This window comes from Schistocerca gregaria, chromosome X, assembly GCF_023897955.1.
Source record: "Schistocerca gregaria isolate iqSchGreg1 chromosome X, iqSchGreg1.2, whole genome shotgun sequence".
Classification (NCBI taxonomy): Eukaryota; Metazoa; Arthropoda; class Insecta; order Orthoptera; family Acrididae; genus Schistocerca; species Schistocerca gregaria.
In genome coordinates this window covers 440,350,512-440,494,690 of record NC_064931.1, presented here as the reverse complement: position 1 = coordinate 440,494,690, position 144,179 = coordinate 440,350,512, and the positions used below count along the sequence as shown (strand labels likewise).

Here is a 144,179-nt window from a genome sequence, read left to right as displayed (position 1 = left end):
GTCATGCTCAGGACAGGAAGTAAGGTAGTGGGTTATCGTTTCAAAGCCACACATCTCGGAAGGTGGTGTCACCTTTTCACACAAGCATTGTTCGTAGATAGTAATTGTGCCTTCGGGGATGTTAATAGCACCACTCCCAAGGCTAAGAATTCCAATGGTGGTTTGATAAACATGAGGATGAAGTAACATCTGTTGAGCATGTCTCCTTATTGCTATCTTAGTTCGTTCTAGTACTGCCAGGCACAATCTCAAGATTAGAATTTCTTTCAGTTCCTCAGTTACAGAGTCGTCTAGGTAATCATTCATGCACCAGTAGTAGTTTATAATAAATTCCATCAGTGTGCCTAAAAATGTTTTACCACGTACACCTTCACGAGTTGTAACGTTACGGCCAGTTATCGGTTTATTACGGAATTCTGTTTGAAGAAAAACTTTATCGAATTTCTAGTAGGTTTCTGGAAATAGTGAAGGCGTTTGATTCGTAATGCCAGTACTTATTGTAAAGGCAGTTAACGTTTGATCCCACACTGTTTTACAATCGCAGCTAGATGAATGCTGTCTGGTGAAATGTTGATCAGTCACTTGCTCAAATAATTCTCCTACCTAATAATGGTGTAATTTCTCCTCTGCACTTGTTTACAAATATGGCATAACCACGTGCCATCCGTAGCAGTTACTTCATTCCCTCTATAGTTTGCGATAATGTTTGTGTGCTGTGCTCCACTGGTCAAAACATTTAAATTTGGCCTGATATTTCCCCGCAGTCAGCTTGTCGTCTAAGCTGCGTAAACAAATGTCTGGAGCGTCTTTACTTCGTTTAAAGAAATTCTACAGGCCCTCTGATGAAGGTCACTTCGAACTTTCTAGATGTTTTTCTGTGGATATTTTCCCAGCGCGTTTCTCTTGTTTACTCTGCACAAACATATTTTGCATCACTTTGTGTTTTTAGGGTTCCGTAGCTCAATCGGTGGAAACGTAATCCTTTCAATAGCACTTTGTTTTCCGTCTGTCTGTTCGTCTGTTAAGACCCCTCTTTCTCAGGAATGGTAAAGGTATCAAGATAAAAATTACGTCAGGTACCAAAGTGTACATTTCCTTGGCAGTGCAAAAAAATTTGACCTAAGACGTCAATACAGTCAACAGAAACGGCTATTTGTCATATATTTTGATACTCGCAAACTCAGTCATAAGAAATTATAGGGTACTTCCCGTTGACCTAGAATTATGAAATTTGCCAAGAAGCAAGTTTTCACAATACAAAAAAAGAAAAAATCGGAAAATTGTTAATTTCTAATTATATCTTACGAAGAAATTCTTTTTAGCGTTTGTTGTCAGTCTGTCTATGCGTGTGTTAAGATCTCCTTTTCTCAGGGACGGGTAGAGGTATCAAGACTAAATTTATATCAAATACAAAGGCTTACAGGTTGAGACTAGACACTGATACGTTACGATTTCGACGAGCTGCGGCTTACTAGTCGGGGGCTATATGAAAGCAGCTCTTGCGAAAGAACACAGTGCAGTCATTGTCGTAATGCAGAAACGGAGTGATTTATCTGACGTCCTTACGGCTAAGGGTGGAAGCATTATCGAAACCGCTGTATCTGTAAACTGTTTGCTTGCCGCCGTTGTTCAAATACACCTTGCATGGTAAAATAGCGCCATCCAAAACGAGCGCCGAAGCAACTGTGTTGCACCACGGGCCATAGATGACAGGTGTGAACGTCGGTTACGAAGATGTGTAGAGGTGGAATGATTAGTAACTGTTGAGTAACTGACCGCTCAGATGCACCAAGGAGCTATCAACACTGTCTCTTCAACGACTGTTCAGTAAACGTTGCTGCACCTGATCCCCCGCAGCAGGCGCCTGGGTCATGTGCCCATGCTGACTGCTGTTCATCTGCGACGAAGGCTGGAATTTGTACGACAGTACCGCAACTAGACGTCCACTGAGTGACGACAGGTGGCTTTTTCGGATTAATCACCTTTTATGCTCCATCGGGCAGATGGCTGTTGGCGTGTGCGACGTTTGAAAGCAACTGTGTCCACCCCGGTGCAGAGAACCTTGTGGTCTGGGAAATGTTTTAGTGCCATTCTCTGGGTGATCTCGTCATGCTGGAATGCACAATGGACCAATATAAATATGCAGCTATCCTTGGGGACCATGTAGACCTCTGCACGCAGTTGCTTTTTTATTTCCTCTTCATGATGACATCTACCAGTAGGACAATGCAGGTGTGCCGCAGGGGAGTGTCGTAGGGCCGTTGCTATTCACAATATACATAAATGACCTTGTGGATGACATCGGAAGTTCACTGAGGCTTTTTGCGGATGTTGCTGTGGTATATCGAGAGGTTGTAACAATGGAAAATAGTAATGGAATGCAGGAGGATCTGCAGCGAATTGACGCATGGTGCAGGGAATGGCATTTCAATCTCAATGTAGACAAGTGTAATGTGCTGCGAATACATAGAAAGAATGATCCCTTATCATTTAGCTACAATATAGCAGACCAGCAACTGGAAGCAGTTAATTCCATAAATTATCTGGGAGTACGCATTAGGAGTTATTTAAAAGTTGAACGTCGGTAAAGCAGATGCCAGACTGAGATTCATTGGAAGAATCCTAAGGAAATGCAATCCGAAAACAAAGGAGGTAGGATACATTACGCTTGTTCTCCCACTGCATGAATACTGCTCAGCAGTGTGGGATTCGTACCAGATAGGGTTGATAGAAGAGATAGAGAAGATCCAATGGAGAGCAGCACGCTTCGTTACAGGATCATTTAGTAATCGTGAAAGCGTTGAGGAGATAATAGATAAACTCCAGTGGAAGACTCTGCAGGAGAGATGCTCAGTAGCTCGGTACGGGCTTTTGTTAAAGTTTCGAGAACATACCTTCACCGAGGAGTCAAGCAGTATATTGCTCCCTCCTACGTATATCTCGCGAAGAAACCATGAGGATAAAATCAGAGAGATTAGAGCCCACACAGAGGCATACCGACAATCCTTTGCACGAAAAATAAGAGACTGGAATAGAAGGGAGAACCGGTGGGTGGTTCTAAGAGCACCAGGATGAGTCTACCGTACTCCTGTGGCCAACAAACTTCCCGGACTTTAACCCACTGGAGAATCTGTGGGACACTCTCGATCTGGCTGTTCGTACCATGGATGCTCAACCAAGTAACCTAGCGCAGCTGCCCACGGCACTGGAGTGAGCATGGCTCTGCATCACTGCCCGTACCTTCCAGAACTTCATTCACGCACTTCCTGTGCATGTTGCAACGGTCCGCGCTGGAAGCGTGGTCACAACAATGTGACTATACACTGTAGTTTCCGAGAAATCGAAGGGTGGCTGATTTAGATCCATAGCTGATATACGTAAGCGTTTGCTGTCTGAACTGGAAGTGGCCTGCCGAGTTATTGCACAACACTGTTACATCATTCGAACATTCAATTGGTATTTTTGAAACAAAATACTTTATCAACAACACCAGCGGATAGCCGCTACACACAAGTTACGGTTCCTAGTTACCTTGATACAACGGAATTGCCCGCTGACATTTTGAAGGTACTAGGAGCGCTATGCCGAACCAGGCAGTACGTAAGCACCTCTTCACGAACAATTTGAATCTCTGAGATGGTAGGTCCCCTTCCTGTCTCCACAGTTGTCGGTTGACGTAAGGGAGGGAAGTCGTCTGCGCCATATGATTGAAAATTATGAAAATTTTATTCTCTACGTTAACTGGTTGCGTGTTACATTTTCTGAGGTAGAGATTAGGGACCATTCCAACATCTGCCTGAATATACGTAAAAACGGCCTAAAACTACACTCTAGCTGCGCAGTGCACATTGCGCGAATACAATATGTGTGTGTCTCACTTCGAACTATAAGTGCGAAATGGGAGGGGGGGGGGGGGGGAGACTGGGGTGCGCGTTAAGCTATGTGTGCATGTCAGTGTTACTTTGTAGCACTATCAATCGGTAATCGGTTTGTACTGTCCCTATACAGCGAGAAGAAACAACATTCGCAAATTTACAAATTACTATTTACTGTGTCTGCATTTCATAAAAATGAAGCAATAATGTAGCATCATTTGTGAAGAGGTGTGACAACGCTTTGCTTTCCTACGCAGGCATCATCCACCTGCCAAATTCTACCACGCTATTATATAGCCGTAACATGGTAACCTTCAGGGTGTTGATATCGATGCACTGTCGGTGAGAGCCGACCGTAAAGTGACTGCTACTCATTGAAGTGAAGTTTATGTAGCTTGTGAAAGCGAAGGAAGATTTGTAATTAACGTCCCGTTGACGACCACGTTATTAGAGACGGAACACTAAATTGAGGAAGGAACTAGCAGAGGTTACACGTTAGTCAATTGTGGGGAGTTTAGAAAAACTGTCTGGATGGCCGGTTGGCGTGGAATTTGATATCAGAGTCACTTCACGTTCTATGCTTTAGCAACACCGATTTTATTCCAGAACGATGGCGACGTTCAGACATTGAATGTCGTCATCGTTTGACAGCTCCAGTGTGCTGGGTGCTGTATTGGGGAATGCATCATATTTTCTTATCGAGAAAAATGAAGGAAGCTTTAGAAAATTATTGAAAGTGATTCTAACGACGTTTGTCAACAAGCTCTGCCATTTAACAGACAGAAGTGCAGACTAGAATGTAAGTGATCGGCACATGCGCCTACCGCGTCCTGCTAGCCTCCACAGACGGTGCACCAGCGTTCCAGGTATTAGTTGACCAATTTCTCAGAACGCATTTAATAAGGGCGTATTTACAGAGATCTTACAAAGTCGCCAAGCGAGGTAAGAGGTAATTACTGCTTGAATTTTTTTTTTTTTTTTTTTACTTTCTGCCCGATGGTCAGAGATTTTTGTGATGGAATAGTTTTCTGGTTTCTCTACAAAAATGAGAACTAGCGAAGAGCAGGAAAGATATATAATTTGCACGAAGTTGCGTTATTTGAATTGTACTACGCATCATATACAGGGTGAAAAGTATTAAAGCCGACAAACTCTGGGAGGTTGTAGGGGACATCAAAACAAATATTTTTCCCTAACGTCATTTAAGTATTTAAACCGGTAGAGGAAGATTTCTCTTGCGGCAAATTAATTAAACCAACAAACACTTTTCCATTTTTTTATGACCTAGAGACAACACTTTAACACAACCCAATTTCAATTACAGCAGATTTTCAGAAATTCCTCCATTGACACGTAAACAAAGGTTACACCGTCGGATCATGTTCTGCCTCACACGGGCAAAAACCCCAGGAGTATCCTGAATTATTCCTGCTGCTGCTACTATCCGGGCAATCTGATCCTCTTCTGATGCAACAGGAATTGCGTGAACAAGGTTGCGCATCTCTCCCCACACAAAAAAAGTCCAGAGGGGACATATCTGGTATCGAGCTGGCCATGGTACAGGACCAACTCTGCCAGTCCACGTTTCTGGGAACCGTCGCTCTAGGAATCGACGCACACGTGAATGAGATGTACCGGCACCCCGTCATGTTGGAACCACATGCGTTGTCTTGTAGGGAGATTGAGGTCTTCCAGCAATTCTGACAATGCTCTGGCGAGAAAATTGTAATAGTGCCTGCCATTTAATGACCTAGGTAGCAGATACAGCCCAATTAAACAGTCCCCAACGACACCGACCCACACATTAACGAAGAACCGCACTTGATGAGCGCTAGTAACTGTGGCACGTGGGCTGTCCTCACTCCAAACACGCGAATTGTGCATTTTGAAGACTCCATCACGCCCGAACGTTGCTTCATCGGTAAACAACACAGAGGATGGAAATGTATGATGCATTTCACACTGTTCCAGGTACCACTGCGAAAACTGTGCTCTGGGTGAATAATCAACGGGTTCCAGGTTGTTTGCCGGCCGGTGTGGTCAAGCGGTTAAAGGCGCTACGGTCTGGAACCGCGCGACCGCTACGGTCGCAGGTTCGAATCCTGCCTCGGGCATGGATGTTTGTGATGTCCTTAGGTTAGTTAGAGCCATTTGCACCTTTTTTTTTTTGTTCCAGGTTGTGGACACGCTGTAAGTTCAAATGGTTCAAATGGCTCTGAGCACTATGGGACTCAACTGCTGTGATCATCAGTCCCCTACAACTTAGAACTACTTAAACCTAACTAACCGAAAGACATCACACACATCCATGCCCGAGGCAGGATTCGAACCTGCGTCCGTAGCAGTCTCACGGTTCCGGACTGCGCGCCTAGAACCGCGAGACCACCGCGGTCGGCTACACGCTGTAAGTGAAATGGACGTAACAATTAACCTCGAAGGACTATTCTTACATTCGTCTGATTCGTCCCCACGTTACGTGCAATTGCGCGAGTGCTGATTGAAGGATCGTGCACTACATGCTGCAAGACAGCTTCCTCAAATTGCAGCGTTCTTACCGTGCGACGGCGTCCCTAGCCAGGTAATCTGCTAAATGGCCCGGTCTCACGCAGACGTTGGTACACAGCAGAAAAGATCGTGTGATGCAGGATACGGCAATTAGCATATTGTTGTTGATGAACCCGCTCTACAGCTCGTCCGTTGTGGAGCGCTACGTAGTGCGCACCAACCATTTAAGTGCACTCACTCCAGGTGTATCGCTCCGTTAGTAAACAGAGCCAATGCACTACTACATTGGTGGACAGCAGTTGCCTATAACTGAAGAGCGTAATACGCCCTCTAACAATTGAAGATCGTAATACGGCCTCTAACAACTGAAGAGCGTAATACAGCCTCCACCGGTTTAAATAATCCTCATAGGAAAAATGACATTCGAGAAAAATATTTGTTTTGATGTCCCCTACAACCTCCCACAGTTTGTTGGTTTAAATACTTTTCACCCTGTATTATTAGGGATGTTCTTGTAGCATTATAATATGTATCACATAGTTTTATTTTTGACGTGTGTGGTGGCTTGGCAACGCACTGTCTTACAGCTCTTCTGAGTGAAGTACCTCTAAATATACGACTTATTACGGGGTGTTTACACGATGGAGCTCCACCTCCATCCAGCAGTAATCTTCGATCTGTTAGGTTGAATATCCCAGGTGGACGCACCTCTCCCATGCCCTTCACGGTCGCCAGACACCAACTCAATAGCTTTACGTAATTGAAGATGCTTGAAATCCTCAATAGCTTTCCATAATTGTAGACACTTGACTTCTTTGTTTACGCAAGTACGACTAACAATGAACAGATATTCCAGGAAATCGTTTTGGAGATGGAAAAACCATCCGCAGCAGGAATAGGGAGGTAGTGCATTGTCAAAAGCTTCATCGATGCAGGAGGAATTTGTGAGCGTTCGCAGTTGTTCACAGTACAGTTTAGCAGGTGTAGCATAACGATGGCCGGAGATGTTTAAGTACATTGTAAATTTTATAGCTTTTGTTACTGCATGTTTGTATATCTGGCTAATGAACCACGATTACGAACATATACTTATATAACTTTCCTTGGATACTTTGAAGTGAGTAACCTATCCTTAAAGCTTGTACACGTATTTTAGACTGACTCCACAAACAGTTACAGTGATTTCTATACAGAATGGTCAGGAATAGTCTGAACAGCTTGTAACGTGATGCACGGTGGGTTGCGCTGAGGAATGATTGCTAATAAAAATGTTCCATACGTTCCGCCGATTCGCCGTTGCGCGCACAAATTCAAGAGCTTCGCCAGATGCAATGAGTGTCTGTTGTTCTCATAGTAAAGATGATACTACACGAGACTTTTCAGGCTTTGGCTGGGGTTCGATCCTTACTGCCGTCCCATGTCCAATTTTTGTATCACTCTCTTGCTCGGTTTCAGAAAACCAATGGAAGAAAACAGTTGGCGACACCGTGTCTGCTGGCCGCTTGAATTTGTGCTCGCAACGGCCTAATTGGCTAACTTCAGTGCTAATTAACTCAGTTTGTCGATTTTTTTCGTAACAATTATTTATCAGCATAACCTACCCTGCAACACATTTCTAAGCCTTTTGGACTGTCTCTGAATACGCTGTAAATAGGTATTTGAAAGACATAATCAATAACAGTTCGCAAGCACTGGACGTAAAGCAGTAAATATCTGAGGTAATCATTTGAAATGAAAACCTGTCACAAAAACACGGATATTATCAACAAACAGAGTTAATTTTAGTGACACTGCATTTTGAAGTATATCCTGTCAGCTGACAAAAGTAGTAGTGCTGCTAGAGAACAATACAGGAGATATCGTGTCGTAACTGATGTTAAAATGGCAACACATGCAAGCAGATATCTCTAGCACGTGTAAGCCAGCAGAGTAACGGTGGTAACAAATTAGCAAGAAGGTCATAGTTACAACATAAAAAAATAAAAAAGACTGCTCTGGAGATCCACAGATGTCAGCTGTGTCAAAGTTTTAAATGTCAGAAAATATTTTGTTTGAATCCCGCGTAATATTTATCATTATAGAAATTAAAACATTTATACGGCAAGTAGACTGAAAGAATCTGAACGAAATAACACCAAAGACGGACGCTATGGATCAATGCCGATAGCTTCAAAGCCACGATTATCGATATGTCTAGTGGAATAACTTAACAATGCTTTTTACGTACAATACACTGGACGTGAAGGACGAAGGAAAAGGCTTGAAAGCAACATCTTTCAGACAGTGAGTCACTATGTGAGTTGCGAATTACTTACATTGTCCATGCTTACGTCTGCTTGTGCAGCCTCGGTATCAGTTAAGCAGCATATCTTCATGGAGTACTTCAAAGTCAGAACCTTGTCAACCATCAGATCACTAGACAGCTAGATCCGAGTTCGCTTGGCACTCGTGTATACGGTCGAAGCACACTTATTATTCCTTCCTTCCTCTTTGTACTCGGAGCTGAAGATGCTGTGTACATCGCAATGTACGCCGACGAATTAGTTTAAGTTCAGACATGTTGTCTTGTGAATGACTTGAGATGGGCATTACTCAGCTGAAGCCTTCAGAAATTTTGGTGACAGTGTTGCGTGCCTGCCCAGCATTGGTGTGGCTACATTTTACAGTGTTTCTCAGGTTTAGTTGTTTAACCAGGTACGTAAGGCTAGATTTCTTTCTTGCAATCGAGTCATTGTCCTAATATGCAAAGGATAAGTATCAGCTATTCATTAATTCATTAGTGAAAATATTTGACTTTCACGTTACTTCACACTTATTTACACTGAGGTGACATAAGTCTTGGTAAAGCAGTATGACATGTACAAATGGCGGTAGTATCGCGTACACAAGGTATAAAAGGGCAGTGCTTTGGCGGAGCTGTCATTTGTACTCAGGTGAATCATGTGAAAAAGTTTCCGACGTGATTATGGCCGCGTGACTGGAATTAACAGACTCAGAACGCGGAATGGTAGTCGGCGCAAGATGCATGGGGCATTCCATTTCGGATATCATTAGGGAATTCGATGTCCCTAGATCCAAACTGTCAACAGTGTGCCGAAAATACCGAATTACAAGCATTACCTCTCACCACGGACAATGCAGTGGTCTACGGCCTTCACTTAACGACCGAGAGCAGCTGCATTCGCGTAGAGTTGTCAGTGCTAACAGACAAGCAGTACTTCTTGAAGTAAACGCAGGAATCAATGTGGGACGTACGAGGAACGTAATTCTTATGGCAGTGCGGAGAAATCTGGAGTTAATGGGCTATGGTAGCAGACGACCGACGCGAGTGCCTTTGTTAACAGCACGGTATCACCTGCAGCGCTTCTCCTGGGCACGTGACCGTATCGGTTGGACCTCTAGGCTAATGAAAAACCGTGGCCTTGTCAAATGAGTCCAGATTTCAGTTGGTAAGAACTCATGATAGAGTTTGAGTATTGCGCAGACTCCACGAAGCCATGGACCCAGGTAGTCAACGAGGTACCGTGCAAACAGGTGCTGGCTCCATAATGGTGTGAGTTGTGTTTGCATGGAATGGACTGAGTCCTCTATTCCAACTGAATTGATCATTGACTGGAAAGGATATTAACACATTTGAAAATGAACAACAACAGCTACCTGAATGATAGAAGAAAATTGCTGTAATTCCCCTTACACTGAGGTGGCAAAAGTCATGGGATAGCGATATGCACATATATAGATGTTGATAGTATCGCGTACACAAGGTATTAAAGGCAGTGCTTTGGCGGTGCTGACATTTGTACTAGTTGATTTATGTGAAAAGGTTGCTGATGTAATTATGGCCGCACGACGGGAACTAACTGACTTTCAACGCGGAATGATAGTTGGAGCTAGACGCATGGAACATTTGATTTCGGAAACCGTTAAGAAATTCAATATGCCGAGATCCACAGTGTCAAGAGTGTGCCGAAAATACCAGATTTCAGACATTACCCCTCACCACAGTCAACGCAGTGACCTACGGCCTTCACGTAACGACTGAGAACAGCGGCGTTTGCGTAGGGTTGTCATTGGTAAGAGACAAGAAACATTGCGTGAAATAACCGCAAAAATCAATATGGGACGTACGACGAACGTATCCATTAGGACAGTCAGATGAAAGCTGGGTTTAATGGACTATGGCAGCAGATGATCGAAAAGAGTGTCTTTGTTAACAGCACGACATCGCCTGCACCTGCTCTTCTGTGCATGTGACCATATCGATTGGACCCTAGACGACTGGAAAACCTGGTGAGATGAGTCCCGATTTCAATTGATAAGAGCTGTTGGTAGGGTTAGAGTGTGGTGCAGATCTTACGAATCCATAGACCGAAGTTGTCAACAATGCGCTGTGCAAGCTAGTGGTGGCTTCATATAGGTGCAGGCTGTGTTTAAGCGGAATGGACTGGGTCTTCTGGTTCAATTGAACCGTTCACTGACTGGAAATTACTACGGTCTGCTACTTGGAGACCACTAGCAGCAATTCATGGACTTCATGTTCTCGAACATGTAACCGTGTTACAATTATTCGTGATTGGTTTGAAGAACATTCTGGACAGTTCGAATGAATGTTTTGGCCACCTACATCGCCCGACATGAATCCTATCGAGCATTTGTGGAACGTAACTGAGAGGTCAGTTTGTGCACAAAATTCTGCATCGGCAACACATTCGCAATTATGGGTGGCAACAAAGGCAGTATGGCTGAATATTTGTGTAGAGGACTTACAACAACTTGTTGATTCCATGCCAGATCGAGCTGCTCCTCTACGCCGGGCCAAAGGAAGTCCGATACGATATTAGGAGGTATTTCACGACTTTTCGTCACCTCAGTATAATAGCATTACGCGAATGTGAATGTAGGTTAAAGTTGCATTACCCCACTAATAACTGATCCCATGTTTACAAAATGTGACATCAGGTGGTGTAAAATTGAATTCAATAGTCGTGCGGCGAAGGACACCAAGTGAGCGGACCGCTGGCTGTCGTGACAGAAAAATACGAGGGTCGTTCCGAAAGCAATGCTTCCTATTTTTATTCATGGAAACTACAGGAGATACATAAATCACAACAGTACAGCTAAACAGAGCAATATTTCAGCTACAGGCTCTCATTTTTACACACAGTCACCATAATTCGTTGCGCACTTTTGCCAACGATGAACCAGAGACTGCACGCCGCGCTTGTAAAAACCGGAACCAGCTGAGGATAACCACTTTCTTACATCTTTGACAACAGCATTCAAGTCTTGAAGATGTTCACCATGTAGTCCATCTTTCAGAGGCCAAAAGAGATGGAAGTCTGAAGGTGCTAAATCGGATAGTACGGTAGACGTGGTAAGACAGTCCAGTCGAATTTAGCAATGAGTTGAGTTGTCGCAAAATTGGTGTGGGGGCCTGGCGTTAACATGTTGCAAGTGAAAGTTCGTCTCCTTCTCTGGTCTTACCCCGGAATTTTGGGCCTTTGACATAGTCAGTGTCGTCTTGTAGCGTGCTGAATTGACAGTTTCTACAAGTGTCGTCCAAAAGAACCACACCCTGGCTATCCCACAAGACCGCGCACATCACTTTGCCTGCAGAGGGCTGGGTCTTGAATTTCTTCTTTGTCGGAGAATTTACGTGTCTGCATTCTATGGACTGTATTTTGGATTCTGGCTCGTAGTGGTGACAACACATCTAATCTCCGGTGACGATGCTACTTAGAAAATTGTCACCTTCAGCTTTATATTGGTCCAGCAGGTCCCGACAGATTTCCATCCAATGAGTTTTTTGTTCTGCTGTAAGAAATTGCGGGATCTATCTCGCAATGGCTTTGCGATAACCAATATGTTCCAACATTGTTTCCAAAGCATTACAGCTGACGTTCAGCTTAGTCCACAGTTCTGTGGCCGTTATCTGCCGATCCGCACGGATGAGTTGATCAAGACGCTCTTCATTGCGGGGATGACAGATCTGCAGTGTCGACCGAGTCGTGGCTTGTCATGCACACAACTTGAAAATGCCCTAGCCGACGCCTCACGTTGCTCACGTCTATGTTATCGGCTCCATACACCTTTAGCAAGCGTCGACGCATTTCAGTCGGTGCAATTTTTTGTAGCGGTGAGGAATTCAATCACACATCGCTATTTTATAGGTGCGTCCATATCAGACTCCATTTTGGAACACTCCTCTGGTGGCACTAACTACCGCGGAACTACGGAACCACCAGTAAATGAAAGAGGAAGGTTCGAGAATTAGCACTACATCAGCGACATCTGGTGCGGACATCCAAAGTCACCACGAGAAAATAGGAAGCATTACTTTCGGAGCGACCCTCGTACTTACAAATAGTTTTGCTTCGCTCTTTTTATTGCATTCACTCCCCCATTTGTAAGTAATACCAGAGAAGACGATGATTGATAAATTAATTGTATTTTATAACTTCTATTTTCGTGGTACTCTGATATTCATTTAAGCATAATCAAACGATAGAACGCTTTGAGGTTATGGCTGTAGATCTAGTTTCGAACGGTTGATTTCTCGCTGCCTAAGTCGTACCTGTAAGGAACTCTTTAATCGTACAGGTATGACTCAGGCGTTGATGTAAATTAAGTACCAAAATTGTTTGTTTCAGCTAATCAATATGACGAAGAGACCTTACAATAAGTGGAAGCAAGAGGATATGGACAAAGCATTGCTGGAACATTGGAACGGTGAAACTCGATTTAATGAAGCATGTAGAAGATATAAAATGTCAAATCGTCCATTGCGTCTTCATTTGGTGGATTTAAATAAAACATCAAAATTTGGAAGACCTAATGATATGACAGGAGAGATGGAACGTTTATTAGCCCAGCCTATAATTTGCTTAGAGTCTAGTTTCTTCGGAGTAACTATTACATTAAGGAAACTTTGCAACAAACTTGCAGAGAAATATCATCCACCGCATTGCTTCAATAAAGAAAAAATGGTAGCCGGTAAAAAATGGTATTACGGGTTTATATCAATCATCCCATTTTTCCTTGTGAGTTTCCGAAGCAATATCGATGGCACAAAGGAAGGGGTTTAACAAAGAGCGTGTTAATGAGTTTTTGACAAATTTGAGAAAGTACTAGATGAAATAACTTTATTGCTGACCAGATATATAACATGGAAGAAACTGCAGTATCCACAGTTCACAAACCGTCTACAGTAATTGCCCGAAAAGCTGAAAAGGCAAACATCAAGTGGGAGTAATCACGAGTGCAGAAAGGGGTCTTACAACGACACGTGTATGTCCAATGGATGCAGTAGGCGATGTATAAATATATAAATATTTAAGCACAGCAGAACGAGTGATGTATTAAAAAGGGAAGTTCCTCCAGACACAGGATTTGGGTACTTGACAAATCAGAATTGTTTGTCATATGGCTAGAACAGTTCACAGAATTTACAAACGTAGGAAATAGAAACAGAATCAAATTTTGCTCTTTAGGGTGGACATAACCCACGCAGCAAAAACTTATAAGCAATTGAGATGGTTAGTGACTATGGTATAACCGTGTTATAATTTCCTGCTCACACGTCTCATCGTCTAGAGCCATTAGATATAGCGTTCTTTAAAACACAGCTACAACGAAGCTGCGTTTTCGTGGCTACGTTCAAGTCCTGGCGGTGTCATAAGACGTGGGTAATGCATAACCCAGATAGTTTTGTGTGGTCATAGCACTAAACGGTTTTAAGGTAACGGGCTTGTAGCCATGTAATAGGAACTTCGTCAAAGAAGGGGACTTCATAGCTATTATTGTACATATTGTTGATCAATCAGACCAAGAATGGGCTGATAGAATGGAAGCAACTACTCTAATATCTGGGAAGCTGCCTAACGTTGCAACACCACTCAGTGATAAGTTTGGACTTTCTACTACGTCAAAAAAGTGGATCCGAAAACAACATTGCAACAGTTGCTAAAATTAACAGTCAACAGATAAAGTATTACTTAAACACTTTATCTCCTATCTCGTGTATAACAGCAGGAAAGTACGAAACAACCAACCAACAATAGAATTAACATATAGTCCTTAAAGAGAGGAAATAGAGGCCAAAGTGAAGGAAAGTAAAAAGAGGAAACCTGTGCATAAGCCTACAGGGTGGTCCATTGATCGTGACCGGGCCAAATATCACACGAAATAAGCATCAAACGAAAAAACTGCAAAGAAAGAAACTCGTCTAACTTCAAGGGGGAAACCAGATGGCTCTATGGTTGGCCCGCTAGATGGTGCTGCCATAGGTCAATCAGATATCAATGGACCACCGTGTATAAAAAGCGACAGATTTATGACCATTTTAATAAGAATAAAAAAGTGAAGGACAGTATGAACTGGTTATGTCATCTGCATAAGGAACGCCGAGAAGAAGATATGATTCAGTGTATGAAATGAAAAGGTTGGGTACATGACCTATGCACTGGTGTGGAAAGCAAAATTGAAATGTATTTCCGTGATATCTGCTTTCAGATCAATAGATTTTCGATATGCCAGTTTGAGGAATTTAAGTTGTTAAGAATTTTTATTCTGTTTCCTACGCATAAATTCATTATTTTCAAGTTTGGAATTAACGTTATGTTTATGGTTTGTAATTGTGATGTTTTGTTACATTTTTCGATGGATTTATTATGTCGTCGCTGACATCCTATTCTAAGTGCGAATAAGGCTATAGGGGGTACGGATTAGGAAACCAGGTGCCTTAACCGTATAGGTTTGAAGAAGGTTTGAAAAAACATTTTGAGGAAAGATGATTGTATTCGTGTGGAAGCTGGTTGATAGCTTAACAAATAAAGCTTCAGTGTACGCAAAACAAATGGTGTTATTTAAATTATCCTCTCAAATACAGTAATTATACCTTAAGGCGTACGATTTGAGCAATCTTATTCTATATTGGGCTCTCTTCTACTTTTACGAATGTGTGGTAATTGCAAAAGCCACGTTTTCCGATTGTGAACATATAACTCTATGGTATATGAATTTCATGTTTACTTTGGGTAATATCTGAAATTAAATTGAAATCTCTAATGCATCATTTTCTCCTGAAATCATACTTTAAGTTTAGTATCTATTATTTGTCACTGACACATGTGATCGATTAACTTTTAATCTGAGTGGGGACAGATGGAGTACAGCTTACTGTAAACGGTCTGCCCTCAGCACATTTCATGCCACTGTCAACTACGTTCAACAGATGTAATAATTACTACTTTTCTAGACAATTTTCAGCCCAATTAAAGTAAGTCACGAGTGGCAGAGAACTGTGAGACACTTGTTACAACCATGAAGATTTAGAGATATCACATTTCAGCAATTCATTGCTTTGTTATTAGGCATTAAGCCACACAACAAGAAGTCCTATCTGCATTGCAGATATCTTTCCTACAAGAAAAGACGCAGCCACACTTGTAGGTTTTATTAGGATGGTTGAAGAATTTGGATACAATTTATATTAAACACGTATTGACGGCCTCTTTAAACATTCTGTTGCGCTATCAAAGTTCGCTCACTAACAGCCATTTTATTAACAGTGATCTGATCGCGCTGGTTGTTCATTCAGTCGTTGAATGTTATAAAATAAGGGGAATAGTTTCAGGCCATTAACCATCTTAAGATTGCAATAGGGTATAAAACAGGATATTTAGTACTTAATTTGCCATGTAATATTACAGATCTAATAATTGTAATTAACTAACGCATAGCCTATAAATTATGACTTCCTTTCAAAAAATTTGGATTAGTACGCTTTACGAAGGTTTAGTAGCAATGCAACATTTCCCCCCTTTATTGTTATGGGGTCAAAGCTGGAGTCATAATTTATATGAAATATTAGATACCTAAAAATCGGTAGTAGCAAAGACGTTCAGGTTTAGTCTTCAAGTATTAGGATTAATGTATATGATATATAGAGCAGGTTACCTACCGTATGGAGATATAGGAGGATTTAAACATTATGTAGTAGGATGACCTAACCAATTACTGCATGGTGTAGGGTGAATCTAGATAGGGCGGTTTACAAGAAGGGTTTGATGAACAATTCGAACTTGCAGCTGAAATAATCAAATATTAATAATTGTGGTGTACTAGGACCTGCCCTCTTTCAAGAAGGAATCAAATTCTGCTGATGATATTTTCAACAAATGTCCAGAGATTATGAGAAACGATATACACCATATTTGTCGCAATTCAAAAGTGAATTAAAATACGCTGTAAAGGTCTGAGAATAATATGTATCCAACCATTTGTTTTGATCAGTATACTTAGAACAGTTGTTCTGGTATGGCTCCTTTAGAAATAACTGCAAGACTATCGAACGAATGAATAGTATGTAATGGCGGTTTCCGTGAGTGAAAATCTTAAGTATGAAGACTAAAAAAAGTGAAAACAGACTGAGGATTGATGAAGCTATGCGCAGAAGGTTATGTTTCATAACACTTTTAGAGTTACTATTATGTATACGATTACATGTTCATTAATTCTGTTTCAATCGCTTATGAGAGAGTCAGATTTTTTAGAAATTAAATCTTCAATTGAAGCAATCACTGAGAATTGCTTCTTGAAATACTGAAATCACTTTCCCACACGTATTAGTAGAGGGACAGATTTTTCATCCTGTAGTTTACCATTCGATCGTTCGAATGACACATTGGCTGTGACTGAGGCACAATATTTTCAGAGATTTTCCAAAACTGTGTATAATTTACCAATTTGAATAGACTCTACTTTAAGTTTGCTATATGTTTAATATAATTTCAGTTTACAATCAACATGGAACCAAGACAATGAAAATCTGTTCGCGATTTGTGATCAATGAAACCCGCCCTGTCTCTGAGCGGAGAAAATCCCCGGGCCCGTAGGACGGCAATCCGTCACGCTGACCACTTTTTAATTATTTTTTATTTTCTTTTTTGTTTTTTATTTTCTTTGTATAAATTAACTTCTTCCACTTCAGGCGTTGGCCCCTATCACTTATACTACTCCCAGAAACCTTTATAACCAAAAAACAAAAACAAAGCTAGTGCCACTGCCACTTTCATCCTAAAGCTATCTAGGACGGTGGTGCGCCACCACTTCAGTTTCCGCCCACGAACAAAAATGAAATATGCCTCTGAATATTATATTAAAAAAAGAAGAAAGGGAAGGGTTCAATACTTTATTATATTTTATTTGTTGCTGATTTTGTTCTTATGTATTTATTTGTAATTTTTTTATTCTATTTTTCTTTTTTCTCGGGGGGTGTCCAGAGCACCCAGACGGCGGGATGTCTTCTCGTTCAGCGACGGTGAAACAACCTATAATTACCGTTGATGTCTCTCATCAGTTCATCATGTGCAATCTCTCTGTCTCTTCTCACATCTGGTACACCCCAATGGTCTGGAGGGCGTGTAAACAACGACCCCAGGTAATTCGCAAAGAGCGTACCATACGACGCATTACGCCGTGAAATCGTGTAGTTACTTGTTAAATAAAGCCAGAAATCTAACAAACCTACAACGCTCTCATTTAAATTATTGTCATGATGTATCTCTGATGTGTGAAATGCTGCATGCGTGGAACACTGGACCGATTTAAAAGAAGGCCTTATGGCCCTAATCTGATCAGGTTCAATAAATAAATAAATAAATATCCTTAACCCACACCGTGGCGTTATGACGAGTAGCAGGGAAGTAAGTGACATCTGGATGAATCAGCTCGGTGGGCTCTACGGACTGAAGTGTCCGTCGCAGGAGCAATGCCAACATGCGCCGTGTGAGGAGCCAGCAGTCGGTAGCCGTACCACAAATGAAACGGTGCATGTCGGTGTCGACAGCGGTGCATCTGGGGCAGAGAGGATCTTCGGTAAGATGGATCATGTGTAAACGTTGTCGGGTGGGAAATTTTTCAGTCTTTATCACATACCACAAAGGAATACAAGCGTCTCATAAATGAGATCGACTGGAAGTTCAAAATGGCTGAGCAGAGATGGCTAGAGGACAAATGTGAGGATGTAGAGGCTTAACTCACTAGGGGTAAGATAGATACTGCATACAGGAAAATTAAAGATATCGTTGGAGAAAAGAGAACCATTTGTATGAATATCAAGAGCTCAGATGGAAACCCAGTTCTAAACAAAGAAGGGAAAGCAGAAAGGTGGAATGAGTATATAGAGGGTCTATACAAGGGCTATGTACGTGAGGACAATATTATGGAAGTGGAAGAGGATGTAGATGAAGATGATAGGGGAGTTATGATACTGCGTGAAGAGTTTGACAGAGCCCTGAAAGACCTCAGTCGAAACAAGGACCCGGGAGTAGACATCATTCCTTTAGAACTACTGACAGCCTTGGGAGAGCCAGTCCTGACAAAACTCTACCATCTGCTGAGCAAGGTGTATGAGACAGGCGAAATACTCTCAGACTTCGAGAAGAATATAATAATTCCAATCCCAAGAAAAGGAGGTGTTGACAGATGTGAAAATTACCGAACTATCAGTTTAAAAAGCCACAGCTGCAAAATACTAACGCGAATTCTTTACAGACGAATGGAAAAACTAGTAGAAGCCGACCTCAGGGAAGATCAGTTTCGATTCCGTATAAATGTTGGAACACATGAGGCAATACTGACCCTACGACTTATACTAGTAGCTAGATTAAGGAATGGCAAACCTACCTTTCTAGCACTTGTAGACTTAGAGAAAGCTTTTGACAATGTTGACTGGAATACTGTTTTTCAAATTCTGAAGGTGGCAGTGGTAAAATACAGGGAGCGAAAAGCTATTTACAATTTGTACAGAAACCAGATGGCAGTTATAAGAGTCGAGGGACATCAAAGGGAAGCAGTGGTTGGGAAGGGAGGGAGCCTCTCCCCGATGTTATTCAATCTGTATATTGAGCAAGCAGTCAAGGAAACAAAAGAAAAATTTGGAGTAGGTACTAAAATCCATGGAGAAGGAATAAAAAATTTGAGGTTCGCCGACGACATTGTAAATCCGCAGACACAGTAAAGGTCTTGGAAGAGCAGTTGAACGGAATGGATAGTATCTTGAAAGGAGGATATAGGATGAACAACAACTAAAGCAAAACTAGGGTAATGGAATGTAGTCGATTTAAGTCGGGTGAGGGAATTAGATTAGAAAATGAGACACTTAAAGTAGTAAAGGAGTTTTGCTATTTAGGGAGCAAAATAACTGATGATGGTCGAAGTAGAGAGGATATAAAATGTAGAGTGGCAATGGCAAGAAAAGCATTTCTGAAGAAGAGAAATTTGTTAACATCGAGTATAGATTTAAGTGTCAGGAAGTCGTTACTAAAAGTATTTGTATGGAGTGTAGCCATGTATGGAAGTGAAACATGGACGATAAATAGTTTGGACAAGAAGAGAGTAGAAGCTTTCGAAATGTGGTGCTACAGAAGAATGCTGAAGATTAGATGGGTAGATCACATAACTAATGAGGAAGTATTGAATAGGATGGGGAAGAAGAGAAGTTTGTGGCACAACTTGACTAGAAGAAGGGATCGGTTGGCAGAACATGTTCTGAGGCATCAAGGGATCACCAATTTAATATTGGAGGGCAGCGTGAAGGGTAAAAATCGTAGAGGGACACCAAGAGATGAATACACTAAGCAGATTCAGAAGGATGTAGGTGTCAGTAGGTACTGGGAGGTGATGAAACTTGCACAGGATAGCGTAGCTTGGAGAGCTGCACCAAACCAGTCTCAAGACTGAAGACGAAAACAACAACATCACATACCACAGCTCCCTGACCGTGGTGGGAAGGAACGGTGAATGTATGTTACTCTTACCCGTTTCCAGCCAACCGCCGGATGTCGACGTTCAACCACATTAGTAGGCAGCATCCGTTGAAAGTAGCGGTAGAAGTCCTTGGTGCTAGGATCCCGCGTGGTCTGCAAGACATCCAACAGCTAACTCATATCGACCAGACAGGTGCTAATGTGACACAGTGCTGGCGTGATATGTCCAACAGGAATCGGCGGACGGAGGTCTAGAAGCGCCAGCTCTTGAATCAGTGCACCAGGGAGGGTTGCCTTGTCCTAAGTACGTAGGAAGAGAGCGCGCGCCTTGTTGTGCACGTTTATCAATCCAATGCCGCCTGCGTGTGTGGGCAACGTTAACGTGTCGTAACGGTTCTTGAACACCCTACCCTCGCTGACGAAATGACCAAAGGTCTCCTGGAACTTGTTAGCGACGATAGCGGCCATCGGGAGAACGCGTGTGTAATGATTGAGTTTCGGAGCGAGGTAGACGTTGACAAAATGTACCCACATGACCATGTCAAGTGTTAGAAAGTTACGGAGGCGAACTTGCTTGCGGATCACATTAAGTAGTCTGTGAGACGTGTATGCTGCTGTACGCTGCACGTTCCTGTGGAATGTCACTCCCAAACGCCTCATCGCCGGGGCTTTGGTAATGAGCACTGGGGTACTCGTTTGCAGTCCTCTGCCCGCATCCATGTAATGCGACTTTTGCATGTTGATGCGGCTCCAGCCCACCTCTCCGTATTGCTGAAGCCACGCGATCACCATACGTATATCTTCTGCTGACATCGCCAAGAACACTACATCTTCCGCATATGCACAACATTTAAAATGCACATCGTGGAGGCGAATGCCCTCCAAACGCTGTCGTAGACCACGAAGTGCAGACTCGAGGGCGACGGCGAAGAGAAAGGCTGACAAGGCACATCCTTATCGCCCTGAGCGCTCAATAGTGAACGGTGGCGAGCGGTAGCCATTTACCAGAACTGTGGAAGGGGCTCCGTGAATGAGACGGAGAACCACACCTATCGATATTGAAGACAGTCCCGTTTTCTCGAAGACAGCCTGCAAGAAATGGTGTTTAACTCGGTGAAATGCGTGGTCTAGGTCAACCGCAACGAGGGCGCCATCTAAGCGGCATGCAGACATGAGCGCCACCATATCTGTTTACTAGATTAACGCCGTGTGTATAGTACTGCCACCTACCAGACATCTTTGGACTGCATGAATGGTATCTTTGACAATAGTGAGGAGGCGAGCACGAAGAATTCGGGCAAACAGCTTCTAATCCGAATTCAATAACGTCAACTGCAGTCCGCACCCCCCGTTTGGTTTTGGAACAGCGATGATCATGCCCTCCAAAAATTAATGGGGGTGGGGGGGGGGGGAGAGGTGGGAAGGACGCGGAAGTCCATTTCCAGGAGTTCGCAGCACATCTGCCGCCAAACTTCCCCCATCAGGTCAGAAAGGTGCTATAAAATACTAGCGGAAGACCATCAGGTCCAGGTGATTTGTTTCTCGCGCCCCTCGAGAGGTTCAAAATGCTTCAAATGGCTCTGAGCACTGTGCGACTTAACATCTGAGGCCATCAGTCGCCTAGAACTTAGAACTAATTAAACCTAACTAACTTAAGGACATCACACACATCCATGACCGAGGCAGGAATCTAACCTGCGACCGTAGCAGTCGGTCGGATCCAGACTGTAGCGCCTAGAACCGCACAGCCCCCTTCAGAGGCCGTGAACATTTTTTCCCACGTGACGGCCTCCAAGAATGTGGCGTCGCCTTGCTCTCTACCCGGACGTGGCAGGTCGTGCAGGACGTCCTCAATGTCGTTGGCACGCCGTTGATCTGGTAGATAGAGAGTGCGGTAATAATTTGTGAGGGCACGGGATATGGTGGTGTGTGTCTCTGCGCGTTGCCCATCCACAGAAATAACTGCTGTAATGAGTCGTCTCTTACGGTGTCTCCGCTCTCTGACGATGTGATAAAGGAAGGCACGTTCCTCTGGGATGGAAGCTTGCCGTCTCGATCGAACACGGGTGCCGTCCAATGTGTCAACCGTGATATGCAGAGGCCGTGCGTGTGTCCGGTGGACGGCCATTTGGCGCTCTGGCGAAGGTGTTTGGACGCTAGTTCCCGCAAGACCGTGTAGTAAAACTCAGAGATGGATCAGAGCCAAAGCGCCCTGTCTTGTCCATATGCCATGAGCGTGCATCAAAGAGCTGGTTTGAAGCAATATGTCCACCCTGTCCACAGCAGAGCACCGACAGTTGGTGCCCGAAGACCTCGGGAGACATAAATCCTGTTCAACCTGCTGGCCGAGTTGCTGGTGAAGTGTGTATATCCGCGTCGGTCACCTTGGATTAGCGTCAATGTATCATGCAAAGCGATATCTCTGACTGTATAATGTAGGGCTGAACATAGGACATGGTGAGGGATCTGATCCTCAGGTTGGAAGACGCTGTTAAGGTCCCCGCCCACCACCAGGTGGTCTATAGCGCCTTGAAACAATGCAGCTGCCTCAGTGGACTAATAGAGTGTTTGCTCTCGACGCTTCGCAGTACGAAACGGGTCATACAGATTCACAAGACGGACTGCGACGAGGGTGAGTGCAGTGTCTCTCGCTGATGGCAAAAACTGAATATCCGTTGGTTCGATGCCATCGCATAGTAGTATGGCCGTACCACCACCACCGTCGGAAGTTGGGTTGACGTGAGACGCGTAACCAACAAACACCCATGAGCAGATCAGGCCGTACCTCTTGAAGAAACACGATATCAATGTACGGCCCTCGAATCATGTCCTTTAACAACTGAATTTTGATCGTCGAGTTACTGCCGTTGACATTGACTGTACCTATCCGATACACCTGGGTCATTTGATAGTACGATGACGTATCCTGCAGTCCATTAAGCCTGAATGCGCCACATCGTCCGTCCGACATTCCCTGTCACCCGCATCGGCTGCAGATTCCTTCACTTGCGCCATCGGCTGGTGGGTTTCCGGGTTTCCCTTAAGAGGTCAGGAGTCCACTACAAACAGGAGGCGGCTACACGGGTAGATTGGGCTGCGTGGAAGGGACTGGGTAATTTTTTTAGGTTACAGGGTCTCAGGGAACCACAGAATGGGCGTCCGTCTAACAGTTGGCAGGTAAAACGCAGTAAGGTAGTTGTAGAAACGATTGGTATTGTAGTAGTAAATTGTCGTAGCTGTGTTGGGAAAGAACCAAAGCTCCAAGCCCTAATAGAAAACACTGAAGCTCAAATAGCTATAGATACAGAGAACTGGCTAAAGCCGGAAGTAAGTTCAGCCGAATTTTTTTCAAACGATCTAACAGTGTTCAGAAAGGATAGATTAAATACTGTTGTTAGTGGAGTGTATATTGCTGTCAGAGGTAGTTTGCCTTGTAGCGAAATTGAAGTAGATAGTTCGTGTGAAGTAGTATGGGTAGAGGTTATACATGACAATCGGACTACACAATTAACTGGATCGTTTTACCGACCCTCCGACTCAGAAAAAATAGTTGCTGAACAGTTCAAAGAAAACTTGAGTCTCATTTCAAATATGTATCCCGCTCATTCAATTATAGTCGGTGGTGACTTTAATCTACCCACGATATACTGAAAAACTATACGTTCAAAGTCGGAGGCAGACATAAAGCGTCATCCGAAATTGTACTGAATATTTTCTCAGAAAATTATTTTGAACAATTAGTTCATGAGCCCACTCGAAGCCTAAATGTTTGCGAAAGCATACTTGACCTTTTAGCAACAAATAATCCTGGACAAATAGTGAGTATTGTGACGAATACAAGGATTAGCGAACAGAAGGCAGTTGCTGCTAGGTTGAATACCGTAACACCTACAATCATCAAAAAGAAACGCTAAGTATACGTATTCAAAAAAGCTGATGAAAATGCTCTTAACGCCTCTTTAAGAGATAGTTTTCACTCCTTCCGATCTGATCATGTAAGTATAGAAAAGTTGTGGAATGTTTTCAAAGAGATAGTATTGACAGCAGTCGAGAGATATATGCCATATAAATTAATAAGTGATGGTACCGATCCCCCACAGTACGCGAAACGAGTCAGATCGTTGTTGCAGAAGCCACGAAAAAAGCATCCCGAATTTAAAAGAACGCAAAATCCCCAAGATTGGTAAAGATTTACAGAAGTTCGAAATATGGTGCATACTTCAATGCGAGATGCTTTTAATAATTTCCACAACGAAATTCTGTCTCAAAATCTGGCAGAAAATCCAAAGAGATTCTGGTCATGCATAAAGCACACCAGTGGCGAGACACAATCAATACCTTCACTGCTCGATACCAACGGCGAAGTCACTGATGACAGTGCCACTAAAGCTGAGATATTAAACACGGTTTTGCGAAACTCCTTCACCAAAGAAGACGAAGTAAATATTTCTGAATTCCAATCAAGAATAACTACCAAGATGAGAAACATAGAAGTAGATATCCTCGGAGTAACAAAGAAGCTTAAATCACTTAATAGAGGCAAGGACTACGGTCCAGATTGTATACCAGTCAGGTTCCTCTCAGAGATTTCTGATAAAATAGCTCCATATTTAGCAATTATATACAACCACTCTCTCACAGAAAGATCCGTACCTAAAGACTGGAAAATTGCTCAAGTCACACCAATACCCAAAAAGGAAGTAGGAGTAATGCGCTGAATTACAGACCTATATCACTAACGTCGATTTGCAATAGGGTTTTGAAACATATACTGTATCCGAACATTATGAAGTACCTCGAAGAGAACGATTTATTGACACATAGTGAGCACGGTTTCAGAAGATATCTTTCTTGTGAAACACAACTAGCACTTTAAACTCTTGAAGTAATAAGTGCTATCGACAGGGGATGTCAAATTGATTCCATATTTTTAAATTTCCAGGACGCTTTCGACACCGTTCCTCAAAAGCGTCTTCTAACCAAACTGCATGCCTACGGAGTATCGCCTCAGTTGTGCGACTGGATTCGTGATTTCCGGTCGTAAAGGTCACAGTTCGTAGTAATAGACGGAAAGTCATCGAGTGTAACAGAAGTAATATCCGGCGTTCCACAAGGAAGTGTTATAGGCCCTCTATTGTTCCTGATCTATATTAACGACATAGGAGACAATCTGAGAAGCCGTGTTAGAGTGTCTGCAGATGATGCTGTCATTTACCGTCTTGTAAAGTCATCAGATGATCAAAACGCACACGACGACTGAGATGTGCGGGCACCCCGTCATGTTGGAACCACAGCTTCGGACTCATAAATAAACTGCCGTAACATCGCGAATTTTAAATGTGTCCTAATTCTATTAATGTTCAGGGACAAAAACTTATAAGCTTGACTCATGATCGTCAGAGTCGTGTGGGTGTTGGGAAGCGTAGGAAGCCCAGCCCATCTCACCGTCGGACTTCGAACCTACATCCACAGCTTTTGTACCAGTTTTTGCGCTGACTTTACTTTTTGACTTACTTCCAGCCACGGAGTCATATGGTTTAACTTTATTTTGCCATCGCACAGTCGTCCGAAGTGTCATAGAAGACGGCGGAGTCACCGGGTCATGGGGGTAAGCAGTATGTGAAAGTCATTGTTTCGGAACGGGTGACGGCAAGTCCGAAGACGTGGCTTCAGTAGGCTCACTGTGTTTGTTTGGAGCCGCACTGGCTGTTTGTTTGCAGCTTTCCGGTTCCTCCCGTTGTTTGGAAGCAGTTCCGAGGTGGCGGGTGTTTATGTTATGCTCTGCACCGCGTGGATCATCCTCTGTGTCTACGATTTGCAGTTGACTGACAGTCGCCTCTTGTGTGTTGACCACCTGTGGCGAGTCGAGAAGCGGCATCGGAACGGATTGCTGTAAACACTCGACTGCACTCGTATTGACAGTTTAAGCATCGGGAGTTTCAGTGTGAATGTGGCGGCTCGTAACGGAGCCATCCGACATATGCGTGTCCTGTGTGGAGGCCCGTGACTCCTCGTCATCGGTTTGATTTTTTACGACCTGGTCACCGGAGCCACTACCGTCACTAGTACTGCGTCGTTTGTTACCGACAGATAATGCAACGCCGGCGGCTTAGGGGTGACTGGCCGCGGGGTTCTGAGGTAAGGGTGGGGAGGTGCCGTTACCGAGGTCGTTGTCCTCTGACACAGATGCACTCGGTTGGGAGTCAATCACAGAAGGCGTCTGATTTAGGACATCAGCAAATGTTAATCTCTGTAGTTGTAGCAGATTGTTTCGAAGTACGACAATGCGCCGTGGGCAATCATCTCGTAAATGGCCACTCGTGTTACAGATAAAACAAGTGCCTACTTGTCCATCATAAATGACATGAGCCTTATGACCACAAACCATTATATAGGATGGGATATTGACTTTAACGGCCATGTCAACTGAGCGAACCCCACTATAACGTTGGAGTTTGTGACGGCTCGACCACTTTTCGTTTATAATCTGTCGGATGTCACCGTATTTAGCAAGGACGTCTGTAAGAAAACAATTCTAACCTCAGGTGGCAAATTGAACACTCGCACTTGTTTATAGTCAATGTCAGCGTTAGTGATTGAAACTGTACTCACCGACTGATCACGATGTCGGAACTCTGCTTTCCCACCAGTATTCACCAAAATCTTCTCCAGTTCTATCTGGTCTAAAAACTTCACAAAGAAACAGTATTCCGCCATGTCATAATATTCTGTGTGGACCTGATCGGATGTGATGCCAATAATATCTTCTATCCAGTCATGGATTTCTAGAGAACTCGGTTGCACATTCCCGGAGGATTTCTCAAATGCAAAACACAGGGTATTCTTACGAGGTACACTGGGAGCCATAACTGCACTTGATGAGCGGTCGGGACCGCTGTGAGTAAATTAAGAAGCTTGTGTACGACGGTAGTGAAGAAGCACTGAGAATATCACAGGTCACAATCGAAGAATTATTATAATCACGGCTTGCGGCGCTACGACTACGCGGAAGTACCGACAAGTCCGACCGCTGTCGCGTCCCAAGCCGAACTGTCGCCTGAGAGCCGACTTGCCACTCAGCTATGGGGGCGGACAATCTATGGGGTCAGTTAGTTTGACACCCCAGTTCATGGAACGTCGTCCGCTCCACATTTTAAAGTGCGAGTATACTTGAGAATAAATCCTTCGCTGAAGTGTACGCTGTAACGAAACACCTTGATGTGGTCCGTAGTAATACTCAGATCAAGACCACTACCAAATGCCATCACATTTGCTATCGACCAAGTTACTAGGCAAGCCGCTCCACCCATTTTAAATATTTAAGTTATACCTTGTTCCTGAGGTGATAGAATTTCTGACAGATTGAAACAAATGTGCAGTAATCTGAATGATGCCGGGTTTTGTCAAGCATGATCGTCATAGTCATTGCTCCTTTTCTCACCACAAACTCGCCCTCGCACAAATGGAAGTGAGAAGCGCTTCAAGGAAATTTTGAATTTCGAGGAAGCTTTTTATTTCAACTAGGGAAAAATATGCAGTAGCAGACTATGTTAACAATGATTCAGGAGACCAAATTCCTGTGAAATACAGCTAGTTCACACACACAAAAATCTCGCTATGTATGGGCGCAGACGATTATGTAAATAGCGTGTCCTTAAATTTACAGAAGAAGTTAGACGTCGTATCGCAGTCTCAACTAGTAGCTAGATGTCTACACTGAGGGCGAGGGGGAGGCGTGCTCGAGAGCTGTGTTGATACGACCAAGGTCAGCCCCAGTGGGCAATATTTATGGACTGTTCCCAGATGACTCTGTTGTCTGAAAGAATGTATAATCCCTACATAATTATAAGAAAATCCAGAACGCATTAGACAAGATGACAGTTCAGGGCGCATAAAAGCCAGGTAAGGGATATGACAAACTCCCGTCATTACGGCGACAGGAATAAGGATCTTGATACCGTATGTTGAAGAAATAATGCCAAAGTTATGAAGCGATATAACATATGTTAAGTCAACAGTAAGAGCGACGAACAGAAGGATCCTATTTGTTTTTAAATGCCGGAAAACACTACATATTTTCTCCGTGGAAATTTGGTGCGGCCTGTTTTTCTATTACACACAAGTGCTGCAATTCACCCAAAAAAGTTTTCAGTTAAGCTGTTCATCGTAGTCTTATCCATAATGTGATGTACAGTACCTTCTGAGGGAAGTTAGTCGGAATTTTTGGAAGAGAGTGACGTTCTTCACGGGAAATGTTCTTAGATAAATTTAGAGAAATGGTATCTCAGATAGGCATTGAAACGACTGTACTAAATCCATGGCGTTTCTCATGGAATAACAATAAGGGCGAGATACCAAATGGTCGGCTATACACAAATGCATGAGGAGAGTCGATTATTTACCTCTTTTTACATACGAAGGCTAGTGAAAGCTAGTGAAAACGTTATGATGTAAATCCGACATGAACTGCTCATGGACTGAGTAATTACTGATTAAATTTAATAGTCCACCTGCCTGTATGTTCCACTAAGTGACAGTCTTTCAGCTGCTCCTTCACTGATTTTACTTACTGCATATGCCAAGGATGTTAAATTTCGAAGCTTAGTTTTTCATTATTACGAGAAAATTGCCACTGCTTTGCATATGGCGTTATTTGGGAGACACCTTAACCATTATTATGCAAACAAAGTATTAGAGCTATCTGTTATTGCTTAACTGTGATTGTGCGGTAATATCTTTCTCTTTCTCCTTTCGTAATGACTTAAAAGATGCACCTACCTATGGTTCTGTGTATACACAATAATAATATTTATAGACGGAGAATATAAGATCATAAAATGCTTTTCGCTGAAACAGTAGTGCACAGTGGGTGTAGTTTAGACAGAATGTAGTCGAGGTCAAAACAGATTTTGGAGTCAGTGTATAGGCTGGTGTATACTTCATGCGATGTTTTGATATTACTGTTGATGTTTGCATTTTTGAATTTTCCTCTTTAATGCGTATAATTCGGCTCCTTGGACTTTCGGACCGTGGCGTTTCCGACCCTTTTTGTAGGAGCGACAGGTACCGTGGATCTTCCGACCAACCAGTATTGCACAGTTGTATTTCGTATCAGAGCCTCCCCACTGTTGTGTCTCTCTTTGAAAGTCGAAAAAGGTACGATTGAAGTATCTGTGGTCGGAAACGCCATGCTGACGTCGAGGGTTGCAAAGGCCTTGGTCAGTTCGCTCTGGGACACGGAAATGTGAAGATCGGTGCATTCAGCCTGTGTAAACACTTGTTAACCGGCTCGTGTTAGCGCAGTGTAAACAGTGATCATTCGTTCCGGTATTCGATAAACTTTCGTAGGCTTTGCGAAATCGTTAAAACTTTTTCTACACTGCGATCACTACCATGGGCGGTGGCGATTGCAGCCCCCTGCTCCTCACAAAAGCAGCCACACAATGTCGCAGTGGATACTGGTGCACTTCATGCACGCATCAGAGAAGTGATTATCGACGCAGTCATTGCGTTGCACAACGCAGACACATACCAACATGTTACAACTGTCGATGCAGCTGCAGCAACAGACGTGTAACCCTCGCTGAAACACCAGTGGGACCGCACGGAGGAGGAAGCAGACGACCAACGAGACAAAGTGGAGAGAGAGCTACGTGTCGAGGCCACTCAAGAAGGTACTATCTCCCACCAACGTGTAAGTTGTGTTGCTAACATATACGGAACTACCGACAAAGGGCATTTCATCTTATTTGTTGAAAGCAGAAACAGAAACACAGGCAGGCTCCAGCCTGTGGCACGAGAAAAAAAATGGGCAGATAGGAATGTGAGTTATTGAAACGTATAGTCAATATTACGGTGACAGAGAAAACCCGTGTGAAAGTTGAGACTGTGTCAGGATTACCTGCCAGTTACTTGGCTCAAAACTCTTTGACAGACGAGGCAAATTTGGAGGACTATATTTGGAAGGTCTTCACTACTAAACAAGACATGATCAATAATGTCGAAACCTCCGAACGAATTACTACCGGAAATGATGTGTTTCTGCAAAGCTATTGCCATCAGCAGATTTATCAAAATTTTAATCCTGAATGGAAAAAAGGTAACAACGTCTTCAGTTTGTGTTGCGACATTTAAATCATAGACGTTTTCACAGTTTGTTTATGTTCATGGAGCTCGCTGTCCAGTCGACCTGTCTGTACCCTCCGTCTTACAATACAGTAACTTTTTTGCGATTTGGACATGGCTGCAAACAGTGCAAAAGTAATACAAGAAGTGCGTACTGTGCAGACCTACACAGTAGTGATGCCTGTGTGAGGCAGTCAACCAACATATATTCACTGTACCGGTGGGCCCAGTGCCTTATGTCGAACCTGCCCAGTGTGTCTCAAACACGAGGAACTAACAAAATTAATTCTCTCGATAATATCACCTTACGATAAGTGATTTAAAACAGACCTTAGACTAATGCAGTTTCTTCTCCCCAAAAAACTACGAAACAAGGTGCAGAATTCCCACCCCTTCCAGTTCAACAGCATCTCAATGCAAATATCAACCTACGATCTACAAGAAGCAACCGATGCCATGACGACAATGCCGCAGACGTCAGGAGCGGTGGTTCCAGTCCTTTTACCCCCGATACCGCCGCCCCCTCTTCTCATACAGCATGCCAAACTACACACCGTTATCAACGTGTAAATTCTATGGAAAACAGAGGACACACCAAAGCATGGTTCCCCGTGACCAGCTGTACCCACCAGAACTCTGCTTCCCTCTCTCTCCAATGGCCCTAATCCCCACCCACCACAATTTCACAGACTCAACCATAAGAGTGATGTTGGGAACTACCTTGTCAACAATATTTTAAGTATAATTATGGCTTTTATCAACGATGTATCTTACCAGCAGGGTAGTAATTAGCCCACTCCAGCATTACAAACAGATTCGATCCAGGTGTCTATCTAAAATATGTTGAGCCCACTCCTTATACCCAAAAATGGCCTATAAAATATTTCAGTGGAACGCAAGGTCGTTCAGCGCAAACGTAGAAAGCCTTCGATATTTTCCTCTCGAAACTAATGTAGACATTTGTGCCATCGCCGAAACATGGTTGAACCCGAACGAACTGTTCGCACTCGCGGGCTACTCTGTCATTAGAGAAGGTAGAGATAATGGCTACAGTCGTACAGCGCTACTGATCAAACAAAATGTCCAAATTTTCGCTGTCGATACTGGCACTGAGCATGACACATTACAAGTAGTTGATATCTGCCTGCAGATCAAGCCTACTTGGTCTCAGTATACAAAAACACATAACGACAGATGTTCCAAACAACAATTAACAACAATCCTTGCCTCTATCGGGGAACCCCTCATGCCACGAGGCGACTAGTGGTGACCATACAACATGGCGCTGCAAATTTGCCAACGCAATCGGAAAAATACTATTCGCTCTACTATAATCGCAAAACATTATAGTACTGAATGATGGCACACTCACACGAGTAGTCCAACCAAATGAAGTTCCTACGGCAGCGGACTTGAGCTTAGCATCTCCGGCACTGTCCATCGGAACAGCTTGGGAAGTGATACCGGATACTTTAGGCTTGGATCACTTGCCTGCTGAAGGGCGTCTGGCTCGGAACTACAATTGAAGTAAGCGAATTGTGATAGTTCGTTGTGTAAGTGTGTTGCAAGCTGCTGCTCAAATTGCTGCTGCAGATCCAGTAGGATGCGCAGAGCCATACATCGAACACGATGGTCTTACCACTCGGCAGTGCCACATGGCCGTCCGAAGCCCAGTCATTTTGTAACCGAACTTCCTCGTTACCACCGCTGCCATGGAACATGTACAGTGGCTACCTTCCTGGAAAGTGTTTCTGCAATACTGCGGAAGGAACATCCATCTTCTCGTAGCCCTATTACACGACATCCTTCAATCCCAGTGAGGTGTTGAATCAAAATGGTTCAAATGGCTCTTAGCACTATGGGACTCAACTTCTGAGGTCATTAGTCCCATAGAACTTAGAACTAGTTAAACCTAACTAACCTAAGGACATCACACACATCCATGCCCGAGGCAGGATTCGAACCTGCGACCGTAGCGGTCTCGCGGTTCCAGACTGCAGCTCCTAGGACCGCACGGCCACTTCGGTCGGCGAGGAGTTGGTACCGGCGTCTTTGTCGCATTAATGCATTTTTGACTAACATCAGTTCACCACGTCCAATCTGAAAGGTAACTAACGCTCACGACCATTACAACGCGTATTTAAAGCAAACATGATTTGGATTCTCGTAGTAGCGCTACTAGCCCCAGTCGTATGGGACTGGCGCGAAATTTAAATAGTCATTTTTCAAATGTAGAAACACACACACCAACTTTCGTTTATGCCGTAAAACTCCTTGGCGTTATGATATTTTTCCTTTAGTGTATAAGTTTCGTGGCACCATAATCGATTTCTAGGTATGAAGGTATAAAAACACTGAGAGTTAATTCAAAGCCTAATGAACAAAAATAGAAAAAGAAACAATGGCAAGATTTCGTGCCTCGTTGGTTACTTTGGTCCACATCCACAAAAGTTTCGGACTTGACTCCTTAATTGTGAACATCGCTCTCAAAATTTCCCAGTGAGACAAATAACTACGCTGGCAGACTAGTATATGTCTTTATGATCTGACGGACTCGGCCAGAATATCTTGCTATCTCTGGAACGACGTGATGGTTCAGACCGATATGGTGAGGGAACTGTAAACCTCAGTAAGGTGTTTATTCTGAGGCGATTTGAGTTCCGTTGTATCAGAACTGGCACAACAAACAGGCTTGACTAACCAGTCAGATTAGTCATCTGTTGTTTAGTTTGCGCCATATATCTCTTTTATCGGCACAGAGCACACCACTTCCTCTCGCGGAGTCAGATATCGTTGTTTGCTCAACGGTAACGTGCTGTGAGATCCAGTTAGAGAGGTTCACTCTCTCAAACAAGTAAGGTACTCAAGCTAGAGCGCGAGTGGATTAACTGTGTCATGTGCTGTAAATATAATGAATTCAAAATATTCAGACACTTCAAGGTTTCAGCTTAGGAACTTGTTTCGGAGACGACTCATTGTGTTGATCAGAAAGTAGTCGATAAATCTAGGATGCTCTAGAATTTTTTCTATTTGGACTAAAGAAAAAAGTAGGAGTTTATTATATTGCTGAAAATAAGATAAAGCTTTTATGTTTTTGTCCAATTTTCGCGCGCCGTTAATTCTGAAACACATGTTCGTTTGCTTTCAAATGTAACTGTAAACATATTATTACGCTAAAATGACTCATATACGTCTGAGATCGTACAAAATAAGATCCTTAAACCTATCTGCACACATAACAAACTGTTTCATATGTTAGTACACAAGGACGAGAAAACAGTATCGCTGTTAGCTGCTTACTAACTGTGTACTATTGGGGTTACCTGGTCCTGCAGTGCTCATTCTGCTGTTGAGTAACGTAAAGCTCATATACCAACGTGAATTAATTCAGAGACAAGAGAATACGAGTGAATATTCATTATTCGTGTCTCACATTTATGGCACTGTTTTAACGAATACGGTTCGTCTAGATCGCAAATGGTGTTTCCTGTTCTGGAAACAGTTTTCAGTCATATAAAGACAATCATCAGACCAGTATCTAATTCTGAAATTAACTAGTCAGGCCAGGAATAATGCAGCTATTCGCCTTACATAGCATTAAGTAAGCAACTTAGTTAAAATATATATATATATATATATATATATATATATATATATATATATTCCTGGAAATTGAAATAAGAACACCGTGAATTCATTGTCCCAGGAAGGGGAAACTTTATTGACACATTCCTGGGGTCAGATACATCACATGATCACACTGACAGAACCCAGAACCACAGGCACATAGACACAGACAACAGAGCATGCACAATGTCGGCACTAGTACAGTGTATATCCACCTTTCGCTGCAATGCAGGCTGCTATTCTCCCATGGAGACGATCGTAGAGATGGTGGATGTAGTCCTGTGGAACGGCTTGCCATGCCATTTCCACCTGGCGCCTCAGTTGGACCAGCGTTCGTGCTGGACGTGCAGACCGCGTGAGACGACGCTTCATCCAGTCCCAAACATGCTCAATGGGGGACAGATCCGGAGATCTTGCTGGCCAGGGTAGTTGACTTACACCTTCTAGAGCACGTTGGCTGGCACGGTATACATGCGGACGTGCATTGTCCTGTTGGAGCAGCAAGTTCCCTTGTCGGTATAGGAATGGTAGAACGATGGGTTCGATGACGGTTTGGATGTACCGTGCACTATTCAGTGCCCCTCGACGATCACCAGAGGTGTACGGCCAGTGTAGGAGATCGCTCCCCACACCATGATGCCGGGTGTTGGCCCTGTGTGCCTCGGTCGTATGCAGTCTTGATTGTGGCGCTCACCTGCACGGCGCCATACACGCATACGACCATCATTGGCACCAAGGCAGAAGCGACTCTCATCGCTGAAGACGACACGTCTCCATTCGTCCCTCCATTCACGCCTGTCTTGACACCACTGGAGGCGGGCTGCACGATGTTGGGGTGTGAGCGGAAGACGGCCTAACGGTGTGCGGGACCGTAGCCCAGCTTCATGGAGACGGTTGCGAATGGTCCTCGCCTATACCCCAGGAGCAACAGTGTCCCTAATTTGCTGGGAAGCGGCGGTGCGGTCCCCTACGGCCCTGCGTAGGATCCTACGGTCTTGGCGTGCATCCGTGCGTCGCTGTGGTCCGGTCCCAAGTCGACGGGCACGTGCACCTTCCGCCGACCACTGGCGACAACATCGATGTACTGTGGAGACCTCACGCCCCACGTGTTGAGCAATTCGGCGGTACGTCCGCCCGGCCTCCAACATGCCCACTATACGCCCTCGCTCAAAGTCCGTCAACTGCACATACGGTTCACGTCCACGCTGTCGCGGCATGCTACCAGTGTTAAAGACTGCGATGGAGCTCCGTATGCCACGGCAAACTGGCTGACACTGACGGCGGCGGTGTACAAATTCTGCGCAGCTAGCGCCATTCGACGGCCAACACCGCGGTTTCTGGTGTGTCCGCTGCGCCGTGCGTGTGATCATTGCTTGTACAGCCCTCTCGCAGTGTCCGGAGCAAGTATGGTGGGTCTGACACACCGGTGTCAATGTGTTCTTTTTGTGTGTGTGTGTGTGTGTGTGTGTGTGTGTGTGTGTGTGTGCCGGCCGCTGTGGCCGAGCGGTTCTAGGCGCTTCAGTCCGGAACTGCGTGACTGCTACGGTCGCAGGTGGGAATCCGGCCTCGGGCATGGATGTGTGTGATACCCTTAGGTTAGCTAGGTTTAAGTAGTTCCAAGTTATAGGGGACTGATGATCTTAAATGTTAAGTCCCATAATGCTCAGAGCCATTTAAACCAAAAATACGTGTATTCAGGGTATCCCATGAGGGGTGGCCAGTATTCAGAGATATGAGGGGAACGATCATTCGGAACAAAATGGTCTAGTAAACATTATCTCTAAAATGCGTACCTTAATAGCTGTGAGTACGTATTCAGAAGAAGAGATCTGTGGAAGAGAGTGTTTTACAGTATCGACGATGAATAAGTGCTCATAACTCATAAGGTAACATTTTAGAGCCCATGTTTACTACACTTCATTGCTCTGAGTGATCGTTCCTGTATATCCGTCATTGTACATCATGCGTACCCACTGATGACGTGCGAAGCCCAGGCGCAGAGCCATCGAACTCGATAAGAGATACCTGTTGTCAGCTGCAGGCTAAGTCCAAATCTTGCCATTCATATAAATATAAATAAGCAATTTCACTTCTACGATTCGCGGAGTGTTAAAGCTACCGCTAGAGCCTAATGAAACTCAAAAACAAATTTCTGTCTTGAAACAAATAGCAAGCATAAAAGATTACAGTGCTGACGAGGTTTACGCACCATTGAATAAGATGAAACGATAACCTCCAACTATATCATCCACAACAAGGCTCAGTTTTGTCAGTATGATGTACACGAGCCATGTATCAGACAAAATACTTTGATTATTTAGGAATAAGGACATTATCAGTTACGTAATTATAGATTCTCTTCAGAAAAAAAAACTGAAACATAGAGTAGGCAACCACCGTAACAGATTTTATTGCCTGTTTTTTTACAAACCTATGTGTAGTGACTGTGATAAGCAATACAAAGGGCAGGCAGGCCGTTACTTCTATATTCACCTTAAGGAACATACTACTCGAGTTGTATGCAAGAAGTCCCTGTTTGGGCACTACCGTTTACGAAGTATCTGGCCGGAGTGGCCGAGCGGTTCTAGGCGCTACAGTCTGGAACCGCGCGACCGCTACGGTCGCAGGTTCGAATCCTGCCTCGGACATGGGTGTGTGTGATGTCCTTAGGTTAGTTAGGTTTAAGTAGTTCTAAGTTCTAGGGGACTTATGACCGCAGCAGTTGAGTCCCATAGTGCTCAGAGCCATTTGATCCATTTTTTACGAAGTAAACGTTCAGTGGGGGCAATCAAAGGCAATTTAAATATAGCGTTTCTAGAGCTCCTTCATTAAGGCCTTTAAGGAAATTGAGATTTACAATCAATACAAAAGTCGGCCACAAAGACTACTGAATGGATGAATCGACTCTAAAGAAAAACATTCTTCTTTCTGATTACTTTGAGATTTCACGACTTAGTTCAACATAGCTTTAACGTAACAATTGTGTTCACATTTAGCATGTTTTTGCTTGTACACCAATACATAGTAATATATATATTTACAAAAAAGACATTCTTCTATACTGTAAAACAAATAGCAGTGCTATACTCATTTCTTCGCATCTAGTTCTGATGTATTATTTTGTGAGCTACTAATACCTTTAAATTATTACCAGTCATCTAAAGGAACTTCTTGACTGACGTTAGTTGCACCCTCTTTAAATAAACTTGGAGAGGCTGGATACATCAACGAACAAGTTGCAAATAAAAGTTTATTGCAACCCTTGAGCAAGGTATCGATAGTTATAAAATTAATCTTCTTCAGAAGGTGTAATGAACCCTATAACTTACATTAGTGGTTACAAAAAATATTTTAAACAAAACAAAGTAGCAGCTGTAGACAAAAAATTGTAATATAAGCGTACTCAATTGTTACGTCACATGCCGATATATTACACTGAATTAAGCCAAATGGCTCTTGTCACATGAGACATTCATCTGTAGCACAAAAAATCTGAACGTGTAGTTTAAGACTAGCAAAATACCGTTTCAGATGTTAAGTTTAGATCCCAAGTGTGGTACAGCATTAGCGTAAGGCTCCTGTCGAAGTTAAAGATGACATATACAGGATGGTCCATTGGTCGTGACCGGGCCAAATATCTAACGAAATAAGGGTGAAACGAAAAAACTACAAAGAACGAAACTTGTCTAGCTTGAAGGGGGAAACCAGATGGCGCTATGGTTGGCCCGCTAGATAGCGCTGCCATAGGACAAACGGATATCAACTGCGTTTTTTAAAATAGGAAACCCCATTTCTTATTACATATTCGTGTAGTACGTAAAGAAATATGCATGCTTTAGTTGGAGCCGGCAGGAGTGGCCGTGCGGTTCTAAGCGCTAGTCTGGAACCGAGCGACCGCTACGGTCGCTAGTTCGAATCCTGCCTCGGGCATGGACGTGTGTGATGTCTTTAGGTTAGTTAGGTTTAATTTGTTCTAAGTTCTATTCGACTGATGACCTCAGAAGTTAAGTCTCATAGTGCTCAGAGCCATTTAACCTGGCGAGTTGTGCAAAAAATCTGTCACCGTCTCATAATTTCTTTTGTGCCCAGTGGCAGATCTGTACACGACGTTGAAAGTCGTCGCCGTGCAATTCCTGGTGCATAGAAATGTGGTACGGATGCAATCGATGTTGATGTAGCATTCTCAACACCGACGTTTTTGAGATACCCGAATCTCGCGATATTTGTCTGCTATTGATGTGCTGGTTAGCCGCGACAGCAGCTAAAACACCTAATTAGGCATCATCATTTGTTGCAGATCGTGGTTAGAGCCATTTGAACCATTTTTTAGTTGGACCACTTTTTTCGTTTTTTGATAGATGGCGCTGTAACAGTCACAAGCATAAGGCTCACAATTTTAGACGAACAGTTGCTAAAAGGCAGGTTTTTTCAATTAAAATACAGAACGTAGGTACGTTTGAACATTTTATTTCGGTTGTTCCAATGTGATACATGTACCTTTGTGAACTTATCGTTTCTGAGAACGCTTGCAGTCATTACCTGTAAATTCCACATTAATTCAATAAATGATCAAAATGATGTCCGTCAACCTCAGTGCATTTGGCAATACGTGTAACAACATTCCTCTCAACAGCGAGTAGTTCGCCTTCCGTAATGTTCGCACATGTATTGACAATGCGCTGAAGCATGTTGTCAGGCGTTGTCGGTGGATGACGATAGCAAATATCCCTCAAGTTTCCCCCAGAAAGAAATCCGATGACGCCAGATCCGGTGAACGTGCGGGCCATGGTATGGTGCTTCGACGACCAATCCACCTGTCATGAGATATGCTATTCAGTACCGCTTCAACCACACGCGAGCTATGTGGCGGATATCCATCATGTTGGAAGTACATCGCCATTCTGCCATGCAGTGAAATATCTTGTAGTAACCTCGCTTGAACATTACGTAGGAAATCAGCATACATTGCACGATTTAGATTGCCATCGCTAAAATGGGGGCCAATTATCCTTCCTCCCATAATGCCGCACCATACATTAACCCGTCGAGGTCGCTGATGTATCACTTTTCGCAGCCATCACCCAATAGTTCATATTATGCCGGTTTAGACGGCCGGTGTGGCCGAGCAGTTCTAGGCGCTTCAGTCTGGAACCGCGCGACCGCTTCGGTCGCTGGTTCGAATCCTGCCTTGGGCATGGATGTGTGTAATGTCCTTAGGTTAGGTAGGTTTCAGTAGTTCTAAGTTCTGGGGGACTGATGACCTCAGATGTTAAGTCCCATAGTACTCAGCGCCATTTGAACCATTTATGCCGGTTTACGTTACCACTGTTGGTGAATGACGCTTCGCCGCTAAATAGAAAGCGTGCAAAACATCTGTCTATCTATCGCTTGCGCCTTTGTCCCGCATTTTGCGCGGGGTTGGTGTGGTTAAATCGGAATTGGCTCGTTAATTTGAAGGGGTGGCCGGATGCCCTTCCTGCCTCCACCCCAAACCCCCCAGGACGGAATCAGAGAACCCCATCTGTCTGGGTCTAATGTAAAACATGGAAAAGTGCAGATGTGTTTTAAATATGAGGCGCGTAACTGAGGCAGGACGTGGGGACCAGCCGGGTATTCACCTAGAGGGATGTGGATAACCGCCTAACAACCACATCCAGGCTGGCCAGCATATCGGTCCTCGTCGTTAATCCGGCGGGCGGCCGGCACGCCTACCCGATTCCAGGAAGAAGCGCATTAGCGCTCTCGGCTAACCTGGCGGCGCTACAGTCTGGAGCCGAGCGACCGCTACGGTCGCAGGTTCGAATCCTGCCTCGGGCATGGATGTGTGTGATGTCCTTAGGTTAGTTTGATTTAATTGGTTCTAAGTTCTAGGCGACTGATGACCTCAGAAGTTAAGTCTCATAGTGCTCAGAGCCATTTAACCTGGCGAGTTGTGCAAAAAATCTGTCACCGTCTCATACTTTCTTTTGTGCCCAGTGGCAGAACTGTACACGACGTTGAAAGTTGTCGCCGTGCAATTCCTGGTGCATAGAAATGTGGTACGGATGCAATCAATGTTGATGTAGCATTCTCAACACCAAAATTTTTGAGATTCCCGAATCTCGCGATATTTGTCTGCTATTGACGTGCTGGTTAGCAGCGACAGCAGCTAAAACACCTACTTGGGCATCATCATTTGATGCAGATCGTGGTTAACGTTTCACATGTGGCTGAACACTTCCTGTTTCCTTAAATAACGTAACTATCCGGCGAACGGTCCGGACACTTGGATGATGTAGCCCAGGATACCGAGCTGCATACATAGCACACGCCCGTTGGGCATTTTGGTCACAATAGCCATACGTCAACATGATATCGACCTTTTCCGCAATTGGTAAACGTTCCATTTTAACACGGGTAATGTGTCACGAAGCAAATACCGTCCGCACTGTTGGAATGTTACGTGATACCACGTACGTATACGTTTGTGACTATTACAGCGCCATCTATCACATTGCGAAAAAAGTGGTCCAACTAAAACATTCATATTTCTTTATTTAGTACACGAATATGTAATAAAAATGGGCGTTCCTATTTTTAAAAAAATGCAGTTGATATCCGTTTGCACTATGGCAACCCCATCTAGCTGGCCACCCATAGCGCCATGTGGTTTCCCCCTTCAAGCTAGACAAGTTTTGTTCTTTGTAGTTTTATCGTTTGACGCCAATTTCGTGAGATATTTGGCCCGGTCACGATCAATGGACCACCCTGTATACAATAAAACACAATGATGGCATTGTATTGTAGCAGTATGCATATGAAAAAAGAAATCAACTGTCCAAACTTATGAGTATAGCGTTAAGAAAAGTTACATGCAGAGAACCGCTGAATAATGGTTGAAATGGCTAAGAGCACTATGGGAGTTAACTTCTAAGGTCATCAATCCCCTAGAACTTAGAACTGCTTAAACCTAACTAACCTAAGGACATCACACACATCCATGCTCGAGGCAAGATTCGAACCTGCGCGGTTCCAGACTGTAGAGCCTAGAACCGCTCGGCCAACCCGGCCGGCGCTGAATTAAGCGCACAAGGAATGTGCTCGGACTCAACTGGATGGCTTTTGTACGTCCAAACAGAAAACGGAAATCACGCCTTTCATGCCTTATGTAACGCCACAACCAATTTAAAGCGATACAAAAATTATACAGGTATAAAAGTGCCTGTAAAAATGGAATCTGAGAATAATCTTATAACAGAGTCACAATGCGAAGAGATTTCTCGATGCCTGTAGTAAAAAGTGCTATTAAAAGTTAAAAAAAAAAACAGAATTGAAACGCGGGCAACATGAATTGAAATTTATGAAAGCCTTATTGTTGAACTGTACAAAACTGCCTGTTAGCAATGAAGAAGCTGACAATCAGTAGATGAAGCAGAGCAGCCAACAAACCCCAGATTCAAATAGGGCCGGCCGTTGTGGCCGTGCGGTTCTAGGCGCTTCAGTCTGGAACCGCATGACCGCTTCGGTCGCAGGTTCGAATCCTGCCTTTCGCATGGATGTGATGTCTTTAGGTTAGTTAGGTTTAAGTAGTTCTAAGTTCTAGGGGACTGATGACCACATATGTTAAGTCGCATAGTGCTCAGAGCCATTTGAACCATTCAAATAGGTTCAGAAACATTAGAAGCAGCATGTGTCGAAAAGGCTAAGAATAAAGGTATATTGATGCCAATATTGGCCTACAAATGAGAAACAGTACTAACTCATTCGCTTATACAGCAGGATCACAGCCGGCCGCAGATTTCATGTCCGTTATTTCATTACCGGCTGTGACACCTTATTCAGTATTGTGTCAACCACGCCAGCACTGTAATCGTTTATTCTTGCTATTTGTTTCAATAAAGAAATTTCTTTATGAGCCTCATTTGGTTTACTGTCGAACCGTTGCTGAATTATAGCCATGTTTAAGACTTTTAAATCAGTTTTTTTAATTTATTTTTAAAACTTTTGAAATATTAATCTTCATCTGGGAGTAATTCACTGTCCTCATGTGCGTACAAATGTTTCATAACAAGACCACGTGTATGCAGTGGAACCCACTTCATTCCACGTGCTGCCAGCTGCCTCGTGTTACCGCGTGGGCGGCGGCTGTATCGATCGTCCGTCCCCATGGTAACCAGCAGCGTCCTGCCCAACTCAGCTTCGGTGTCCGTATTACTTACCCTACAATCTTTGGCGAGACTTGCACTACATATCAGTGTCATCTATGGCGCACAGAGGGCAGCTCATCATGTTTCAGCCTCTAATTACGATTCTCTAACATTTAATCTCTTTTTCAATTATTTTAAATGTAATTAACTGTAACTGTCTATTATAACTATCATCATATTTGCACACCTGTACTGTATGACGTTTCTGTACTCAATCACCCGCTATTTTTTGTGTCGTAATGTTCAATCGTTTTTCAACCAAACACGCACGGAACGATGGCCTGAGCTGTGTCTTTATAACTCGCAGTATTCCTGTGCTACCCAGCAATTGAGGTGTCGCCAATGGGTACACACAGCAATGTTGCTTACTTAATGCTATGTAGAGTGAATAGCTGGTTATTCCTGCCATACTTTATTATAACCAGAGCTGCAAACTGGTCTGAAGATGGTCTTCCTGCTATTGAAACCGGTTATCGGAAATATGAACACAATTCACGATAAAGACTAATTGTTTTTGTTAAATTACGGAAAATGATCAGTTTTGTTCCAGTTATAATTCAAAAACTCTTGGATCACAGATTGTTGGTATACGTCACTTGTGAACGATGTAATAGATAACTATTTAGCGATAAAACCACGGAAAAATAAGACAATTAGTTGAAAGTCGTCTACTCTTACGGACGTATTCAAACGATTTATGCTGGAAATCATCAACAAGTTGGCAAAAATCAATGTCCTAAATTCCTCGAAGAGGAGTAAAACGCTATTAATACCTGAAGTGGAAAATTTTTGCATTTAACGAGGCTGTCACGGGTGACGATTATGAATAATCATCAATTAGTGACACAAATACATGGAAATAAATTTGAAGCTTTATGAAAAAGTTTCATTTTTAGAGATGAAAGAAATTACTACATATTCAAATCTTATGAGTGATATCAAGTCTGGTGTAACAAAAAAATACGCTAATCCAACAATTTCATGCTTCACATTTAGTTTACTTTGAAGGTTCGCAGAAATAAACGTCGTTTATCTCAAACAAGCAGACCACGATATAGGTCGATTCTGATACAGTAATTCATCATTACTAACAAGAAATCCCTTGATTGCGAGGTCGCAGAAAGCCAATGATGGCCATCCGTGGTGGCCGTGCGGTTCTAGGCGCTGCAGTCCGGAACCGCGGGACTGCTACGGTCGCAGGTTCGAATCCTGCCTCGGGCATAGATGTGTGTGATGTCCTTAGGTTAGTTAGGTTTAAGTAGTTCTCAGTTCTAGGGGACTGATGACCTAGGATGTTACGTCTCATAGTGCTCAGAGCCATTTGAACCAAAGCGAATGATGCTTACGACATTCGATGCCCCATATACTGCGTACCACGAAACCTTTATATTGGGTGCTAACGGCGACAACGGGCAGGACTTAGTCGACGAGAAACTCACGATAGTGATATAGTGCTAGTAGTGTTGATACAAAGCAGAGCAATGGAACAATAAGCAAAGCAAACATTACATTATATCTACAACAAAAGTTGCTGAAGTTGACAATTCGTCAGAAAAGAACCCAAAGAATTCCGCAGAATGAGATAGAAGTGGCAGATAAAGTAATAGCGTTTCAACAAGATGAGTCAGTGCAATGTGTGGTGTCGTATACGCTTGACTGCGCGGACAAATTACATGAAGAGTACACTGATGACGATACGTCCTTAACAAGGAGATGTGATATTGATGAAGTTCACCATCCTTAACGGACCGGGAGCCACAAATACCGGTTCCAGGAAAACGTAGCAAATGACAATCGTGGTCCAAGGAGCGGGTACTAAACATAATTATGCACATGGAAGATCATCCCCACCATAGTAAATAAAGCAATTATGAACAGGTTTCGAATACGTTCGCAGCCGTATGATCGTGTAATGGATAGGAAGAACTACGGATGTTCAAGTTAGGACAAGGCGCTCTTGTTACAAAAACGGGCATTTTTGCGTTTCAAGGATGCTCGGTACATTTTACAGGATGTTCATGATAGTGACCTACTACGTTACGTTATACACATCAAATTGTGGGCGAGGTAGGTAAGAGTGATTTCAAGGAAGCAGTGGATGGTTGTGTAACTTTAAACAGTGCTACGGTATTGGAAGTCAGATAACGAAATTTCAAACAAAGCGTCAACTTAATGATGCACAGCAAGCTGTGGAATCGGCCCGGATATTTGTAGATGAGATAGAAAAACTTATCCCATCGTCCAGCAAGTAATTTGTTTTCAACTCCGACCCATCGCGATTTGAAGAGGAAATGCATACGAAAGGAACCATGGGAATTAGAAGCACCATGAGGGTTGTATGAAGAACAACTAACATCAATGTTTTAAAGCACTCATATACTGCTGTTAATCTGGATGATAAATTAGTTGGAAAGTTATTAACTGTGCTGCGAGAAGTTGGAGGAGCTCTGCCCTGTATGATTATTTCGCGCGGGTCTAGGGCAGCAGAGAATATTAGCGTCACAACAGGCAAGAGTGGGAAAATGGGTGCAAGAGAATTTCAACTATAATATGAGCACTGCTATTGGTCAGTAGCTTTTGTCTGATTCCTGATCTACGTATAAAAATCATATTGCTCTAGAGCCAACTATTTGTCCTGAAAAGTGCTTGAAATTGCAGTTAATAACACCTGAAACCACTGGACAAGTTCAACCTTTGGATATTTGTTTTTTACATGCCTGTAAATCATATTATTCCACTATGTGCAGCTACGCCTTAAAGGATGGCCAGTTTTACGATAAGTTCCACAACAGATTGTTTCGCATTCGTTTGCATGTCATCACATTCCATCAGTTCTCATCACCTCGTTACACCAATATGAGTCTATATGCATTCTTAAACAGTGGATACCTAGCTGTACGTCCTGTACGGTTTGTAACTCCCGAGGAGTTCGCCTGCGATTTTGATGGTGCGAACCTTTGTGATCACTGTGGCCGATCATTTTTCATTCGGTGTTCATGGTGCAAGTTTATCGTTTGTTTGAACATTTCTAGAATGTCTACTACGTCCATATTTTGTAGTATAATAGAGAGATCCCATAGAAGGTTGATCTCTCCACTTCCAGGACATTCGATTTCTGTCGTCCTACTGATGCACATAGCGAGTCATGAGCAGCTAATATTTTTCCTTTCATATCTGTTAACACAAAACTTTCCAATAAGCCGTGCTAAAGAATAAACTTGCCAACTGACACTCACGGGTCTACTTGTACGTGAACTACAGCAGTCGTAAATTCGAAGATAGCGTTAAATACAACAGTGCTCTACTAGGCATTGTCCTATTGGAGGTGATATTCCGTTACTTTTCTTCTACCGAAGAACGGGCTTACCGAAGCAGTTACAGGGGGCCTACAACTCAACATGGATTCCGAAACACGGTGATACTCGGCATTATTCACATCAACAAACATTGCTGGAGATGACAGAAGTGATAAGTTACAGATAAAAATCCTTGAATTAACCATAAATCGAACCAATGGCCATTCGATCCACAGTGTTGTACTTTACCTATGAACAACCCAACAGCTTTCATCATTACGTATATGAATCATGAGCTGTTTGGAAGCTTCATGTTAACAAAATTTTATGCTTATTACTACAGTTAAAAGCTCGTTCTTAAGATTTTAATACTTGTTGCGCGTCTGAAATGGACGACTGCCTGGAGTTTTATTCAGTATGACAGAATCATTTGCTGAGTCGCAACTAATTTACTTTGATCCGCTGAATAAAATAAAGACGTCATCTTGAGTAATGCAAGGGACTCGTTTACAACATAGTCTGGCCCCGCAAAAGAACCAGACTTGTAATATCGTCGACACAGCTCTGTTGTGAATCACTTGATGGGAATCGATGGCTTGGCAAAACGGACAACCAGCAGCTCCCGGGGCGGGGGAGTGCACGCAGTTTCACAAGTATGCATGGATCAATTAACTGAGATTAACTGCCACACCTGGCCTTTGCTGCTGTTAGCTGCGGCCCCGCTATTCGTAGCGAGTCTGATGCTGCTGAATTAGCAGAAGTGGTCTCCTACAGTGGTAGTCTAACAGTTCGAGGCTGGGTCCATACAGCTGTTCAGCTGCCATCGCCTGTGAAGTCAAACTCCTTGCCTCCCCCTCCCCCTCCACTTGCTTTGGCAAGCACTGCTGCTGAGAGCTTCCTCCTCCATGCTGGGTGTTTCTCCATACCCCGGTGCGCCCCTCCTCAATTTGCGTAGCTGGTTCTAGAATGTGTGGCCGTCATCATGGGCTGCTGCTGCCCACTGCTACTTTCTGGGTCCTTGCCGAATTACTGCTGTCATCATTTCACTGGCCGATCGACTTTGCAGCCAGCTCACTGACTGCATCACCTTCTCGCTGATATGTACAGCAGGGGCGGCCGATCTTTCGGTTTTCAAGCATTGCCCTGGCTCTCGTGCCATACCGCTCAAACTGGTTGCACACTTCTCCCACCGACACGCCACCCTGTATGAGCGTAAGGAGGGGAAAGATACGAAAACCGGAATCACACCATATTTAGATGGTAATACAATCCTATTGCATTCGACTTGGTTTCAGGTTCATATTTCTCAACAACATAGATCAAAAATGAACTTAATTTTCAGTATTACTCAATTATTTTTGGCGCACTGAAGACATAATATAGTTTATATCTGGTAAAAACTGTTGGCGTACGGACAGATGCGGAAAATATCGCAGCTTTTCGCACTCATGTTGCTACATAATTGTGATTCATTTTGTTCCATAATCGAAGAAAGGCCATTCACACACATATGTTGAGTGAAACATTTTATCACCTTTGTGTACTCGTTATTGAGACGTGGACACTATTCCTGAGGAAAACAATATGGACCTACTGTATAGTTGTAACGTAAAACAATTTGTCTTTAAAACCAGAACTACATTGCAGGTCAGTCAGTTCCATCTGCACATGCACAGGTGCGCCTTCAACTATAACATCGAAAGGTCTTGAAAATAGGTGCAAAATTGGCAGTGTCCTCAAAGCGTTTAGAAAACATCCTTGTAATTTCTTCAAGGTCACAATGAATTCTTAGAAACCGGCATATTCTTTGTTTCCAATGAGCTTAGGCAACTGCACTGAGTTTTCTGCAAAATTTATCGCCTTTACTATGCAATTTTCTTTTTAAATGTATCCCCATTAAATCAGAAGTAAGTTCCCAGAATGAGATTTTCACTCTGCAGCAGAGTGTGCGCTGATATGAAACTTCCTGGCAGATTAAAACTGTGAGCCGGACCTTTGCCTTTCGCGGGCAAGTGCTCTACCAACTGAGCTACCCAAGCACGATGCACGCCCTCTTCTCACAGCTTTACTTCAGCCAGTACCTCGCCTTCTACCTTCCAAACTTTTACAGGAGCTCTCCTGCGAACCTGCAGAACTAGCACTCCTGAAAGAAAGGATATTGCGGAGACATGGCTTAGCCACAGCCTGGGGGATGTTTCCAGATTGGAAGGTAGGAGGCGAGGTACTGGCGGAAGTACAGCTGTGAGGAGGGGGCGTGAGTCGTGCTTGGGTAGCTCAGTTGGTAGAGCATTTGCCCGCGAAAGGCAAAGGTCCTGAGTTCGATTCTCGGTCCGGCACACAGTTTTAATCTGCCAGGAAGTTTCAGAAATAAGTTGTTTCTCACCTTGCAGTATTTTTCTGTGGGAGCTGTGCAGTCAAGTCCACTTAAAATGGGATGTCTGTAATCCATCCTGGATGTTCAAATTTTTGTTCTCGCTCTCCAATTTCCTTCATAAACTCAACAGTAGCTAGCTTCAAACCGAAAAATCGTTCCAGGCACGTCCATTGAATTAACTAACTTACTTTGCACTACTATATAAAGTCCACATGCTTTTCGTCCAATTAAATCGAAAACTCTTGCATCTGACAGTGGATTAATGAGTACGGCTTCAGAAAATTTACTATTCGCATCACCAATTTGTTCACAAGCCCCATGACTGAAAATTTAACACAGATGTACAGAGTCACGAATCCCTTCTGTCGATCATCATAATGTTTTGAACTTTTATTGTTAACCACATATTTAAATTTTTCTGCGAGGTGTTGTAAGAGGTTTCATAGCATATTTGCAATGTCCATCGATTATATGACTGCATAATCGACCTTGGGAATTTTCATCCCTCTCTCCTGCCATTCCCATTCACTTTTAAAGGCTTCTCAGGACAGGTCGCTAGATTGCCTCTTTTTGTGCACATGAACCTGTGAACTTCCTTTATACCACCCACAAATAGTGAAAAGTAAACAGCGCTATCACCATGATTCTGCTCGACTGAAGAGAGTCGCGTCGACCGAAAAATGCCGCACCGCAATATTAAATACAAGGTCCAATCACATTAATGTGACAACCGCCAATGTACATCTACATCTACATCTGCATCGATACCCTGCAAATCACACTTCAGTGCCTGGAAGAGGGTTCACAACAGTTGTCTATTATTCCACTCTCGAACAGCAAGCGGAAAAAAACTAACTCCTATTTCTTTCTTTGAGTGCGAGCTCTGATTTCCCTTATTTTATTATGATGATCGTTTCTTTCTAAGTAGATCAGCGTCCAAAAAATATTTTCGCATTCGGAGGAGAAAGTTTGTGATGGAAATTTCGTGAGATGATTCCGACGCAAAGAAAAACGCCTTTGTTTTAATGATGTCCACACTAAACCCTGTCTCACGTCAGTGACACTCTCTCTCCTATTTCGCGGTAATACAAAACGTGCTGTTTTTCTTTGAACTTTCTCGATGTACTCCGTTAATTCTATCTTGTAAGGATCCCAGACCGCGAAGCAGTACTCCAAAAGAGGACGCACAAGCGTAGTATAACCAGTCCCTTTAATAGATCTGCTACATTTTCTAATTGTTCTACCAATAAAATTCAGTCTTTGGTTTGCCTTCTCAAAACATTTTCTATGTGTTATTTCTAATTTCAGTTGCTCGTTATTGTAATTAGAATGTATTTAGTTGAATTTACGGCTATTAGATTTAACTGATTTATCGAGTAAATGAAGCTTAATGGATTCCTTTTAACACTTATATGGATGATCTCACGCTTCATTATTTAGGGTCAATTACTAATTGTCGCACCATGCAGATATATTTTGTAAATCGTTTTGCTATTTATTTTGATCTTCTGATGACTTTACTAAATTGTAAACGACAGCATCATCTGCGAGCAATCTGAGACGGCTACTCAGATTGCCTTCTAAATCCTTTATGTAGATTAAGAGGCAGCACAGTGCCTAAAACACTACCTCGCGGAACGCCAGAAATCACTTCTGTTTTACCCATGACTCTGTCAATAGCTACGAGCTGTAACCTCTCTGACAGGAAGTTACGAATCTTGTCACATAACTAACGCGATATTCCATGAACACGAAATTTCACAAAAAGCCGCTTGTGTAGCACAGTGTCAAAAGTCTTCAGGAAATCTAGAAATACGGAATCAATTTGAAATTCCTTGTCAGTAGGACTCAACGCTTATTGTGTGTAAAGAGATAGCTGTGTTTCACAAGAATTTTGTTTTCTTAATCCTCGTTGACTGTGTGGTAATAGACCGTTCTCTTTGAGGTAATTCATAATGCTCGAAAACAAAATATGTTCCAAAATGCTGCTGGATATCGATGTTAATGATATGGGCCTGTAATTTAGTGGATTACTCCTACTACCTTTCTTGAATATTCGTGTGGTCTGTGCAACTTTCCAGCCTTTGCGTATGGATCTTCCGTCGAGCGAGCGATTGTAGAAGGGCTGTTCAGAAAGTAGGGAACGTTATGGCACTAAAAAACAAAAAACTATGTACAAGAAATACATTTTATTATAAACATCTGAAAGAGCGACTGACATACTATTTTTCCACATAGTCACCAAACACATTGAGGCACTTATCATAGCGGTGGACAAGCTTTGAAAGACCTTCGTCGTAAATTTCTGCCGCCTGAGACTTCAGCCAGTGAGTCACGCCCGCCTGGAGTTCCGCGTCGTCATCAAAGCGCTGCGTTGCAAGCCAGTTCTTCATCTAGGGAAACAAGTGGAAGTCACTTGGTGCAAGAACGGGGCTGTAGAGCGGATGAGGGAAAATTTCCCTTTTGAATGAATTAGGGAGTTCTTTAGTGCGGTTTGCAGTGTGCGGTCGGGCATTGTCGTGCAAAAACAAAATTTAGGACGTCAGCTTTCAAAAAATGGTTCAAATGGCTGTGAGCGCTATGGGACATAACATATGAGGTCATCGGTCCCCTAGAACTTAGAACTACTTAAACCGAACTAACCTAAGGACATCACACACATCCATGCCCGAGGCAGGATTCGAACCTGCGACCGTAGCAGTCAAGGGGGTTCCGGACTTAAGATCCTAGAACCGCTTGGCCACCGCGGCCGGCGGACGTCAGCTTTCCTCGGCGTTTGTTTCGAACTGAAATTCTGTTCAAATGTTCAAATGTGTGTGAAATCTTATGGGACTTAACTGCTAAGGTCATCAGTCCCTAAGCTTACACACTATTTAACCTAAATTATCCTAAGGACAAGCACACACATCCATGCCCGAGGAAGGACTCGAACCTCCACTGGGACCAGCCGCACAGTCCATGACTGCAGTGCCTTAGACGAACTGCTAGTCTAAGGCTGTGCAAAGTTTGACAGTACCGAGCACAATTTATAGTTGCTCCACGTTCGATAAAATCAATAATAAGCACACCTTGCCTATCCCAAAACACTGTCGCCATCAACTTCCTTGCTGACAAGGTTTGCAAACATCTTCTTGGTTTTTGGAAAGACCTTGTGTAGCCCTACTTCATGGACTGTAATTTTGTCTCACAATTGACGTGTTTCACGCAAGTCTCGTCACCGGATACGATTCGATCCAGTAATGAATCACCATGTTTGTGGTAGGCCTCCAGAAATGTCAACATTGCCCCATTCGCTGTTCTTTATGGTGCTCTGCAAGCACTTTGGGCACCCATCGTGCACAAAATTTGTGATAGCCTAGCTTTTGAGTAAAAATTTGAAACAACAAAGCCCGTGAAACTTGTAACAAAAAAACCGAAAGCTCCGTTATTGGGAAGCGACGGTTTTCACGAAGCGTTTCATCAACTTTAGCGACAAGATTGGCAGTAACAATGCTCGGGCGTCCACACTTCTCTTCATCATGAACGTTGGTTCGCCCATTTTTAAACCGAATGCACCATTTCCGAATGAAACATTCACTCATTACGTTGTTTCCGTACACTTCGCACAGTTCACGATAAATTTCTATTGGTTTTAGGTTTTTTGCCAAAACAAAAACTGTGTCATAGACCGTGCGAGGTGCCGGGGTGGAGAAGAGTTTGTACCTCTTTAATTCAGACGAATTTTGCATGAGGGTGGGCTTATTGGTAGTTGGGAGCTCCAATGTTAGGCGCGTAATGGGTCACCTTAGGGATATGGCGGCTAAGGAGGGGAAGAAATGCAGTGTGCACTCCGTGTGCATTCCGGGTGGAGTCATTCCTGATGTAGAAAGGGTCCTTCCGGATGCCATGAAGAGCACAGGGTGCAGCCAGCTGCAGGTGGTGGCACATGTCGGCACTAATGACGTGTGTCGCTTAGGATCTGAGGAAATTCTCTCTGGTTTCCAGCGGCTATCTGATTTGGTAAAGGCTGCCGGTCTTGCTTACGAGATAAAGGCAGAGCTCACCATCTGCATCAACGTTGATGGAACCGACTGCGGACCTTTGGTGCAGAGCCAGGTGGAGGGTCTGAATCAGAGGCTGAGACGGTTTTGCGACCGTGTTGGCTGCAGATTCCTTGACTTGCGCTATAGAGTGGTGGGGTTTCGGGTTCCGCTGAATAGGTCAGGAGTTCACTACAATCAGCTGGCGGCTACACAGGTAGCGGAGGCTGTGTGGCGTGGACTGGGCGGCTTTTTAGGTTAGAAGGCCTCGGGAAAGTACAGGGTGGGCTGTTAATCTCAAAGGGTGCATGGCAAATGTAGGACGTGCTTGGATCAAGGAACCGTCGGAATTGTATTTGTAGATTGTTGTATTTGTGCTGGGAAAGTCCCTGAGCTTCAAGCGCTAATAGAAAGCACAGAAGCTGAAATCGTTATAGGTACAGAAAGCTGGCTAAAGCCTGAAATAAGTTCTGCAGAAATTTTTACGAAGTCTCAGACGGTGTTCAGGAAAGATAAATTAGGCAGAATTGGTGGTGGAGTGTTTGTGTCTGCCAGTAGTGATTTATCTTGTAGTGAAGTCGAAGTAGATACTCCGTGCGAATTGGTATGGGTGGAGGCTATATTTAACAGCCGAACTAAGTTAATAAATGGCTACTTCTACCGACCCCCAGACTCCGATGATATAGTTGCTGAACAGTTCAGAGAAAATTTGAGTCTCGTAACAAATAAATACCCCACTGACACGGTTATATTTGGTGGGGACTTCAACCTTCGCTCGATATGTTGGCAAAAATACTTGTTCAAAACCGGTGGTAGGCAGAAAACATCTTCCGAGATTGTTCTAAATGCTTTCTCCGAAAATTATTTCGAGCAGTTAGTCCACGAACTCACGCCAATTGTAAATGGTTGCGAAAACACACTTGACCTCTTAGCCACAAACAATCCTGAGCTGATAGAGAGCATCATGACTGATACAGGGATTAGTGATCACAAGGTCGTTGTAGCTAGGCTCAATACCGTTTCTTCCAAATCTACCAGAAACAAACGCAAAATAAGTGTATTTAAAAAAGCGGATAAAGTGTCACTAGAAACCATACTAAAAGACAATCTCCATTCCTTCCGAACTGACTATGCAAATATAGACGAGATGTGGCTCAAATTCAAAGATATAGTAGCAACAGAAATTGAGAGATTCATACCTCATAAATTGGTAAGAGATGGAACTGATCCACCATGATACAGAAAACAGGTCCGAACGCTGTTGCAGAGGCAACGGAAAAAGCATGCGAAGTTCAGAAGAACGCGAAGTCCCGAAGATTGGCTGAAATTTAAAGACGCGAGAAATTTGGCACGAACTTCAATGCGAGATGCCTTTAACAGGTTCCAACAACGAAACATTGTCTCGAAATTTGGTTGAAAATCCGAAGAAATTCTCGTCGTATGTTAAGTACATGAGCGGCAAGACGTAGTCAATACCTTCTCTGCGCAGTGCCGATGGTACTGTTACCGACGACTGTGCCGCTAAAGCGAAGTTATTGAACGCAGTTTTCCGAAATTCCTTCACGAGGGAAGACGAATGGAATATTCCAGAATTTGAAACACGAATAGATGCTAGCATGAGTTTCTTAGAAGTAGATACCTTAGGGGTTGCGAAGCAACTTAAATCGCTTGATACGGGCAAGTCTTCAGGTCCAGATTCTATACCGATTAGGTTCCTTTCAGATTACGCTGATACAATAGCTCCCTACTTAGCAATCATATATAACCGCTCGCTCATCGATAGATCTGTACCTACATATTGGAAAATTGCGCAGGTCGCACCAGTGTTTAAAAAGAGTAGTAGGAGTAATCCATCGAACTATAGACCTATATCAATGACGTCGGTTTGCAGTAGGGTTTTGTAGCATATACTGTATTCAAACATTATGAATCACCTCGAAGGGAACGATCTATTGATACTTAATCAGCATTGTTTCAGAAAACATCGTTCTTGTGCAACGCAGCTAGCTCTTTATTCGCGCGAAGTAATGGCCGCTATCGACAGGAGATCTCAAGTTGATTCCGTATTTCTAGATTTCCGGAAAGCTTTTGACACCGTTCCTCACAAGCGACTTCTAATCAAGCTGCAGGCCTATGGGGTATCGTCTCAGTTGTGCGACTGGATTCGTGATTTCCTGTCAGGAAGGTCGCAGTTCGTAGTAATAGACGGCAAATCATCGAGTAAAACTGAAGTGATATCAGGCGATCCCCAGGAAAGCGTCCTGGGACCTCTGCTGTTCCTGGTCTATGCAAATGACCTGGGTGACAATCTGAGCAGTTCTCTTAGGTTGTTCGCAGGTGATGCTGTAATTCACCGTCTAGAAATGTCATTCGAAGACCAGTATCAGTTGAAAAGTGATTGCAAAGTGATTTAGAAAAGATTGCTGTATGGTGTGTCAGGTGGCAGTTGACGCTAAATAACGAAAAGTGTGAGATGATCCACATGAGTTGCAAAAGAAATCCGTTGGAATTCGATTACTCGATAAATAGTACAATTATCAAGGCTGTCAATTCAACTAAGTACCTGGGTGTAAAAATTACAAACAACTTCAGTTGGAAAGACCACATAGATAATATTGTGGGGAAGGCGAGTCAAAGATTGCGTTTCATTGGCAGGACACTTAGAAGATGCAACAAGTCTACTAAAGAGACAGCTTACACCACACTCGTTCTTCCTCTGTTAGAATATTGCTGCGAGGTGTGGGATCCTTACCAGGTGGGATTGACGGAGGACATCGAAAGGGTGCAAAAAAGGGCATCTCGTTTTTTATTATCACGTAATAGGGGAGAGAGTGTGGCAGATATGATACACGAGTTGGGATGGAAGTCATTAAAGCAAAGACGTTTTTCGTCGCGGCGAGATCTTTTTACGAAATTTCAGTCACCAACTTTCTCTTCCGAATGCGAAGATATTTTGTTGAGCCCAACCTACATAGGTAGGAATGATCATCAAAATAAAATAAGAGAAATCATAGCTCGAACAGAAAGGTTTAGGTGTTCGTTTTTCCCGCGCGCTGTTCGGGAGTGGAATGGTAGAGAGATAGTGTGATTGTGGTTCGATGAACCCTCTGCCAAGCACTTGAATGTGAATTGCAGAGTAATTATGTAGATGTAGAACGAGCCATGCGCCCGACCCCTCCTTATCTACCACATAATTAATTATGGGCACAACGGTAACGGAAGAAAATGATGGTGGACCTTGCTAGTTGTTAAAATATGGAGTGCACACTCACAATAATTTAATAGAAATCGTAGTCTACTCAGAAAAAAGGAGAACTTTATCATAATAAACAACAGGAAATAGGATTCTGCATATATCTACGAAATGTTATGCGGATTAAGTATTACAATGAGATTTATTATACATCAGAACATAAATGCACATGATTATCGGCACAAACAGTAGGTTAAAGGATAGAGTGTACTGAAATATTATGAGAATAAGAGTTGGCTCGAGAACAAGGGCTCCTACTGTCTGTGATGCAATAGACCGACGATAATGACTGGAGGTCCTAATAAATCAAATATTAATCTTCTGACTATATAGCAGTATGGAAATTGGTAGTGAGAGCTAAAATAGGATCACATGGAGAAACAAGCAAGGTGGAGTTGTAGCAATCCGAGCTTGCGTGCTGCTGAGAGATTCAGTATAAAATTGATAAGGTCCTACAATGCCGTATCGGGAAAATAATATACCAGTACTGAAATCTGCAGCACGTCGTCGGTAGGCAGCGTCCTGATGATGTAGGCGCCGACTTCTGCTATGCAGCAACTCTGTTTCAACCCCTGGCCCTCTAAGGCTATCCGAGAATTCTAAGTTCTTCCGAAAAAGAGCGACAAAGTCGCAAGTCTGTGACTTCAACGAAGATCAGATCCTGAATCCCTCTCTGTGATGCGATGCAACAGCGAAGCAACTCCCTACTCTCCACCAAAAACCGATTTCAAAAATCCCTCACACTGCCTCTGAAAATCATTCACGTCAATAAGGACGTCAACTAGCCTCAGTTTAAGTTGACCAATCACGCCTCTGCTATTCAGGTGAGAGAACTGAACTTGCCGTATGACCGGCTACGAAAACAACCTGCCTAGACCACCGGCCGTCCGGCGCCAGACATTCGCACCCAGCAGGGCACAGACCACAAGTATTCTCAGAATCAAGAGGACAATGCAGTCAGTCGGTGCCAGGAATCTTCATTCCGGACGCGTCGGAACGGTAAACACATAAACTGCGGCGACACTGACGTCTCGCAGGTCATTTCACTCTGTATACAATAGGCGAAACTCGACCGACATCAATCGTTCTGCCAGGTGATTAAGCCTATTGTACAAACCCCTCAGAATTCAGGGAGGTGCAGCCCCCAACCGGAAATGCCGTGTGCCGTGTCCTCCGATGCTTGCCTCGCACAAGCCACCCAGGGAAGTAACCCAACATGTTTAAGAATCAAGTGAAAAGTATTTTTTGAGCTCTCAGTACAAATACTCTCATTACAATAATCTTAATTGGTCTGTCACTACCGTGTAATGACATACAGTTATTTGCAGTGTTCATAGATTTTATGTAAGACCAAAATTTTTTGGGGTTATTTTTAGAACCTGTAGAAAAAATATTGCTTTAAAATTCGTTAAAAGAATCTCTCATTGACCTTTTGACAGCTGCTTTCAGGTCGCATAATTTCTGTTTGTCAGCGGGGTAGTGACTATGCTTAAAACGACCGTGTAAAATTTTCTGCTTCGTCAGCAACTTCCTATTATGTTTGTTGTGCCAAGTTGGATCCTCTCCCTCCCCTATATTTTTGCTAGGCACATACTTCTCTAGCACGTAGTGGGCAATACCTTTAAATTCCGACCAAAGATGCTCATTATTTTTGTGTCTCGTGGTGAATGCTTGGAGCTAACTATGAAGATATTCATTAATGACACTTTTATTTACTTTCGGCAAACCAGAAAACTACACTGTTTCTCTGGTTTCTTTGCAAATTCCACTGACATAGAAGCCACAACGACATTATGGTCGCTAATATCTTCTTCTAGATTAACTTCCCCAAAAGATCAGGTCTGTTTGTGGCCAAGATATTAGGTATGTTCCCATCTCGAGTTGGTTTTCTAACCAACTGCTCAAGGTTGTATGTTCAGAGCGCTCCTAGAATAGCTTCACACGAGTCTTTGCTTGTGCCCCTGTGATAAACATGTAATTTTCCGAGTCAATGGATGCCAGATTAACGTCTACACCTATAACTAATGGATAATATGGATATTTACTTCCTATGTACTCAAGACTTTCCTTATACATTCTGCGACGTTTGTTGCGAATGCTGGTGGTCTATAAAAACTTCCTAATACAATGGTCAATCCTAGTATGATTGACAGCTTTATCCAGACTATTTCACAGTCTGACCTATTATCGATCTCAATTGCGTTTAAACAGTTTTTAACTGCAATGAACACACCACCTCCCATAGCAACAGTCCTACCCTTCTTAAACATTGTCCAATCCGAGTTCAAGATTTCACTGCTATTTATGTCTGGTTTTAAACAGCTTTCGGTACCTAATACAATATTTGCATTTCTACTGTTTATTTCGGAGAGTAACTCGAGGGTCTTCCTACAGGCACTTCGACAATTTACTAACATGAGATTTAGTATATTTAAATCCTTTGGAATGACCTGTTTAGACGAACTAACAATTTTTACAGTTCACACACCGACATCAGTGTCATGAGCTTGTAATTTTTCAGGCCAACTGTTTGTTTCCGTAGGGAGGAACCTAATCTTAAAAACCCCCATGTGCACGCCGCAAGTACTGTGCAACCCATGTAGCTGCTTCCTGTGTGTAGTGCACCCCTGATCTATCGAGGGGCGTCCTACAACCTACAACTCCATAGCGTAGGTCGAGGAATCTGCAGCCACTTTCGTCACAGAGTCGACGTAGCCTCTGGTTTAGATTCTCCACTCGACTGCAAACCAGAGGACCCCGGTTCACCCTGCGTACGATGCTGCAGATCGTCAGCTTGGCTTCCACTCCTCGAGAGATGGAGGCCGCCTTCGCCAATTTAGCCAGACGTCGAAAGGACCCAAGGATTTCCTCGAAACCCCAACGACAAGCATCGTTGGTGCCGACATGTGCTACAACCTGCAGATGGCTGCACCCTGCACGCTCGATAGCCGCGGGAAGAGCCTCTTCCATATTCTGGAGGAGGCCCCCCGGCAAGCGCACTGAGTGAACGTTGGACTTCTTCCCCGCCCTAGCCACTATGTTCCCGAGGGGCTCCATGACCCGCCCAACATTGACGCTCCCAATAACTAACAAACCTCTACCCCCACGTGCCTGCCCGGACCTTGCTGAAGGAGCGGCCACTATACTGGCAGAAGGCGCATTTTGATCTGGCTCCCCCTGCCCCCCCCCCCCACCCCCCACCCGGCATCAAAGAGCACACTGACTCTATTAGCAAAGTGCATTGGATTTGGCAGGAGCCTGCGTTCCCCATGTAGCCTTCGCCTTGAGGCTAGAGACCTTGACACAGTTTGCCACCGACACTGAGGTGAGAGTAGGCTGGTCGGCTCAGACGCATCTGAGGTCGGCTCGGTGACAGAGAGCTGTGACATTCCCCTCCTCCCCCACTCCCCCTCCACATCTAGTACAGCAGAGGCTGCCCCAGGCACCCTATCTCCACCGCACCTCAAGGTGGCACTCTGGAGCTTGTTGACTGGGGCCAACAAAGCTTCCAGCTGCGTTTGATTTGCGGTCAACTCTTCCTGTATCCACACACAACAGACACAGTCCCTATCCATCTAGTTAATAACAGATTTACTATAAGAAACTTAAGGAACCTACTGCCACACAAGGTTAACAGCTACACTCTGGTTGGCAGAAAGACACTCAACAATGAAAAACAATAAAAATGTATGGTAGAAGCTAGATCTGGTGCTTATTTTTCAGCTAGGGGCTATCTAGTGAATACTAAAGAATACGACAGTGGCCTACAGTAAACTTCTAGGGACTATCTAGTAAATATTAGTAACGAATTAAACAGTAACCTACGGTAAGCTACACCTACTGACTATCCCTCGTATTTATAATATAAACAAGCGTATACGCACACGCAGAAATGGCCTAATAAAACTCTAAAAACTGGTACCTTAAATGTGCCGAGTGTAAATGACACTAATAAACGTAAATACTCAGTATTGTACACTGATAGATGGCAGGTAAAAACAAAACCTTTAGCTAGCAATTAGAGTTCATAATGTAAAGCACAAATACGAACTCTGCTTTATAGGAACCGATGGGCTTACAGTACACGATCACTAAAGCTCACAGCAAACTAAGGTTGGCTCTGAGCACTATGGGACTCAACTGCTGTGGTCATTCGTCCCCTAGAACTTAGAACTACTTAAACCTAACGAACCTAAGGACATCACACACATCCATGCCCGAGGCAGGATTCGAACCTGCGACCGTAGCAGTCGCACGGTTCCGGACTGCGCGCCGAGAACCGCGAGACCATCGCGGCCGGCTCAAACTATGGAATTAAAGCAGCGGCCAGGTAAGTTTTAGCTTTCTGCTAACTAAACCGCATGTAAGAATGGCTCAGAAGTTATATTATAACACTGATTTACTCAGATATTGTAGTGTAACACTAATTTACCACGTATTTTACGTCTGCTTAAGTGTAACGGTCGCAGATTACTCTAGTCAGACGTATACAAGTGAGGTTAGAATTCACTATCAGTATCACTTTTCCCAATAAAACGTATAAAAAATGCTACCTTCAATATATCGAGTCTAAATGACACTAACAAACGTAAAAACTGAGTATTTTGCACTGACTTAATTGATAATCCCGCGTATTTAACGCCAGTTAAGAATTTAAACAATCGTTTGCGTACACGCGAAACTGTGCTAAACAGATACTTCTCTTATCTTATTCAGACGCAAGTAAAAACTGAAACCTTCAATGTATCACGTCTATCTGGCACTAATGCACGTAGATAAAATAGAATTTACAGCAAAAACGATTAACTACTGGCTAAATTACTCATCTCGTAACACAGCAAGCGCAAGGCGCTTGTAGTCGGCATCAGGGCTGCCAATACCGATGTAACAACAGACATCATAGTGCCCGTGAAAATTACTATGATTACTGTGCTTTATTAGGAGGTCAGATTTATTTCGTGCTATTGTCAGTAACGCATTTGGCTTGGGATTAAATAATTCGTGATTCTTTTTTTAAATTAGAGCCATGTTGTCACGCAGCTGTGTCTCACCATTTCAGGGATTCTGAATATTATTTCAAATACTTTATCCTTGTTACTAATGTATCACTTTTATTAACGAGGTTCCCATAACACAGAACAGAAGGTAACTATATCTGATCAATGATTTTTAAAATCTGTGTTTATGTTTGTCATGCAAAGTGAATAATAATCGACCTCACGTTGACGGTGAGGAGTATGATGTACAGTGTACGAAACAAAACTGTTTGCCAGGGAAGTGGATAGCAAGGGGACCGCACTTATTCGTCATCACCTACTTCGTCCAAATATATGGCATACGCAGGTCTTGGCCAGAAATGAACGTGACGGAAGTGGAAGCTGCAGATAGCCAAGCTTCTAAAGTAGCGTTCTGGTTCGTGTCGGGCAAGGCATGAGCCATTCATGATGGTGTAATTTCGACGCAGCGGTTGCCTCAGCGGAAAGACTCGTGTTGTCGAGTCCCTACGTGGAATCGTTTTTATTAGTTTTCAATTTTTACGTAAGCAAACAGAACCCTTACGTAAATAAACCGAAATAATGCTCAGTAAAGTGCATAGAAAGGAAGGGCAAAGGAAAATTTGAGATTTCAAATAAATTTCCAGGAAGGTATTATAAGGCGTTACGAGAACATCAGATATAAGACTAGACATATATTTTACAGCTGGTGTGCGATGGTCATCGTAAACACAGGAGAATTTTGTCGGCATTTTGCACACGTTATAAACGTTGCATATTTGCAGTTACGTCGCACATTAGTAGTTTAAAGTTTCTATAAAAAAACAAACTTAATTTATATTCATGGAAGTTTCTCTCTCATCGCATGGTTTTGCAGCAAACCAACCGCAACGCGTGATGTAGAACTGTAGAACTGAATGTATTTTGAAGCAGTTTTCTCAGGATGCGATTTGTTTTTCTATCTCTCAATGAAATAAGAACAGTTCAAAGCTTTTTGATCAAATTCTTTATCCGGCAGCATAAATAAACGTCGCTGTTGGGGAGAATCAGTATAATACCGTACGACAGCAACCCCTTTTCATCCTAAAAAATATCGTCGAATAATTGTGGAATTGTTTGTCCCCCTTCCCGTCACGAATCAATTAAAAGAAGAAATTTTTTCTCCTGCGCATAAGGATTCATCACATGTCAAACATTTCCGGATGTTAAGTTTATCAGATTTTGATGAAGTAATGACGTCATTCCTATGTTTTGTCCTTTACTCACGCATTTCGCTTTATTTGCGGTTCAAGTGACATAAAAACAAAAAATAAAAAAAAGCTTTCCCACACAGGGACTCGACCCCACGACCCCGGACTACAGATCTGTACACTTTCCACTGCGCCAAGAGCCGTGTGGAAGCTACGCTAACTTACATGACTTTTGCCTCACTCGACCCGCGCCAAAATTATAATTGTCTCTGAACGCTTGACCATTTGGAGCTCCCACTCCCGTCACCTTGACTTCTAACTAAGCCCTGGGTATACCATAAATTTTGACGAAATCGGTAATGACGAGTATCCGTGGTCCCCACCTAAAGTTCCACACTGAACATTCTAGGTGTGTACAGACACGTTACAAATTGTGGCAACACTTTCGCCCACGTTTGGTTATAGCGGTAACATATTATCATAACAGCGAGACGTACTAGACACAACAATTGAAATTAACGCCAATTAAACGTTGTACATTGGAGTATAGGAAGTCGACAGCGGTCGCGAGATATTCATTAGTGATTTGATCGGCAGCGCTAGGTGCGGTCCGAATAAGGTGTTAGCGTCACTGTATACGTAGTTCGCGGTCTTGAATCTGTTCTTGCGTGGTTCATATGAAGAGGGCGTATCCTTATTGTTGAAACCCAACCATGACCCTACTTAAACAAAAGGTGATTTTGGACTCACCAACGTTAGAAACAAACGCAGAGCTCTAACATCAAGACACGGAAATCTCACAGCGTGCGTTGTAAATGCAGTGAAACCTACAGAAAACCGGGCGCCAGGTATGGTCAGCCATAAAGTTGTCACAAATTAAAACATGTATGATTAAGAACAGCTACATGCGAAGGGTGAGGAGCTTCACAATAAAGGATGTCTGTAATGTGCTGGCAGATGATAAATGTACATGAAAATTAGAGAAATACATCCACACAACCGCTTGGAATAGGGTTTGATAAAATACCGATGTCAAAACCTTACCTTAAAACATAAAAACTATGTGGTATTGAACTTTATACACCATCATAACTACAAACGTACGTCTATTCAGGATCTGCTTGTCAAATACTGACAAATGCTTGAACTGTCAACAGACTGATTCTATACTTCCTTGTTTTACTAGCTACGCAGCAAACGTGATATGGCAATGGACATAGAATAAGCTTCACATCATGAACCACATCAAGCAAAAATAAAGTTTTGGAGGAACTTTTAGTTCCGACGAGATGGCTTACCCAACTCAAAACATAACGGTCACCGTATTGGTTAATGAGCAAATTCCGTGAATTCTGTTTGGGAAGAATGAGCAAGTCACTACAGGAATTTCAGTACGACATCATGCAAGAGTATGGGAAAATCTCTTAACATAAAAGATGGTAAAAGGCGGGTTCGTAACGAAAAGTGACACTAAAATGAGCGCCGTTTATGTATATAGTTCTATCTTATTTTCCTCTAGCATAATAGAAGAAATTTTATACTGAAACAGGTCAATCTTAAAAGAAAGCCCTTACTATGTGACTAGAATATAGATTTTGACGTCGATACTGACATCACAATATTTTTATAATCTGAAGACGGCAATGGGCGAAAACAGTAATTCTGAAATGTATAATTTATGTGATCAAGATGGACTTTTACAGATAAAGTGCCATAACATGATCGCGGACTCATTTAGAGACTTTATGTCGTCAGTTGATCCTTAAAAACGGTTTATAACCTCAATATTATTTTATGTTTGCGTTAGAACTGTGTTGAAATTATCAGAAAGCCTTTTTATCTACGGGTGCATACCACATTTTAGTACCTTGCGGGCCTGTGTGGCCGAGCGGTTCTAGGCGCTACAGTCTGGAACCGCGCGACCGCTACGGTCGCAGGTTCGAATCCTGCCTCGGGCATGGATGTTTGTGCTGTCCTTAGGTTAGTTAGGTTTAAGTAGTTCTAAGTTCTAGGGGACTGATGACCTCAGAAGTTAAGTCCCATAGTGCTCAGAGCCATTTAGTACCTTAAAAACATGGTATATTTTCTCAGGAATGTATGGAAAAATTTCATTTCTATGGCAACAGGAACCCTGAATTAATATCTTTTTAATTAATGTAGCAACATTTGAGCTCCAGTCAGTATTCAAGACAAAATTTGTTACGAAGTACTAAACAGTATCGCAGGAGAGTCCCTTCCTCGTCATCTGGAGCAACCAGGATGGAAGTGCTGAGAATGGGGCAAGTGGCTCACCCACAGATGCGAGAAGCTCAACTGGAAAAAACAGAGAGCGGAAAAGCACAGGCCAAAGCAGGAAATGACTGTGAAGTAAACCGGAAACTAAACCTTCGACAAGACAAACTTGAAGCCAGCGCCGAGCTGCGACTGTCCCCGTGCAGCGAAGGTCATATCATAAAAAAACCTACACACATGGACTAAACCTGGACACAAATGGCATTGAAACCAGCCCTCGAAGATCAGAATGGCGAGTCAAAGAGCCCGGTCTTCACACATAGGATCAAAGTTTGGTCCCGCCATATGACCAATAACTTTTATGTCCCGGCAGTGGTAGCACCGAAGAGCCTTTCTGTGATAGCTTTTCTTGCCTTGATGAGTACAACACTGGATTATATTTTTGTAGTTTTGTGAAATTTATTGTGGTACGAGCTTGCAAAAATTGTATTAGAAAAATAAAAATAATAATACAAAATGCACCCAAGTTATTTTAGGGGCATTCGTCTTATAGCAGTGGGTGATTTCAGACCGATCACATTTCTAGCAAAACTTCATCATTTAAGAAATCCGTATTACAAATTCAGGAGAAAGTAATTAATCGGTACGCATGCGGCAACATGCTTTTCCTAGTATGTCCCGAAACGTCACGCACAAAAACGGGTTCATTGGTTATAGAAAGATAGGGTCAAATGTTTTGGTGAACTTTGAACTAGGAATTATTTGTTTAGCTAACAGGAGGAACGTTTTACTGTAACTATCATGAAGTATAATGACGAATTTGAAAAGTTACATGCTTTCATCATCGTAGCCCAATGGAGCAAATCAGTTGGTTCCTTCAAAATACATAAAACTGCAGCCAGTAACTTTTTTGAAATAGTTATTTATTCATTCCATGAACAAGATTTCAAACCTTTTCAGGGTACGAGAAGTAACATGTCTATTTAAAGCATAATGCTGGTAGCTGTCTCTGTAACAAGAAGCTGCAACATACTTTAATTCATCGCCATGAGTATTGTTTATCTGCCGATTTGAATCCAAAATTTACTTTTTAACTTACTGTGACAGCATGGGCGGCTTCTGTTGTTGATATCCTTCTGTCTGCTTCCAATGTGATGGCCATTTGGTACCACATCTCTCACTTATACAGGATATGTATGCATATACATTGTGATTACGAAACTTTGCAGCTTCCAGCATGTACTACACAACTGGTACTTGTTACAAAGAACTTAACACAAAGATATGACATAGGCCGACTTTCTTCGGAAACATTATTTATTTTTGCATTAGATGTGGTCTATAGTTCGCCGTAAGGGGCTTATGGAGATACCATAGAGTCATGGGCTGTTTCTGAGAAAACCCGAAGAACATGATTTTTGGGTACCAAAACCAAAATGCGGATTCCAAGACGGCTATTCACAGAACACAGATTAAATTTTTACTGTACATTCCTATGATCCCGATCTCGAATAACCTTAGAAATGTTCTTTATATCTTTTTCGTTTTCCGAGCTTCAAAGTTATCCAACTTGTACACGTAAAATACGCATACAATATCCGGAGTGAGGTAGGAGAAATAGGCTATAAACTATTTCCATTGTTATTAGAAGGGTTCCGGGAACCTCATACTATAGGAATGAAGCATAAGCAAAATTTTTGTGCACATAAACTCCAATCTGAGGTATAAAATTAGTTCCGAGCTATTTCTGTTCACAAAAGTAAACTATGAAAACTTTACTGACCATAAAGTTCTTTTCATACCAGTGACATGACCTGAGCACACAGAAGGTTAATATGCTCCTATTTTAAAAGACCCTGACCAGAAAGTGGAGTACCAGCTGCCTCATTCCACCTCCTTCCTGAGCATGTTTAAAGGATTTTCGAAATATTGTGGCATGCGAACATATTTGCCCTTTTTTTATACTGAGGGGGAAGAAGACAATGACAGTGGGAAAGAGACGTAAATGTAATAAATACCGGAAGACAAACAGTGGTTGTGGTATTTAAAGAGCTAAGGAGTCAGTGACAGTGTGAGAGAAAGAGAGGGACACAGTGGCAGTGGAACATAACTGACAGTGACAGAACAGTGTTAGGAAGGCAGTGCCAGTTGGACAGGAATAAAGAGAAGGAGAAAGTGGAAGTGGGTGAGAGTCAGTGATAATGAGAGACAGAGTCTAAGACAGTGACAAAGAGGAAGAGAGAGAAAGCGACAATGAGGAGACACAGCAGCAGTGGGAAGGAATGACCGTGGTAGTCGCACTAAGAGAGAGCAATAGGAAGACAGTGGCTGAGGCGGTGAGACAGGGGACAGTGACAGATAGAGAGACACAAAGGGATGGTGGCAATAAATTGGGCTTAATGAGGAAGTGAAAATGAGAAATTGGGGGAGTGGATGGATATGAGCGACTTACAACGATGGGCTAGTGGGTGTGAGAGAGTTACAGTTAGGGAAGCTTGTTGAAGTGAGAATTGGGTTGCATGTTAAGAAGAGCGCGAATATGTGCGCATCCCAAATTTTTGTGAAAATTCTTAAAGATGCTGAGGAAGGTAGAATGAGGCAGATGGTATCCTACTTTTCAATCAGAGTGTTTTAAAACAGGAGCATATTAACCTTTCTTTTGATCCGACGAGGGCATTTTTCCACTGGTCGAATTATTATTCAGTTCTTTGGCATTAATAACACCGGTAATTATGCAAATTATTTTCAAAGTAGGCCCTCAGATGTAAGCGCGAAGCTCAACAACAATACCTTTCCTCTTTTAGTCTGGAACACTTCACTAGCACACAGTTTCGATAACAGTCAGGGACAAGTTAACTAAACGAAGAGAAAGTTTTTTCTGTACGCATAAAACTATTCACAGAAGCAATAGACACAACGGGAAACAGATATAGTAGAAAAAAATCATTAAGATGAAATTTACTAAGAGAGAATAAATGTTAAACGATGGTCTCATAAATTGTGGTCTCGAAATAAAGCTACAAAAATGCCGAGAAAAATAAGTTCAACTGTTCGGCGTAATGGGTCTAAATAAGACATCTAATTTCAGTCAGACAATATTTAATAAAATTAGGGTGGACGTGTAGTAATGATACGAAAGAGATAAGCAGCTACTAAAATTCAAGGACGTTTCAGCTGACAGGATTAATGCGGAATATGGTTTTCCAACTGAAATTATGGTTCGTTATTCCTTAATTCTCGAGGAAAAAAGAACTCAGTAATATTGGTGGTCTAAGGATATCAGACTTGAGGCGCCAGACGACCGAATGCACCTCGCTTTACCTTACTGCAATTAGAATTTAATTTGAGAAAATTACTATCTGTATTCTCATTTGAAATTGTTTTTAATATACCCAAATGATGCTATTATAACTGAAAATTATTTTGAATATAGAGGAAGTTGCCTATTATGGGAGATCTCAACAACGCGTGAGAGTTAGTTTATGACTAAAGTAAGTGCTCAGATCTGTTGGTATCAGAACGTATTACTCACAGTGAATGAGGCATAGAGCAGTGACAAAACGACATTACAGATCTAGACATTGTCCAGAATTTTTGATTTTAGAAGTGTTGAATTTCAGTTTTTTTAGTTCAAAATGGCTCTAAGCAGTATGGGATTTAACATCTGAGGTCATCAGACCCCTAGACTTAGAACTGCTTAAACCTAACTAACCTAAGGACATCACACACCACACACATACTGCGACTGTAGCAGCCGCGTGGTTCTGAAGCGCCTAGAACCACTCTGTCACGGCGGCGGTTTTATTTATTTATTTACTTATTTTAGTGTACGTTCTTGTACGGCTTTAATAACCAAAGTTGAACAGCTATTGCGACAATACGTATATGATTATATTATTGAAATATTCCTTTTCAATCGCTATAATGAATTGTTCTTGAAACCGAACAGCTTAACTATGAGGCTATGTTTAATAGTGCAAGATGGCTTATCCCTAATATGCAATACCATGAGTATTTCATGCAGATATCCAATTAACAAAAAAACAGTTGCATCAAATTTTCTAATATAAAGTGTGGTAATGTGAGACGAGGAAAGTTTCACTTTGGGAATGGGACTAGTGTGACGTCCATTCATCATAGACATCCATAACCTGCCTCATACGACAGGCAAGGAGGCGGTCCGCCTCTGAAAACACGTCACATCATCTGCGAGACTCTCGGTTGTGCCCAGCACCTCGTTCCACAGCTGGTCAGGACTAAAAAAAATGGCTCTGAGCACTATGGGACTCAACTGCTGTGGTCATTAGTCCCCTAGAACTTAGAACTACTTAAACCTAACTAACCTAAGGACATCACACACATCCATGCCCGAGGCAGGATTCGAACCTGCGACCGTAGCAGTCGCACTGGTCAGGACTCGTTTTGGTCCACATATTTTCAATGGGGTTGAAGTCACGTACTCGATCAAATGAGTCGATCAGGTCGACGCCAGCGTGTTGTGAAAACCGTTGCTGAGGAATTCATCTCGAGTAACCTGGTGAGTGGTCCAGCTGCAATTGGATCACTCTACTGAGAAAGCGCATCCTCAAATCCCTTGCCATAGTATGTCTCATGATGTGCACATACTGATCCGCTGCTAGATGACAATAAATTTGATTATTATCGCTGTCCCATCTGATCACATCCACCCCCAGCACGAGACTGCGAGGCGGCCAACACCACGTGAGTATTGTGTAATATGCTGTGGCTCACATCATGCTCACCGTGGCATGTAGACCATCACCAGACCCTCATTCACTGAGCTAAATATCGACTAGTCTTCAAAGATGACGTAGCAAGGGTGCCCATAACCGGTAACAAGTTGTTGGGGCGCGGAGGGGGGGGGGGGGGTTGGAGGGAGAGCTCGTGCGCCCCCTCCCCTAGGTCTCAGAGAAAGGAAAAAATATAATGTAGTCAGAATTTTTTTTTTTTCAAGAAAATGTGTTAAATTCTGAATTATTCAGGTTTCTAACAGAGTCGGAAATGGAACTCTTTTATTGCTACTTCCAAGTCGTCGTTTGTCTTCCAAAATATTAAAAATACATCACATCCCCTGGTCTAGCTCCCACCCTACCTCTTAAAAATATCATATGTGCGCCTTTATGATGAGGTGCCAGTCACGGTCTACATTACATTCAACGAAGACAAGTCTATAAAGTCTCTGGTCTTTAGAAAGGGCCACTTAATTAGTAATCTTCGAAGGGCAGCATCCCGTAAGCGGTAGAGAACTGTTCCAGAGAAATTGATCTCATTCTTGAGTTGGACGGAATTTAAAAACGGACGTTCCATAAAAGCGTCAACTAACACGTTGTCTTGCTGAGACATCGACCCGTTTCGTCAGGCCGGTCCTCGAAGCGGTCCAATTATCCCTTTCTCGCGCCAATACTTTCGACTTCCGGGCACAGCGGGATTGACCGCCGGACCTCACTGCCGCTTCACGTGCACTGAAATCATCGCACTGGACGAGAGACAGGACGCTGCCTCTCGTGACCTGTGTATGCTGAGACATCCTGGCATCATGGCTGGCGTATTTCGACTATATTTGTGTTACGCTTGCAATACATCAACCAGCAATATAGTTACGTATATTATGGAGGAAAAGCGAACCCTACCTAATTACTTCAGTCGATTCCACAGCCTCAAACCCTCCCAACCGGCTTCCACATAACTACACAGATCTTCTCTAAATTATTTATTCATGGCAGAAGCATCTAGACGTTTCAGACAGATATAGGTGTCATAATGCATATTAAAATAATATGCGGTAGTCATACGCTATCATGGATCATTAAAAAGGCCTATGTGTAAAATCGTTACAGTAAGAAGGGAAAATATTCACTGCTAAAAGTGTGTTACAATTGGTGCTAGGGACCGATGACCTCAACAGTTTGGTCCCATGAGACCTTACCACACGTAAAGAGTAGATACCATCGGTGATCATGCAGCTCTCTTAGAATGAAATGATAATTAAATCAAGACCCTACGCTGCTGACAGGCGTTGATATACATCAACGGGGACAGCTGAAAATGTGTGCGCCGACTGGGAATCGAACCCCGTATCTCCTCTTTACATGACAGACGCTCTATCCATCTGAGCCACGAGGGACACACAGGACAGTGCGACTGCAGGGATGTATCCCTTGCACACTCCCCATGAGGCCTACATTTCTACATAAAGCACACACATTGCCCTAACTCTTCCGGGACTCGGTAAGATTTTCTGTCGCGAGTAATGAGTTAAATGGGCAGGGGCACTACGAATGTAGTGTGTAGACATTAAGTTGTGAATGTGGGTCTCGCGGGGAGCGTGCAAGGGATAAATCCCTGCAGCCGCACTATCCTCTGTGCACTCGGTGGCTCGGCCATCTGTTGTTGACAATTGTAACTACTGTAATTTCGAAAGTTTGTCTGTCTGAAAATGTACTGTTGTCCCAAGCATGTTGCAACAAACGGTGTATTTCTATCGCTGCTCGTTTAGTTTGTATTGCCGTTTCAAATATACCGGTCATTTTTGAAACGCCCTGTATATATAAACTGATTCAGTTGATATGGAAGAATGGGACAGTGCCAGAAGAATGGCCGTAATATGGCCGATACCATCTGCAAAAATATATGGAGTATCAAGGACAGTATGGGAAACAATGCCTTTCACCTTCACTTTATTTTTCCCTTTGGCCCCAGCAATGAATTAAGTATTATGAATGGGGTAGTAAACAGTAGTGCGCAAGCCCCGAACACGCCTAAAACGACGCATCCGGGAGTCGATCAAAGCCTCTTCATAATAAGCCCTAGATACAAGGAGGAAGGAAAACGGAATGTGACAACTACAGATGTATCAGCGTGTTTAATGTAACCTAAAAGGTGCTGTCGTAATCCTGAGAAAATTACAATCATTCACAGAGAACGTTATACAGGAATACCAAGCTGGCTTTTGATCAAACCGCAGATCACATTTTCATCATAAGACTTTTGTTTGAAAAACACTGGGAATATAATAAAGGCGTCTATAGTCTGTTCGTCGATCTTCAGTGTAAATACGACAGCATCCACAGGAATAGCCTATGCAATGCAATGCGTGACTTCAAAATCCCTGAGAAGCTAGTTAGAATGGTGCAGACTTGTATGGATCGATAAACGCCAGCAGTGCGTTTCCGAGGGATCACGTCATAAAGGTTCGAGATTGAGACAGGTCTCAGAAAAGGGGATGCTCTGTCATGTGTTTTGTTCAGTGTAATCTATGAGAAAGTTATAAGCGAATGTAGGTAACAGGAATTGGCTGGAGTGTAGATGAATGGTAGTTTCAATTGTCTCGAATGTGCAGATGATATAGTACAGCTAAGTGAATCAATCCATATGTTGAATGAAATGTACCAGGAAATAGACAACTACGCGCAGAAGGTGGGACTGAAGGGGAATCAAGACAAAGCGGAGTTCAAGCAATTAGGAGGAATACAAGAGCAGCAAGAATTTCTTGAGACAGATAGCATGACGTTCAAGAGAGTGCACCAGTTCTAGCACTTGGGATCTCGGTTTACCAGCAACAACAACATAGAAATGGACATCAAGGAAAAAATACCAGTGAGAATGAAATGCATGTATTCCCTGAAGGAGACTCTCAGCGCAAAATCAATATCAGCGAATACTAAGATGAGAATATATAACACAGTAATATGCCCGGCCGTCATGTACAGTTCAGAAACCTGAAGCATGACAAAATGCGAAAGGAAACACTATTACTATTTGACAGAAGAGTAATGAGGAAGGTGTTGGGACTAATCTTAGATAAAGAATGGAGAAGGAGGAATGAGGAAATCTATCTCTTGCTGCAACAACCACAATAGTGCAGAAGCTGAGAAGCAAAAGAATCCACTGGACAGGCCATGTAGCCTGTATGTCAGGAGAAAGGCAGGTGAAGAAAGCATTTGAGGAGAAACTAAGCATCACAAGCCCCATGGGACGACCAAGGCAGCACTGAATGGACAACCGGGCGGAGGACTTGACAGCCCTGGAAACTAAAGGCGTATGGAGGAACCGAGCAGAACAGAAAGGAATGTAGACAGTTTGTGGATGCAGCGCGCGATCTGCAGGGCCTGTGACCGCTGGATATGTATGCGTGTATGTACTTTCAGGACTCGAACTACGTACGCCTCGCTGCAGCACTACCGCCCGTTTGTGGTTTTCTGGCCTCGAGCACGGACGCAAATAAGACATGTGTACAGGGGAAGGACGTGCGGGCGTGTTATTCGTCGGAGGTTAGCAGCACGTCGTCGGCGATAGCCGGCAGGTGGGGGAACCCGCTGCCGCTTTTATGCAGCGCGAGGCTCGGCGCTGCCCGCATTCTCCAGTCGCCCGCCGCAGCTCCAACATGCTGGTCGGCTACCTCCTGCTCCTCTGCACCTTGTGGTAAGCTGGCACGGCCGACTTCGCTGCACCACTGCGTGCTATTGCTGATCATAGCCCCTGCAGATGTCAAGTTAATTAGATTCCTCCTAATCAGGTCGTAGAAAGTATTATACTGGTAAGTCATTTAGATCGTAATATCTTGTTTTTTGAACAGCATTCAGCCATTCGACCACGTTCTAATGTGTTACTTCGTTGGAAATATTGTATTAGGGAATGTAATTTATTATTTATTTACCGCTTACGTAAAATGACAGTTACGTTTTAGAGACGTTCTTGCGAACTACTAATTGTTACAACAAATATTTTCTCGAACTCAGAGTGTATCCAGTCCTGTACTCAGAGGTCGGATCAGGATTAAAAATAAATAAATAATTAAAGAACTCTGGAAATCACCAGTAAAAATTGAGACACACTTACATCAAGAAAGTTAGAAATGAATTTTATCCAAACGCATCCGGTTTAAATGTCCAGTAAATTTTTCGTTTGTTGTTTGACCATGGTGTTGCGTCGTAAAATGTGTATAATCCTAAAGTAAGGATTTTTCCCGATAAGTTTATTTATACTTAACGAACTTCAATTTCGAAGGAAGTTTTTCATCGGTTTACTCTGGATTACAGCGTAAAAAGAAGCTAACAACATAATGAAGCTTATGAAGACAAAAAGAATGTGCGGAATGTTTTCGTTGCTTAAAATATTGCGTTACTTGTAGTGTATTAGTTGGCATTAAGGAAAGAGACATCTACACACACACACACACACACACACATAAATATATATATATATATATATATATATATATATATATATATGTGTGTGTGTGTGTGTATTTGTACTGACTGTGAAAACTGTGTCTGTTCACAGTACAGATATCAAAATGTATCCTCGCTTGTGTCAGAGTGCTCCGTCTGTTCTAACATACTCTTGTGATTATGTGTGTAATTATAAATGCCGAATAGAATTTGTGTGTCAGTTGTCAATGGTCCTGCTACTCCACGGTTTCAAATTTTTCTCTGATTAGGTGATTATAATATACTGCCAGTAACACTAAATCGGAAAATTGAAACTAAAAACTCATGACCGGTGTAGATGCGGTTGGCACCACTGCCGCAAGCTGTATCTTCTGGATATAGTAGAATAAAATACGTGGTCCCAGATCGAAAAGATATTAAGTTCCTTATTTTCCAGACATGATCTGTACGTAAACTAATTTCAGATATCTAATACGATTTAAAATAGACTCAGTTTTTCATTCATAACCACTAATATTGTTATAGTCATTTATACCATCTAAGCACATAATAATATACATTTTATGACAAGAAACCTCGAAAATGTAGTGACATTTAACTATGATATAATAATGACCATTCTTCGATTTTGCGGCAATTATCAACGTTGATATAAATCCAAATACGTCGTAAGACGTATTAGATAATAATCATGAAAGGAACATCCTAGCACACAGTTTTAATTTGCTGCGTGGTTTCAAAACAGCGCATACTCCGCTGTATGCTGAAGATTGATACTGGATTAATGATTGTTTCACAACTTTCCGGTGCTCGCTGTAAGTCAGTCCAGTGCCTGATAAATAATCTCTATCATGATTCACCGTCGGGAGTTTTTAGTTGTGTATACCGTACCAACCACATCTACGTCTGTACCACAATGAATATAAGACGAGCATACGCACTACAGCCTTGGTATCGCCCATTGAAGAGATCTTTGGTTACAGAATAGCCTTCTTGACGGGCATGGCTATCTGTTTTAATTTATCCAAAAGATAAAAAACGTTTTGCGTTCGTTGGCTCATGATTCAAGCGATCGTACTGTACGTCATGTCTATACATGTGGTAGTAGAACTAGAATGTAAAGAAGTATAATCATGCATCTGTAGAATCTGCACTAACACTTGTAAAAGATTTTCCCACCAAGCAGGATACATGTGACTGAAATCACTTTTATACCAGACATCAAGTAGATGACAATGCAGAATTTATTCAGATTACGGAAGTTTACATAACCTCTGACTATAATTCAGTATGACGTGAAATCCCTAAAATCTACCCAGAGTTTGAATACATTATGGCTCTTCCCACTAGGTGTTGGAATTTCCACTAACATGCTGTTGTTTCTTAATACGCTATTCAACGCACTTCTTCACGAAATAAGCGTTGAGAGATCTCTCTTTTTCCTGTGGCACGATACATTCCATCTCGATAACATCTGATAAGAAACAATTGAAATATTAATCACCCTTAAGATAAGAGTCGATGGAACTTCCGATATGAACGACTGCACATTCAGAAAAGCGATTTTCCTGCTCTCCGAACGCAGCTTGGTAAACACCTTACTAACAACGTCGTTAGCTTATCGTTCTGTGGAAAGAATGTTAAGTCGTGATATTTCTTTGCTGAGTTTCCCTGTGTTCAGAACATTTGTTCATTTAAGACAGTTCAAGGATCTCTGCTAACAGTTTATCAGCAAACATGTAGTGCATCCAGAAGTGTTAAGCAATACTTGTACAAACAGTAGTCGTTGTTTCAGTGCACTGTGAATGGCAATATTTTCAGACTCGTTTGGAGATCAAAGTAACAGCAAGCATGCAGAAACTATCTGTTGTTCTGTTCTTTGCTGCCTGTGGAATACGAATGTTTCTTCCTAGGCTTTAATTTAAAAGAACTTCGCAAACTGTATCTGCGAGAAAGTACACTACTTGTAATTGTTGGGAACGCGCGAGGCGCCCCGAAGGTCAGACCTGACAAGGCTAACTACCAGGAATTCGAGTTGCTGCGACGGCACACTGGAAGTAGTACAAAGGAATAAAGCCTCCACCAAGAGACAACTGTACTGAGATTGAGGAGTTCTTATGTCCGCTCCAGGGTCAGTGGCAGCGAAAGAGTCCTATTCACGTTGCTATGTTAATAGGCAGCTCGGCAGACTGTCAGAAACATAACGTCTATCGCACACTCTGCGGCGGGAATGAGGAAGCAAGCTTAGTGATTAACGTCCCGTAGACGTTAAGGCTATAAGTGGCTGGGGTCTAGGGTAGAGAGACGATGCTGAATGAAACATGTCTGCATTCGAATGTAGTCATTTAGGGTAATCGCGGAACACTATCTCACTTCCGGCAATTGCAAGCATCTTTCCTTTTCTTCCCCTTATTCCTTGTCATTTTTTTCTGCTGAAGCCACTCCTCCACATGCCTACATGCTGACCATTTGAACGTTTTACGTCGCCATCGCCAATCGGTATGAGATTGGTAAGAGACAGGTACTAACGAGGTCGCGACTAGGAAAGAGTGATAACTATTGGAAACGAGACGGCAAATCATAAGGGAAAAGTGACACAACATTCACTGCGGGAACTCTGAATAATTCAGCAAGAAGAGAACGGAGCTATCATGCCTTAGAGCTTATGGCCGTTAGGCATAGAGCTCTCGTGCTGGGAAGCTTTGAGATCCCTCTGGTCTATTTGGCGCAGGGACAAATGAATGCTGATAAATTATTTTCATATTAATGCAAGCCAGCTCCGAGGTCCAGTATCTAGAAAAGCAATGGGTGGACGTTATATTTTATTGAGAGATCTTTCCTTGACTTCTCGCACTGCCGCAAACGGGACGGGAAACAGAACAACCAGTTACAAATTGTTACGTTATTTTACTGCAGAATCCATCGGCAGGAGGACCAATGATAACGTATAAGCGTGTTCTTACATTTTATCTAGGTCTTATATTGTCTTTTCACGTCGCAGAGTATTCTTGAAAGATATATCTAACGCATATGTATGTTTCTGTGACGCGAGGCTACAAGTTGATATTTCAACGATCTCACCGTCCACAAAGTAATTTGTTATATACTTAGCAGAAGATATAAGTTTTTGCAAGTACAGAAGGACTGTTACTCGGCGATTATGGTTGTAACTCTCCAAAGGAATATCTTACCTGATATCTCCAATAGTCTTCGATAGCATGTATGGCTATTTTAACCCGTGTGAAGGACCCTTTGTTTTCGTCTGATAATTATGTAAAACGCCCTAAGTGTATTCAGCGAATGATGTTCGTAGAAGAAATGGAAAGTAAGCCCATTTTTAGTCTACGGAAACGTGAGAAACAGCCGAACCACGCTACATCAATATCTACATGATTAATCTGAAATTTAAAATTAGGTACCTCTAACGTTACACTTTCGAACAGCACGTGGGAAAAAGAAACACTCAGAGCAAGCTCTGATTTCCCTTATTTTATTATGATGATGATGTTTCCCTATGTAGGTTGGGGCTAACAAAATATTTTCACACTCTGAAGAGAAGGTAGTTGACTGAAATTTCATGAGAAGGTCCTGCTGCAGCGAAAAATGCAGTTTTTATGACTGCCATCCTAATACGTGTGTCATATCCGTGGCATCCTCTCCCCTATTTCACGATTATAAAAAACGAGCTGTCCTTTTGTGTACTGTTTCGACGTCCTCCGTCAATCTTATCTGATGCGGATCCAACATCGCACAGCAGTACTCCAGATGTGGTTTGACAAGAGTATTATAAGCAGTCTTTTCGGTAGACGTGTTGCATTTTCTAAGTATCTCAGTGTTTGGTTGGCTTTCCCCTACGCATTATCTATGTGATTGTCCCAGATTAAGTTATTCGTAATTGTAATCCCTAAGTATTTACTTGAATTTACAGTCTCTAGATGTCTGTTATTAATTGTGTAACAGACGTTTACCAGATTCCTTGTAGCACACATGTGGATGATTTCACAATTTTCATTATTTAGAGTCAATTGCCACGTTTCTTACCATTCGGAGAAGTTTACCAGATTCCTTGTAGTACACATGTGGATGACTTCACAACTTTCATTATTTAGAGTCAATTGCCACGTTTCTTACCATTCGGATATCTTATCTAAATCATTTTGCAATTGGTTTTGATCATCTGATGACATTACATGGTAAATGACAGCATTATCGGCAAACAATTTAAAATGAGTCTCTCCTAAATCGTTTTTGTAGATAATGGAGATCAGAGGGCCTGTAACACTTCCTTGACAAACGCCAGCTATTGCTTCTGTTTTATTCGATGACCTCCGTCAGTTACTACGAAATGTGACCTTCTTGATGGGAAGTCATGTATCCAGCAGCACAGTTGATACGATATTCCATAGACTCGTAGTTTGATCAGAAGCCGTTTTTGAGGAACGATGCCAAAAACCTTCTGGAAATCTAAAAATAGGGAATCAATTTGAGATACCCTCTATGCAGCACTCATTGACTTGTGATAATAAAGAACTAGTTGTGTTTGGCATGAACGATATTTTCTGAAACCACGCTGGATGTTTGTCAATAAATCGTTTTCTTCGAAGTAAATGCAAGCCAATTGGGACGCCTTGTCATTCATCGTCGTTCCCGATATCCGACAGGACCAGTATCAGTCTCATCTTTGTGAAGAAATCGATTATCTGTTACGTAGGGGAGATATCTCCGTCAACTCTGATTTCCTTCACTACTGAGCGTGATACTGAATGACACGTCTTCTTCACGCATTTGTTATACGTAGTAAGTTTAAGGGTCTCGGTAACTTCCTTGTGTTCTCTGAAAGTCTGTGAACATAGGTATTACAGTGATTTCTGTTCTAGCATCGTGTTCAATAAATTTCTCAGGAAAAATGGTGCTGGCGAAAAAAGGTATTGATATACTTATGAAAATATTGGCAGCTCAACAGAAAGATCAAGTCTATACAAGAAGTTAACTGGTGTGGTGACGGTGAGAAATACTGATTCACTGATGGATAGAAAAAAAGACAGCCTGATAAACCGAGAGCGAAATTGCACCAGAAAATGTAGATTTGTTTTGGACCAGACGCAGATTTCTAGACAGCCTGGTCCAGGAACGTATACCTGAAGTGCAAACGCACCTGGAGAAAAAATTAAACTTTATATGCTGTGCACGCACAGAAAACTTAATGCAGCTATTTCGTAAATGATCCCACAGCCACCTCTAGAAAATAGATACTACATCCTCATAGGTGCACTAGTATCGAACGTAAAAATGTAGTTGGGAACAAAAAGTGTAATATACCGGAAATACCTGATTCACGTTGGACTCTCTGAAGCGTTGCCTTCGCTTTCACTGCTGCCAGTGCAAATCTGTTCCTCCTGACTGGGCTCCCACAATACAGCCCATGATCCCGCGCTTTCTAACACTAACGCAGCAAACGTCTGAAGAAACGCTAACACATCGTATTCTATCAGATATAATATATCTAAGGTTGTTATGTTAATTACATCTTTCTACTAAAACGTCACAGACGATAAATATCCTTGTTATTAACCTGACAACCATGGACGAAATTGCACTTTTTCACAGTTCTCACGAGAAAATAGCGTTAACACATATGAACGAGAGCCTATTGGCACGTCTACTATCTGCCTATGGAGTCAAATTGCGTAACTGCCCTCCATAACATTAAAATTTTGTGACTTCCTACGCTATGAAACAAACAACCAAAACAGTGTTCGATGATATCAGATGTCTTGCGACTGCCGCGAATTCACTACATCTTTTAGTGCTGTAATTATGGATTTATCTTACAGGAAAATTATTCGATTAACAAAAAATGGGAACGAATATCAGTGAAATATGATTGAAATCTTAAGCTGTTATAATATAAATGACAAAAACTGAATATACAGCCTCTTCCTCGGATGCAACCATGGCTTAAGTAGTATAGTTCGATGTAAGCAGAGTTCTGAAAGGAGGAGGCTGTGAGGGACTGTAGGCACACAAATTTGTTACCTCGTCTGTTTTCTCGCACCGAGGGCATTACAACCGGCCTGGATATGTGGCGTGATTGTGCAGCGGACGGATCTCTACACCAGATCGAGGTCAGCTGAAAACAGCCTCAGCTGTGTTCTCGAACTGGTAACTGACGTGGTCCTCGGTTCGATCTCAGATAAAGAATTCGAAATTTTTCGACACGGACACGGGCTTCTCTAAGCGTTGCTAAGGAAAATGAAATCTCCTTGACCGAATAAGCAAACAAACTGACACACACACAAACCGATGAAATAACTTTAGATGATAATATTTGTATAGGGCCCGCGAGCCGTACAACAATTCCTTATTTAACGTGAATTTGGTGGAGATATGAATGAGTCCGATCAAACGTCTTGTTTGAGGAGAAAGACCTAAGGATGGTAGGTGTAGTGAAATACTGGAACTTCTCGATTGTTCGTGTCAGTTTCCAGCTGTTCAAATATGATAATGCGTCGCCATTTTGGGCTTGGTTCTGTTTAGTATTTTCAGTATTCTTCAGTGAGACTGGTCCATAGGATTTATTTTATATTTGTGAATGGGACGCGGGTGGCGAGGGGGGGGGGGGGGAAGAGAAGTGGGGGAGGAAGGTAAGTGGCTCCTTTTCATTAACTGGTCTTGCTTTTGCCCAGTTTCCATATCCATCTATTTGTTATATCACACTATGTTGTTTCTTGTGTGAAATGTATACAGGGTAAATCATAATTCTACCTCCATCTTCTTAAATGTTCATCAGCTGTAAGCTATGTGCTGGGCTGGAACTCATACCATCATCTCTGCGATTCGTGGTCATTGCTCTTCCTTTCACAGCCATTCAGGTGCGAAATACGACCTTGTTCTCAGCTTCAGTTATGCCAGGATATTTCAGTAGGTAAGAGCATTCCCTGCGCGACGGCAATGGACCAGGTACGAGTGATGATCTGGCACTCGAGACTTAACGTGTCAAGAAGTGTTTAAAAAGTGTACACTCTGGTGCATAGTGAAATATTTACCCTGGTTGATTAAGCTTGCTTGCCGATTGTAGTTCATTATGTCTCTTAACCTAACAATTTTTGTGACTGTACTGTACGCAAATTATCTGCACGTCAGTGCTAATGTGTATAATACGTGCTGTATAACATATCTATAAAGAAAACGTTTCCAAAGACTTGTCTGACGTATGGCTTTCTTTGTCTCCCGTCCGAGGTTATTACGTATTTGTGTAAGGCATGGGAAGCTCTATAGCTATCGTATTCTGTCCTGAGGCAAGGTGGCCCATAACTGTCGCAACTGATACACCACTGGCCATTAAAATTACTACACCAAGAAGAAAAGCAGATGATAAATGGGTATTCATTGGACAAATATATTATAGTGGAACTAACATGTGATTACATTTTCACACAATTTGGGTGCATAGATCCTAAGAAATCAGTACCCAGAACAACCACCTCTGGCCATAATAACGGCCTTGATACGCTTGGGCAATGCGCCAAACAGAGCTTGGACGGCGTGCACAGGTACAGCTGACCATGCAGCTTCAACACGATACCACAGTTCATCAACAGTAGTGACTGGCGTATTGTGACGAGCCAGTTGCTCAGCCACCACTGACCAGACGTTTTCAATTGGTGATAGATCTCGAGAATGTGCTGGCCGGGGTAGCAGCACAACATTTCCTGTATCCAGAAAGGCCCGTACAGGACCTGAAACAAGCGGTCGAGCATTATCTTGCTGAAATGCAGGATTTCGCAGGGATCGAATGAAGGGTAGAGCCACTGGTCGTAACACATCTGAAATGTAACGTCCACTGTTCAAAGTGCCGTCAAAGCGAACAAGAGGTGACCGAGACGTGTAACCAATGGCACCCCATACCATCATGCAGGGTGATACGCCAGTATGGAGATGAGAAATACACGCTTCTAATGTGCATTCACCGCGTGGTCGCCAAACACGAATGCGACCATCATGATCCTGTAAACAGAACCTGGACCATTCGAAAAAATGACGTTTTGCCACTCGTGCACCCAGATTCGTCATGAAGTACACCACTGCAGGCTCTCCTCTCTGTGATGCAGCATCAAGAGTAACCACAGCCATGGTCTCCGAGCTGATAGTCCATGCTGCTGCAAACGTCGTCAAACTGTTCGTGCAGCTGGTTGTTGCCTTGCAAACGTCCCCATCTATTCACTCAGGGATCGAGACGTGGCTGCATCATCCGTTACAAAATGGTTCAAATGGCTCTGAGCACTATGGGACTTAACATCTTAGGTCATCAGTCCCCTAGAACTTAGAAGTACTTATACCTAACTAACCTAAGGACATCACACTCATTCATGCCCGAGGCAGGATTCGAACCTGCGACCGTAGCAGTCCCGCGGTTCCGGACTGAAGCGCCTAGAACCGCACGGCAACCAGGGCCGGCGATCCTTTACCGCCATGGAGATAAGATGCCTATCAAGTCGACTGCTAGTGATACTAGGCCATTGGGACCCAGCACGGTGTTCCATATTACCCTCCTGAACCCACCGATTCCATATTCTGCTAACAGTGATTGGAGGTCGACCAACGCGAGCAGCAATGTCGCGATACGATAAACCGCAATCGCGATAGGCTACAATCCGATCTTAATCGAAGTCTGAAACGTGATGATACGCATTTCTCCTCCTTGCACGAGGCATCAGAACAACGTTTCACCAGGCAACGCCGGTCAACTGCAGTTTGTGTATGAGAAATCAGTTGGAAACTTTCCTCATGTCAGCACGTTGTAGGTGTCGTCACCGGCGCCAACCTTGTGTGAATGCTCTGAAAAGCTTATCATTTGCATATCACAGCATCTTCTTCCTGTCGATTAAATTTTGCGTCTGTAGCACGTCATCTTCGTATTGTAGCAGTTTTAATGGCCACTAGTGTACTTAATATCCTAGATACTCCGACTGGCATTGAGGTGACGTTCAAGATTTTGGGAGAGATCCTGGGATCTTACTGATCACAGGAATGCCTCAACATCACGCAGACAGTTCAGAGACGTACTTTGTGTGGGCGATCACTGTCCTATTGAAAAATGGCATAAAGATACAGTTACATGAGAGGTAACACGTGAGGTTACAGGACGCCTGTGACGTGTCTTTTTACCTGTACAGTACCCTCAATCATCACCATTTGTGACCTGAAGTCATAACCAACGGCACCCCATACCTTGACGCAGGAATAACAGCGTTGTATCTTTCCAAAACATTGAAAGAAAGAGACCTCTGCCATGGTCGCTTTGATGGTCATCGATCATGGTCATCCAAGGTAGTGAAGAACCACTATTCATCGCTGAACATAGTGCGCCGCCACACATAAGCTGTCATGTTTCCCTGTCACGGCTCCGCTCCAAGAGCAGCCGCGTGTGTTCCGGTGTTAAAGACAGCTTACTCATGGGATAGTTATTCCCTAGTGTTGCTGCTGCTAATCTCCGACCAATAGTATGGGATGACAAAATGGGTGTAAGGAGTCCATTACTTGTTTTAAGGCGGTCGTCGAAGATGTGAGGGGCTGCGATGTGCTTGGACGCATTACGACCCCCCCTCATGCGTAGTCAGTCGTGGTCGACTGAACCTTGACGAGGAATATGCCTGGCCTCATGATCACATGCAGGCCAACACTGGGCCAGTGTCACAGTCGAATGCCACACAGATATGGATATTGCACGATTCGATCAGTGACCCAAATGGAGACACACAATGAGGCGCTTTTGGAACTGTGTCAAGTGCTGATAACGCAACCTCATGTGAGTACGCGATCTCGGTGTCCTTCAGCGGTCACTCAGTCCGACACTATCCACACGCCTTATTTGCACTAGTAGGCCTGGTAACAACATAAAACGCTAACAACACTCTGCGTTCTGGAGGCCGTTTTACCTGTCACAGAGAACTGCGTTTGGTAATACCGTCGCCTTAGTTCACATATCCACATTTACCGCACGCATGCTGGAAAGACACGAGTGCCACACTAATCCCTTGCCTGTATGTCGGTGCTTGTATACCAGCAGTGGAGTCTCTCTCCGTTGATTCTACGGTGCAACAGACCCGCAGACGGAAACTTTTTGATCGCCCCTTATATGTGCATACTGAGAGATAGTAGTTTGCCACGGTCATCGGCAATCAGATGGCGCTCAGGAGGCTTGGATGCACACCTTATGTTGTGACTGTGTAGGCTGAGATTAGAGGTGAGCAACGTCTGCAATAATCATCGCAGGGTATAATCATGTAGCACCTCAGAGTGAAAGGACTTCAGCCATATGAAAGGGATCGCTGGATGGACGTATCGACGGATTGTTCCACTTTTTGGGCACAACGTATCGGTGGTGTGTCGCTGCTTTCAGAGAACTGTGGAAGATTTCCACACCCGTACACCAGGTGCTGGACTACGGTGTAGTACAGACACAAGTTAAGAGCCGTCCGGTGTGGCCGAGCGGTTCTAGGCACTTCAGTCCGTGACCGCGCGACCGCTACGGTCGCAGGTTCGAATCCTGCCTCAGGCATGGATGTATATGATGTCCTTAGGTTAGTTAGGCTTAAGTAGTTCTAAGTTCTAGGGGACTGATGACCTCAGATACCGACGATCATGCCTACTCTGGTGTCGTGGAAGAGTTGATGGAGAGTGAAATGACTCGCTGTTGTTTTCAGTGATGACAGTAGGTTCTATCTATAAGCGAGTGATGGACGTACACGTGTACGGTGTCGAACTGTTGAGCCCCCTATTCCATTAACCCACGACACACAGACCCCGTCCCAGGCTTCATGTCGGATGGCCACCAGTTACCACTAGCGGTCACATTTGCTGTTGCTCCTTACGCTGCAGTAACGAGTGCTCACTACATTGTATAAGCTATTAGCCCCATATACTGCCATGTCTTCGACATGATGATGATGTGCTTTTGCAACAGGACAGTTCACGTCCACATACAGTTGCTGCGACTCAACGTGTTCTTCGCGGAGTACAACTACCGCCATCGCCAGTAGAATCACCACATTTCCCGCCAATTGAACACTTGTGGTATATGATAAATGGGGAACTTATTTGTTCTCCAGAGCCTGTATCGAAGGATACCATTCGGCATTTTTACGATGGTTAGCATGCGAGAGTATACGCCTGTGTTACCCCAGAGGGGCGTACACTGTGTATTGATGAAACACTTATAGTTAGAGGTAACTCCTCCCCAAGCAAGAATATTTAATAACATTTCACGGCATTTATCTCGGGTGGCGTGACCTAGTTCGCTTGCTATTTCGGAGACACCGTATTTGATTTCATCGTATTCTGCTGGTTCTGTACTAAAACTTGCGTGTTATAGCAGTATGTGGACTGGTGCATCGAACATTTATCACGAACGTCACTCTTGTTGCGATTTATTGCAATTAAATGGCAGTCAACGACACATCGGCCATAAGGAGCATCTAAGAAATCCAAACATAAACAGTGTCTAGGAAAAAAATTGGTTGCGAACGGCGTGGTCTTGTGGCTAGAGTAATGTGGTTATGGTCTCAGAGAAAGTACGTCCACTTTTTCGCCTTTTTAACGGGTTTGGCTCATTCTTATTCATGTAATAGAAGTATGCTCGTTAATTACTCACAAGGGCGTCGTCCGTCAGGAACGAGTTTCTTCGATTTTGTCACTTCAGTCAGATTAAAAAACGAAGGATGAAACTTCTGCAAATGAAACGACTAGCAATGGTATTTGTATTCTAGCTTGTTACGAATACTTTGCTGTTTATTACGAATACGTCGTGATGAAACGACCAGCAAGTTGTTTGTATACTAGCTTGTTAGAAATACTTATTGAGATATGTCACGATGTACTAGGGTGTGGTCAGGCGGGAACCTAAGAGCACAATTTAAATTGCTGCCACGAAAGCGAGCAGGAATGATATTCATGTTCTTGCCTGTCACAAATATTTAGCTTTGATCTAATGGTTAACAACACTTTCGCCAATTCAGCGATCAAGATTAATATCGCACCACACAAAGAGCGCTAATGAACTTTGTGCAAAATGGAGAATGGGCATTTATGTTTTAGTGTCCGACTGTGATTTGTACTATAATTTCCATACTTCGTTTTACGTCTCGCTGAGTAGTCAGTTCAAGCATCCAACACTATTTCCCAAGATTACTATTCAATACAAATTGTGCTACAAGTTACAAAAAAGTTTTTGGTGAATTTTGCAATGCATCAATGTTCCCGAAGCAGAAACAAGCAACAGGAAAACTCACGCGTTCGAAATATGGACGAAGAGTTATTTCCTCGCCCTTTCCTCAAAAATAGCTGAAGTGTAAAAATACACTATTCCGTTATTCATTTGCAGAAAAATTGTTCCCACAATGATTCACAGGCAAACATGCAGCTTTCGTTATGTTTTCCATAGTGCCCACAGAACCCCAAAGATACAAAATTGTTATGCTTATGCGAAACGAAGCAATCCTATTGACTCTTGCTACCCTGAAATGTTATTCGTTAGCCTCGTTTCGGACCGAGCTGTCTCTAATGATGGGCGATGAAACTGTTTGGGCACCCTTTACTCCGACATGTTTGTTTGATTTGGTTTGGATTTATTATATACTCCTACAATGATCAACGACATGTCACCGCACTTGTCAATAATACGGCCTTGTCCTTGAGCGTGCTGAATTTGTTTTTCGACAGTGAATTACACATGTTCATAATAGTGCGAAGAAATTACCTTTTATCAACAGACTTATCGGTTCCTTGCATCATGTTTTCATTTCACTGTAATCGGTTCTAGCGAACATACCACAGTATTTGACTGACTGGGCCGAGTTGAGTAGTTGGTTGCTAGCGAAAACAAACGTTATGTATATTGCTATTATTTCGCGTTACATCCAACGTTCTGAAAAAGTCTGATAAATATCGGTGCTCGGTAGGAGACGACGAATTTAATAACTAACCACAGGTCAAAAATTCACTATTGTGGAGCTACAGCTATAAAAGAGCGGGTAGTCAGCGTCTTAATGTTACCTTATTACGATTTTTTATGCATTTTGTACTTACAGAAGCCGGCCGAGGTGGCCGAGCGGTTCTAAGGCGCTACATTCTGGAACCGTGTGATGACCTCAAAAGATAAGTCCCATAGTGCTCAGAGCCATTTGAACCATACTTACAGGAATTTGTTCTACATCTCTATAATACCGAGACTCTGCACTGGTATTCCTTATGATGGCAGTTAAAATTCTCGTCCCGGTGTCCCCGTTAAGGTTTTCTGTGATTTCCCTCACTCGCTTAAGCAACTGCTGATATGGTTACTACGAAAGGGCATGGCCAGTTTCCTTCCACATCCTTCCAGTGGGAGCTTTTGCTACGTCTTTCATGACTTCGTCGATGGGACATTAAAGTCTCATTTTCCTTCCTTTCTTCCTTCCTTTGCATTCGGAAGGGTGCCAGTTCAAATCCCCATCTCACCATCCAGATTTAAGTTCTTAGAACGCTTGAGGAAAAAACTGAAACGGACATTGCTGCCAGGCTGCGTACCACCACTGCGGAAAGAGGTAGTTCGCTCACTAATACGAGGTTGTTGGTCGGAGATGTCCAATACCACAAAAAATAATCAACTATTTCTGCAACTGTGTGCGTTTATTAAAAACTGTCATAGTGTCTTTCGTGTTTTTATACTTGTTCCATTAGTTGAATTCACTGCTGAAGTGATTTAATAGTAAACAGGAAGATTGGAATATTGTTTCAGCGTACTGAATTATAAGTTTTGTTATGGTACGTAGAAGTTGTTGCTAAATCCTCCAAGGTCTTGTGCATAACGGTTGGTAGGCATTAGTTTGATTAGGAAACCATACGTGGAAATTTAAAATGGTTCAGATAGGTGTTCCGCTCTCCTGCGACTGATCAGTCCAATAGCGACATTAATTTACTCTACTACACTTTGACATTAACTATTGAATATTGCAACAATTTCCAATCATATCCACCGCTGTTGACAGAGAGGAATAGAAGAATCCTATACGTTTTGTGTACAGTTATCAAACATCAGTTGGTTTCCACTGCAGCTAATTATGATGTGCTAGATCATCATAGTGCATTAAACAGATATTTCATAGCAACTCGACTTACTCTCTTAATCTCTGTTTCATCTCACGCATCCTTGCGCCTATTTGGTATCTCAACAACTGTACGCCACAAACAGCGGAAGGATTTCTTCTCTGTTCAAGGAGCAATTGTCCGCCTTAGGCCTAATACACACATCAAAAAAAGTTTTGTACCAACCCGGTTCCCAGAACTCCTGAAGATGGACGTTGACTGTCGATATTCTATCACAGACACAGTCCCTTTGACTATTCAGAGATGTCACTAAACCCGCCCAAAGATGTGAACAACCATGCATGAGCAGCGCCTATTAGACGGAGGGGGTCCGATAGCCGACCAGCTCCAGTCATTCCACCAGGAAGGAGGTACATGGCTCGTGTTGTCTGTAGTTCAACCATGCCCAAACGGTTAATACGGCGCTTCGATCCCGTCCGTACTGTTACTTTGTGCCAGGAAGGGCTCTCAACAAGTGAAGTGTCCAGGCGTCTCGGAGTGAACCAAAGTGATGTTGTTCGAACATGGAGGGCATACAGAGAGACAGAAACTGTCGATGACATGAATCGCTCAGGCCACCCAAGGTCTACTACTGCAGTCGATGACCGCTACCTACGGATTATGGATCGGAGGAACCCTGACAGCAACGCCACTATGTTGAACAATGCTTTTCGTGCAGCCACAGGATGTCGTGTTACGATTCAAACTGTGCGCAATAGGCTGCATGATGTGGAACTTCACTCCCGACGTCCATGGCGAGGTCCATCTTTGCAACCACGACACCATGCAACGCGGTACAGATGGGCCACTCGATCAGGCTGAACGTCTTAGACACACTATCCAGCGAGTTTAGCAAGGTGGAGGTCCCCTGCTGCTTTGGGATTGCTGTGTGTGGGACTGCCGTACGCCGCTGGTGGTCATGGAAGGCGCCGTAACGGCTGTACCATACGTGAATGCCATCCTCCGACCGATAGTGCAACCATATTGGCAGCATACTGGAGAGGCATTCGTCTTCATGGACGACAATTTGCACCCCCACCGTGCACATCTTGTGAATGACTTCCTTCAGGATAACGGCATCGCTCGACTAGAATGGCCAGCATGTTCTCCAGACATGATCTCTATCGTACATGCCAGGGATAGACTAAAAAGGGCTGTTTATGAAGGATGTGATCCCCCAACCACTCTGAGGGATCTACGCTGAATTACCGTTGAGGAGTGGGACAGTCTAGACCAACAGTGCTTTGCTGAACTTGTGGATATTATGCCACGTCGAATACAGGCATGCATCAATGCAAGAGGACGTGCTTCTGGGTATTAGAGGTACCTGTGTGTTCAGCAGCCTGGACCACCACCTCTGAAGGTCTCGCTGTGTGCTGGTACAACATACAATGTGTGGTTTTCATGAGCAATAAACAGGGCGGAAATGATGTTTATGTTGACCTCTATTTCAATTTTCTATACAGGTTCCGGAACTTTCGGAACAGAGGTGATGCACAACTTTTTTTGATGTGTGTGTATATTTCTGATTTCGGTACCTCCTGAGATTGTTTCTGATGCTGGAGGTCTGGAATGGGGTCCAGTCAGCTCAGCGAGACTAAATGATGAACTGCCTGAATAAAGAATGAGCGACACCAACACTATTCATCTATTGGCAGTGACTGCTGAAAAAGTTGCGACATGCTCATTACATGTCCCACGATCATGGGCTGCTCCTCGTATGGCATTAAAGGCAGCATTCCGCCATTCGTAACAGGTGTAAGGCCTAATCCGTGAGTGGTGTTTACGTTCTGAATGAAGATCTTCTGTATGGCTGAAATGTACGTATATAAACTTCTTAGATGAACAGCTCAGTAAATCAGTGCACACCATCCACTTGACAGACGTTGAAATAATGGTCTTTTGGTAAAATAACCTAAGATTTTGGAGCTTCGAAGTTCATCAAGACATTTCTCTCAACAAACCAAATACGAAGAAAGAAACTGTATTCTTAAAGGCGCTTGGAACTACTGATGGATGCCTCCCTCTTCCGTTAATTACAAGCAAACGCCATGTATCGCCAAGATTAACTGTCTTCGTCCATAATGAGTACTGTTCCATTTTTATAGAACAGAAACCACACATATGATATATGAGGATTCTAATATCGACAAATGGCGAATGTGGTATTGAGAACCAGATGGGAAACATATTAGTGTCTTGTAAGTCTGTATGTTAGTGTGCTTGCAAATTTCTTCCTGTCAAATGAGGTATGCTTATTACAGTTTAAAATGAGATCCAACGAATAGTATTTTCTTTTATATCTGTCTTGCGCATTTTTTGATTTTTTTGTACTTTCAGTAGACAAATACATTGACGTGACAAAAGTAATGGGACAACGATTGCACACATACTGATGGCGGTAGTATCACTTACACAAAGTATAAAAGGCCACTGCTTTGGCTGAGCTGTGTCATTTGTACCCAGGTGATTCACGTGAAAAAGTTTCCTACGTGATTATGGCCGCACGAAGGGAATCGACAGACTTTGAACGCGGAATGATAGTCGGATCTAGACGCATGTGACATTCAGTTTAGGAAATCGTCAGAGAATTAAGTATTCCGAGAATACCAAATTTCTAGCTTTACCTCTCAGCACGGACAACGCAGTGGCCGACGGCCTCCACTTAACGACCAACTACAGCAGTGGCGTTTACGTAGAAATGTCAGTGCTAACGTACAAACAACACTGCTCGAAATAACTACAGAAATCAATGTGGGACGTAAGACATACACATCCTTTAGTACAGTGCTGCGAAATTTGGCGTTAATGGCCTACGGCAGCAGATGACAGACGCGAGTGCCCTTGATAACATCACGAAATAGAACGCAGAGCCTTTTTAGTCTTGTGACAATGTCACATTGGTTGGACGCTACGCGACTGGAAAACCGTCGCCTGGTATGATGAGTCCCCATTTCAGTTGGCAAGAGCTGCTTTATCAAAAAGGCACCGTGTAAGGTGATGGTGGTTCCATAATAGTGTAGGCTGGAATGAACTGGGTCCTCTGGATTTTCGGCTGCTTGGAGACCATTTGCAGCCACTCGTGGACTTCACGTTCCCAAACAATGGTGAAATTTTTATGGATGACAATGTGCTATGTCACCGGACCACAGTTGTTCGTGACTAGTTTGAAAAACGTTCTCGACAGTTCGAGCGAATGATTTGGCCACCCAGATCGCCCGGCACGAATCCCATCGAACATTTATGGGACATAATCGAGAGGTCAGTTCGTGCACAAAATCCTAAACCGGCAACACTTTCGCAATTATGGACGGCTGTAGAGGCAGAATGGCTCAGTATTTCTGCAGAGAACTTCCAACGACTTGCTAAGTCCATGCCCGCCAAGTGGAGTTTCTGCACTACGCCGGACAAAAGGAGATGCTACACGAAATTAGAGATATCCCATGACTTCTGCCACCTAAGTGTGTAAATCAGTCGTAATAAATTAGAGAAATTGGTCGTTAATGACTTTGGAATTGATTACACGTGAAATGACGGGCAGACACTGTGAGAAGCGTGTGATGGCTGTTTTTAGTGGCGCGGCTCACCTCCCGCGGCCGCAGCACGTTCGCCGGTCGCAGCATCAGAGAGGCCACCATCACGGGCCCACGAAGGAGGGCGTCGCCGCCACGACGGTCACCAGCCCCACCACACACGGCGAGGGTCCGCACTGGAACGTCGAAAATAAGCAGCTCTACTTCGTCGATATCGTCGGGAAATACGTCCACCGCTACGATCCAGAATCCGGCAAGGACTACAAAGTCGAGCTTCGTGAGTACCCTTCTCGTGATAAGTTAGCTAATTTTATATAAATTTAATGACATTTACATCAACAGATACACTCTATAAGACACCGCACAGCGAAAGGTGAACGCTACTTTGTACCAGGATGCTATTTGTGTTTGGAGAGAAGAGAGACTGTCCACACACTATGTGGTCAAAAGTATCCTGGCATCTATTACCGGGGATTAACGATTTTAAAAAATCGGTTTTTACGAAATATGCCTATTTAGTGGCGCACATCTTACCGAATAGTTGGATGTATAGAACATACATAATTGAGAGATTATAAGGCACGTTATTTGGTCTTAAGTGTATCAAGATGCAGCGCCACACCCCTTTGCATAGCATTCTTCTGTCATACGTAAGTGTATTTCGCTCTGTAGAATTCGAATATTTATATTTGCACCAGAGACTGTCATACGTGAAATAAAGGACTATTGAAATCGATACTTTCTCTGCTGCTATCGACGTGCGTTGTTTAAATCGCCGATTCTGTTTGTTCTCTGTTTGGAAAGGCTTGCAGTTTGGTGTTGTGAATTTAGAAACGATTTTCATTTGGCTGTGTTGTTTTGTGTTAGTTTGTGCAATATTATCGCACAATATGCGTAGAATTCGGTGCTTCAACCGTAAAAAACGTCACCAGGGCAACAGACACACAGTAAAGGATACTACGACAAATGTTACACCAGCGGCTCAAGACTGCAGCCTCTCAGAGCCGGTAAACAAACCACCGCCGAGTTCTTCAAGAAGGAGGCTTGTTTTAGGTGCTAATGAAAATGGAGGCTGTGAATCTGAAGCTTCATCTAATATTATTGTTGATGTTAACGTACTGTCTCAGTTAATATTGGAAATGTTATGGTACCCAAAACCCAGATGAAAGTTTTAAACAATGTGTGTGGGAAAGACTGCCAGAAACCATTTTTGTGGGACGAAATGCATTTGCTATTGGTGTAGCATTTTCGAGAAAATGGGAACTAAGCCCAGAGTGAACTGCACCAAAGCGTTGTATGCGATAGACAGAGAGCGTGTAGCGCAAGCAGATAAATCATTTTTGGAGGTGATAAAATCAAGAAGAGCGCATCATATGACCGTAAAAAGTAAGAAAACTGATTTAGAAAATGAAAAAGAACTTGCTTATGGTGCTGGACAGTTCTAAATTAATGCCAACAGCAGAAACTTTAATGGCCATTTTCCGCAAAACACAAATTTCTGTACTTAGGTGTATGTATCATCCAAAATAAATATCCTATTGCATGTATATATTAAAGCGTGGACCTAGAAACGACGGAGAGGCTTCGTCCCACCGTAACCCTCAGTGATTCACAGCCCCGCAACAGGCCACATCAGTCCACCCGCCCCACCGCCCCCACCGGACCCAGGGATATTGTGCGGTTCGGCCCCCAGTGGACCCCTCGGGGAACGTCTCATACCAGACTAGTGTAGCCCAAAATATTTGTGCAGTAAAATAATTATAGTGTACGCGTACGTGGAAACGGTGTTTGCACAGCAATCGCCGACACAGTGTAGCTGAGGTGGAATGAGGGGAACCAGCCCGCATTCACCGAGGTAGATGGGAAACCGCCTTAAAAGCCATCCACAGGCTGGCCGGCACACCGGACCTCGACACTAACCCGCCGGGCGGATTCGTACCGGGGACCGGCACGCCTTCGCTCTCCGGAAGCAGCGCATTAGACCGAGCGGCTAGCAGGGCGGGTTGATATCCTCTTACTTTCAAACTTGGTATGCTTATTAAACACAAACTCCTTAATGTAAAACTCTAGAATTTTCCAAATCTAATAAAAACTGTGGTAAAAATTGAGATAATTGATTATAAAATTTGAGTTTTTTTGTAAACATGAAGTTTAAAATGTAACATCTTAGGCATTTTTTCATAACTTAATTAATTCTAGAGTTTCACACACGTGTAAGTATGGTTTGTATGATGTGCAAAATTAATCGAAAAATATCTCTTACTATTGAAGAAAAGTGTACCTATAGCAACATATGCAGCCAATAGTTAGTGAAAAAATGATGAAATTTCGCATGTAAAAAAAAATATTTTGCTATTTTTTTGAACTTCCGTTGCTATGAATGTGAATCCTAAATTCTTACAGGTCATTCTGACAACGTTTTATGAATTTATTTGTAAACGTGTAGCCAGTGGAAACTAAAATGTCATTTGGTGCCTCCCCTGCTCCAAGTCGGCCCGTTTAACGCCCTACTCCTCTCAATATGGGATGTGTACAGTCTATGACGGATTGAACTTCGCTGAAGACACTTCCAGTGATATGTCTTTGTGTTTGTGGAGGAATAGAAGTCCATTCCTCCTCAAGCGCTGAAACCAGAGAACATAGTGATGGTGGATGTTGGGGAATGGATAGAATTTCATACTCCAACTCAACCCAAAGGTGTCCCGTAGGATTCAAGGTGGGACTCTGTGTAGGCCAGTCCATTTCATGAATGTTATTGTTGACGACCATTGGGCAGGTTGCGTTATCATGCCGATATAATGATTGTTTCCGAATTATTCTTCTACTGTACGCAGTACAAAATACTGTAAAATGTGTCCATATCCTTCCGCATTGAGAGTATTCTGAGGTGCGGTACGGGAAAAGAAGAGCAGAACCACTGTCTGCAATAACTTTCAGTGTACAGATATCGCGTGCTAGCAGCAAAAAAATGGTTCAAATGGCTCTGATCACTATGGGACTTAACAGCTGTGTTCATCAGTCCCCTAGAACGTAGAACTACTTAAACCTAACTAACCTAAGGACATCACACACATCCATGTCCGAGGCAGGATTCGAACCTGCGATCGTAGCAGTCGCGCGGTTCCGGACTGCGCGCCTAGAACCGCGAGACTACCGCGGCCGACTGCTAGCAGCAGCTGATATAAAGTTACAGGCGTTTTGTGGGTAGGGGCATGCGTGAGCAGTTATCAGGTAGATACGAATCGCTATCAAAATACACTCAACTGCTACCATCCAGTTCATTTACGCTGTAGTAACAACACAACCCTTAATACGTAAAACAGACTCATTCTGCTTAACTAAAAATTCAGATCATGGAGGCAATCCTTTAGTCACATTCCACGTCTCCGGATCTGAAGCCCTCCAGCATCCTTGGCTTCCAAAACCGCGTACGCTTTCCATACAGAAAATTTCCACATCGGTTTTTAGCTTAACTGGTACTTGGGACGTAAGGCACCATACGCCTGATGTGGTTCTCCTGTGGCGTCTAGCAGAAGTAACCTATTTCTAATATGTGTTTCTTCGCGCTTGGTTATTTCATCGCTGCAACTGAAAGCTACGCATAACGTAGCCTTCTGTCAGTCCGTTATCGTTCGGTCAATTGTCAGGTTTTTGATTTGAGGGGGAGTTTAGTCCCGGTTACACCATGCTCTGAGCCAGTCCGTTTGGAACCCACGTTACTCATACTACAGTGCACTTGTTGGCAAGATTCCTCAACCTGCGTTTGACGTATTGACCACTGAGTACACTTGCACATTACTTTTGCTAAACGTTAGTACTGCCGATGTACGCCAATTTCCTTCATTCAAGAACAGGGCAACGCACATCAAACTTTAGAGATTCATTATATGCCGTCTGCCTAAGGACTTCATTGTGATCCAAAAGGATCTTCAATACTAGGGACTCCCACAAAACATATGGTTCAGTACCTCAAAAGACTGTACCCGCGCGCATTACAGACTCCTGACCGAAGGCAAAAATTGTGAGGGACTTAAATTTCGAGCCGGAAACTCGTTTTGCTTTATAGTTTATAATTCTCACTAGTGACCTTCACCTGGACAGTAAAATTTCCTCTCCTAATTTAAGAATCCCATTACAATCTCTCTCTCGCTCAGTTCAGCAGACGAAATGTGTTTCTAAACATTTTACCTCGCAGCTGGACTTGTACGTACTAACAATAATTGCACGTTCTTCTGGAACCTGCGGTTATGGAGTCTTTCTGACTAACGGTAATACAACAAAAGACTCGATATAAATGGTATAATGGCTTGTTTACAGCATTTAGTCTCTTCTGCTTAACAGTTCAAAATGGTTCAAATGGCTCTGAGCACTATGGGACTTAACTTCTGAGGTCATCAGTCCCCTAGAACTTAGAACTACTTAAACGTAACTAACCGAAGGACATCACACACATCCATGCCCGAGGCAGGATTCGAACATGCGACCGTAGCGGTCGCGCGGATTCAGACTGTAGCGCCACACCGGCCGGTGCTTTACAGTCCTCATTTCATACAAGAGCTGGTGCCTTATGCAACTAACAATCATTTTGGCATGATTTTAATTTTATCGCGCTCCCGTTTAGCCGTAACAAATTATAAGTAGGCCTATGGACTTCCGATCATTGTAGGACTAATGACAGTAAGACTCCGTATTAGCAGATTACAGTAGAAGATGCAATTATCGTTTGTACGTACACACCTAGTTACGAGTTAACAAGTGTAGAAACGTAGTTTCTCTGCTGAGATGAGCAAGCAAGCGATCTCAGGCCTACCTTCGTGTCGTACGCGCCGCGGTCTGTCTTTCTCGTACGTGTCGGAGAAGTGACACATGACGTGTATTGAAATTTTTTGCCCGCAAAGAGCGAACAACGTTGCGCTACCTCATTGCACAGGCACTAGCAATTTCTCGAAAGCGAACAGGTGCATTATGAGCAGCAGCTCGAGTTTAAAACAGATAAATTCTAAGCTGTAAATATTCCGAAACTAGTAAACGGATTGTAAAGAGTGAAACGCCGTTGAATTCTACGATACTAGTATCAGAAATCATTAGAGTACAGATATTTCTGTAATTACAATAGCTATGAACAGACTCTATACCTTGTTTGATTAGGACTTCCTCAGAATTCATGTGGCTGGAAAAAAACTAAGATATCATAAACTGTACCGGGAATATTTGAGATGAACTGCTTAGCTGAGTCCCTCTCTGTAACACTTATGGACTCGACGAAATCGCAGTTTTCACAAAGAGATCACGGCCACTTCATTAGCGTTTAGCCAACAACTTAGTACTATGGAAAATGAGATCGTCCTCCATACAATAATTCTTCCATTGAGTGTCACGTGGTGATGCCTCAATCATTATCGAGTTCATCTCTCAAGAAACCCAGCTAAACATCGTGATCACAAATTTGGTTCCAGCTGTTGTCATGCCGCAGATAAATGGTCTGGTAGGCTTAAGTTCTATCACGGGTAATATTTGCATATATCTTTAAAAAAACATAGTGTAGGGAGTGCATCTACACTCGACTTGGCCGGCCGCTGTGACCGAGCGGTTCTTGGCGCTTCAGTCCGGAACCGCGCTGCTACCACGGTCGAAGGTTCGAACCCTGCTTCGGGCATGGATGTGTGTGATGTCCTTAGATTAGTTAGGATTAAGTAGGTCTAAGTCTAGGGGACTGATGACCTCAGATGTTATGTCCCATAGTGCTTCGAGCCATTTGAACTACTCGACTTGACGATTAAAGAAACAGCTGCAAGGCGTGGAGACTTTAAGCGACGAGTGCTGAGCGCTGAATTCAGAACGATTCTGAAACAATAACGTCCTCTGGGGATAAAAAATGTCACAGGTAAAGCATAAAATAGTATGACATTTGCCCCGTTATATAGCGCTACAAATTAACCTACCATAAGAAAACGTATGCCACTGACGGCCCGGGTAGTATAGTGGATAGTGTTATCGAACGACAACAATTAGGTATCATGTATTATTCCACAGATATCAAAGAAGTATAAGATCCAGCTGTACATGACACTAGTACGATTCTGCGGAGAGCTGGGGTGCAAATTTCTCGACCTCCGCTATCGGGTGGAGAAATGTAGGGTCCCCCTGAATAGGTCAGGCGTGCACTACACGCCGGAAGCGGCTACGAGGGTAGCGGAGTACGTGTGGAGTGCACATGGGGTTTTTTTAGGTTAGAGAATTCCCTCCCTAGGCCCGACAAGACGCCTCCTGAGACGCGGCAAGGCAGGAGTAGGCAAAATGCAACAAGGAATAACAATATTAATGTGCTAATAGTAAACTGCAGAAGCGTCTATAGAAAGGTCCCAGAACTGCTCTCATTAATAAACGGTCACAACGCCCATATAGTACTAGGAACAGAAAGTTGGCTGAAACCAGACGTAAACAGTAATGAAATCCTAAACTCTGATTGGAATGTATACCGCAGAGATAGGCTGGACAGTGAAGGGGGAGGCGTGTTTATAGCGATAAGAAGTGCAATAGTATCGAAGGAAATTGACGGAGATTCGAATTGTGAAATGATTTGGGTGAAGGTCACGGTTAAAGCAGGCTCAGACATGGTAATTGGATGTCTCTATAGGCCCCCGGACTCAGCAGCTGTTGTGGCTCAGCACCTGAAGAATAATTTGGAAAATATTTCGAGTAGATTTCCCCACCATGTTATAGTTCTGGGTGGAGATTTTAATTTGCCGGATATAGACTGGGAGACTCAAACGTTCATAACGGGTGGCAGGGACAAAGAATCCAGTGAAATATTTTTAAGTGCTTTATCTGAAAACTACCTTGAGCAGTTAAACAGAAAACCGACTCGTGGCGATAATATATTAGACCTTCTGGTGACAAACAGACCCGAACTATTTGAATCAGTTAATGCAGAACAGGGAATCAGCGATCATAAAGCGGTTACTGCGTCGATGATTTCAGCCGTAAATAGAAATATTAAAAAAGGTAGGAAGATTTTTCTGTTTAGCAAAAGTGACAAAAAGCAGATTACAGAGTACCTGACGGCTCAACACAAAAGTTTTGTCTCAAGTGCAGATAGTGTTGAGGATCAGTGGACAAAGTTCAAAACCATGGTACAATATGCGTTAGATGAGTATGTGCCAAGCAAGATCGTAAGAGATGGAAAAGAGCCACCGTGGTACAACAACAGAGTTAGAAAACTGCTGCGGAAGCAAAGGGAACTTCACAGCAAACATAAACATAGCCAAAGCCTTGCAGACAAACAAAAATTACGCGAAGCGAAATGTAGTGTGAGGAGGGCTATGCGAGAGGCTTTCAATGAATTCGAAAGTAACGTTCTATGTACTGACTTGGCAGAAAATCCTAAGAAATTTTGGTCCTATGTCAAAGCGGTAGGTGGATCAAAACAAAATGTCCAGACACTCTGTGACCAAAATGGTACTGAAGCAGAGGATGACAGACTAAAGGCCGAATTACTAAATGTCTTCTTCCAAAGCTGTTTCACAGAGGAAGACTGCACTGTGCTTCCTTCTCTAGATTGTCGCACAGTTGACAAAATGGTAGATATCGAAGTAGACGACAGAGGGATAGAGAAACAATTAAAATCGCTCAAAAGAGGAAAGGCCGCTGGTCCTGATGGGATACCAGTTCGATTTTACACAGAGTACGCGAAGGAACTTGCCCCCCTTCTTGCAGCGGTGTACCGTAGGTCTCTAGAAGAGCGAAGCGTTCCAAAGGATTGGAAAAGGGCACAGGTCATCCCCGTTCTCAAGAAGGGACGTCGAACAGATGTGCAGAACTATAGACCTATATCTCTAACGTCGATCAGTTGTAGAATTTTGGAACACGTATTATGTTCGAGTATAATGTCTTTTCTGGAGACTAGAAATCTACTCTGTAGGAATCAGCATGGGTTTCGAAAAAGACGATCGTGTGAAACCCAGCTCGCGCTATTCGTCCACGAGACTCAGAGGGCCTTAGACACGGGTTCACAGGTAGATGCCGTGTTTCTTGACTTCCGCAAGGCGTTTGACACAGTTCCCCATAGTCGTTTAATGAACAAAGTAAGAGCATACGGACTATCAGATCAATTGTGTGATTGGATTGAGGAGTTCCTAGATAACAGAACGCAGCACGTCATTCTCAATGGAGAGAAGTCTTCCGAAGTAAGAGTGATTTCAGGTGTGCCGCAGGGGAGTGTCATAGGACCGTTGCTATTCACAATATACATAAATGACCTGGTGGATGACATCGGAAGTTCACTGAGGCTTTTTGCAGATGATGCTGTGGTGTATCGAGAGGTTGCAACAATGGAAAATTGTACTGAAATGCAGGAGGATCTGCAGCGAATTGACGCATGGTGCACGGAATGGCAATTGAATCTCAATGTAGCGAAGTGTAATGTGATGCGAATACATAGAAAGATAGGTCCCTTATCATTTAGCTACAAAATAGCAGGTCAGCAACTGGAAGCAGTTAATTCCATAAATTATCTGGGAGTACGCATTAGGAGTGATTTAAAATGGAATGATCATATAAAGTTGATCGTCGGTAAAGCAGATGCCAGACTGAGATTCATTGGAAGAATCCTAAGGAAATGCAATCCGACAACAAAGGAAGTAGGTTACAGTACGCTTGTTCGCCCAATGCTTGAATACTGCTCAGCAGTGTGGGATCCGCACCAGGTAGGGTCGATAGAAGAGATAGAGAAGATCCAACGGAGAGCAGCGCGCTTCGTTACAGGATCATTCAGTAATTGCGAAAGCGTTACGGAGATGATAGATAAACTCCAGTGGAAGACTCTGCAGGAGAGACGCTCAGTAGCTCGGTACGGGCTTTTGTTGAAGTTTCGAGAACATACCTTCACCGAAGAGTCAAGCAGTATATTGCTCCCTCCTACGTATATCTCGCGAAGAGACCATGAGGATAAAATCAGAGAGATTAGAGCCCACACAGAAGCATACCGACAATCCTTCTTTCCACGTACAATACGAGACTGGAATAGAAGGGAGAACCGATAGAGGTACTCAGGGTACCCTCCGCCACACACCGTCAGGTGGCTTGCGGAGTGTGGATGTAGATGTAGATGTAGATGTAGTATTTTGTATAGTTATGAAACCTGGGCGATACAGTATCATGGAGGTAAATGGGAATCGAGAACGAAAGAAGACCTATACCAACGGTTTGGAAAGTGACACATTGGCCGACTATTAGGGCAAATGAGGCTACAGTGATTTGAGTATATCCGTCGAGCTGATAGAGCTCTCCCATGGCGAGTTCTCTCTTCTCAGCCTGCAAGAAAACGCCCAAGAGGACGTCCAAGGCCGCGATGGAAGGATTGACAATCATTAAAGAAGTGAGGCCGGCAACAGAGGAAGATGAAGCTGGAGACTGGCAAAGATGGGTTATCATCTGCAGTAGGTATTTCCTCTGTTGTGATTGACAGGCCTCCTTTTTACTGTAATATGTCCTGTGGTTATTTCTTTTGTTTCCTGCTGTAGATCTTAAAGATCCGTTAATGCAATAAATAATGACGATGATGATGACCAGAAATGTGTAGGCCTCTATGTATCCATTTTATGTAGCGAGAATTAAGAAGACGTAGTGCTATGAATTCCTTGACAAATTGTCCGTCTTCTTTCCCGGTTTTCAGCACTGTCATAGGGAATGATAGCAGACGAAACGACTCTTCATCTGTTAAGCGCCTGCCAGTCAGTAAGATAATTTAAAATCAAACTTCCTAACACTTTACTTCTACCACTGACTAGGAGAACAAGGCAAATGCTACAACCTGATTTCCCAGAAACTTCGCTAGATGGAAGAGGGCTTAAAATAAGGAACACGTGCCTCGAGTTATTCGTAGTCAATCTACCATTTCTGAGAAAACGATGTTCGAAGTGTTCGAGGTGCTTTATCTACCTTTTAGCGAGTACATAGTTCAACAAACCGTTGTCACAGTGGCTAGCGTTGCGGCTTCACAGTTTTGCGACCCGTCTTCGAAAGCCTATTTTTATTTTCTTTCATTTATCTACCAATGTTCATAGAAGATTACTACACACGTATTTCCGATGTATATTGGAGTAACGCTCTCGTTACTCATCTGCTAATTGTACGTCTGGTGACTGAATTTAAAAAATAAATAAATATACGAATAAGAAAATTATTAGAAATTGTTTTAGGTGACATTCCTGCAGTATATCTTGAGTCATAATCAACTGAATGCGCCAATTTTCGGTAAAGTGACCTATTATGCGTGGTTTGCTGAGGAATTGTTGTCAGCGCTTAAAATCATCAGTAACCTTAGTGGCATTCGTACGCTGAAATGTCACTTTGGCAAATCTGCCTTCGTGCGATGCTTGTGGTGTTTCGAATTCCTGTGTTTCCAAGGTTTCTACAATCGGTAGCACCCAAGAGAATACACCAAATCTTCCTGAAGAATAAAATATAAGAACTAATATAAGAATTTATATAAGAATGAAACATATGGGCATAAAAAATTTCAACAGATTGTAGCCCCCGCAAATACTCATATAATGACACTTATTGTGAAACTCAGTTGTAATTTTTCACTTAATGTAACTACCTTGCATCCCCTAACTTGATAAGAAACATTCTTGTAGTAATCTTCTGCAGACGTGAGCAGATAAATGAAGTTAATAAATAAAAGAAAATAAATAAATGCAATAATCGGTTTTCGAACACGGAGCGCAAAACTGCGCAGCCGCAACGCTAACCACTGTCCCACGATTTCGGCCGCTTCTATCGCCAGCTGAAAGGCACATAAAGTACCTTGAAAACTTTGTCCTTCGTCCTCTCAGAAGCGGTCGAGTATCTGCGGATATGCCGAGAGACATTTCCGTTTGATCTCACTCCTCTTTCACTGAGCGAAGTTACTGGGAAATCGGGTTATGGCACTTGCCGTGTTCTCCTCGTCAGTTATCTCCAAAGATTCTACTTAGAAAGTCTGTAACATGTGACAACATTAATGTGAAAACTAATATTATTTTAGTTGAGTAGTTTAACACCACAGTTCTCAGGCACAGTTTGATCAACGATCTTTTGTAGCTACCCTATTCCATAGCCAACTTCTATGTCAGATAAGAATCATATTTGTACTTCATACTGAGATATAACGACAAACTCTATGTGTAGATACCTGCTTCATTTCACACTTATCGAACGTGAGCACAAATATCCTGAAATGATGCCTTACACACGTAGCCTTCATGGTCAACGTTAGGAACACCTGTTTCCCAAAAACGGTAAGTGCACAAACCCGTAAGAGTACTCGACTAAAGCTGTCTCATTGCTCATATGCTTGTTGAAAGCAGAATAGGAAGAACGTAGTAGACAGTCAGTGGAAACACACAAAAAGAAAAAAAAATTGAAATAAGCGTATCGTTTCTTTGGCCTGGATGCCGCTATTCAGGGAAGTTCGACCGCCAAGTGCAAGTCTTAATTCGACGTCACATTGGGCGACTTGCGCGCCGGTGATGACAACACAACACCCAGTTCATGAGAAAATCTCCGGCTGGGAATCGAACCCGAGCCCGCCCGCATAGAAGGCGAGCACGTTACCATCCAGCTAAGCAGGCGGACAGTGGAAACTTATCTAGTAACATGTGCAGTTTGTGCAGCCTGCACACAAGAATATACGAGACGTGCTGAAAAGTAATGCCTCAGAATGTTGTATGTGAGAAGTCTTAAGAATTTAAATAAAACATACGTTATCCACATTCTACATCTTTATTCTTCATGTCTACATATTTGCAACCCTCTACCGTTAGAGGGCTCCGAATTCTAGCGCGGTGTGTAATCCCTCAGTGTGTGAGAAACAGCGTGCTGTAATCGAGTTTCGAATTCAAATAACTCATCCACACATGGAGCACCCTCTCCTTCAACATGACAACACCAGAAAACCCCACAAGCGCTGCGGCCCCTGAAAGAGTTCACCGCCTTGGATTCTCTGTCATTGATCAACCTCCATACAGTCCCGACTTGGACCCATTCGAGTTTCATCTGTATCCGAAACGTAGAGAAAACATTCGAGGACTTAGCTTTGATAGTGATGAAGCGGTACAAGAAGAGATGAGGTTGTGGCTCCGTCAAAAAGTCAAACAATCTACAGTGAAGATATCAACAAACTGGACTCACAGTGGGAAATCTTGTTCGTCGCCAGCGTGACTATGTTGAGAAATAAATTTGTAGACATGAAGCATAAATATGCATAATGTTAACAAAGTTTGTTTTGTTGAAAAGCCTTTGAGAGTTTTGACGTAAAAAATCCCTAGACATCACTTTTCAGCTCGCCGTCGTATAAATTACTATGTGGCGTGTGTAAGCAGACAGAGTTTCACTCGGTGGGTCTTCACACACTGTTTATTAAGATTTTTTCGGGAAGTTAGTTAACCAAATAGTAGCGTCCTGCCCCGCAGTAAGTATCACAATGAAGATGTTATGATCGATGCTTAAATTACACTTGTCTGCGGCACGTGATGTCGGTTCGCCCACAAGTATCACTCATGTTGTTCTTTCCAGTTACCCTGGGTGTACATTTCAATGTAACTGGCACATGGGCGCTAGGACTGCCTGTAGACATGACGCACAGTTACGTGCCGAATTTAAAGGAAAACTAATTCACTGTTCAAATAAACGCAGTTAATATGGCCCTCTGTTGATACTTTAACAGACAATTACTATTATTAAATCTCAGTATGAGACAGTCTGAGCGAAACACTTCACTGCATTATCCACACTTTTTGTAACTTGGAAAATGTTCCGGAGCACCAGATCTTTACCAAAGTGAACTAGCCATTGGATTAACACTATTGAAAGTCACTTTCCAGTAAATGTACAGTATATTCTTGTGTTAATTCTGTTATTTCAGTCCACATTCACGGCTCTGTTGATGATTACATGCCGGTTGGAGTGGCCGAGCGGTTCTAGGCGCAACAGTTTGGAACAGCGCGACCGCTACGGTCGCAGGTTCGACTCCTGCCTCGGGCATGGATGTGTGTGATGTCCTTAGGTTAGTTCGGTTTAAGTAGTTCTAAGTTCTAGGGGACTGGTGACTTCAGAAATTAAGTCCCATAGTGCTCAGAGCCATTTGAACCATTTTTGATGATTACATGACGTTGGGTACGTCCTGTTTCTTTCTGCGCTAAATTACACCAACCCACATTATTTACGTAGCATCTCACATCCACAAACAGGAGAATGACTCTAATCTTTGTTTCTACGTATCACTCATGACCATCTCTGCCAGGGAAAGACAAGATTTTGCGTTTATACCACTTCAGTGAGCAACGCGGATAATCTGATACATGTGGTTAGTCAAGCGTTTCGTAGAATTCGAACAGTGTTTAGAATATTAGTAAAAATAAGGTAATCAAATGATAGCCGTAGCGAAATAATACAGAAATGATTTATACGTGTCGAATAGATATTTTAAGTTGTGCGTATGGAATAAATCTCGAAAGACTAGATCCGAAACATGGCTATATCTCTTACCTAGAATAGGAGATAGTCCGTAGAGTTTCTTTTTCACTTTATCGCATGAAAATCGTCCTACTCTTATGCTATTACTTATGTGATGCCGTAATTGTTATATGAACCAGTGGATTTGGCTCAATAGCCTCATGGAAACCGAAAAATCTTAAAAGATATAAAGTAAAAATTAAAAATGTCCTCAGGCACGTTGCTACAATTTCGTTTGTTTTAGGAGCATTTACGTTCTTAACTCAGTAACAATTTCCCTGAAATGAACTCTCGTTATTGATGTAGCGCATCATTAAATGTCTGATCGTATGTATTACAGCAAACAGCGTGACGCTGGTTATACCACTGCGTGACTCGACTGACAAGTTCCTGGTTGCTGTGTCGCACACGCTGGCAGTGATGACTTGGGATGGAGTCAGCGAGACGCCCTCTAGCCTGGAGGAGATAGACACCGTAGAAGAGGACAAGCCGGGCAACCGCTTCAACGACGGCAAGGCTGACATCCGCGGGCGCGTCTGGGCAGGTGAGTACAATTCCATGGGCGGCCGACAGCGGAAACCTCGCTAGCTGCCTGTTCTATTATGGCAGGTTACACAGTAGCAACGACACTCAGCTTGGGGAAACTCTGCTGAGGTCGTATTGACAGCCCGCAATCGTCTTTAGAAGTCTTGCAAACTTCTATGAAATATAAGTAGTCAAGAAGTGTCTGGATATACTTCCAAAATAAAAATCAGTCTTTTTAGGAAGTACTACGATAGTCTTCCTCCATTAGAGGATATAAATATAACAGATATTCCAATGACTTATGTTTCCTGTAACTGGCAGCAAGTACCGGGTAATCAAAAAGTCAGTACAAATTTGAAAACTGAATCAATCACGGAATAATGTAGATAGAGGGATACAAATTGACACACATGCTTGGAATGACATGGGGTTTTATTAGAACCCAAAAAATACAAAAGTTAAAAAATGTCCAACAAATGGCGCTTCATCTGATGAGAATAGCAATAATTAGCATAACAAAGTAAGACAAAGCAAAGATGATGTTCTTTTTGCAGGCAATGCTCAATATGTCCACCATTATTCCTCAAAAATAGCTATAGTCGAGGTATAATGTTGTGAACAGCATTGTAAAGCATGCCCGGAGTTATGGTGAGGCATTGGCGTCGAATGTTATCTTTCAGCATCCGTAGAGATGTCGGTCGATCACGATACACTTGAGACTTCAGGTAACCCAATGATCATACTAGCAGTGTAGGGTGTATAAAGCGTGTCGGCGGGACGCGAAGAACAGAGCAGTCGGTGTCGTAATGCGGAGACGAAGCGAGTTATCTGACGCCCCGAAGGGGTGATCATTGACTTTCGGGCCAAGGGTGCAAACATTTCCGAAACGGCTAAGTTCGTAAACTGTTTGCGTGCCGCTGTGGTTAAAGTATATTGCGCATGGCGAAATGGTGCTATTCAAAACATGCGCCAAGGCTACTTGTGGCGCACCACGGTGCATAGATGACAGGGGTGAACGAAAGCTGCGGAGACGAGTACCGGCGAACAGACGAGCAGCTGTTGAGACTGACCGTCTAGATGAACCAGGCAGCTACCAACAGTGTCACCTCAACAACTGTTCAGGAACATTGCGGCGAATGGGCCTCCACATCAGGCGCCTGATCAAGGAACCATGCAGACTGCTGTCTGCTGTTCACTGGAACGAACGTAACTGGACGTCCACTGAGTGGCGACAGGTGGACTTTTCACTCAATCACTTTTTCTGCTCCGTCAGACAAATGGTCGTTGGCGTGTACGGCGTGAAACGTTTGAAAGCATACCTGGCCGGAGTAGAGAGCGTTGTTGTCTGCGGAATGTTTTCGCGACATTCCCTCAGTGATGTCACTCTGGAGGGCACAAGTGAACAACGCAAGCATGGATCTATCGTAGGTGACCACGCCCACCCCTACATGCAGTTCGTTTCTTCCCAGCGCGATGACATCTACCAGCTGGGCAATGCAACCGAGGAATCTAGCGCAGATGGCCACGGGCCTGGAGTCGGCGGGGCTCCACATCGCTGTCGGTACCTTCCATAACGCTTCTTAGCGGTAAGCGCTGCAAAAGGTTGTTATTCAGGCTTTTGATAAGAGGTCACATTAATGTGACTGGACAGTGTAATTCTGTAGGGGTTTTGGGGTACACAGCGTGATAAACTTACTACACACAGCTGTGATCTCTGGAAACGACTATGACTCAAGCCCGGCTTGCCATCAAGTCGTTCTGAGCTTGAATGACAGATAGGAGTACGTCATTTTATGTTGTTTCAACTTTATAGCGGATTTAATCAACTGTAGCCGCTGGCGAATAGTGGCGTGGCAGTTTTTCGGCAACCTATGATAAAATGTTTTCAGTGGGTGACAGATCTGGCAAACGTGCTGGTCAGGGCAGCAGTAGAACACCCTTTGTATCGTGGTGCGGAGTTCTTTCATGGGCGAAACGTGGTTTTGCGTTATTTTGCTAAGAGATAACGTCACGGAGACGTCGTAGATAGGCCAAAGCCACCGGTCTCAACACGTAAGGAAAGTAGCGGTGCTGTCTAAATTACCAACTATGCCAACTGAGGTGATCGTGTTGTGTACCCATTAGCCGTCAATTCTACCACAGTAGGTATGTGTGAACTGTGAATAGAGGGCTCCAGGGCTGCACTTCAATAATACGACTGTTGTTAGAATCTAGTAAACATATCTTCAGCTGATTCTTTTTTGCAACTCTGAAATCGTCTAGATTCGACGAAACTATCAGAATGCTATGGAATTCGCCACTCAGTTATGAAAATGATAGACTGATCCAAGGTACTTAACGCTTTCGAAAAATGTATAATTAAATCTGCAGCAATGTTTCCGTCCAGATGGTAACAGACTTTAATTCTTTTAATTCTTTCTATTGTGTGTCAAATTTATGCTGTAATGAAACTAGTGGTTGAAACTTTCCTTTAACATATTAGCGCATAGGACTTTTTTTTGCAAGTGTTCAACCCGAAAACTGTACTGTGTGTTATATTACAGATAGCGTTGGTAATCTTTGCTCGCACTGCGATGATGATTTTCTTACCACAGGCACGATGGGCCCAGAGCCGGTTGTGGGCGAAGTGACGCCGGATCAGGCTACCCTGTACCTGCTGGACACAGACTCCCGCACAGCTGTCCCAAAGGTGTCGCCCGTCTCTGTGTCCAACGGGATTGCCTGGGACGGCAACGTCATGTACTACTCCGACACTGCCAGCTACGTCATTGCTGCGTACGACTACGACGTCGACACTGGCAACATCAGTAAGTGATACTTAATTAGAGGTCCTTCGTAATTTAGTAATTCTGCGATGCATAAGTGGACAATAATCAGAATTTTTCTCAAGTCGCAGACATGTGGGGCATTCTCGAATCACAGTAATGACGGTGAACAGCTGTAGACTATTACTGTACATAGGATCCTATGACCAAGAACCGTTGTTTCCCGGCTTTACACTGATTATTCACGGATTCCTCGCTTCATCAAGAACCGGACATATGCGAGTAGTACTCGGGCTCTGAGGGTTCTATACAAACTTAATTATGTATATATTTAGTTCAACTGTAGGTTTTGATGAGTGAGTTTTCGAGTATCAAAATTTGAGACATATATGGCCATATTCTTTGATTGCACTGATACAGGTTAAATTTTTTATGCTGCCAAGGAACCGTATACCATAGTGTTAGACATGAATTTCAGCTTAATACCTCTGCTCGTTCCTGAGAAAAAGGGGCCTTAACAGACGGCCTTCTTTTTTGTTTCCATTTACTTAGGAGCTTGAATCTTTTATACCTCCAAGGGACCGTAGACCTTTCTATTTGACATAAATTTCAACTTGATAACTCTGACGGTTTCTGACATAAATAGATCTTAACAGACGGACGGACAGACACACAGATGGACAGATAGATAGAGAGACGGACGGATAGCAAAGTGATAATACAGAGAAGAGCCAAAGAAATTGGTACACCTGCCTAATACCGTGTAGGTCCCCCGCTAGCACGCAGAAGTGCCGCAACACGACGCGCTATGGACTCGACTAATGTCCGAAGTAGTTCTGGAGGGAATTGATACCATTTATCCTTCTGGGATGTCCATAAATCTGTAAGAGTACGAGGGATTGAGAGCTCTTCTGAACAGCACCTTGCAAGGCATGCCAGATACGCTCAATAATGTTCATCTCTGGGGAGTTTGGTGGGCAGCACTAGTGTTTAAACTCAGAAGAGTGTTCCTGGAGTCACTCTGTAGCAATTCTGGACCTGTGGGGTGTCGAATTGTCCTGCTGGAATTGCCCAAGTCCTTCGGAATGCACAATAGACGTATCAGAGGTCCCATATCACTCCAACTGCACACGTCCGCCGGCCAGTGTGGCCGAGCGGTTCTAGGCGCTACAGTCTGGAACCACGGGACCGATACGGTCGCAGGTTCGAATCCTGCCTCGAGCATGGATGTGTGTGATGCCCGTAGGTTAGTTGGGTTTAAGTAGTTCTAAGTTCTAGGGGACTGATGACCTCAGAAGTTAAGTCCCATAGTGCTCAGAGCGATTTGAACCATTTGCACACGCACCACACCATAACAGAGTCTCCACCTGCTTGAACAGTCGCCTGCAGACATGCATGGTCCATGGATTCATTAAGTTGTCTCCATAACCGCACACGACCATCCGCTCGATAGATGTTGAAACGAGACTCGCCCGACCAGGCAACATGTTTCCAGTCATCAAGAGTCCAATGTCGGTATTGATGGACCCAGGCGAGGCGTAGAGCTTTGCAGTCACCAATGGTATACGAGTGGGCATTGGGCTCCGAAAGCCCATATCGATGAAGTTTCGTTGAACAGTTCGCACGCTGACCCAGCATTGAAATCTGCAGCGATTTGCGGAATGCTTGCACTTCTGCCACGTTGAACGATTCATTGGTTCCGATCTTGCAGGATCTTTCCCGGCCGCAGCAATGTTGGAGATTTGATGATGTACCTGACTCCTGATACATAAGGTACACTCGTGAAGTGATCGTACAGAAAAGTCCCCACTTCATCGGTGTCTCGGACATGCTGTGTCCCATCGCTCGTACATCGACTATAACACCACCTTCAAACTCACTTGAATCTTGATAACCTGCCATTGCAGCAGCAGTAACAGATCTAATAACTGTGCCGGACACTTGTACTATATAGACGGTGCCGACCACAGCGCCGTATTCTGCCTGTTTAGATAGCTCTTTATTTTAATCCGCATGCCTATACCAATTTCTTTGGCGCTTCAGTGTATAAGGGTTACGATTTCGTCGAATTATGTATGGAACCCTAGAAAAGAAAAATTCTCTGAAATGTGTGAAATCGACGTCGAAAAGTAATAAATCTCGTGCGTATTTTGTTGCGTATCGCCTTCCAAAGACGTGTTGTGTTTTGTGTGTGTGTGTGTGTGTGTGTGTGTGTGTGTGTGTGTGTGTGTGTAAGCAGTCATTATTGTACTCCTCATGTATATTGTCCGCACAGTCCAGCGTATATGACACCACACATTCCACTGACTCATCTTACAGAAACCCTAATATTTCATCTGCCACTTCTTTCTAACTCTGCGAAATTCCTCGAATTCCATTCTGACGAAATCTCAACTTTGGAAGCTTTTGTTATAGATATAATGCGATGTTTGCTTTTTTTATCGTTGCCGTTGCTCTGATTTGTATTAACACCACTACCACTGTAACACTGTTGTGAGCTACTATTCGATTAAGCAAAACGACTACGCTCCACATCCTCGTGTTGTGCTCACATTTGAGTATCTCCAGTCCCGTGCCTTGTTGCCATTAGCAGCCAATGTTGCCATAAACATCATTTGCCTTTTGCGGCTTCACACTCAAGGAGTCCCTTGTTAGCGGCGGTCAGTAAAATAAATGTATTAATAATTTTAGCTATATTGCTCCACGCTGGAAATGTGTGCATTTCACGTTTGAGAAGTTTCTGTGCCGTTACGTGTGTCTTCGTAAGTTTCAAATATTTTACGCAAAATTTACATAAATCATATTAATGATTTTAAAACAACTTCAGACAAACCTAGAGTTTATCTTTTCCATCAAGGGTTACAATAAACTGAAGACGGAAAAACCTTAAATGTCTTCAGTTCTTTCCCTAAATTTTCTGTTCCTTTTTTGTAGGCGGTATGTAATGTTATTTTTACTCCAATTGTTTCATTCGTTCATATGCCGAATACGTTGAGATGAATAATAAATTTATTTTTCATTAACGTTGCAGGTAACAGAAGGATTGTTTTCAACATAACCGAAGCCGGAATTGAGGGTGTAATGGACGGCATGACCATTGATAGTGAAGGAAAACTGTGGATCGCACTCTTCAATGGCTGGCGCGTGAGTACCTTAATTGAATGAAAATGTTTCGTAGGACCACATTCTGTCTCTCGTATGACCCTCTCCTTCTTCAGGGAGAGTATATTTATATTCAACAGTTGGTAAGAGCAGCAGCTGGGTACATTTTTTAATTTGGAGTCAATACTGTATTGATTTTGAAATGCATGCATGCTAAGATAAAATTTTATCTTTACTTCAGATAAATTTCGTAAAATGCTTTGGCACGAATATTATCCAAGTACGTTCTTGTGAATATCCGTAGAAATTTCTAAGCATGGATATTCCACTGGTTTATAGATGTATTAGTTTTATCAATTCGTATCACAGAATATCAACCACTGACCATGAGACACTGATTTTTGTCGCAAAACTTTTGTCAACGCATGTCTTGGCGGCTTTCTCAGGGGCATAGTACTTAGAAAAATAATTTCTTACAACTCTATCCCTATCCTTCGAATAGAGAAGAGTTGAAGGGATACTGATAATATAGCACTGATTATTTTACTGCACTTTTTTTGGGGGGGGGGGGGGCTAAGTTTTAAGGTCGAAGAAATCATATTAACGGCAGGTGCTTGGCGTATTGTTTAAATGTAGGTTACCAAACTCAGCTTTTGTTCGCCTCGTTAGCAAATTGGAAAGAAAGTTTAAATCCTGTCGGTGTTGGGATCATTAGCGACTGAACTCTCGAGCAGATGATCAGGTATGGAAAATGAAAACTACTAGGGCCTCATTGAAGGAACTATTTAAGACACTAGAAAAAAAAAATGAAGTCCCGGGGCTTGGATTTGTGCTCTGTACCTCATAAGTAATTGTGTGATCATACTGTACCACTTTGTCCACTCTGGAGTCATAAATCACACGCGATTGCAGTTAAAGACAATAGACCAATCTGATTAGAGGTGCAAGTGAAGGCCGGCCGAAGTGGCCGTGCGGTTCTAGGCGCTGCAGTCTGGAACCACAAGACCGTACGGTCGTAGGTTCGAATCCTGCCTCGGGCGTGGATGTGTGTGATGTCCTTAGGTTAGTTAGGTTTAATTAGTTCCATGTTCGAGGGGACTAATGATCTTAGAACTTGAGGCCCATAGTGCTCAGAGCCATTTTAACCGTGTGAAGTACAAAGTTCAACTGTAGAATCACCGCACAATTTTCGCTGTGAAATTTGAAGTTCAGAAACAGTGATAAGGATAGGCATCGTGGGAGAGAAATGTGTGATAGTAAACAAAATCGTAAAATAACGCGTTTTCAGCTGTCAATGTATAAAGTGTACAGCTTACGTTCGTTGCTAAGGTACTAGCAACCTGCTTCATTGCACAATACGACAACTTGCAGCACAGCTCAGTGATAGATACTGGAAAATTGTTTTTATATATGCAATGTGTGTAAACGGACATCGAAGGACGTAAGGAAGGACGTTTTTAAAAGGATCAGGTTTTTTAGACTGCAATGAGAGTGTCACAGAAACTGAACCTAACACATAAAGAAAGATCTCAGCATCTCTAAAAATCATACACTGACAGTTATAACTACTTGTTTTCAGAAAGCGATATGCATTTATTCTTTAGGTCCCTAGCTGCTGCAAACTGTTTCCAAACTCCATAGGTCATGGGAAATGTGAGGTGAAGAGAATATGTATGACACACTGTAAGTTATTGATTTAGTCCATTATAAATGTTTTTTTGAAAGCTTCCCACAGTGAAAACATGTGTTTTGTTTATAAATATTTTTTCTGCTACCTTTCACGATTTTCCTTTCTTCATATTTTACACAACGTATTTGAGAAAATGGTTCTCATTTTCAGGGTTTTTTTCTCTTTGTACCACGCGATTTTTACGTAATGCATATATCGAACACGTTATGTAAAAACGGCATGGTACAAAAAGAAAACAAACTTGAAAATGGGAATCAGTTCCCGAAAGGCTTCGTTACAAGAAAATCTTACGGTACCCACTTCTAGCCTACACAGACATCCTTCGTACGTGTACAATGAATAGTTCTCTTCCTGGTGGCTTAAAGACGGTGGCTACAGCCATATATTGATTGCACATACACATGGATGAAATTAGTTTGGATATTACATCAAGAACATTTCCAGTTGGACTCTTACGTGCCACAGAAATTATTACAAGTAGATGTTGAAGCTTGGTCTGCAAGAACTACCTGTCATGGCAGTAGTCAAATGCCTTGGATATAAGTAACTCCCGTCGAATTTCTATATTACATAAGGTATCATAAAGAAATTCAAATCCATTAATATATGACATTTTATCATAGGTGTGAGCTATAGACTGGAGCATATACTGCACCAAGTCTCACCTCACGCAACCCTTTGTGCTACTTTGATTACTTGTAGGGCGTCAGTTATTAAACAGAAAAAATAAAGAATCGTTATAACTTTTAGTTGTACATACCTGTTTACCTTACCATTATTTGCATGAAACAGTAAGTTCCTTAAGAAAAGTAGAAATGGTCGAGATCTGTGGTAGAAGTTAGACAAATCGAAAGCGAGTTCCACAGCTCAGCCTAAAGTCATAATGTTCTGAAGGTCCGAAATTTACTCCCCTACGCGTCCCCATTCTTGCAGTTAATATGTGGTTATGTAGTACACAAAATTCAATGTGCTGAACTCCCAAAATATGGCTATGGAATGCTACGACACTGCCTCATTCCCTTCTGTACCACTCCAAACAACGTGAGGTACGGAGACTTGTCTGCTCTGTAAAGTAGTATGAATGGTGATCTGTGGCATCTCTGCCGAAGGACCATTGTACTGGTGTGCATGCACAAGTGTTTCGGATCACACCGTTCATCGTACATCGTTGAACAAGACCCAAGGACATCGTAAATCACTATTGCAGTGGGCACAGGACCATCAGGATTCGTCTGTCGGTCAATGGAAACGTGTCGGCTCTTCGGGTGTGTCGTTCATTGTTGAACACGTAGGTCCGCGGCAGACCACCCGTACGTATTCACATGTTGACCCAAGGACATCGTAAATCACTATTGCAGTGGGCACAGGATCATCAGGATTCGTCTGTCGGTCAATGGAAACGTGTCGTCTCTTCGGGTGTGTCGTTCATTGTTGAACACGTAGGTCCGCGGCAGACCACCCCTACGTATTCACATGTTGACACAACGACATCGCCAGTTACGACTGCAGTGGGCACACACTGGACTCGCTTTCGGGAGGACGACGGTTCAATCCCGCGTCCGGCCATCCTGATTTAGGTTTTCCGTAATTTCCCTAGATCACTTCAGGCAAATGCCGGGATGGTTCCTTTGAAAGGGCACGGCCGATTTCCTTCCCCATCCTTCTCTAATGACTTCGTTGTCGACGGGACGTTAAACACTGATCCCCTCCTCCCTGCAGTGGGCACAGGACCATCGGATTTCTACCGTCGAACAATGGGAACGCGCCGGCTCTTCGGGTGAATCAAATTTTTGTTACACTAGGTCGATGGTCGCCTCCACATACACAGTCTTCGATGTGAATGGCGGCTCGAGGCGTGCAGCGCGCCGCGGACGCAGGATGGTGGGAGCAGTGTTATGTTGTGGGGAACAATCTCCTCCGCTTGCATGGGACCTGCATCCTTTCATGCTTGACGTCTTCCCCAACGGCGATGACATTTTTCAGCAGTATAATTGTCCGTGTCTTGGAGCCAGAACCGTGCTACAGTGGTTTGAGGAGCATTATAGTGAACTCACGTTGATGTGTTGCAGACCGAATTTGCCTGATGCAAATTCTCCGGATCCCATCTGCGTCTCCATCGGGCGCCATCACCACATACGCAAGTGAGCGTCCCGTTATTTACTGAATTACATGACCTGAGTCTAGACATGTAATGCCACATGCCTCCACAAACAATCTGGCGGAGTCCTGATACGCAGAATCAGTGATGTATTTCGTTCGAAAGACGGACAAACAAGCTATTAAGCAGGTAGTCATAATGTATTGTGTCATCATCGTAACTGCAGCCAGGTTTCTTTGCCCACCTTCAACCTAACTTCTGATGTAAGTTGTAGTGCCAGTATTGTCTTCTTACACATTATTCACACCTGTCAATACCTGTCTTCCTTGGAATTTGAGTTCTTGTATTCTTCCTGAAGTGTGAAGCTGTTTCGCCTGTCTCATGAATCTTGCACACTAGGTGGAATAATCTTCTCATGATCTTAATAATTCTGAGAGGATGTCGTTTACTCATAGGGCCTTGTTTCCAGTTAGGCATTTCAGTGTCCTATCAGTCTTCTCGCAGCATTGTATCTCCCATCAATGTAAACCTGCTTAGACTTCTCTTTTTCAGCATTGTCCTCAGGTCTGTTCCCCAATGCGTAAACCATATATACAGGCTAGTCAGAACAGTCTGAAAACCTTGTAAGGATGTTGCAGGGGAGGTAGTGCTGGGACATAATTGCTAAGAAAAAAAATTCGATACTTCGCTCCGTTTCCGAATTATTTAGTATTGAAGTTAACCAATCAGATCGTCGCGCGGGCGAATTCAAGCAACCTGCCAGACAGTGCTGCCAAACTTGTACTTCGTTTGATTTCCTCAAACCTAACTTAATTTATCACTTCCGAAAATGGAAGCTTTTAATTGGTAATGAGCATTTGAATAATTGGTGACTCATGGACCAAAGATTTCTGCGCATTGCCGCATTTTAGTTCGTGCAACTGCTTGAATTTGCGCGCGCAGCGACTTCATTGGCTAACTTCAATGCTATATAACTCGGAAACGGGGCAACGTATCGAATTTTTTTTTAACGGTTACTTCTTAGCACAACCTCCCGTGAAACAACCTAAGGTTTTCAGACTGTTTCTGACAACCATTGCATATTCCTTCTACCTTTCACATCTCCCATCTTTGCTTAGTACTGGCTTTGCATCTGAGCTGTCGATATTCATGCGGTTGCTTCTCTTTTCTCCGCCGGCCGCGGTGGTCTCGCGGTTCTAGGCGCGCAGTCCGGAACCGTGCGACTGCTACGGTCGCAGGTTCGAATCCTGCCTCGGGCATGGATGTGTGTGATGTCCTTAGGTTAGTTAGGTTCAAGTAGTTCTAAGATCAAGGGGACTAATGACTACAGCAGTTGAGTCCCATAGTGCTCAGAGCCATTTGAACCATTTTTTCTCTTTTCTCCAAAGGTATCTTTTAATTTTGTGTGTACTTTCTGTTAACCTCATATTTTAGACATCTGTATTCCCTTCCGCTTGACTCATTTACTGCATTTTATAACTTATCCTTTCTTAAATTGAATTCAATATCTCCTTTGTTATCAAAGGATTTCTACTAGATCTAGTTTCTTTTTGCCAATGTGATCCTCTGCTGCCTTTCCTATTTCATCTCTCGAAGTTACTCATTTGATTCCTATTAAGTTCTTGTTCCCAATTTGTCAGTCATTGCCTAACGCTCCTACTGAAACCTTCAACAACCTCTTGTTCTTCAGATTATCCATTTACCATCTCCTTAATTTCCAATCTTTTTGCAATTTCAATTTCAGTCTACAGTTTATAAAGAACAAATTATGGTCAGAGTTCACATTTCCCCTAGATCTGTCTTACGGTTGAAAATTTGGTTTCAATACATCTCTCGCCATTTAATAATCAATCTGTAACCCTGCAGTATTTGCAGGTCTCTTCCATCATGTACACAACCCTACATCTTGATACTTGAACCAAGTGTTAGCGATGATTTAATTATGCCTTGTACAAAATTCTACCATGTGGTTTCCTCTTTCACTCGTTTTACCCTGTCCGTATTCTCCTATTTTTCCTTGTTCTCCTGTTCTTTCTTCTCATAATATCGAGTTCTCGTTACCCTTCACAATGAATTTATCATCTTCTTTAACTTCCTCAGTAATTTCTTGTATCTCATAATCAATTCTTTCCATCTCTTAATCATCTGCGGACATTGCTGGCATATACAATTGTACTACTGTGTTGCTTGTTGGCTTCGTGTCTGTCTTGACTAAGATAGTGAATTCATTGTGCTGTTCATTGTAGCTTACATTCCTATTTTCTTATTCATTATTAGGCCTACTGTTTCATTGCCAGAAAATCTATTCTTCTTGCCACCCTTTTTCACTAATTCCCAGTGTATTTAACTTCAACCTATCTATTCCCCTTTTCAGATTATGTAAGCCATCTATCCAATTAACAGATCTAGCATTCTACGCTCCGACCCATAGAATGCCAGTTTTGTTTTTTACCCAAGAGTATGCCTTTGTCATTTAATGATACAGTAGAGCTGCATGCCATCATGAAAAAAAGAAAGCTGTCATTTTCTCCCTGCTTTCAGCTGTTTGCTGTACAAGCACAGTAAAGCCATACTGGCTGAAGAGACCTATGCGTACGACACTACAGTGCCTGTGTTATTAAGAATGAGTCAATTTTCCTCGTGGCAACACAGGATTTGCAACATCGTATTTATTCGCTGACAGGGCGCAGAGACTTCAAAGGGAAATGTCCTCCCCTGTACGGGTATTACATAGTGTGTACAGAGAAATGACGACGTATAGAAGTTTAGTTGTGGCCATGAGGTGTGCACGGTAGCGAAAGCAGTCTGCCGTTGGCAGTGCAGCAGCTCAGACGTACTGTTTACGTCCTGACTGAGCACGGTCGAGATCGAGGTTGCGTTGACTGCATGTAGCTTCACGTGCGTAAATTCCTGTAGCCGAGCACTATGGCACTCACTTCCCGAAAAGCCACGCTCAAGTTCATGTTATCTGATGATTATGAGAGACCTAAAGCCCGTGAAATCGCACGTTTTTGGTGAAACGAAGTGCGCATTATCTACAACGACGTCATTGGCATCCATTTATCGCTCGTAAGCAGTGTCGTCTGCAGATGCGGTATGTCACAACATACTGAACGATGTCAAACGTGGATTAAGATTGCGACACTCACACGTCCATATAGGAGATATGTCAGTGGATCATACAGGTTTAGGGATATGCACCATATGTATCTTTGAACTGCCCTTCGAGGTACCGGAAATGATGGTGACAGACGCGTTACGAAAATTTGGTACGATGGTCAGCTACACCGCCAAAAACTGGATAAGTTTCACAACAGGACGCATTCTCGCTTCCCAGGCCCGGGTTCCCGGGTTCGATTCCCGGCGGGGTCAGGGATCTTCTCTGCCTCGTGATGACTGGCTGTTGTGTGATGTCCTTAGGTTAGTTAGGTTTAAGTAGTTCTACGTTCTAGGGGACTGATGACCACAGATGTTAAGTCCCGTAGTGCTCAGAGCCATTTCAACCACTTTGAACAGGACGCATTGAGTTGACAAAACATGTGCCCTCATATTTGTACATCGGAGGATGCAGAAGCATAGTGATATACGATCGACAGCCAAGGAGCTTTTCTGCATACAGTAGTGAGGGCCATGTTCGCTCAGAATGCCTACAGGGTAGATAACGCAGTTGTTTCGGAACGACGAACAAGGTAAAGATGCGACCATGCTCCTTCCGCTGACATACGTGGCGGCACTTCGCGGTACGCCAACACTGTCGCCGAAGCTTTCTATCGATCTGCCTCCTCGGGGGGTGGCGGCCAGACCGTTGCACACTGTCGAGGAGACACCGATTGCAATTACTCCCTATACGCTACCGCCAGTGACAGCTGCGATCGAAGGAATACTGGAGCAGAATGTGGATGCAGAGATGCATGATGTGATTCACAACGAGGTGGAGGATGCACACCAGGATGATGCCCACACTAAGGACGTAGACATACGTACGGGTAAGCAGCGTTCGCCGAAACGACTTGAAAAGCGCCGACTCAATCAAGACGACATCCATTCCCTACTATCTGAGATCAGTGATGGTTTTAACTCCTTGGAGCGTTCATCACAAGAACTGCAACACATTAACGACGCCCACCGTGCGGTTTCAGGTGATGAGAGCATATCAAGCTTTTGTGATGACTCCTCTTATATAGATCCTGTGTACTCTTCCAGATTCAAAGAGGATGCAACAGAGGCGTTGCGGACACTACCCAACAACACGGATCAGGAAGAGGTTGTGGCTCCTGACACTCATAGACACCGAAACACTAACATACGGAGTGTCAGGGACGTGACGATGGCGCCCTCTCACTTAGATGACTGATGATGTTGGACTACTGTAGGATGGTAGTTCCGCCATGAAAACCGTGGAAGTCCACATTGCGGATGCATACATTACTCCACTCCAAGCTTACATGACAGACACAAAACGGCATATCTATATAAGTTGGTTCGAATGTGAAGTTGAAACATTTTCATAATATTTTATACGCATGTGACGTTGATGTCCTGTTGGTGCAAGAAGCACCTCCCTATGCTGATATATCTAGTTACTTCATGCAAAAATCCCCTTGCTCAGCCAAGAACAGTGGCACGGCAATTTTGATACCCGAGGAGATAACAGCTACGAATCCGTCTTTTCTAGCATCTGCACGGGGTCTGGCGGTTACAGTTCATGGGACCCGCGGTATCAATGTCAATGCTCCCTTTGGCACAGACCAGCGAGAGGGAAGGGTACAGTTTTACTCTTCAGATTTTATATATTTTTCGTCAGCAGGTACGACCAGTTTCTTCTCGGCGGTGGAACCGTGCGACCGCTACGGTCGCAGATTCCAATCCTGCCTCGGGCATGAATGTGTGTCATGTCCTAAGGTTAGTTAGGTTTAAGTAGTTCTAAATTCTAGGGGAGTGATGACCTCAGAAGTTAAGTCCAATAGCGCTCAGAGCCATTTCTCGGCGGTGACTTGAACTGCGTCCTAGTTCTAAAGAATCAAACTTCAAATTTCAATAACTGCAAGGAACTATATGTGATGTCCCGGGACATGAACTTGTGTGAGACATGGTAACGGATCCCTGGGAATAGACAAGGCTTCACGTTTTTCATGGGACAGTCTGCGAGCCATATTGACCTTACATGTTTGTCACCGACTACAGGAAGCGACGATTGCTGCTGGAATATAGCCCACAGCTTTTGCTGGTAGTCTACCATACTTGTGCTCCACCAATCTACCACGACAGAGAGTGTGACGCAGTCGAGGAACTTGGAAATTAAACGTTTAGGTCTTGTCAGATCGAGAGTCTCATGAACGAATTGAGAACCTGTGGGTCGCATCTGAACAGACTCCCAGCATTCGCAAAGCTAAGACAATTGTGGCTGGGATGACCCTAGGTCATGGGGTGTATCGAAAGACAACACACACTGATCTGTATTTGCACGCAGACAGCGGCCACCACCCTTCACAGAGGAATGGGGTACTTAAAACTCTTGTACATAGGGCGTGCACTATCTCTGACACAGACGGTCTACCCCAGGAATTGGAACATCTGAGAGCTGTATTTCGAAAAAATGGGTACTCAGAGTGGCAGATCCAACGTGCTCTCCGCCCAACCACTGCATCACAACCTGTTGAGATGGATGAAGTCACGAGGGAGGAGGTAGGCACTGCATTTATTCCATACACAGGCGCACTCTCGGGGAAAATCGCCCGCACCGGGTCGGAACTGTGTTTTGTCCTCCGAATAAAACTCGTGCACTGGTTGGGAGCGCCAAAGATGACTTCGGTTTGAGGAAGGCCGGCGTGTACCAGATTCCGTGTCAATGTGGCAAGTCGTATATTGGTCAGACGATGCGTACCGTCGAGGATCGATGCCGTGAACACCAGAGGCACACTCGACTGATGTATGCGAGCAAGTCGGCTGTCGCTGAACATTGTTTGTCGGAAAATCACGCTATGGAGTATGACCGCACGAGGATTCTGGTACAGACGTCGAGATACTGGGACAGCGTTGTTAGAGAGGCCATCGAAATTCGCACCAATGACGACCTCATAAACCGTGACTGTGGCTATAATCTTAGCAAGGCTTGGGAACCAGCGATTGGGTTAATTAAGAGTAAATCGAGCAAACGCATAGTTGTGACGACCACGGCGGACAGAGCCATCACACCGACGTCATATCAGACGCCGTCGCAATCTGTTCCACCGCGCTACCGTGGTGCGGGGCGCGGACGGCGGAGGGAGCGCGCCGCGGGCGGGGGGTATTTAAATCGGCCGCCGCCGCGACCGAACGCAGTTCCCCCTGAGCAGCCACAGCGTACGGATCTCCGTGCCGGCGCGTTCACAGGAGCTCAGTCCGTCAGTTCACCTGATGATGGCGACGTGTTTGATAGCCGAAATATTGTGCCCGTTGGACACTATAGACCGGCAGTACAGCCGAGGATATTTTGATTATTATGAAGTATTATTACATGGTGATTCGTTATTTGTCATTGCAAGCCCTTCTCTTCACCATCAGGCTCAAGTTAACCGTGTATTATCACGCTCACGTTACGCACGTTGGAGGAGCTACCTATAAGGGCCCAATGTTTGGACGGTGTAGCATCAACGCATCATACGATACGCGGAAAACGATGATTTCGTCGTACGTCTATCGACACACCCCATACTGCGGATGGTCGGTATCTGAAGTCACAAAGGGATTTGGCTTCAGCATGTTTCGACAGATTTCGTGGCCTTGTTAACTAGCACAGTGGTGGTTGCGTCTCTGACTGCCTTTTCTGAGGTCTGTGGCAATGGTGATACAACGTGTTCTCATAACGACTGATACACCAGCCCAGAGCTAATTTACTCTGTTCCTACTTCGCCGGTTAGAGATCTGAACAGAGCCTGTCCCCACAAGACGTTCATGTATTATTTGAAAGGTCTTTAAGGTCTTTTTTTATTTTGTAAATGTCTGTTACGGACACTTTCAACATACAAAAGGCGGGCTTCAAATGCACTGGTACACAGAGTACCATTCACCACACACAGTAAGATGACTTGCGGAGTCCAGATGTAGATGTATATTCTAATTTGCAAGTGTATATGTCATGTGCATGTCTTGTGCTGATAAAAATACATTTTAGCGATAAATGTACAATACACACTAGTGAAATAAGAATATGGACGAGCAGGCGCCATGCCCATGATTGTGAGTCAGACACAACACGTCGCTCTCCAGCTGAGGTCGCTAAGGCATGCTTGTTGTGTGGCGCCCATTCAAAAATAGCCAATTCGATTCCTAGTGGGGGAAGAATGGTCAGTACACATTAAACAGTGCCGGCCTGTGTGGCCGTGCAGTTCTAGGCGCTTCAGTTTGGAACCGCGTGACCGCGACGGCCGCAGGTTCGAATCCTGCCTCGGGCATGGATGTGTGTGATGTCCTTAGGTTAGTTAGGTTTAAGTAGTTCTCAGTTCTAGGGGACTGATGACCATAGATATTAAGTCCCGTAGTGCTCAGAGCCATTTGAACCATTTTGAACTGATTCTATTCTCGATACTAATAGGATCTGTTTATTTCCGAATACCATTGTAACTAAGATAAACACAAACAAAACTTGACACTTCCCGAAACCAACAACATTTGATAGAAAAATAATATCCATGCTCTAAATTTGAAAACAAAAGACAGAAACGAAGCAAACACGCACGAGGAGCGTTCAATAAGTAAAGCAACATATTTTTTTCTGAAAGGATTGCAATACACCATAATATTCCCCACTCTTCTGGCGACAATACCCTATTTTCAACACAACCTCCGTTCAATGCGACAGCCTTACGCCATTTTACTGGGAGGGCGTGTATGCCCGCATAGTACCATTGTATTAGTCGATATCGGAGCCAACGTCTTTCTACATCAATTACCTCACCATCATCCACGTACTACTTCCCCGAAAGTGCGTTCATCATTGGGTCCAATAGATGGAATTCGAAAGGTGTGAGACCCGGACTGTAGCGCGGATGAGTAAGAACATTCCAGTGAAGTTTTGTGAGTTCCTCTCGGGTTCACAGACTTGTGTGGGGCCTGGCGTTGTCATGGATAAGGAGAAGTTCGTTTTAATTTTTGTGGCAACGAACACGCTGAAGTTGTTTCTTCAATTTCCTGAGGGTAACGCAATACATTTCAGAATCGATCGTTGCACAATGAGAATAACCCCTTAAGAGTCCCAGAAGACACTCGCCATGAATTTACCGGCTGAGGGTGCGGCTTCGAACTTTGAGTTGGAAGGAGAGGTGGTGAGGGGCCGCTCTATGGATTGCTGTTTTGTTTGCTGTTAGAATTGATGAACCCACGTTTCACCGAATGTGACGGTGTTCGGCAAAGAACCGTCACAATCTGCCTCATAATGCGCAATCAATTCCGCACAGATGGTCCTTCGTTGCTCTTTACCGTCTTCTGTTAGGCAGCGAGGAACCCCAGATGGCGAACACCCACGAGTACCCCAACTGGTTGGCGTGTGTCAGCGCTGCCGACAGAGACGTTCAATTGAGCAGCGAAGTGTCTGATTGTGGTAACCTCGAATGGGCGTGTCCGTGCTTTCCAACACTGCAGGAATTACAGTTGTGTGAGGCCGGCCGGTTCGCTGGAGATCGGACAAGTTTCCGCGACATTGTTGCAATGATGATAGACGCCTCGCCCAGCGGCTCACAGTATTTTGTTGAGTGAAAGGCGTCCATAGATATTCTGCAAGCACTTATGAACGTCTGCGATGGTCTGGTTTTCTGACAGAAGAAGCTCAATCACAGCTCTCTGCTTGGAAAACGCCTCTGTTACGGACTCAGTTTTGAAGACTACGCATAGGGGCGTCACTTATCGCAACTTCATGAAACTATAGGGGCAGAAGCGCGAATATTCCACGATGTCTCAGCACAAATTCCGCGTTTTTTCAATCGAAACTGGGCTGGAAAAACTGTGTTGCATTACTTATGGAACGCCCCTCGTAATAACAAAAATGTGTCCGTAACTAAGAAAATAAATCGGATTAACTATATGTCTACGTGAACTATTTTGCATATTTCTAAGCTCTCTCTCCATTCTCCAGAGGTTTTCCACATATTACTTAACGTATTACTTAACACACTGTATTTTTTTCTATGGTATTCCAAAGAGACTTCGAAGTGGCCATCAACAACATAACATCTGTGCAAGTTGATGAAATAGTAAATAGATAACAGAGCCGCAAACAACTGTTCGCTTGTCAAGAGGAGTTGCCACAAATGCCTGCTCTAATGTATGAGATGTAGGCAACATCTAACTCGTGTACGATTTGTGCATTTACGTGAGCGCTTATAGCCCATCAGTCTGTTCTCTGCTGTTGTAGAGATCAGAAGACTTGCTCTGAAGAAAACTAGAAGTTGGAGAATAAAATACACTACCGAAAATCAACAGAAAATTATGAAAGAAATGCAGCTAACACTTTATCAGCGGAATCACGCTATTCCCATATCATACTGAGAAAGCTTGAACGTGTTTGCGGTATCAGCCAAAGGAGTGTATTACAAGTAATACGTTCTAAAACATTTAATCCTTTACACACTTCGCTCCGTGGTTAGCTTCACAACAGTGAGCCTGGAAATGTTACGGTTCTCGGAAAGCGGTATGTGTAATCTGGAAAGTGATACGGCATTTCTGTTCGAAGTTTGCCTACGTATGAATCATAACTTACGAAACTTGGGCAAATCAATTTTCGCAATCTGCACTAGTGGTCAGTTGAAAATTTGCGCTGGATAAGAGTTTATAAATAACGACCTTAGTCTATCAACATGTGATGTGGATTTCCCAAGAATCGCATCATTGGTCCCTGCTTTACTGATGGAACTTCAAATAACCGTAATTATCTATGGTTCCTAAGATATATCCACTGGACATAAGTCAATACATGTAATTCCAACATGACGAATGTTCCGCCAATTCCGCACAGATATTGGAAATCTTGTCAACAAAATACTGAGATGTTGTCAGAATGGTTATCAGAGAAACGCAAATACGGCCTGAACGTTCACTGGATTTTTGTCTCTGGAAAACATTAAAACCAGAAGTTCACAAAGAGCCGCAGACAACTCCCGAAGACATGGAGAGCAGTATGACACGATCATGTGTTGTTCTAGATCCAGATGAAATTCGAGGTGCCGTTTTGTATGTCTAGAATCGCTTTATGCCATATGTTAATGATCAGTGTGCAACATTTTGAGCAATTTATATGACACATTGGATGCTCTGTATGGATACTGCGACCATTCAGTTTATAATCCCTTATGGAGACACGTTCATTCTTCCAGTAGCTAGCTTTTGAGCCACACCTTTAGACGGTGGGTATTTACAAACATTTTATTCAACACTGTGGGGACAAAAGTCATAGGATAGAGATATGCACAATACGGTTGGCAGAAGTATCGCGAACACAAGGCATAAAAGGCCAGTGCATCGGCAGAGCTGTAATTTGTACTCAGCTGATTTATGTGAAAAAGGTTTCCGACGAAATTATGGACGCACGACTGGAATTAAGACTTTTGAACGCAGAATTGTAATTGGAATTAGATGGCTGGAACATTCCAATTCGAAAATCGTTAGGGAATTCAATATTCCGAGATCCACAGTGTCAAAAGTGTGCCAGGAATACCAAATTTCATGCTTCACCTCTCACCACGGATAACACAGAGGCCGAGAGCATTAACTTCACGACCGAGAGCAGTGGCGTTTGCGTAGAGTTGTCAGTGAGAACAGACAAGCAACACTGCGCGAAATAACCGCAAATATCTATGTGGGGTGTACAACGAACGCATCCCTTAGACGGTGCGGTGAAATCTGGCGTTAATGGGTCATTGCAGCAGACGACTGTAGCGAGTGCCGTTGCTAATAGCACGACGTCGCCTGCAGCACCTCTCCTGGGCTCGTGACCATATCAGTTGGATTTTAGATGACTGGGAAGCCGTGACCTAGTCAGGTGAGTCCCGACTTCAGTTGGTAGGAGTTGACGGTAAAGTTCGATCGTGGTGCAGGCTCCACGAAGCCATGAATCCAAGCTGTCAATAAGGCACTGTGCAAGCTAGTGGTGGCTCCATAGTGGCATGGGTTATGTGAACATGGAATGGACTGGGTTCTCTGGTCCAACAGAACCTATCATTGACTGGAAATGGATATGTTCGGCTACCTCGAGACCATTTGCAGCCATTCATGGACTTAATGTCCGCAAACATGTAACTGGGCCACAATTGTTCACGACTGGTTTGAAGAAAATTCTAGACAATTCGAACGAATGTTTTGCCAAGTACATTGCCCAACAAGAATCCCATGGAACGTTTGTGGGATATATGTTGTAGAGGGATGTATTCCGACCCCGACTACCCGTCTAGCGGTTTTTCTTGCGATGGGCTCTAGTTTCCGAGAAAATCGATGTTGACGTTTTATGCGTACCTCCAATATTCATAACGTTACTCAGGTTTCGACAAGCGAGCGTAACGCAGCGGCTAAGGTTCAGCGCGAACACGGCGGTCCGTGTTTAAATTCTGCCCGCGTACATTTTTTTTTTTCATTTTCATCGTACAGAATATCATTAGATGGTATATGTCATGCAAAATCATTCAAAAATAATCTTTTTTTGCATTAGTAATTTCGTTGATGAAGAATGGATTATGCTTATTAAATCACCCACAACCATGATTCGTCTTTCGGCCAACAGATGGTGTATTGCATTGGATATAGCATTTCCAGTTGCAGTGGAATTAGTGGAAATCGTATCAGAGGTGTATTTATAAGAAGGTTCAAACTGCGAAGGAATTTTTCGGCGTTTCTGAGGGCGTTGGTGACTTCGCATTTTGATTGCTCATCAGACTCCCGTATTTCTGATGTATCTTCTTGTGGTTGTCCTTCTGTAGAAAAGCTTTCTTCTTTTATTTCACTGTACTCTGTTGAGACACACTGCAGTGATGTCACGTTGTGAACAACTGATGCTGGCGATACCTGCCAGCTGACTGCTTCAGTTCCTGGGGATCCCATAACGGTCCACGAAGAATGCGGGAAAACAAGAGGCGAAGTCGTATCTAGGAAACATATGAAGAGAACGTAGTCCAAATATTTGGAAGTTTGACTGTAACTATAAACGGAATAAACATTTGAAGAAAGTCTGCCGTAATGACTGATTTGATAATGAAATGACTACGGCGAAAATTACTATTTTTGAGTAACTTTGCTACGCTATTTAATGATATTCTGTACAATGGAATCGGAAAAAAAAATTACACGGGCAGGGTCTGTGTGGTACCATGCGTTTATACCAATGTATGGGCGTCTTAAATTTGACAACGGAACTGCAAGTTTCCGTCAGACGCCGATAACGGTCGTGCGGGATCCGGCGGACGTAATGGTGCAAGCCCGCTGCACCGGCCCTGGACTGCGAGTTTCCTCTGTCACCACGACATATGAGGTGGCATCTACACAACCCACTCGTAGACGTAACACTATCCGCAACTCCGACACCATCGTTCGTACTTTAGATTAGAGAGCCTTATCCTTGTTGCTATGGTATCAGGTGGACTCTGTTTCTTGCTGCATTATTTGTAATACGTCTTCGTACACTTGGAGAAATACAAGTTACGTAAATCTTCTGTTAACTGTGTTAGCTTGTTCGCTAATCATTTCTCTTCATGTCCAGCTCCCCCACCTCTCCTTCCCGTTGTGTACGAAGTCGTACACAACAGTCTGAACCTGGATCACTGCGGTAGTCGTGAACCTTATTCGCAGCACTACGCTCGCTGGCGTGACTAATGTTACAGGTAAAGGAGATACGCATAAAACTTCAAATCGATTCTGGTGGAAACTCGGGTGAGTCGCACGAAGAAGCTGTTGGCCAGGTACTCAGGACAGGTCCCTCTGCACCATACCTGAGACTCGCCTAAATCGCCGGCCGTTGTGGCCGAGCGGTTCTAGGCGCTTCAGTCAGGAACCGAGCTGCTGCTACGGTCGCAGGTTCGAATCCTGCCTCGGGCATGGATGTGTGCGATGTCCTTAGGTTAGTTAGGTTTAAGTAGTTCTAAGTCTAGGGGACTGATGACCTCAGATATTAAGTCCCATAGTGCAGAGAGCTATTTGAATCATTTTCATCTAAATCCATGATTAACATGTCTGATGGACCTCTTGTTAGGTGCACCTGGTTTAACAACATTTATGTGTTACTTTTTCCGCGCTGGTGTGTATTGGAGAGCTTTTAAGTGCCGTACTTACAACTATACTAACTGCCCAGTATATCTGCGCTCCCAGCGACTAGCTGCACATTGTATAAAACGTATTGTACCTCATCGTCTGAGGATGAACCTGCTGTGTCTCGAAAGATAGCTTTGAGGTAACAAGACAGGTATTCTCGTAGTTAGTGGTTGAAATGTAGACAATAATCTGTCGCCAGAAATTGGTTCTGGCACTGTCTTACCCTCGTGTTTGTCACCCTGCTTTAAACGAGGAAGGAAATTTGTCGGACCCATGATATGTATCCCATTGGTTAGTGTGACTTTACAAGTTCATCGCTACCGTCATTTGCTTTTATTCATTCTTCATCGTAAAACAACGCAGTTGCAAAGACGTTGATATTGCTGGTAGAAAGATTTATCAGTATGTCAAAATACTGAAGGCATGGAACAGTTTCCATAGGACATAATTCAGCAAAGATCTGCGTATGCTTGAATGATGGTGTAAAGAAAATGTTTGATAATAATTCATCTCGTAACAGGAGGTATTTTTTAAGGTATGCTTATTTATACTGTAAATGTCTGGGTGGCATGTATCAGGTGTAACGTTTAAGATTTCTCCACACGAATATAACAAGCGCACAAACATGATAAAGAATTCGGTTGGTATTTGTTGTTAGTTCTAACACTGTTGTCTATTACCAGTATGGATCCATATACTAATCCCTGACGTTAATTTTCGCTCTTGCAGACAGTTGTAAAAATACTTTTTGCAAAGCTGACGGGTGGCTAGTACGGTGCACAACAAGTTATCAGAGAGAATTTCAGCATTTGTGTTATTGTTGCTGGGAATGCTCTATGGACTTGGTCCTTTCATGCCCCACATCCTTGAGACCCGCTTGCAACATACCAATATCATGCATCACAGCCACTAACCTTCATAGTGGCTTCATTCTTGCGAAGTTACAATCACAAGTGACTTCATGTATTTGTAATGTGCTAGTTAATGTAAGTGCAATCCTACAAAAGGGTGTATTAAGGGATGAATGAGATGTGCCGTTCCCGTACGGCTTATCTATAGCCCTCTCCACTGGAGAAATTCCATTTTCGCAGCAACATAGCCAGACGCGAGACTGCTATTAGAACTGATTTAGTTTTCTGTAGTTTCCCTAAGTATCAGGATATATGAGTTGTGGCATTGTGGAAATGAGGAAAAACAGCGAATCCGGTGACGTAAGCTGTAATTCTATTCAATACCAGCACTTTATCGCAAACTCAGTCAATTTATTATCAATTTCGGTGTGTGATCATCATCTTCAGATCTGAAAGTCAATATGATAAAAATCCATGGTATAAAAATATCTACGACAACAATATGATGTCACTTAAAGTGAATTGCGGAATGCACCCAGAATATCAGCAGTTAAAAACCATAACATGATGTCCAGCATGTACGGTGCAGTAAGACGTCAACTACGCTATCAGTCAGTAGTTTGTGGATGATATCCCAACATTCTGCCTCTACGTTTGGGACAATCACTGCGATTAAATAGGGTTAAAAATAATACCAGGATAGTTCGCTCTGACGCGTCATGCCTGAAATAGGGGAGCGGTCAGTCTAAAATTACTTCCTTCGGGCCGGCCGGTGTGGCCGAGCGGTTCTAGGAGCTTCAGTCTGGACCCGCGGGACGGCTACGGTCGCAAGTTAGAATTCTGCCTCAGACAAAAATGTGTGTTATGTCCTTAGGTTAGTTAGGTTTAAGTAGTTCTAAGTTCTAGGGGACTGATGACCCCAGATGTTAAGTCCCATGGTGCTCAGAGCCATTTGAACGTCCTTCGGTCGTATTTATTTTTAATAACACCGCTAAACGGTTGCTAGCGAATTCAATATACATAGTGCAGTAGGAGTGCCCTCTGTGGCCATCCCTCGCATTGACTAATCCTCTGGGCGCTTGTGTAGGTGATCCGAATGGACCCGCGGACTGGGAAAGTGGAGTTCAAGCTGGACCTGCCGGTGCAGCGGCCCACGTCCGTGTCGTGGGGCGGCCCCGACCTCGACCAGCTGTACGTGACGTCATCCCGCTCTGGCCTCAGCGACGAGGAAGTGGCGCAGCAACCGCTGGCCGGCTGCACCTGGCGAGTCACCGGGCTCGGCGTGAAGGGCCGTGCGCAGTACAACGCTGTGCGCGACGTCTAACTCTCTGTGTAGCGTACTGTACAAATAATAAACTTCTTCCCTACAACATTAACGCAGCCTGATCGTATTTTCTTACCTGCCTGTACCACCCTTTCCTTGTTAATACTGAATTAATTTCAGTTTTGCCATAATATGTAACCGGGTGTCACACGAGATTTCACACACTGTGGAAAGATAAGCGTAATTTCATTGCAGTATAAAACGTCGGAGAAGAAATGCAAGTCTGTAGAAGCATGTATGACAAAGTGAAAGATACAGCATATAGGAAACTAAAGACGACCTTCGGAAAGCAGAGCAGCGAATGTAAAAATATCAAGAGCTCAGTTTGACAGGAAAGGAGGGGGGCTGAAAAGTGGAAGAATAGGGGTGGTTATAATTAAACTTTCGCTACTTGATAGGAGCCCCATGAAAAACCGAGTGATCGTACGACAATGAAACATTGTGGAAACATTTTTATGGACAAGCAGAAGAGAATAACCAATAAATCACTGAAAGAAACACATTTTAACATTCTTTAATTGCGTACCATGTTTACGTTCCAGGTTACAAACGTTACTCAGTGTGACAACCACCTGCATTCGTGACAACCTTGAGCTTCAGATTGCTCTTGTGCAGCCCGACACAACGGTGGGTCATGAAATGTTCAACTGTCGTGACGCAGCTCGTGCACTGCTTGAAGATCGCACATTGTGTCCAGCATTCTCAGTTACAGCAATAATAACTTCAACAGCCTGCCGGCCGGGGTGGCCGAGCGGTTTTAGGCGCTACAGTCTAGAACCGCGCGACCGCTACGGTCGCAGGTTCGAATCCTGCCTCGGGCATGGATGTGTGTGTTGTCCTTAGGTCAGTTAGGTTTTATGTAGTTCTAAGTTCTAGGGGACTGATGACCTTGGAAGTTAAGTCCGATAGTGCTCAGAGCCGTTTGAACTCTTTTCAACAGCCTATGGCTTAATTCGACGTCGGCTTTTCCCAGGAGTAATCCGAAAACCGCCAGTTAATGCGAACTTCCGAATCAGGTTCTTCAACGCCGGTGCAGAAGAGGATCTGTCTGTATTTCTTTCGTGCGTCGCTACTCGCGAAGAACTTTACGAGTAGAGACTAGCTCACCTTGTCCAGATCCTTGTTGGCTGCCAGCAACGGTAAGGCACATTGATGCTTGTGTTTCAACCCCACATCGCCATAACAGTACCGACGCCTAACGGCAAGTCATGACACTACCACCACTAACAATGCAAATACTGAAGCGCACAGTCTGAACCAGAGATGTGCTGTGATCGCACTCTAGAAACGCGTGACGCTAAGGTAAATTCTCGCGAATTTCTCGGGCACTCTCGAGAAGTTAACGACGTTGCTACACACTGACAGACTGCACGAACTTCTGAACAACGAAACGTTGACCCAGAGTAGTCGTAATCGTTATCTTGCGTAAGTGCAAGGAAGAATTTGAAAATGCAATTCCTGCATTGGCTCAAAGTGTATTACCTTTATTAATTTTTTCTGAACTAGAAGTATGTATCCCAGAAAACAAAAATCATACAATTTTTACTTCAAAACATTCACGCATCCTGCACGTATCTACACTTTCTAAAAAGAAAGAAATGCTGTAACGCAGCGGTTTCCAAATTTTTTAGGTCTGCGGACCACCTATTTTGTAAAAACGGTTAGACCCCAGTAACTATGAATATACATGGTGCCCCATTTATCTTGATCACCCAGATGCAAATTACAAAATGTTTTAAGCAAATATTCTTTAGCCGTCAGGGACACATCAATCAGCACGATTCCCCTCGTTGTAGCTTTGTTTTTACAAAGATACGAACAACGATATGACTTTTTTAAATGTCGCCCTGTATTCTTTATTCGGTAATTCATTTTCTCTCCTGAAGACCTATTCAAAAATATATCACAGTGTACAATTCACTGAAACTCCACGTTATTTATTACATAACACAAGACTGACTTTGAGCCTGGGATCCCAAACTCTTCCACTTGCTGGAGTTTCAGAAAACAAATGAAAACCAAGTAAAAACATAACACAAATTTGACTTTCACTCATCTGTAGCATTGCCAAGGAGTAGAACATTCAAAGGTACTCAAAGTGGTGAACTTTGACACCGATACACTGGTGCACTCGTTGAATGAAAGGATTAATTACTGCTTCCAGTGTTGCCTACTGAAGAGAATTACAAGCAAGCACGATATGATCCTGCATGTCCTCTGGACTTGTTGGAATATCACGATAGACAGCGTCTTTAATGCAGCCAGAGGATTTAAATCAGGAAACCTAGCAGGCCAAGTAACTGTTCCTCCTCGACCAATCCATCTGGCAGGATACCTTCGGTTCAGAACACGACGTGCACTCAAGGCATTATGTGCTGGACATCCATCGCGTTGATATCACATAAGCGTTCTGGTTCATCCAGAAGATGTCCACCCCAGTAGCTGAGTGGTCAGCGTGCAGAATGTCAATCATAAGAGGCCAGGGATCGATTCCCGTTTGGGTCGGAGATTTTCTCCGCTCAAAGACTGGGTATTGTGTTGTCCTAATCATCATCGTTTCATCCCCATCGACATGCAAATCGCCGAAGTGGCGTCAAATCGAAAGACTTGCACCCGGCGAATGGTCTACCCGACGGGAGGCCCCAGTCACAATACTTTTTTTTTTTTATCCGGAAGAGGAGGAAGAATTTGCCTGAGGAAGTTGGCATACGCTGTGCCGACTACCACAGATGAAACAAGTGCCAATAATTGTAGTACCAAGCATCCCACACCAGACTTTAACTCTCTATTGACGCTGATGTTCCATCTGTCTAAGTCATCATGGGTTGTCGCTGGACCAATAATGCATGTTCCTTGTATTTACCTGTCCTTTGTTTGAGAAGGAACAATCATCGCTAAGTAGAACATTGGAGAAGAAGTTTGAGTTGGCGAGGATTTGCCGCCGTGCCCACTGACAGCACTGTACACGATTCTGGAAATCATTCCGATGCAATTCTTGATGTAGGTGTACATGATAAGGATGGAACCAGCGATTTATAAGAATATGATGTACACTGGTTTTAGGAATGATAATCTCGTGTTCAAGTCGTCGTGTGCTTACTTGTGGATTCATAGCAACGGAACCGAGAACAGTAACTTCTGCGCGAGTGCTACGATTGCATTTGTCGTGGGTTGAAACTTCCTGTTCCCTGAAGCGTCGCAACAAGACGAGAAACCATCCATCGGGAAGGTGGGTTCTTGTCAGGATATCGCTTTCTGTACAGTTCCGCTGCCTGTGCAGCATTTCGCTTACCTTCAACAATAAACATTATGTCGATGCAGTTTGCAGGTTCAAATGGTTCAAATGGCTCTGAGCACTATGGGACTTAACAGCTGTGGTCATCAGTCCCCTAGAACTTAGAACTATTTAAACCTAACTAACCTAAGGACATCACACACATCCATGCCCGAGGCAGGATTCGAACCTGCGACCGTAGCAGTCGCACGGTTCCGGAATGAGCGCCTAGAACAGCGAGACCACAGCGGCCGGCCAGTTTGCAGTAAGGACAGCCTTTACTGTATGCCTACTCTACACAAGAGTATTTAAAAGGACTAAACTATTGTACTAAATGTACCTGTACATAAGAAAACGATGTAGCAATTACTGTGCTGCCAACTTACATTCCCTATAGATGAGTAGCATTTCTACCTTCTCTTCGTTGGTGTACATTCTGCTCTCACAATTCTGAAACTGATGATGGTTGACAGAGTGATGGGTGTGCATTCTACTTATGTTTACATTTGTTCTCTGTCAACATCAGTACATGGATGTGTTCCGTTACCCCGAGTACCTGCAGTAAAGCATTGGGAGTGTCAAGATCGATGTTGTGTTATATAATTAATAACATTGTGTTTCAGTGAATGGTACACTGCGATACAGTTTTGAATATGTCTTTAGGAGAGTTAACGAATTACCGAATAAAAAATACAAGGTGCCATTTAAAAAAAAATTTATACCGCTTTTCATACTTTTGTAAAAATCAAAGCTACAACGAAGGCAATGATACTGATTGATGTCCCCCTGCGGCTAAAGAACATTTGCTTGAAACATTTTGCAATTTGCATCTGGACAAACAGTTATTTAAGTTGGTCAAGATAAATGGGAAACCATAAATAATCACAATGGTTCCATATTCGAATCTCTGGGGGCCACATATTTTGTACGAAAAAGCTTAGACCCAGTAACAATGGTTCCCTATTCGAATCGGGAGCTTGCCGACATAGTGTTTACTTAAGCTACGATTTCCTAGATGTGGGAATTTCCAGCAGAATGCTGCGTAAAATGCGTGTGAAACCCCGCTGCTCACTCGCACAGTGCTGTAGCAACACCACCGTTTATGATGGGAGAAGGTTAGCTTCGGTGCAATATTTCGGAGTGCACAAGCGCGGAGGGCCAGGCGCGGGTCTGTTGACAGTAAGTTACGCTTCCAGCGGTTGCGAAGTAGAATGGAAGTCACAGGGACGTAGACCTGCTGAAAACAGTAAATGCACAGGTTTGCATGGCTCAAGTTACAGGCAGAAGGGGCACAGTGGCCCAACCTAGGTGTTATGAGTACGTGACTTGGAGCGGCGCGTTAGCAAAACAGAGACGCACAGCCATGTAAAAATATGCGCCAGTTCACTAATAAGGCATTCAAGTGTGAAAGGTCTCCTGGACGGCGGGGCGTGTCACACCACCGGCTACACGCTGCAGCAGATGGGGCACCAGCATTCCAGTCCACGGCACGTCTCTGGTTCGACCCTCTCTGGCCAATGCGGGGTCTGCAGCCAGCCAGCGGCAGACCACGCCATGGCTCGGTAGTGCGGGCAGTCGGTTTGGCTCCCAACACACGCTGGAGGCATCCCGAGGCGAGGGCCGCAGATTCGGACTCCGGATCGCAGGCGCTTGTTGTCACCGTGATCTTAGCCACGCTGGCAAGGATTCACGCCGTGGGCCGCCTTGCCGCTTCTCAGCAGGTCGTTTTGGCGGTAGGGGCGAAGACCACTGAGTCGACTGCAGACGCATCCTGACGTCGACACAACTGCGCAGCCATACAAGGCTGACATACTGCAGGGCAGTGCACAGGTCGCAGAGGCAGCCATTCCTCACCAAGCCATTTCGCAGACAGCAAAGTGGTGTCCTCAGTATTGCGGGATCCGGTGACGCAGACCGAGAGGAACAGGGGCACTGTAACTAGAAATAATAAATCACTTGGGAAACTCGAACGAGTTTTAATACGGCGCATCCTGACAGTTTCCATCCTCGTCCAACACGCCCTCTACAATGCAAACATATGAGACCGTTTTCCTACGGTGCGGACAATGTGGAGGGGCAGCGGGCTCCACCTGAGACAAACGTTTGCGTGCTTCGGGAGGAGTCTGTCCCGCACGTCTCATCGGTTTACTAGGCCAGAGGAACGGGTGTAGTTGAATTGGGCAGCAGCGAAACGACAGCTCCACTGTTTTATTCGAACGCACAACCAGCAACAGACAAATTTTAACAGAGTTGTTATAGAAACAATCACCAGAAATGTCAGCTGACCGCTTCTCTGCCTCAGAAGATGAACAACTTATGAAGTGGTTTTCGAAAAGCAAATTTTGTGGAATATGGCCGACGTCGAGTGGGAAAAAGACTTAATTTGGTCAGAAATCGGAAGAAAAATTAATTAAACTATTCGCGAATGCAACAGGGTTGGAGGGATAAGATGGTTGTAGAGAAAGAACCCTCCGCCACACGCCATTAGGTGGCTTGTGGAGTATGATGTAGATGTAAATGTTTTTTATTATGTCCAATGTAATACTTTTGCCACTCTGTTACAGGAATTACTTCTCAGTTTGTCTTCAGTTAAAGAAAGAAAATAATGAAACTGGTTGAGTGTGAATCTGAAAAATGCCATAAACTTCTCCGCATCATCGAACAAATGTTTTGTAACTCAAATTTTATATGCTTCTTCTTCAACATGCAAGAACATTCGTCTCACTACATTGTGCTTGCTGAGTACTCTTTCCAATAACATACAGTCCTCCTCCTCTTCCATAACTTCCATGTACTTTCGGAATGCCAAAATTAAGTTTTAGCGCGAGCAGTGCGCTGCATGTTAGTCCTTTACTGTCGCCGCTGCTATTGTCGTGCTGCACTGCCCAGGGCCTAGCAGAAAGCTCCTCGCAGTGAGCTGGAAATAGCGTCGCGCCAGCGAACCGCACGAAACTGCTCTCGTCTAAACTATTTTCAACCTTTCTGAAACTTTTTCTCGCTTTCACCCCCCATAAAAAATGTAACGGGAAACAGTTGGTTACTTACTACATTTTGGACGTTGGTTTGGCAAAAGTTCCGCGTCAGACGTTACATTTTAATTTATTACTTTACTATTTCCGACTTTATTGACGAGAACTTTTTCAGATGTTATCGACATATGTTACTAAAGGCAACTATAAAAATTGTGTTGTTGTACGACACTTAGTTTAGGAGATATGACGTGATAAATATCGAGTAGCGCGGAAAATAAACTTGTCTTAAAATCATAAATATGTATCTATTTCAATAGCACAAAATTTTCATTGAGTTAAAAAAAGTTATCAGGAGGTATTTCTCGTATCACTCTATCAGGTGAAGTTGCCAATGTCTAAAAAAAGTTTCATTTTTTTAGGTTCTGACGCGCACCACGCCGCGCTTAGGAAAATCTTTCACGCAGAACCATGTGACTCGCATCCCACAGCGGAAGACACGAGCGTATTCCGCAGCACGCTGCGACAGATTCCTGCAGCTAGGAAAACGTAGCTTTACGGAAAGGCAAATAGCAACGGGCGGCGGGCAGGAGACCTATCCCCGCCGACAACAACCACAGCATTCAGTGTTTGCAACAGTGTTTCGCCATTTGTCTGAGATAGCATCGTGAAGAACGTACCCGAGATATTCGGACATCAGACTTGGAGGAAAATGTGATTAACACTGAGGAAGGCGACAGATGTATCAGTACCAGGCAGCTTGCCCGCTAGTACAGGATAACCCAGATGACCGTTTGGAACATTCTCCATGACAATTATTACTACCTTTATCACTTATAGCTTGTGCAGGGCTTACTAGCGACAGACGTTCCACATCGGGAGCAGTTTTGCCACTGGTTTCTTCACCAGACAACCACGGTTCAGGGATTTGTGTCATCCATCCTATTCACAAATGTGGCCCCCTTTACGCTGAGTGAATCTTCAGCTTTCATTAGAGTCATCTGTGGGATAGTATGCAGCAACCCCATGGTATGGCGACAGAGAATCATCAGCATCGGTGCAGCCGGAATGTGTGGGCCGGGATAATTGGCGACTGTATTTAGGAACCAGCCTTCCTTCGGCGTCGCTTAACAGGCCGGAACTATCGGCGTTCCTTGCGGGTGACTTTGCCTCCCCTGCTGGTAGATGTGCCATTAATGATCCGAAGGCTTATGTGGCTGCTACATGATGGTGCTCCAGCTCACTTCGCCGTTAACGTTCAGACGCATCTCAATCGTATCTTCCCTGGCTGATGGATCGGACGAGGGGTCCAGTTGCATGGTCTGCTCGTTCACCAGATCTCTCAACCCGTGCGATTTCTGGATATGGGGCAGTGTCAAAAGTATCGTGGATGCAGAGCCCATTCCAGATATGCAACACTGGAGCAGCGTATTCATGCTGCCTTTGACACTGGCCGATGTGAACGTTTCAGACAGACCATTCTACGGCGCGTACACGCATGCGTTGAGGCATATGAAAACCATTATCAATACATACTCTAACTGTGGCTACATGGTACAGCACGTATTAGACCGCAGTCTCTGTAACACTGTACGATTGAATAAATGGTCTCTGGCATGAAAATCATGCATCTCCGGGCATAAGTTGATTAGAGGTTTTTTCTACTTATCCTCTGATCGAGCAAACGCTAGAGTTTGCACGCGGTGGAAAAAAATCACCCTGTATATGTAATATGCGTGTATGCGCGAGCCTGTATCAGTAGGCTTCATTAGTAAAACATACTGTGCCAGAAAAATTGAAAAATTAATATCTACATTTAATCTAGTCCTGTACTCATATTCCAAAAGAAGTAAAGATGAAAAGACTCGTTCATATAGTTACTTTCTCGAAAAGTCAACCAAGTGACTCAATGAATATTAATTCAGTAATCACCACGGGGACTGGGAGAAGTGGTGTAGTGCATTCGAGAGACTTGGGTTCAATTATCGGGTCGGTCATCCACATATCGGTTTTATACGGTCGCGCAGGACACTCCAATGCAAATTCTGAGACGATTGCTCGAAATGTCCGTGGTCGCTTCCTTCCCCTCCAGCAGTAATAAATCCGAGCAAAGGTCCATCTATCATAATCTTAGCCGTGGTCAAACACCAACCGTCCTTCCTTCTTCTTGCGTGAGGATATTAAAAGAGCAATATTAAAGAGAGTCGTTCTTGTGGACGCTTGTGTCCGAGAAAATACCAACTCGACAATTTACGATCGGATTGTGGCGTGTTACGAATTTACGCCACGAGCAGCCAGCCAAGGCCAAGGCCGTCGCGCAGTCTGCAGGAAGGTACACTCCTGGTGGCACACGTCATTGGTAATTTTCAACATTAATAAATAAAATACTGGCAGTCCTTCTTAGCAGCTTCTTTTAATCCAAGAAAACTGCGTAGGTTCGACATGACAGAATGGACCATACCCTTGCGAGAGATGTAAAGTAATGGAGGGCGTATCAGCTCTTTTTTCATTCTGTACGCTCTGACCTAGACGACTGATGAGTGAAACACCTGAAGCTCCCGATAATTAAAGTTAAAGCAATTACATACCTCAGTCACAAAATTTAAGACTTAAATTCTTTGACCTGTGGCTGTAACTGCTTTAGCATTAATTTGTAAACGGTCAGTGAACTAAGCAGCCAAGTTAAAGAAGAAAAAAAGCTCCCGATAACTTTTATCTTGTCTTCGGTTTCGGTCAGCGCTCACAGCCCGGTGAACAAATGGCCCACAAGTGCGCTGCGGTCCATGGGTTGGGAACCGTTGCTGTAAGCTGCTATACCCAGAAACTGCTGGCAAACATTTACTTATTGCAGAAACAAAAACAAAAAAGTATAGTTCATCATAACGCGTTTTACTTCCCGTTACTGCCATCGATTTTTGTTTATAAATATAGTTCTATGAACCAATTGGCCTTTTAGACTGCTTCTTTGTTTGTTTATAAGTAGTCCTGTTTTGCAGAATATTCTCTCACTGGGAACAGAAGTTGCTGGTATTGCAAAATATTTCTTTGCCACAACAGCTAGACCCGGGTAACTATTTTCATTTTCCTTCCAAAACTGTATAAGATGTTTTTGCGTTGTAGTTGCGGTTCTTCCAAATATCGCTAGACCTACAGGTCTACATTATCACAGCCGCTTCTTTTTAGATTTTTAATGGTAAGTGCTTCATCGTCAGAAGTCTATAAGGAATTACTGGCGTTTCGCTCCAAATGACACTCGTTGCTGATGTCGCTAACGGGCGATTCAGTAGATCTTGAGGTCATCGTCACGTGCGTGCACTCTGGAATTAGGTGTGCAACGGCTTTGTTTTAATGAATCGGATTCGTAAATGCCAACGGTTTGAATCAGCCGGCCGTGTTGGCCGAGCGGTTCTAGGCGCTACAGTCTGTAACTGTTCGACCGCTACGGTAGCAGGTTCGAATCCTGCCTAGGGCATGGATGTGTGCTTAGGTTAGTTAGGTTTAAGTAGTTCTAAGTTCTAGGGGACTGATGACCTCAGCAGTTAAGTACCATAGTGTTCAAAGCCATTTGAACCATTTTTTGCAGTGACACACAGAAGTCCAGTGTGTGCTGTAATTATAGAATGGGACCGAAACTTGGTAGATATTATAATGCGTTAATGTGGAATCGAGTTATCTTGAAGAAAATAGTTTCATTTTTGTCTACCAAGCGTAAATCTGGTGCTGTGAATGCAAGAAAGACATACAGAAATGTTTCCATATGTAATGGGTTAGGAACGAGACGTGAGCTGGAAACGTAAAACAAGTGAGAGACTCTTAATGTTGGATTATCATAAACCATCGCCCATACAATTTATTCAGTATGAGCCAGGAGACATCGACGAGATGCTGCATCCGTAAAACGACGTGATATACAGCGGCTCTGGTGGAATTTGAGCAATGTGTACCTTTATACTGGCCTTCAGATCCGGTAGAGGCCGAACATTTTCCTGGTAAACGCGTCTATCTCCAGAGTAAAAATTCACATGGACTCACATCAGGTGATCCTGCAGCCCATGCGTTTGGAAACGTCTGGAGATAACAGGTTCGTGGAGGATTGCGTTAAGCAGATCTTTCGCTGGGCGAGCCCCAAATTGCATGAAACAACAGTGGTTTCCACACAGTTGCGCTCTTCCAAAGTAGGAACCATATGCTGTACAAGGAGGTGTCGATAACCTGCAGACGGCGCGGTACACCTGACAGGCCTCTGGGTATATTCTCCTCAAAAATAACGAACCGAGAAGACAGGAGCTTACGAATCCACATTACACAGTCACATATGGCGAGTGGAACACGCGGTTTTTAACAGTACCCCAGATTAGGCACATTTGTGTATTTACTGCACTTTGTCGTGTAAAATGTGTCTCGTCACTTCAAAGAATGTTACCAGACCACATGTCATAAGCTTCCATGCCAGAAACCGAAGAGCAAATTCAGAGCACTGCTGCCGATCAAGAGTTTTCAGTTGCTGCACCGTCTTAATCTTGTACGATCACCACTGTAGAACAGACCGCAAAACTTTACATGGACAACTCTCGTGATACTGCACCAGCTCCAGCACTGGCACTCCCCAAGGCACGTGCTACATGGTCTGTTAAAGCAACAGCAACATCGTCAGTAACTTCCACAAGGATAGGGCACCATCCTCTTCCAGGTGCCACAGCAAGCTCTCTAACGTTTATTAATTTCACTACCATCAATAAGCGTTTAATGACATCGGGCGTCTCCTCAGACCTTTCAGTCTGCGATACTCTCTCAATGCTGCAATGTAATTGCTGCCGTTCACATAAAACAGTTTCACTAACAAAACACAATCTCTCTTCTCGATAGCCATACTGTTCACACACGTTATAGCTCGTCAAATGTCAGCGTGGATGGCATACCATCATGCAAGCACTTTACAGGGCCAGATTTGCACCTGGTGGCTACAACTGAAACTCATATTTTTCCGGCCGTAAATCGGTTCAGCATTAACGCATTAGCATATCTACCAAGTGTCACTGCCATACGATAATTACAGTTCACACTGGACTCCGTGGGTAGCTGCACTCCAATTATAACTACTCGGTATATAGCGCTGTATGCTTTTCTGGGGAACAGACTGTCTACAGGACTAAAGTTTTCAGGGCCCAATTACCGTTAACGAAATGACAAGTTATAGCCATATGTGCCTCACAATTCAGTGAGGTCCAGATATCGATCGTTAAAGAAACAGGTTAGTCTCTCACTTTCAAGTTTACAGTCTCTTTCTGATAATTTTCTTCAGTCATGTGGTATAATTTTTTTCGATTTTGTAGGGAAAATTTTGGGTCCAGCAGTGTAACAAAACGTGAAAACCAGTCCCCTCTACCGTTAAGAGTGTTTGATAATAGTGCTTTACTATGGCCAATATTGATACATCTAGTTCTTGTTGCCGTTTACTTCCCTCTATGAAGCGAAACGTAAGATTTAGATCAGTGTTCATGGAAGGATCTAAGTTTTTCTCGAAAATTAGTCCAGTAATATAACCTACCGTGTAAAAGCTTGGATGCCTTTGATTTTGGGGTATTTTGTATGTTATCGGACTCCGATATAAAAAGTCCGATTTTGGCGGACTGCTTGGCGCACTATCCGACCTTTTTGACGGAATTAATTTTTGTGCGAGTTAAATGTATAACATAGATACCCGGGTATTTTGTCTGACTCGCATTTCTAGAATAACGAGCCTCTATATCCATGGACGTCGGTGTTTTATTGCTCGATAAATTGGGTAATTTAAGCTCTCTAATCATGCCTGTTATATTTTTTGAAACATTACGGAGCTTTTTAAAAGAGATGTTGCAACAAACGTTACCTCCGTTCTCCGTAAAGTATTGCCAGTTCCGTGACGTTCGTTTTCGTGTTTGCATGTTGATTTGAATCACAACTTCATTCGAATGAAACCGGAGACATGTGAGTTACGAGCACAGCCAGCCGCGAGCGTGTTTGTGTAGTGTCAGCATTCACTTCAGCTAACAACCCCGGCGCATGTAGTCGACACGTGTCGCGGCGCGGCTTCTTGTGAACTTCTGGATAATAGCTTGAGAACTGGAAACTTGAAGAATTCCCAGTGCAGTCGAGTCACCGTGCCTCGCCGTCCCGTCCCTAGTCTGAACAACATTCCTTGTCGGAGATTTCCTTCGCTATGGGACTGGGTATTGTGTTGTCCTTACGTTCGTATCGTCATAATTGACATTCCAATATTGAGATGGCTGAGCGTGAGTAAAAACAAAAACTTTCCTGTAAAGCTGGGTACATGTACGGTAAATAGTTTCCCGTCTACATTGGCTCTGGTAGCGGAAGTTTAATTATAACCACCCCATACACAGGGGAGCTGTACAAGAGAAGCGAACTTGTAGACAATATTATGGATAGGAAAGCCAAATTAGATGAAGATGAGATGGGGATATAATACTGCGAGAATAATTTGACAGCACTGAACCGCCAAAGCCGAAATAGGTCCCCTGGAGTGGAGAACGTTCCCTCACAGCTACTGATACTCACACCAGAGCCAGCCACTACAGAATTATTCCACCTGGTGTGCAAGAGTTATGAACAGGCAAAATATCCCCATACTTTGAGATACATGTAATAATTCGAACTTCAAAATAGTGAGTTGCTGAAAGATGTGAATATTACCGTACTATCTGTTTAGTAACTTATGATTGCGATGTAGAATTTTCACCAAAAAAATGAGTAATTTCTTAATAAAAATTGTTTAAATTAAGTAATTGAAAATCCGTAAGTGGTTCTTTAAAATGTTATTTCAAAGTTTTGGTTAAATTGTCATTAAAAAGTCTGAAAATCGTTGGAGTCGTGCTGCATGCCGATTTGAAAGATCATATTACAAGAAAAATGCGCCTGAAGTTTTGAAATGTGTTATAGACATGAACAGATGAAAAAAAATCTACTTCTAGAAAACTCTTACCATGACTGATCTGTCGTATTCTTGCCGTTGCGATCGAAATCATATTCAATAGTTTATCACAGAACGATTGAAATATCGGTCGTGGCAATTCCATGAACGCACATAGCTTAGTAATTCCATCTAGCCCTATTCCAAGCAGGCACACTGCTAGTACGATTCGACTGTTGATTTAATATGCGCTCCGTACAAACTTACTACTTGGTATACCAACTTCTGGACACTGGACTGTATGGACAAGCAGCAGTTACTATAAAGCCTAAGCCTTGGGGATATCCTTCTTGCAATGTGATGTCCGCATTGCACGTTTTACATTTCAGGTGTTGTGAAATAACAGAGTGAACGGCAAGAAAATGTATAGTCCTTTAGCTCAACTCATAATTCATATCAAAATTTTGGTCACTGTCTTTCAGTTTCTTAGCAGAGGCAACTGACTCCTTCTGAACTGCACACAGCCTCGTATCTATTCTCTGCATGCTGCGTCGGCCTGCTTTGCTGATTGGATTAGCTCTGTAATAAAAAAAACACTGAGGGAACGGATCAACGAAAAACCTGAACGGGTGTCATCGGACGTCCGCCCCGGACAAATTCAACTAACAATATAGAACAAAAAAAAAAGTGGTAACGTGCTTTCCTCCCATGCAGCGGTCCCGTGTTCGATTTTCGGCCGGGTTGGAGATTTTCTCCGCCTGTGGACTGGGTGTTGTGTTGGCTACGATTACTTCATTTGTTTCTTTGTATGCTGTGATGACTTCCTGCATCGACTCCGTGTGTTCGTACCTTTTCTGCCCGAGTATATTTTCCCACTACTCGTTATTACTTGACAGACAAAACGGTAAGCTCTAAAATCACAAAAATTCGGTCCAAAATCAATGCTGCACACAAAAATCAAGATTAGAAGCGAAAGAATTGTCTTTTTCGTACGGGTACTGATGCCTGCTGACGCCAAGCTAACTAATTATTGTTTGAAATGATTCTAACTATAAATGGGTTCAAATGGCTCTGAGCACTATGGGACTTAACTGCTGTGGTCATCAGTCCCCGAGAACTTAGAACTACTTAAACGTAACTAACTTAAGGACATCACGCACAGCCATGCCCGAGGCAGGATTCGAACCTGCGACCGTAGCGGTCACGCGGTTCCAGACTGAAGCGCCTAGAACTACACGCTTCTAACTATACCCAGACACTACAGGGGTATAGAGATGGTACAAGAAGGCCGTTTCGGGTCATGTAAGGCACTAGAGGAGGACCTCGGAATTCCATAGAACAAATTTTTCAGGGATTAAACCTGTTGCCTCATGTTTTGGAAGGTCCCAAGCACGTTTTAAGTCAATAAAAATGATTTTTAGAAAAATCTCCAGTGGTGTTACCCCTTAAGACGAAAATGACGACGACGACGACGATGACGACAGCAGCAACAGCAACAACAACCGAGAATCCGCACAGAACGAAACATGATCGTAGGATCTACACATGCCATCTTCCCATCAAAGTGGTTTCTCGGCAGTTAAATTTATTTATCCTGGGAAGCTTATGGACATCTCTT

At 43.4% G+C, this 144,179-nt stretch overlaps 1 protein-coding gene across 1 annotated transcript; it reads left to right on the top strand.

Annotated features, from left to right (window-relative positions):
* The first annotated feature begins 71,804 nt into the window (after positions 1-71,804).
* Positions 71,805-129,460, top strand: LOC126298935 (regucalcin-like). The gene is made up of 6 exons (XM_049990532.1): positions 71,805-71,887; positions 90,332-90,567; positions 104,128-104,331; positions 106,907-107,119; positions 110,109-110,221; positions 129,172-129,460. The coding sequence occupies exons 1-6, from the start codon at positions 71,850-71,852 to the stop codon at positions 129,406-129,408; spliced, it is 1,041 nt and encodes a 346-aa protein (XP_049846489.1). The 5' UTR covers positions 71,805-71,849; the 3' UTR covers positions 129,409-129,460.
* Positions 129,461-144,179: the final 14,719 nt, after the last annotated feature.

What these genes read in the sequence shown, in the direction of transcription:
- LOC126298935 (XM_049990532.1), top strand. Translation starts at nt 71,850, where the DNA reads ATGCTGGTCGGCTACCTCCTGCTCCTCTGCACCTTGTG. An exon ending in CTGCTCCTCTGCACCTTGTG is followed by an intron (nt 71,888 to 90,331) that starts GTAAGCTGGCAC and finishes GGCTGTTTTTAG; the next exon opens with TGGCGCGGCTCACCTCCCGC. An exon ending in CCGCGGGCGCGTCTGGGCAG is followed by an intron (nt 104,332 to 106,906) that starts GTGAGTACAATT and finishes TTCTTACCACAG; the next exon opens with GCACGATGGGCCCAGAGCCG.